Source organism: Urocitellus parryii, chromosome 4 (genome assembly GCF_045843805.1).
Source record: "Urocitellus parryii isolate mUroPar1 chromosome 4, mUroPar1.hap1, whole genome shotgun sequence".
Lineage (NCBI taxonomy): Eukaryota > Metazoa > Chordata > Mammalia > Rodentia > Sciuridae > Urocitellus > Urocitellus parryii.
The window spans coordinates 78,353,104-78,472,404 of NC_135534.1; the positions used below are offsets into that span (position 1 = coordinate 78,353,104).

A 119,301-nucleotide genomic window follows, 5' to 3' on the forward strand; every position below is an offset into this window, starting at 1 on the left:
CTAAATTCACTGTACAGAGAAGTAACTCCAAGAAAAATTTAGATGATCAAAACAATGTGGAATAAATATATTATTCCTTATTCATTCACTCACTGAATTAAGAATTTCGTTGCAAGAATCACACTACAATAAAAATTTCAAATAAATTCCTGACTTTCAGAATTTATGGTTAAGACAAAGTGGCTAGAGTGTTACACACACACACACAGAGGTGGGGAGCAATTTATAAAAGTTTTATTAGAAATGTTCACACAATGAAGCAGAGCACCTAGCTATCAGACTGAACTATCCTTAATAATTGTTAGAAAATGCATCAATAATCAGGGAAAAGTATTAGACAGGCTTTTTCTTTCTGATACTTGGTACAAAATAAATAAGCTAAAATACATCATATGTAAGAAATAATCTGTGGTCCCTGAAGAAAGTCTCTCTCTGGTAGTCCGTTTATGGTCTCTAAGGAGATCAGGCTTGTGCCTGACATCCAGAACACTGACTGACTTTTCTTAATAGGAAAAACTCTATTCTTGACAGAGCTCCTCACTTGCCAATACAAATCACCATTAATTTCATAACCAATGAACTGTGTTTGCTTAGATAAGGCATTATTACTAGTAACCATTATTATCATAATAACCACCAGCATTAAACTATTAATGAAAAATAGTATTTCTTGCTTTAACATAGGCCAATCCCACTGTGGGATATGTGCCAACTCAAAAAAAAAAAAAAAAGTCAATCATGTGCTTTTCAGAAGATGAAAGCTTAAGATAAAAGCTGACAGTACGCAATTTGGAGGTGGGAGGGGAGTTATATAGGTCTTAGCCAAAACATGTGATAGTCACTATAAGGGTAGTTGGAAAAAGAAGTCTGTGGCTCCAGTTAACCTGCTTAAGCAGATCTGTAAGCACTAGAACAATGCTACTGGCTATTTTGTGCTGCCTGCTGTGGGGTTTCCAGATCTCTGCAGGCCATTTCCCTCGAGCCTGTGCCTCCTCTGAGAGCCTGATGCAGAAGGAATGTTGCCCACCATGGAGTGGTGATGGAAGTCCCTGTGGCCAACTTTCAGGCAGAGGCTCCTGTCAGGACGTTCTTCTGTCTAATGCACCACGGGGGCCTCAATTCCCCTTCACAGGTGTGGATGACCGGGAATCTTGGCCTTCTGTCTTTTACAATAGGACTTGCCAATGCTCTGGCAATTTCATGGGATTCAACTGTGGAAATTGCAGGTTTGGATTCGGGGGACCAAATTGCACAGAAAAGCGACTCTTGGTGAGAAGAAACATCTTTGATTTGAGTATCCCGGAGAAAGATAGATTTCTTGCCTACCTCATATTAGCGAAGAATACTATTAGCAAAGACTATGTCATCCCCACAGGCACCTATGGTCAAATGAATAATGGATCAACACCCATGTTTAATGATGTCAACATTTATGACCTCTTTGTCTGGATGCATTACTATGTGTCAAGGGACACACTGCTTGGAGGATCTGAAATCTGGAGAGATATTGATTTTGCCCATGAAGCACCAGGTTTTCTGCCTTGGCATAGACTTTTCTTGTTATTGTGGGAACAAGATATCCGGGAGCTGACAGGGGATGAGAACTTCACTGTTCCATACTGGGATTGGCGAGATGCAGAAAACTGTGATATTTGCACTGATGAGTACATGGGCGGGCGTCACCCTGAAAACCCTAACCTACTCAGCCCAGGATCCTTCTTCTCCTCTTGGCAGGTAAAATGTGCTAGACGTACAATATAAGAGAAGAAATGAACTTTAGCCATAAATTCTTCAGGGGATCTTCATCCTATCTTCCCAAACTAATGTAGAAAAGGTTCCCTGTTAGGAGCTATCAGTGTGCCTTGTATTTTCCCATTAGAGAATAATCACAGTCATAATTAAGTAGATATTTATGTGATTTTTTATTCAATATTTATATCCTCTACTACATTTCTAAACTACAATGAACAAAAAGTACTTAATTCATCATTTTATTTCCCAGAACCTAGGATGTACCTGACATACCACAATGACTAAAAAAATACTTAGGGAGGAAGGAAGGAGACAAAATTACTTAGGCTAGTGCTTCTGAATAACAGCATTACTAATCATAATAAATTTATATAGTGAGCAAATTAAAAATACCTTGCCTTGATCCAGACTCATTGATCAGAATCTTCATGGAAGGGTCCTGGGATGGCATGTTAGGTGATTATTATTGTAAGAAAGTTTGACAAATACTGATTGAATTTTTTATTTATAAGGAAGCTCAACTCGGTAAATTAGGGAAACTATTAATATTCATTGAGCATTTAGCATGTATAAAGTTCTGTTGACGCTGTTTTTATGTATTGGCTCATTTGATACTTAATATCACAATGTCCCCCTTTCAAAGGTATAAAGTTATAATGTAATTTGTTTTAAAACACATAGCTGATAAATAGCAAGGATAATATTTGTTCTTGGATAGTGTGGATATGTGATCTCTCTATATATGATTTACAAGGGATGACTACTATTTTGTCTTGAGGCAAAGGATTGTTCCACTCTCACATTTTCATTAAAGGCTAAATAAATTAATTTTCTTCCTAAGAACTTGCAGACTTCAGTTTCAGCATAAGATTGCAATTTTAAAATTAAATTCCATTTCTCTGTTTGATTTTCTTTTCTTTTTTTTCATTCTGGATAAGAGACAAAGGTGAGCAAAGAAATAAGTGCTTAATTATCATTTAAAATATGTACAGGTGGAAGTAATGATTTTCTGCCTGACTTTCAAAAATTCCTAATGCAGCACTTCTGGCCAGCAATATTTTATGGAATTAATGTTTGAGTTAGATAAGAAGAATCTTGCATTCACTGTTCTGACATGTGGATGGGTTTTTCCCATGATGTACTTGAAATGGAATCTATTGGAGGCCCCTGGAAAATGGCCACTAATTTCTAGCTATTTACTAAAATTAATGAGTATATTTGCATAAGAAGTACTGGAGAAATATGCATAAGAACAATTTCAGTAAATCTTCAGACCTTCTAACTTAACCCACTAAGTCCCAAGTTTTCAATTCTGAGACTATTTCAAGAAATTCATACAAATGCAACAAAGTAGATTGGAAATCATAATATAGAGCTAATGTGTTATTAGTATTATATTCTTATTACTAATTATGTTATTTTTATTAAAATATATGTAAGTTTTTATACCTCACCTTTTATTTTGATCTTTTATTTGCAATAGAAGAAAACATAAGGTGCAGTCTCACATCTGGGACCATGGGATAAAATGGGTTTATCTATAGAATACAACACTTTTATCTCACCTTCTATTTTACTGCTTAAATTTCTGTCAAGCTTGAATGTGGCATTTTCTGTCATTTTTGCTTTCCTTAACTATGTAGCTTCATTTGACTTAGAAAGGCTGAAGGATTGTCTAAATATCAGAAAAGAAAGAAAGAAAGAAAGAAAGAAAGAAAGAAAGAAAGAAAGAAAGAAAGAAAGAGAGAGAGAGAGAGAAAGAGAGAGAGAAAGAGAGAGAAAGAAAGAAAAAACCTACAACTTACACCCTGAAGCTTGGTGGAGAGATATAAAGTGATATTTAGATGCATGAGGTGAACACCACTGGAAAGTACCCAGAATTATATTTGAGTTTGCTTTCCTAAATCATTTACTGATTATTAATTGAATTATTCCTCTTTTCTCTTTATGATTATGGTCAATTTTATTACTTTCTAGAGAAAACTGGTCAGAGTGAAATAGGCTTTTCAGGGGCTAGGGAAGTGGCTCAAGCGGTAGCGTGCTCGCCTAGCGTGCTTGTGGCCCGGGTTCGACCCTCAGCACCACATACAAAAACGAAGATGTTGTGTCCGCCGAGAACTAAGAAAAAATAAATAAATGTTAGAATTCTCTCTCTCTCTCTCTCTGTCCCCCTCTCTCTAAAAAAAAAAAAAAAAAATAGGCTTTTCAGATAAAATGAGGAAGCAGAGTGAACCATGTCCATTGAAGAAAAACAAGCACATAGCAGTTTAAATAAGAGAGGCTAAACCAATGGACATTTGCTGTTCAGTCACTGTGTGTGGTGTCAGGGATAATGTTGCAGAAGTGACAAACACAACTTGTGATGTCTGTGTCCATTTAATCACAAAGCCTCTCTGGTTAAAGAGTCCTTCAACAATTAGGATCAGGTTTTTTTTTTTTATGTTGATTTATTTCTGTAGTTCTCAGTATCAAAATCACCTAGGAAACTTAAATTTTTAAGAATAGTTGCATGAACTTCACTCATCTAACTTCTTGCCAGAAATTCAGATTGCTGTGAAATTGGAATCTTTGCTTTTAAAACCTCTTCATGTGATTCTAATGTGCAGCCAACACTGAGAACTGGTGATTTAATTAATATGGAGATTGTCTGGGTATCTCTTTGTTTTCACTTTATAAAAACACAGTTCTATAATAAACACACCATTAATTTGAATGCTTCTTCTTAAATTAAACACTCAAATTAAGAACTAAACTATTTTGTGTAAGATGAGATCAAGCTAAATGAGTTCCTGAATACCTTCTGAATTAGCTAGGCTGACAGATACTCTGTTACAAAGCCTCTGGTTTTGAGTTGGGTTTTAGATATCTTCTTACTTGACACACAAATAGAGCATTCAGAGATGTGATTGCATTTATTAACCCTGAGCTGAGGACTTCTCAGTGGTCTCTAATATAGTGCCCATATTTTATAAAAGATAGAAAGGCCTAAAATGGTGGGATGATTTGTCCAAGGTCACACATCTAGGAACAACAACAACAACAAAGAGACTGACTCCTTTGCAATTTGAGACAGCTATTTTGTTCTTTAGGCTCAGAGAGGATTGAATCAACCACGATTATGTTAATGTATAATTTGACATATTGTCCCCTTGGGCTCCTTTAAAATTCTTGTGCATCCCACAACATGGGAAAGCAGTTCTTTTTGTTTATATTGTAATGAAAATCTGCTATTATACCTTTACTGATGGGCCTCCCTTACTCAGATAGCATTGTACCCTACCCTTTATGCCATTATTACACTTTGTAGAGATTTATACCATTGCACTTATATCTCTTCAGTACATGTAACGTTTTTCAAGCCTGTCTGTGCCTACCAGACTGTCAGACCTTCTGGAGTAGAGACCATTTACAAACGAATAGTTTTGTATCCAGAGAGCTTGGGATAGTAAATTATACACGTAATGGACTCTATAAATGCATACTGAATTGAATATAATTTAAAGACAAAGAAATGTTAGTGCCAATTCCAACAAATTAAAAAAAAATAAATTCTACATGGATAGATTTTGTAGGACTTTAAACTGTTCTTTTTAATGCAGTATCCTCAATGCTGAGAAACTATCAATGCCAATAAGCAGCCACACAAAGTCAGGAGTAAGACATTTTGTGTAGTTCTCTCTAGTCTTTTATGTAAGTATATATGTGTACTTGCAACAAAAGGGAAAACACAATAAGGAAGATCACATCTGAGTGTCATTTAAATAAAATTGGTAGTATTTATCTGGCAGAGCTACTATGAAATAATACTATAAATTGAAACATCAGGTAACAAATGTTACTTTTCTTAGATAGTTTATATTCATAATTCTTGTAAATGTTTGTTTAATATCAGAAGCTTTTTGTGTAGAAGCATGTTTGTCATCAGTTAGAATAATACATTATTTTTGGAAAAAGAGGGCTTCTCGGTAACATTTAACTGCTAAATATCTATATTCACACAATTGGATCCAATATTATGGAACCAATAAATAAACTAGCAATAAAAAGAAAATGTATATCAGCAATAATCAGTATGAGAATTAAAATAAAGAGAAACAACATTTCCTGGATGATAGACATGAGTGAATAGTGGTCAGGGAATTCACTCATCAGGTGAAAGGCACATCACATGGAAGCAAACAGTGGGGAGAAAAAAAAGTCACATTTCAGCAGAGAGTCATGGGTTTTAGGTAACCATGACAACAGCACAGTGAAATAACAGCTTCTCTTTTTTCTTTATGAAAAAGATTCTGTGGAATGTCATATGGTTTACATTTTTTTTCAGATAAACCTTTAATGCCATAACAGAATCTTTGCTCCTCAAATCTTTTAATAGCTGAGAGTTTATTGCTATTTCTTGAAATTTAAAACATTATCTAGATCTACCTTCCTCATTAGTATGTTTTTTCTGCCCCTCTTTTTTTATTTTGAATTGGCAGACTTGATCCCCCGCCCCCAGCATATGCTATAAATCACTTGTATTAAAGTGAACAGAGAAAATAACAAAATCCTTGTCAGAAGATCTGGGATTCAATTCAAACTCTGCCATTTGCCAGATAATATTAGACAAGTTATTTACAAAATTTGACCTTTTATTTGCAATAGAAGAAAACATAAGGTGCAGTTATCACATATGTTTTCTGTATTGTTAAGAGGACTAAATGGAAGGGAAAGCAATAGTACAGGGAGTAGACTTTTGACCTAGATAAACATGAGCTCAAATGTATATTTGTAACTTACTTAGCTGCTTATAAAACAATTTGCTTATTATTCTGAAATATTTTTTCTCTAAAATTAGAATAATATAGCTTAATATAACATTACTATAGGGTAAGTCATGAAATCTATGTAAAATAGTTTTAGTAAATGATATATTATGTTCCATGTGTGCAAAACATTGTGATATATTTTTAAATGGTATATCCAAGTTAGTTACTTAATAATGGGTATTCAAACAATGTTAAAAACCCAGAGGTAAAAATGATTTGGTGACCTTATCAATGGTCTTATATTAAATAAAAATTTTAATAGTTATCATTATTAAAAGTATACAATTGGCACTACACTATGTGCTTTACATATGTTATAGATTATTTGATCTTTAATAAAAGGTTGTCATGATCCCTATTTAAAGATTAAAAAACTTGATAAAAGATCTAAATAATTTGTTTGAGCTTATGCAGTTAATAGAGTCAATACTGGAAACCATTTCTTTCTGACTATAGTTGCACGATCCTAATTATGATGCTGACAATTTCACCTCGTCTGTCTCTTCTTATGTATCAAATATAAAGACAATGATTTGAAATTAAATTTGCAAATTATTTCTGGAACCAGGATAGATTTCCTCCTTGCTACTAATACCTCCACTCCTCAGAAAGCTTAGTCACTTAACAATTGGCATTTTAGCAAAAATAGTTCCATTCAACCTCTCCAATTTAACTGAGTTTGCTGTATGAATCTTTTAGGCAGAATAATCTTTTGGAAAATATCCTGAGGTTTATTTTTCAAAGAGAAATAATAATGATGTGCTTGATGTGGTATCTAGTTAATCAACATCATGAAGACACCGAACACCTTACATTCAGTGCAAAATTATATTAGTTGTATTCAACTATTCCTAAATTATTAGCAGCAGAAATAAATGCAGTAGATATGGTGCTCTGGCTCTGACCCTAAATCTATGACAGTTGACAAGTCAGTCAACCATTCTAGTTTCTATTTATATATGGTAAAAAGAATTCTGAATGATAAAAAGCATGAGGAAAACTGGAAACTGACATTTAATGAAGCAGGAACTATTGGCTGAATATTTCCTTTTCATATATCTTATCAAAGTATGATTGAGGAAATTAAGACAGCTAAAAACCATGTTCATTGCCACAATACTGTAAATAACTGAGCCATACTGAATCCTGCATCTACCTAAATCTGGAGCCCAATTATTTTTCTAAACACAGTGCTTCAATTCGTAAATTACATCTTTGTGGCCAAAATTAAAAGTAGATTCTCTAAAATCTCTCATCTGACAGACTAGCAGTCATCCCTGGACTATTCATTTAATTCCTCATGTTGATGTTTTAATTTGCTTTTACAGTCTCATTGCAAATTCACTGGGGCAGGAGGCCTTCAGGATTGTCTTCATTATTTTCAAATACGATGCAGTTGACCAGGAAGACTTTAAATTTTAATTTAAAAATATTATTCCATGCATGTTGCCTGTTGTGCATAAAATTATTAATCATGACACAGAGCTGTAAATCCTATTAACCTATTGTAGTCTTTCATACTCAGGCTGTTTCCTTAACAATAAATAGGAACAAAATCATAGAAATACATAGTGGTGTATTTATGTGAAAGTAAGCTATAAAGTGTATTGAGAGATGGTCCTCATGGCCTGGGATGGGTTGGTTTGGAAGTATTTTCTAAGGCAAAGGTAAGTGCCAAAATGGGACCAGGAAAAATAGGTGCTCCATACATGCTAGTTGTTGGGGATTCACTGGCTCATTCATTGATTTTGTTCATTCATCCAACAAATATTTATTTATCCTCTATAGAATGCTGTACACAATTCTACATTCTATAAAGAAAGGAGTGGACGGCAACACAAAAATTTTAAAACCTATCCTTAGAATGATTACCTTTATGCAAAGAAGGTGATAATTATTATTTATCAAAGGAAACTAAAATGAATAAAGCTTCAGTATTATCTACCTAGGGACCACGTGCTTCCTATGGAAGTATGCCTCTGTTGTGAGCCACCAAGGATGGCAGGGTAGATTTTATTGCACTTCATCTTTCACTTAAAATTTTTATTTCATTTTTGGTTAATCATTCCATTTCACTGAATCCAAGACACTGATGATTTTAAGGTGAAGCATTACTTGATGTGATATAAGAAAAATATAAATCTGAAAAATTTTGCTATGATGTTTTAAATACTTAGAATTTTTATTTTGTGCTTGTTGAATGAGCTCTTTTGGTTTATTTAGTGGTGCATTTTTATTATAGTATATCCTTTGCCTATATATAAAGGAAACTATAGATTGAGTATCCCTTATCTAAAATGCTTGAGACCAGTGCTTCAAACTTAAGGTTTTTTATTTTGAATTATTTGCAGGTACATAATGAAATGTCTTGAAAATGAGGCCTGAATCTAAACACTAAATCAATTTGTTTCACATACCTTCTACAATAGGCTGAATGTAATTTTATACAATAGCTCATCACATTTCTGTTTTGACTCATTCTATAATGTAAATAATTTGGTAAATTCCAAAAACTCCTTTACATTCTGAGCCAGATCTTTTTGGATTACTTTTTTAGTCAAAGTTTGTTTTTACAAATTCTTTCCCTTGATCCTAAAGAACAGGTAAGATATGAGACACATGGCAAGGAACAGGCATCCTTATCCACAAGCAGAGTCTGGAACAGAGAAATACAAGCAATATCCAGGGAAGAGTGGGCAGTCTGGCTTTAGTAGCAGAAGCACACAGGATGTAAACAAACGGAAAGTGATTTCCAGATTCAAGATGTGTTTTGGAGGAAAAATTGATAATATTGGCTGATGGATTAATGTGAAAGACAAAGGAGAAAAACATACAAAATACAATTCGCTGGTTTCCAGCTCGCCTGTGATGATTCAGAGGTTTCTGGCTCAAACTACAGGATGGCTGGTGTGAAAGGAAGCACAGAAAGAACAGGTTGTTTTATTTTAAGAGTTATATTTGATATGCATGTAATATAACATTAAAATATTAATGTTTCAGAAAAGAATATATACATTTAGAACTCAAAGGAGTTGTCAATCACTGGAGATGGGAATAGAAGAATCCTTATCAACGTAGTTATCATTGTAAACAAGGAAACTGGTTGATTCAGCTGAAAGAGCAGAAGCACAAAAACAGAAAAGAACATGGTACTGGCCTAAGCTCTGGACCAGGGATAGCTTTTTAGGATAAAACTGGTGCACTTGCACTATGACCTAGGCTCAGAAGTGAAGTCCACATTTGAAGCTTAATCTGTGACTGGAATCCTGAAATTCTTAATAATTTCATCCTTGAGTTTGTGTTTTAAATGAAATCAAAGGGACAAGGAGCCACCATGATCTGGGATGTCAGCCACCTGTAATTCTACTCTGTATCTTCTCAATCTTCTTGTCACAGCTTCTTTGCCTTCTTAGAATGAGCCTTGGCCACTACTGCATCCCCTGGAAACAACCCCAGCTGGACTCCCCATCCCCAACATCTGCTTAGGGCCATGGGTGGGTAGAGAAAGGGTCCTATTCCACTGTCACTCTCCTTTCCTGGCAAGCTCTTGTGCAATCAAAAGGAGGGCTGGGGTTGGGTGTGAGGCCCATAGTGTGTTGGTACAGGGTAAATTGGAGATTTATCCTGCCCACAGTGGCAGTATCATAGTGTGTCATACAGGCAATTTTGTTAACAAAGGGGCCTCCCACTCAGTGCTATCCACCAGATTGTGTACCCTTCCTATTCTCATGTTAACTCCCTAGCCCCCATGTACTTGTATTATGAGATAAGGCTTTAGTGGGAACAATTTGTCAAATGTAGGAAAGACTTGACATGATTTTAGGACTTTGACTGTAATTCTGGTTGGAATTTATTATTTTAATTCATGCCCAGAAAGCACCTAATTTTACTTTTAGTTGTCACAGTCATAATTCAAAGATTAGACCAACATTTTCATGTTAGAACCTCAGGAATTATTGTCAATGTGGAGTCTGCTTCCCATGGGTACTCTTGTCATTATTTGGTTTAGTTTTCCTTTCTGATTTTCTTTCTTTTCTCCCAACAAATGTGAAAGTTAATCTTGCAAAACGCTTCCTATAATCAATTCCACAAATTTCATTTTATACTTTTAAACCTTGACTACTAAGTTCACATGCAGATTTCTGGGACCCATCTGTTCCAAATTCTTGCACTCTTTACCATGTAGTGTCTAAGACACAGACAAAATCATATGTGACCAACATGGCTTTCTTCATACAGTCATATTTATGTACATTAGGTTAGAAAATCCATCCATACAAAGGAAGGACCCAATTCATATAGAAAGCAGACAACCCTGTTCTGCCACAAATTAAAATCATTCATTCCAGGGTTTTCTATTTAATACGTGCTGATTTAATATCAGTTACTATTATTTTGAACAAATACTTCCTACACAAGAACAGCTGCAGAATATGGTTTATATTTGAAAAGGCAATGTATAAAACTAATTCTCCCTTCCTTTGCTAGTTTGACCAGAGTATAAAATATTTGTGTTACATAATAGGTATCTCAAATCTTAGTCAACCACAAACTAGGTAGAAGAGGAAAAGTACACTAAAGATGGAGTTGAAAAACTTGGGTTACAGTGGTAATTCTGCCATTTAACTTAGAAAATGTCACTTAGCTGACCCTCAGATTCCTTATTTGTTATGGTGAAAAGTATTTCCATGTGATTTAAATAAAATAATTCTTGTTCTGTAGTTTCTTTACATTTTTCATATAAAATGTGAAGAATTATCAATTTTAAGATGATAATTTTCCAAAAAATGTTACATTAGTTCTGGCTAAATTAAAGAATCAGGGAAATTGCTATACACAAAAAAGCTACCCAAAATTGTTATTCTGTACATCAAAAACTAGACATTAACAATTCAAAAAATTATGACAAAAAAGCATAAAGTAGAATTATGCCCAGTCCTTGACATTCTGAATGTAATATACATTGATACTAACAAAGCACTTTTTAGTTGTTTACTGGTGTCCATACCATGCACTGTGGCCTTCTAGACAGAAAGGTAACTGCCTTTATTGTTATCAGCCCATCTCAGGACCTCGTACACTGCTTAGCTCATGATAAATATTTAACAAATATTCATTGAATTAGCTTTCTTTTCAAATACTTATATGATGTGGTTATTTCACCAAAATTTTATAGATGAACCCTAGTAAATGTAAAATATTAAATTTGAGATATTTTTACAGTGGTAGATGCAAGACTAGAGACCTACTCTGGATTTTAAAGTCCATGGTCCTTTCTGAAAACTTCAGTAAACTGCTTCCTTTAACAACTTATTTTAAAATATTGATCTGATGGTTAGAAATCCGAAAATGGTAATCAGGATTTTGAAGCTTCTTCCCTTTTCCCCTTGACTCAGAGTTGATGGTAATTCCTTCAATATAAAATGTTTTGTACAGATTATCTGTAGCCGCCTAGAGGAGTACAACAGCCAACAGACTTTATGCAATGGAACCCCTGAGGGACCTTTACTTCGTAATCCTGGCAACCATGACAAAACCAGGACCCCGAGGCTCCCCTCCTCAGATGATGTGGAATTTTGCCTGAGACTGACCCAGTATGAATCTGACTCCATGGATAAAGCTGCTAATTTCAGCTTTAGAAATACACTGGAAGGTAAGAACTTTATTTTCTCTAACTTTTATCGTTTTTCCTCACTCTTATCCAAAACCCTGCACTCAGAGGTGCTTGAGAATTCCGAATTTTCCACACCTGTATTGACAATGAAGCTAGCAGACTCTGGGCAGCTCACCATAATCCAGCACACTAATGATGCCTCAGCAAAGTGTATGAATATACATATCCTGGGAATAGACAGATACAATAGGCAGCCTAATGGTGAAGAAAATCAGGGTACTTCAACAACAGTACTGGTGCAAAACAAAATAGTTCCACTTTAGAACTTTTTATATTATAGAAATACAGATATAAGAATGTCGATATATTTTCTTAAGTTTTAATGCTTTCTTCCTCTGGTTTGAAATATTCTAGACAATGGGTTATTTGAGGTAAGTTCATTCTCATAACTATAATAAAGACATGATCTTTATTTCATGGAAATCCCAAATCCACTGTCCCGTAAACTTTCTGTGCCTCCTCAGAGATTCCTTCTTATTGCATTTTAAAATTCCTACTTACTTCTGCATATTTCTCAAAGTTGATTACACCTTCCCTCCAATATCAGTTTATTCTTTTATAAGCAGAGGCTGGATCAGTCACAAACCTGACCCATTCACCTCAATTTGCATTAGGGAAATGAACCCAACAACTATAAGAACAAACAAACAACAAAACACTCCAGTTATGGATTTAAAAGAAGGAAACATATGGGGCTAACATGGCAGAGCACACAAGTCAAAATTTGACATTAGAGGGGCTGGGGATGTGGCTCAAGCGGTAGCGCACTCGCCTGGCATGCGTGCGGCCCGGGTTCGATCCTCAGCACCACATACCAACAAAGATGTTGTGTCCGCCGAGAACTAAAAAAATAAATATTAAAAATTCTCTCTCTCTCTCTCTCTCTCTCTCTTCTCTCTCACTCTCTCTTTAAAAAAAAAAAATTGACATTAGAGGCTACCTCTTAAAAGTTCTTTGTCATCTTCCCTGGTAGACAAACCTTTACCTTTCTCTCTTACATGTTTCTTTTTTATTTTGTTGTTATCATTCCATGCCTTAGCCTCTGTTAGGCAAGTTCTGCAGAGTAGTTACTATCTCCTTCTTTTTCCTGTTTCTGAAATAATTCAAACAAGGAGACCCCCCATTCTAAAGAGAAATTCTGGTTCTGGCAGTTAAAAGGTACTCCTACAGTACTTTAAGTGATTGCTATGTGCAAGGAACTGTGCCACACACTTTGTATAACATTTTCTCACCTAATTCTTAACAATTTTCCTCCAACAAAGATCACTATTATTTTTATTCTCAGTTGATAGAGCAAACAGGATCAGAGATATTAACTCGTTTAGCTAACACTGGTCACTGATTGAATAGCAGATTTAAATATTAAACTAAATTGGTCAAATGCCAAAATTCAAGTTCTTTCGATTGCATTCTGATGACCCAGACTAAATTGAAAGAGCAATTTTTTTCAGTATAGCTTAAGAAGACACTTCTTAGTGCCAGGGAATCTCAGAATCTATAAGCTGAGACAAAGGAACACAATTTGACAGTCACTATCTGGTAGGATTGCCTGTCCCATTGTACTTTGCAGAGATCAACGGTAGTTCTCCAAATGCTACCATTAATGTTTTTACAAAACAAAAATCTACCTTTAAGAAAGTTGAAGTAACTTTGTTAAGTTTTTCACACAGATTTTCCAATCATAAGTGACAAAGCCTGCACTTTATTATTAAGGAACATGGATTCATCACAGAATAAGGCAGAGAATCTCACTTCTTGAAGACCCTAAGTCAAAAATAGTTTATGGTGTACCAGCTCAGCCAGTGTTTTCCAAATGAGATTCTAACATATTCTGGTGAGCAGGGAACAAAGATTTATAGCAAATAATTTAAAATTATTAATAAAGTATTTTGTAAATTATTTTTAATTTTTTCCAATAGTTTATTCTTGTTCACATACACTCTATAGTGCTTACTTGAAAAGTAGAGAAAAGGCACACAACACATCATCTGCACATAGCAGATATTCAATAAATATATGATGACTGAATACATAAATTGCAAAAATAATAGCTAGAGTCCTTCAAATCACATCTATCCAACCATCTATCTTATTGATAACTGTTGTATGAAGTGTACGTAATGGTGGGAAAACATTGAAAACCATTGATCTGAGCTATGCACCAGCACTTTTCCAGGCCAGGAACTAATATTTTTTCTTTAAAAATGCATTCACAAATACCATTAAGCTTACAGAAAATTTGCAAATATAAAAGAGGTGCAAAAAAATGCACATACACCCTTTACCCAGATTTATTTACTGTTTACATTTGATCCTATTTGCTACTCTCTTTCTCCCAGTCTGAACTATTTGAGGATACAACTATAGATCATATATTTTCAACTGATAAAAATTTCAGCTTGTTTTTCCTGAAAATAAAAATATTCTATTATACACCACAAGACAATTTTCATCTTCTGTACATTTTACATTGATTTAACATTTTAATTTAGTCTACTTTTTATATTCAAGTTTTTAATACACCTAGTAATACCCTCTATAGCATTTTTTCCTTTATATAATTGGGCTCAGTGTTGTGTCAGGTAGTATTTAGGTAGTCTTCTTTAATCTGAAATAATTATATAGGCTTTGTGGTGTGCATCTTTATGAAATTCATATTTTTCATTTTAGTATTTCTGGTAGTTTCTAATGACTCGATTCAGGGAATGCATTATTAGCCAGAATTCTATATGGGCAATTTTCTGTCTTACTCAGAGGGCATCACATCTGGAAGCAAAAGGTAGCCATCTTTATCACATTAGTGATACTAATTTTGATCACCTGTCCTGGTTTGTGACATGGTCCAATTTTCCCATTATGTAATTGCTTTTTCTTTCAAACTAATCAACTATCCAATGGATAAAATTTTTAAGACTTTGTAAATATCCTACCTCTCATCACACTTTTCTCTTACAGCTGGTATTTATCAATGATTTAAATTCATAACTTTCCAACTTCAGCACTCCTTTGACAGTTATTAACCAAAATTCAAGATTCTGCTGTTATTAAGAGGTATTCATTCATTCATTCACTCATTCATTTACTGTGTTATGGAGTGAAAGCTTTTGTTTAACAAAGAGTTGAGGGTTTTTCTGAAGCACCAGCCGTTGGTTTCTGATCATTAGTCCTCGTTTTGTTCTTTTAAGTTATATGCCACTCAAAATTGAATTTATCTTCATATAACACCCCCTATAATAAACTGCCATTTTGATTGTCCAGGAGTCTCCTTCCAGCTGTCCTTCATGCTTTCCATGTCAGTGTGGCTGCTAAACACTTCACTGAGAAGTACTTTACCAACTCATGCACTGAGATTTCCCAAAAGGCAATCTCAAGAGTAATATGGAAGTTTTGATATTTTGAATAAATTTTAAGATGAACAGGATGTATATTTTCCAAGAAAGTCCAGCTGGATAGTCACAAAGAAATCTCAAAAAACGGCATAATTTTCAGTCTCCCTGCCTGAGAAATTAAGTTTTTTAATTGATACAAAAATGGTCACACAGATTTAAAAATAAGTTCATTTGAAACTAACTATGCCAAGGAAGCTGTTTAAGTGGAGTAACACATTTTAGTAACTGGAAGGCTCCCTTCTTCTTCACTAATCCTGAGGGAATCAGAAAGCTGAGTATTTGGAGGCAGACTGGCACTGAAGAGAAGCAGGCGGTTTTGAGAAGGATTTCATCCACACCAGGAAAATCTTTTTGAGCACTATTACCTTGGCAGGTGAATCAGTATTCTGATTAGGCAATAATCCTGATCATAACAATAACAATAACAATGTTCCAGTACTTTCTCAATTCTCACTATTATCTTATTTAATCCTTAATGGTTAATTAATTCTATGATATTTTAGTGTTAAGTGATTAAGTAAAGAACCACTCTCGGGAAAGTGATTATTCCAGTGAGCTTAGGAGACAGTCTGTGTCCTTCCTTTAAGAGCTGACTCTATTTACTTTACTTGAAAGGTAACTTTTCCTTCTTTCTCAAGTTCTCAGAGTAAATAGGATCCTTCCTATCACATATAGAGAATTCAAACAAGAATCAAGTGTATCACTTAACAACTATGTTTTCTTTGAATGTAGTTCTTTCTTCAAAAGGGAACATTAGCTTTTTAAAAATCCTGAAACAAAACATATCTGCTATAGTATGTATAAAGATTGGATAATTATGTGTATTTTAAGCTATCCGGGGCAAAAACTGCTCTTGGGGAAGACTTAATATTTATGTAAGAGGATCACCTGAACCAAAAGGTAGTAATGATCTGCTAGAAATGGATGGTTTTAATAGTAGGGAAATCTTCTAATTTTTGCAGACAAATTTCTGTAGAAGCAGTGACATTGTTGAGACATTTGAGTCATGGAAACTCAGTGGTGTATTTCCTTCAAAAAGAACTTGAAGTACTTTGTTATGGTTTAAATGTGGTGTCCCTCAAAAGAACATATGCATGATAATGCAAAAAGATTCAGAGGAGAAATGATTGGATTGTGAGAATCTTAACCCAATCATTGAAATAATCCCCTGATATGGATTAACTGAGTGGTAACTGAAGTGGTAGGGTGTGGCTTGGGGGTGTATATTTGTATCTGGCCAGTGGAGTCTCTTTCTGGGCTGTCCGATTGTGATGTGAGCTGCTTCCCTCTATCACACTCTCCTGCCATGATGTCCTGACTCACCTGGAGCCCCCAAGGAATAGAGACAGCCTTTTTTTGGACTAAGACCTTGGAAACCAACTGTGAGCCCTCAAATAAACTTTTCCTCCTTTAAAATTGTTCTGGTCAGATCCTTTAGTCACAGGAGCAAAAACACTTACTAAAACATAGTTTGTGAATATTACTGTTTGACACTCAGCTCCTGCCTGCTAGGGATGTGGGAATAGGGTTCCCCTGGGTAGAGTGGGGTGGCTGAGAAATAAAAGCTAAGAAAAATAGAATGGTGAAAAAAAAAAAACAAAACAGAACACAGAAAGTAGTTGCAAAAGCAGGAGCAGGATGGGCAAACTGACCAGACAGATGGCTTCTGACAAAATGGAAACCGTGCCTGCTTCCTGGAAGACATAAGGGAGATTCTATAGAATGTTCTTTTCCCAAAAAGGTTAAAGATAAGCTACTCAGGTCCTAATGGTTATGTCCATCTCTGGTGCTACTATGAGGAACTTTCCCAGCAGAGCAGAGGGGAAGGTCGTGTGCACTGGGTGGTGTGTCTCCGCTGGAGAGCCACAGGAAGTTCCCAGCTCCAAGCCTATCCCTTCCTGGTTTCCATGGGAAGAGAAGGTCCTCATGGACCATCTCTTATCCTATTTCAAGGATGGCATCCTGCACTCAGTAAAGTTTTAGTAGTAAACTCTAAACAATAATGGAAAAACCTGGGCTCCCTCTGTAAAAATATGGAGTATTAGTCCATATATATTTGGACACTTTTAAATGACCCTTCATTCTTATATAAATTATAATTTTAAAATATTTTCAAAAAGTAGTAAGTAGAATGGCAGCACCTTATAACTTTGCAAATTTTAGACATCTTAATTTTTACCTCTGCTTCTACACTCAATATATTATGATGTATTGTTAGGCTGGAAAACTTAGAGAAAAAGAAGACTAAACTATATAATTGTCACAGAGAGAAATTTTTAAAAATATATTTTCATATAATTGTGCATCTTCTTTTTCAACACTAAAACTTCACAAGTGGGGACTTCTTAAAAGTTTAACTGCACTGTCAAATATGAAATCATATCTGAACTTTTGATACTTGATACATTGAATTCCATGGATCTGTTTTGCATCTTGAGTGGATATTTTATTCATGAGTGATCTTATAACATTATGCATGGATAATTTGCAAAACATTGAATTATGCAGGTACATCAAATGTTGAAATATTTCATTATACAATGTTGAAAAATTACATACATCAATATCAGAAACATCGTTAGTACTAAGACTGTCACGCAGTGATGGAATCAAATTTTAATAAATTATAATGTTTGCTTGAAAGGTAAAAAATTATCATTGGCAAAAATAGCATCATTTTAAATGAAAAATTTATTTTAATTTCAAGAAACTCTCTATTAAATGTCCAAGTCTGAGTAACTCACATATGTGTCAACTGAACATATTTTTTAAAGTTAAAATTAGAGAAGATTATGGGGCTGAGGATGTGGCTCAAGTGGTAGCGTGCTCGCCTGGCATGCGTGCGACCCGGGTTAGATCCTCAGCACCACATACAAACAAAGATGTTGTGTCCGCCGAAAACTAAAAAATAAATATTAAAATTCTCTCTCTCTCTTTAAAAAAAAATTAGAGAAAATTAAATAAAGGGCACATGGGATCACTTTCTATAATTTCTTATAAGCACATATGAGTCTGAAATTATCTCAAAATAAAAAGTTTAATTAAAAAACAAGTTACCATCAAACCTTTTTATGGTGGTGTTTGAAATTTACATTTAAATATACAGATATAATGAATCACAATATGAAGAATCTTATTTTTGCTAAGTTAAATAGAATGAAAAATTACCATGCCAAATAATAAACTAATTGCTCAACAACTAGCATATTATTTACTTGAACATATAGATTGTTTATAGAGAAATGGTTTAAAATATACACCATAGTTCTAGTGACAAGACTTTCCAAATCCCTAATTTAAAAAATACCTCCAATTCACGTTTATTTGTCTTTATAACCATTCTTCTTCAATCTTCTAGTTCTGTGTTTATTTATACACCAGTCTTAGCAATTGCTTCTTATTTTTGTGTGTTGTTTTAATGAAGGAATGAGATTCATATCAATTCTTAAAGCTTATTTATATTATGGTAAGTAAAAACTACAATTTTATATTATGATAATGGCCTAGTAGATGGCTAGTTTTGCTTTGTAGTTAAAAATGATCCTTGCTCCCGTTTTTAGGTTCTCAAGTTGAGCTTAAACCTTTGGTATGAAGAAAAAATAATGCAAATAGCTACATGTCATGGGCTTTGGAAATCCCTTGTAAATAGTCTCAATGGTCAATTGAAATACAAACTGTACTATCCTTCAAAGAAATCAGTATAATTGTAATGAAAACTTGATCCTTGGACTGATCTATTTGACAAATGGATGTACCTGTTTAGATCTTAAAAACTTACCAAAACATAAGGTTTGAGATGTCATCCAATATAGAAATCTATTTCAGTTTAATTAACTCAAAATACTTACAGTTAATTTTTTGAAATATTTATTTTTTGTAGTTGTAGTTGGACACAATAATTTTATATTATTTATTTATATGTGGTGCTGGGGATCAAACCCAGGACCTTGCATGTGCGAGGCAAGTGCTCTACTGCTGAACCATAAACCCAGCCTTCCAGTTAATTTGACCAGAGACCCTATTCCTATCATCACTTTGTGTCTTTAATTTCCTCAACTACTCTTTAAAAATCTCATAAATTTCAAGAAACTTACTTGGAAAAATCTGGACAAAATAAAATTGTCAAATCTAACAAATGTAAAGGTTAATTCTAGTTTCCACACTTTGGGATCAATTTCATGCCAATTACTATTATTTTTTCTTTTCTTCTTTACACTAAAGTTTAAAAGAATCAAGATGAATATTTATTTTAGGCAGAATTTTCAGTAGATGTTTGTATTAAAATTTTAGCTGGATCCAAAGGAAAATACATGAAATGGACACAACACTTCAGCGCCAATATGTGTTAAGATACCATCTTCTGATGACAAAAGTCACCCAGCTCTTAAAATTATCACCATCATCAAGGTCACTGCATTGTAGAACTCCAGGAACACCATTCAAGGTTTATTTAATTAATACTCCAGAGAATTAAATTGTTGCCAGGTTCAGCTTTATGGTCAGGAATACCCCGGAAGAGTAGTAGGTAAGCAGAATAAGAAGACTTGCTTGTGTATATGCCAAAATCAACTGTGGCTCATATGTTTTTCTAAGATTCACGGGTCACTTTCCAGTTTCATGGGATTTTAGTGAATTAGCCTATTATCTACTAATCAGGGCTCACTTGAAAATGTTATAAGAAAGAAAATTCAAACTGTGTGTATTTTTAAAGAATAGAAGTTGACTTTACACTTATGAAACAATGAGAAGGCAGATCATCAAGGGCTAGTGGTACAATTCTTGCATCCTCAACTCACAGCTTCCACCTCCCTGTCTTCACCCTAATATTTTCAACAGAATCAGCAGAAAGACTGCCAAGTAGAAAAAGGAGTGCATTCCCATTCTTTCATAAAGGCATGATTTAGAAGTATGTCTCATCATTTCTGTTCTACCAAGTGGTCAAGCAGATATGGTACGTTTAGCCTTAAGGAAACCAAAAAATGCAATCTCTATAGAGTGGCCATGCACTCAGAAACATTTAGGATACATATTAGGAAAAAGAGGAGAAATCATATTGATGAAAATCATATTGATGAAAAAAGTAGCAGTCTCTGCTGAAATTCCTTTCCCAGTTTTTATAAAATATATAAAATAAAATCACACTTTTACTGCATCTGTCTACTAAATTTATTTTTAAAAAAATGAACTCTGTATTAGTAAATGAAGTGTCAAAATCCTTTATCCCAAATCTTTCAAATTATTACACTTATAAGCATTTGTTGTCTCATTTAGGAAAGTAGAAAGCATTAAACTAAGTAGTGCTACAAGCTGTAACAAACTCTAAAACCTTAGTAGCCTAACCCAATAAAAATTGATTTCTTGTTCAGTCAAAATCCAAAGGCCAATTTAGATGTTCTGTTGGTGAGTGACCTTCCACATGGCCCCATGTTATAATTTTTCAATTCCCTGATGGATCTTCTGCAGTTTCCTGTGAGACAAGAGATTGGAATGTATGGAGAATTGCACAGGAGAAATACATGGACCAAACCTGGAAGTACCTTCTTAACCTTCTGCCCATACTCTCTTGACCACAATTCATTCACAGCCCACCTCTAAATGCAAGGTTGTTCTTCATAGAGATAGGGGGAACAAGTTTTGTTGAAGTATTTGATTGATGTTTGCTGGGTCTTTCTGTTTGAGCCTCTTCATTATTTTTGATTGTTTGCTTTGTTTCCATTATACAGGAATTGCTGGGGCCATTTAGTTTTGGCCTGGGCTGGACTACCTCATTTACATTGAAATGTCAATTCTTGACTCTGAAAAACAAAATAATTTATTTCCCTCTCTCATAATTTCTTTCTTTTTGCAGTATTCTTTCATGTTACCCTGTTTTCCATCAAATGGGAAAAGGCCATGCAGTTCTAATTTCCCTAGCCATTTTATAATACTCTTTTTTGAAGATAGCTCCCTACAAATGTATTCCATGTTTTAACAGTAAATAATTTTGTTGTTGAAAAAATCATGTATCTCTTCCCGCCCCCTGACATATGCTCTCATCTCCTCCATGCTGAATAATACCATACTTGGGTTTATTAATTATCCCATCAGGAGACTGTTGAGAGAATAACCTATAGCATAGAAATGTAAGGGCCAGACTCAGAGCTATGGTTCATACTACTTGCTTAAAGGCATAACACTTAGAACATTATGGGGATGTTTTAAAAACTGTTAGCTTAACTGATTTGAAAGTTTTGTTAGCAACATGGATTGCATGTTTTAGAAAAAGAAATATATATTTCATATTTATGAATTCAAAAATATTTATAGAGCATGCACTGTGTATAGGCACTTTGGAACACAGTAAGAACACATTCAATATGACACAGATCCTGTCCTCTTGGAATTTTCAGTCTAGTTAAGAACCAGATCATGAATAAGAAATTATAATCCAAAGGGAATTCATACTAAAAAGAGGCACATATAAATATTATTAGGTAAAGGGACCTAACCAAGTATTTATTGTCAGAGGACATCTCACTAAGGATATGACATCCTTGGGATGAGTTTGAGTAGCTCAGATAAAATTCAAAGAAGAGAAATAAGATAATTTATAAATTATTTCCATCATCTTCTCTATATTAAAATAGATTAATGTATAAAACAGCATTACAAATTTCAAAAGAGCTCCTGTATTTAATAACAAAAGCTAGCATCAATATAACCTTGCTTTTTCAGTTTCTAAAAACCTTTCACATCCATTATTTTAATTACTCCTCTCAAAAGCCCTATACCATATTTGTTATTATGCATATTAAATAGATGAGGGAACTGAGATTTAAGAATTTAAATAATTGTACAAGGTCACACAGCCAGCAAGTAACAAAACTGGATCATTAACAAGATTATGTCCTCAAGATTCCAAATAAAAAGGCCAAGTTTTAGAGGTATCAGAGAATAGTTTTTAAGAGTCTGACTACCTGGGTTTAAATCCTTCTAGTATAATTCACTACTCAGATGACTTTTGGTAAATGTAACATTTGTCTACTGAAGGTCCTTTATGTACAAAGAGAAGGAAATCATAGTGTCTACCTCATGTGTTATAAAGATTACATGAGTTAATAATTTGTTGTTGTTGTTATTTTTTGGTTCTAGACATCAAATCCAGAGCCTCACACATGCTAGGCAAGTATTCTACCACTGAGCCATGTTCCAAGCCCATGTGATAATATTTGTAAATTACTTAGGACAGTCCTTTTTATATAATGTCAAACTTCACGAAATAAGATTATTGTCTTACATGTTAATACACACACTATAATTTTCTTGCTCTATTAAGAAATCAAATTTTAAACAATGTAGTAGACTAGTACTTGAGGTATCAAATGAATAAGAATTATTTAATAGTGTATTATTCCTAAATCAAATTTATAACCAATGACAAAGTATAACAAAATGATAGTACTTTCTACTTAGAATGACTTTTAAAAGCTGTATGAATTGAAATTATATCTTTCTACAAACTCTTGAAATCAGGTAAAAGAATTACACATGACAAGAAAAACTGGCCATAGGAGGTGGGCATCTAGCACATGTCTTGGTAACACCACCCCAAATTCCAGCCTTCTCTGTGTCTTATGACAGAAATCCTACTGATCAGTCTGATTGTATGCTGCTTGCAGTCCTGCGATAGGAAGTTTGAGAAGTTCTTTTCCAAAATGGGAAATACCAGGACTTGGCCCCTTTACCCTCAGATAATATATTTTGAAAAAGCAAAGTCTCAGCTTCTTCTCCCAATGAACATGACAAGAATTAAAGGAAACATAACTGGAACACAACATTTACTGTTAATTTTAGTTCTTAGTCACAACTAATAGCTTGTACCAGTTAAGATAAAGCAATGGAATAAGTAAGACCCAATCTCTGAGGTCTGGCAGAAAACTTGCACAAACTCTGCTGACTGCCACCTAGTAGTTGTATGACCTTGGACAAGCCTTCTAGATCACAATGAGCTCCATCCCACTTTCTGACTTAGTCCTTTTCTGTGACAGAGTAGTTGAATTTCTAAGAGGTTTATAAGTGGTTCTCCTGCCTCTGGGACTGCACTTTTGAAAACCACACCAATTGTGGAGCATTGTAGTGGTGTAGTGGTAGACACCTCTACCACTACATTTGCAATGTAAGTCAAACTATTTAAGAATCTTTTCAATCTTCAGATGTTTTAATATGTAGCTTTCAAATTTCTTTATGGTTCCTATTCTCCAATTCTCTTTCTGAATCACTATAGAATATTTAAAAATAGGTTTAAAAGGTTGATTTCAAATCAAATAAATTAAATGTGCTTCATTCTCCTAAAGATTTAACCATGGGCCTTTTCATACTTTATAACAAGCATGATAAAGTGTGATATCTATCATTCAGCTTCCTAGAAAGAAGTATAACTAATAATATTGCCTGCCATCTAGTAGTTGATCAGTTTTTTAACATCATTCTCAGGATAACACATCGTACCACTTATTCATAAGAGAATATTTCTCAGCATAAGTTCTTGATGTGAACGTCTTTGAAGGCAGAAATGTTTTTGGATTGTCAAATTATAGAAAATAAAAATTTCAAAACATTAAGTGCTTGAATTCCATTCTAGACAAATTATATCCAAATTCCAGGTATCAGATAAGCATCAATATTAAAAAAAAAAAACTCCACAGAAATATCAGGGGAATAATGAAAGAGAGAGATGGGTTGACAAATTAAAGTTTCCTGTTATCATTCATATGAAACTATGTTTATAAATTTCCCACAGGAATGTAGTATGCAAACTTAAAGGCATAACATTAGAAAATTTGGGGTACTGTCATTGCCTTTTGTAAAGATCTTTGAGCCATTTTGGCATCTGTGCTTATTAACAAGTTTTCCAACAGACTTCATAGACGTTTTGTGGATACGAGTAAGACACTAATATAGTTTGCACCTTTATTGCTGGGTGGCCAGCATCCCACCAGCTCAGGGACCTGCTTAGGAGGTGTGAACTGCCTGGGAAAATAGAAAGTCTGAAATACTTAGTAAGAAATAGAGACAGAGCCGGATATTAGATAAAAAAGGGGTGTGCCTGATAGGTCTTCTAGTCCTGATAGGAGCTGGAATTGAACAACTGAAGAGTGGCCCTGATTCTTTATTTAAGGGGCAGTACATAAAAAGCAGGGATAAAGTTTTAGCAGGAGGAGTCTTGCTTCTAGCTGTGACAGAAGTCTTGCAGTAAACAGGTTGATTGGCATTTTGGCAAGCCACACCCACCTCCCAGAGGCTGTGTGGCTCCAGCAGGTCACCCTGTCTTCGATGCTGTGCTGAACTTTTGATGGAGCTAGGTAGGAAGCCACATGAACCAGGCAAGGTTGCTGCTGGCAATGCTGATACCAGGTTTTCCTGCTTAATGGCTTCAACATCGTTTTACTTCACGCATAGTTCACATATGGGTCATGGATGGCTCCTGGCACACCTTTCTATATTTCAATGCATTTTGAAAATGGCAAGTCCACAAATTCATTTCAGGAGCATAGTAAGATGAGTTTTCCAAGATGTATCAGTAACGTAGTGCAGACACTGCTCAACTCTGCTAAATAGAAAAGAGCAAAGATTTTGGAATCTATCAAAGCTATGTTCAATTCATTGATTCCAAATACTAGCTTGAATTTCAATATGCTACTTAAATTTTATAAACTGCAGTTTTCTCATCTGTAAATTTGGAATAGTGATAAAATTTTTATCATACATAACACTAAGATGCAAATGAGATTATGTACATGAAAGATTTTGAAAAGCTGGATGTATGTAATCATTAATATTCAGTGCTTGAAATTTCCTTTTGGATTCATTCTTCTAGCAAATAATAAAATCTCAGCAAGAGAAGCTACTGATGTGGCATAAGCATTTCTATTTTTTAAAGGTAATTTCACCAGTCAAAAAAAAAAAGAGAGAGAGAGAGAATTTTAAGTAAAATAGAAAATATTTATTCATATTTTAATATTATTTGCTTCTATCATATTTTATCTATTTTATCACTTGACAAGTACCAGATAGAGCTCTCTGATGATCCCTTATAGGTTTTATGGTGAAAAATGTATCTTTCCTATTCCAAACCTCTGTTGGATGTATAAAGGAAGAATTGATAAATATTTTATGGTTGTTTTTCTTTTAAATACAGAGACATGCAAGACTCTGATTTTGACTATGGAAAAATCAAAGCAAATTATTTGATCCCTACTTCTGAGGCATATCCAGTCTATTTGAAGATACAAGTACATGTTTCAAATTTGTTAATATAATCAGATTGGCTCTATTAGCAATCAGATGCCTGTTGCAAAGAGATTGGCTTCAACCTCATACTCTTGAATGATGGTAACAACCCACTCCCAGCCCCTGCCCCCAAATGACAATCTACTCTATTTCCTGATTGCCTCCGGAGTGTGTGATGTTGGATGTGGGCAAGAATCAGGCAGGTTTATGTAAATCAGTGGAGCCCAGGAAGGAGGGGATGTCTGGTGTGAGAATGGGACCTGATGGCGTGGAGTGACAACAAAAGTCTTTTCTGTAGTGGGAGTGCCCGTGTTCTTGGCTTGCAGCTCCCATCACCAACACACACTTAAAAACACAGCCATGTTATAGAAAAAAATAATTCCTACTCAGGAAGTACCCCTTTGTGCCAGATCTGTACTAGATATTCTCATATATGCTGTAAAATTTAATATTCACTACAACCAAAAAGATGAGTATTAGTTGCTCTTTCTTTTGTCATTGAAGAACCTAAAGCTCAAAAAAGAGAAGCAAGTTGACAAGAGTCTGATAAGGGTCCTACTTTTCAATAAGGAACAGGTCTTCAGAGCTCTAAAAATACTTTCTCTACAACAGTACCTTCAAACAGGAATAGATACAATACTGTAGGTTCACAAAGACTCTAAAGGATCCACAGCACAGAGAATTTTAAGGAAATTTATTTTCACGTCCTCTTCAAAGTTTAGGACCAAGAGAGTTCCTGAGGCTTCTCCTTTACCATTTCCCCTCACCTTGTCCTTTTCCAGAACATTAGGAGAAAAGCTTATTTCTTATATGTATACATGCATTACAAGATAGTGTTTGCCCAGAAAGGGAAAAAATTTCCAGGGTACCAAAAATTGGAGAATACAAAATATTGACAACAATATTGTCAAATGAATGACTTTAATGGTCAGAGAATACCGATTATGAGAGTGGTTTATAATAAATTCATAGTTTATAATATTGCTTTTATCAAAATATTACTGATTGAATTGTTAGATGATGGGTTAGATTATGAAAACTTATCTTTATCCTGAGTTATGTAATTTTGGCACAGAAAATTCAAAATGAGTACAAATGCTCAAGTCAAATTCTTATACATTTTTTACATTTCCAGCTTATTATTCATTAAAACATTTTCACAGATTTTTTTTTAATTCAGAACAGAATTCTGATACTGAACTCTGTCCTTACTAAGATATTATTCATCCCTGAATATTTAAATTAACTTTTATACAATCTTTTATAAATCTCATAGGTAATACATATTCAATAAAATTCTACTTTAATATTTAAAAACTGTTTTGTAAAATATTTATGTATGTGATTTTGATCAATTTAATGCAAGCTCTATCCAGAAAATTAAACTATTATTAACATAAAATTTTCAAAATTATTTTAATTAATATATATCTTTATTACAAAAAAGCATAATGGGCTAGTTATTATTTTTATTTTTAGTGGACATAAAATTGTTTAATTTATGGTATGTAAAGTATGTTTTGATACATGTATACATAAGAACCAAATGGAGGCAATTAACATAGGTATTACATATTTATCATTTCTTGGTTTAGAGAACTTTTAAAATCTACTTTATTACCACTTTTCTTTTTAATTAATATTTTTATTGGCGCATCATATTTGTATATTATGGCGGGACTTGTTAGATTTATATACATGCACATATGCACATAATATGACAATATAATTTGGCCAATATCATTCCCTAGTATGTCCCTTTTCCTTCCCCTTCTTATTTCCTTGGTCCCTTTTCTCTACTGATCTCCCTTCAATTTTCATGAGTTCTGCCACTTCCACAGCTTTTCTTCCCCCTCCCTCTTTTCCTTCTACATATAAGAAAAACATAAGATCTTCAACTATCTGCATTTGACTTATTTTGCTTAACATATGTTTTCAAGTTCCATCCATTTATCTGACAATAATATGATTTCATTCTCCTTTATGGATGAATAAAAGTCCACTGTGTATTTATAGCACATTTTCTTCATCCATTTATCTATTGATGAACACCTAGGTTGGCTCCACAGCTTGGTTATTGTGAATTTGCTGCTGTAAATAGGGGTATGAATGTATTGCTAGAACATTCTTGACTTTAATTCTTTAGAGTAAATACTTAAGGGTGGTATTTCTGGGTCATAACATAGTTCCATACCTAGTCTTTTGAGGAACCTCCATACAGATTTCTATAGTGGTTGTACTAATTTACAGTACCACCATCAATGTAAAAGTGTTTCTTTTTGCCACATCATATAGCATTTATTAATATTGTTTGTATTCTTGATGGCTGCCATTCTAACTGGATTCAGATGAAATCTCGGTGTAATTTTGATTTGTGTTTTCCTAAGAACTACTAATCTTGAAATATTTTTCATATATTGTTGAACATTTGTATTTCTTACTTTTATACTGTGAATTAAACCCAGCAGTGTTTAACACCTACATCACTCACCACCCTTTTTTATTTTATTTTTTATTGAGAGACAGGGTATTGTTAAATCACATAGGGACTTGCTAAGTTTCAGAGGTTGGCTTTGAATTTGAGATCCTTCTGCCTCAGCCTCCTAAGCTCCTGGGATTACAGATGTCTGCCACCACACCCAGCTATAGACATCTATTTCTATAGCAAAAGCAGATAATTTTTTTAAAAAGGTTATGAATATCACCTATGAGGATGTTTCAAACTAGATCACTCTAGAATACATTGAAAAAGAAGGCTGTTCCCTAAAAAGTCCCACACATAAAAGTGAAAGAGGAGTCTATCCCAATAGATGCATAAAACCCAAGACAGGATTACAAGAAATATTAAGAAAAAAAGGTAACTGAAACTTCCTAAAGTGCATAATTCACCAGCAACCAACTCCAAAGTTGTTGAAGTAGATGAAATATCAAACAAAATATTTAAAAGAATGTTCATCAAGATGATTAATGAAATCCAAGATAACACAGAAAACAACTGAATAAAGACACAGCAAATCAAACAAAATACTTGGTTGAAAATCTCTCTGTTAGAGTAGACCATGTTGGAGACCGAATGCCAGAGCAGGAAGACAATGTGGCCAACCTTGAACATTTTGACAGTATTAAAAGAAAATTATGACCATAATATATAATAATTCTAGGATAACATTAAGATTTAAGAATGAGGGCCTGGGATTGTGGCTCAGTGGTAGAGTGCTCTCCTAGCATGCACAAGGCACTGGGTTCAATCCTCAGCACCACATAAATGTAAAATAAAGATGTTATATCCACCTAAAACTTAATAAAAATATTTAAAAAATATTTAAGAATGAAGGGAATTAAAGAGGAGTGTGAGATGCAGGCTAATGGCATCAATAACCTCTATAGAGAAATAATAACAGAAAAATTTCCAAACCTTGAGAAGGATATACAGGATGCATTCAGAACTCCAAATAGACAAGATCAAAAAAGGAATCTCTTCATGACACATTATAATTAAAATGTCTAACATAGAGCACAAACACAGAATTTTAAAAGCTTCAGGAGAAAAAAATCAGGTCACATTTAGAAGCAAGCCAATCAAAATTACTTCAGATTTCTGAGCACAAACTCTAAAATCTAGGCGGGCTTGGATTAATGTTTTCTAAGTCCTGAAGGAAAATAACTGTCAACTTAGAGTGCTATATTCAGCAAGTTATCCTTCAGAATTGAAGAAATAAAAACCTTCCAAGATAAGCAGAAACTAAAAGAATTTATAACTAAGCTGGCACAACACAAAATACTTAAATACATTACACAGAAGAAATTAAAAAAAAAATAAAACTCAAGCTTGCAAATGGACAAAACTCATTTGAAGACTAGCTAAGCAAACAAGTACAAGACCAAATTAAATATTAGAAATAAATCCAAATCGCAAGAATTAATAAACACCTTTTATAATAATATTGAATGTAAATGATATCAACTCTACAATGAATAGACATAGGTTGGGGGAATGAACTGAAAACCAAGAAACAAACATATATTAAAAATTTTTATGAATTTTTTGTGCTTTTTACTCATACTAACAGTAGAATATATTTTGACATATGATTCATATAAAGAGTATAACTTCCCATTCTTGTGGTTATACATGATATGAATTTATACTGGTTGTGTATTTATATATGAACATAGGAAACTTATGTCTAATTTATTCTACTGTCTTTCATATTCTCACCCTTCTACCCGCTTTCTTTCATTCTCTTTTCTCTAATCCAATGAACTTCTATTCTTCCCTACCCACCTCATTGTGTGTTAGCATCTGAATATCAGGGAGAATATCTAGCCTTTGTTTGGGGGGGATTGGTTTATTTCACTTAGCATGATAGTCTCTAGTTTCATCCATTTACTAGCAAATGCCATAATTTCATTATTCTTTACGGCTGAGTAATATTCCATTGTGTGTATGTGTGTGTGCGTGTGTGTGTGTGTGTGACATTTTCTTTATCCACTCATATGTTCAAGGGCACCTACTTTGTTTCCATAGCTCTACTATTGTGAATTAAACTTTTACAAGCATTGATGTGGCTGTATCACTATAGAATGCTGTTTTTAAGTCCTTTGAAGACCCAGCTACATTTTATTTGTCTACTATAACATCTGCAATACTAATTAATAAAAAATAGAAATGGTGAAGTAAAAAATTGCCAATAGCAAAAACAATAATAGTTAGGAACTGGATCTGACATTAAAGTAAACAGCAAGTGTCAACTATGTCATCTATAGTACTAATAACTGCAGCAACATGAATGGCGAGGACCAGAGTTAAAAGATGGTAAAAATACAGTTGATTAATAGAAAATAAAATGTAATAGGTAGTTTCTTAACAACGTATAATATAATGGAAAATTGGTATCAACTATTACCACCATGTGACACACTAGATCTCCTAAACGTACTCCTCTTATCTAATTGAAATTTTGTATACTTTGACCAGCATTTTCCCAATCCAATTTTTAAAAAATGTTTTCATCATAAAATATGTCACATTTAGGAATAATTCTATGAGAAATTAGATTATAAAGGCTAAGCTGAAATAAAAAGGAAACTCTATAAAGTTCCAACTATGAGCTCATTTAGGTGTTTTTGATAGGAATGATGTTATCAAATCATTAAGGTAAAAGCACTTTTAGAATATTTTATAAAAATACATACTATTGGTCATGGCCCTGAATTATATTCTCTGAAACTATTTATAATTATGCATAAAACAATTTGAAGCCTACTTAAGTATATGAAAGAAAGTGTGTAAAATTCCATGAATAAAACTTGCATTTAGAGTTATTCAAAGACAGAAATGTTGTCCTCAATGACAAGATTTATTGCTACATAAGAAATGCAGTAAACCGGTGCATTTAAGAACTCAAGCACCACAGTGAGATAGGGTTCTGTTCCAAACCCTACGCCTTCTATTCTTTAATCTTACACAAATTTCTTTACCTCTGTAAGCCTTTTTCTTCCATATCCATAATCATGTAAGTGCCTAATTTGTATGATCATTCTCAACCTAATATGAAATCATTATATGAAAATCATGATAAACTCTTGGAAAAATGTTTACACATAGTAAATGCCATGCATATTGTTTTAGTCAGCTTTTGTTTTGTTTTGTTTTTAACTGCTGTGACTAAAAGGACCCAACCAGAACAATTGCAGGGGAGGAAAAGTTTATTAGAGGGCTCAGGGTTTCAGAGTTCTTAGTTCATAGAACCCAGCTCCATTCCTCAGGGCTCAAGGTGAGGCAGAACATTATGACTGAAGAGTGTGACAGACAGAAACAGCTCACATGATGATCCCAAAGCAGAGAGACAGATTTTCACTTGCTAGTTACAAATATATACCCCAAAGAGACACCTCAATTCCCACCTCCTCCAGCCACACCCTACCACTTCAGTTACCACTCAGTTAATCCCTATCAGGGGATTAATTCACTGATTGGGTTAAGACTCTGCCAACTCAATCATTTTTCCTCTGAACCAGCTTACATTGTCTCACAAGTGAGCATCTGGGGGACACCTTACATCTAAATCATTATATATGTGCATATATATATTATATATATATATACATATATATATATAATATTTTTTTCCATAATAGTTATTTTAGACAAGGAAATCCCATGAAGAGAGAACTGTATGTTATGAGGGTGATTTTACAGAGATCAGTGATTGGTATGGTCTTTGAGAAGGAGTTCTAATTAACTTTGAAATAAATGTTTTTACAAAAATCACATTATGACCTGGTATCCATAAGACTGTCACGGATGAATTATAATATGGGAGGTCACAAATTTTGTGCTTTCTCTTCTTCCAGATACCCACATTAAAGTGTTCTCTAATTCTGGAAAGCAAGGGGACATATAATGGACTAAAAAGAACTCTAAGTGCTATTGCAAATTGAAGTAAAAAATGACTATGCTGATTATTATAAAATGCTCTTATCACTTTGAAGTATTGAAAGGAGGAATAATAGAAGTAACCAGGGGAGCACAAATTGGCTCAGCCTATTCCATCTGCTTAATCCATCAATTATACTCAATTTAACACCATTCAATTGCACAAGATTTATTGAATACTCACCAGGTATCCTGAATGTAAGGAATCCCAATACAGAATGAATTTTCTTATTGATTTGATTTTGAATTAGGCTTTCCACTGAAGTTGTAAAGCAAATGAGATAATTGCTTATATTTTTAATCATTTAGATAAACTAATTTTTTTGTGCAATTTTCTTTTGACCAACAGGATTTGCTAGTCCACTTACTGGGATAGCAGATGCCACTCAAAGCAGCATGCACAATGCTTTGCACATCTATATGAATGGAACGATGTCACAGGTGCAGGGATCAGCCAATGATCCCATTTTTCTTCTTCATCATGCCTTTGTTGACAGGTTGGTTGAGACTTTTTCATAAATTTTGTGTTTGTTAGATTTAAATATAGTAAATATCTATCAAATGTGACTTTAGTTATCACATAAAAGCAAATAAATTTTTGTCGTTTTTTTTTTCAGAAGGATATCCTAAGCCAATGTTTTATAAAAGAAGTGTTTAGTAAAGAGAGAGCTTTAAGGGAGGGAAGAGTAAGGCTGGATATGAATGAGAAGAAGCCATTTAAGGGTACAGTTTTATTTGAAGTCCTACACTCAGCCAGGTCTTGATAGTTTATAGAGTATATTTCAGTTTGTAAACCCTTCCTAAATAGCCATTGACTGCAGATTGCCCTGATGTAGGAGATATAAAACTCCCAAGGACAGGCTAGCTGTCTGCTAGGCTATATGGTTCTAGTTCCCAGACCTTCTTAAGGCATGTAGTTAAGAGTAAAATCATTAACACACAAGATTAATGAGGTAATCATTGTAGCATTCATGAAGAGGATAAAGTGATTATTTCAGGATTTTGAGTGTTCAGACTATGATTTCCAAAAAAATTATTTACTGCGTTTGAAGCAAATATAACTACTGGTGCTAGAGGATTTGTTTGAAGGTGGTCATTTGGACTTTAGAGAACCAACTAGAGTTTCTAACTTCTAGCTCTTCAGGACTTTCTCAGACAGAGCAATATGTTGGAGTGGTTAGTGACAGTGTGGACCAGTGTTGGGGGAGCACTCTCTCAGTGCTTTCTGGCTGCCATGAGCTGAGCAGCTTTCCCCCTCCATGCCCTTCTGCCATAATGTTCCTGCAATAAATTCAGCCATCCATCAACTCAGACCTATGAAACTGTAAGCCAAAATAAGTCTTTCATTCTCTAAGTTGTTCTTGTTAGTTACATTAGTCACAATGATGAAAAGCTGACTAACCAGGTTTCCACTATATTTATAAGTGAAGAGGTAGTTAAAACATAACTTTTTCATAGCTTCTTCCACTACCCAAGGCACTTGCACCATTCTTTTGGGTCTTTAAAATTTTTTGTGTGAGCCAGATGCTGTGGTGCATGCCCATAATCCCAACAGCTCAGGAGGCTGAGGCAGGAGGATCATGAGTTCAAAGTCAGACTCAGCAGTTTAGCGAAGCCTTAAGTAACTCAGTGAGATCCTGTCTCTAAATGAAATATAAAAGAGGGCTGGGGATGTGGCTGGATTCAATTCCCAGCGCCAAAACAAACAACACAACAACAAACTTTTGTGCTTCCCTTTCCATAGATTAAAACATATTATAAAATTGTCCAATTACTAGTTTACCTAACAAAATCTTGAATTGTTACTTCACTTTTCATTTTATCTGACACATATTTTTTAGTTTATATTCTTTGTACTCAGCATAATGCCAAACACATCATCATTTAAATGAATAAATGAAGGATTACAATGTCTAATTATGGTGTTCTAACTAGAAACCTAGCTAGGAGAAGTGATTTAAGTATATTATCTACTGCCCTTTCACAAAGTACACTGCAAATACATTTAGTGAACTCTTGTATATAATGAAAAATTCAATATCCATTAAAATTATGATGTATATTTAAATTGTTGTGTTTTAAATGTTTAGTATATATTTAAGTAAGGAATGAATTTTTTAGAACAGAATACTTAATAATATCCTATTTCACAAGCATATGCATTTGTATTCATATGTGCATATGTTTATGAATAGAGCCAAGAAAGGATATTAATTCATATTGATAATTTATTTCTGGTTGGTAGACTTAGGCATGAACTTTATGTCCTCTGCACTTATTATTTTTTGAAGTGGGCATAGACACTTTTGCAATAATACTAATAGTGCCAATTCCCCAAATGAGACAAACAAGCAAACACAGAAATAGGGTGAAATGTGCAATCATTTACCTAGAGCTCTGAAAGCTGCTTCACATTCTGTCCACATCTTTTTAATCTATTTTTATTAAAGCAATTGCTGGTAATTCTTTTTCTGAATCCTATCCTCCATAGATTGATTGAATGAAGAATTGTACTAGGCAGTTGAGCTCAGGATGCTATGTCACTGTCTGTCTGGCAGCAGCTTCTAAAGTGCTTGCAGTTTAGCACAACCTGCTCATGGTGAGGATGCTACATTCAATGACTCCAGACACCTTATTTCTGCAGGCTTTCAAATTCCCTATATGGAAATAGTCTGAATTGAACTAACTCTTGCTTATCTATGTCTCGATTTCAGATGATCTGTTTGGTCTTATGTTACACAATGGGCAGCAATGTTTCCATTTTCAAGTTTTACCAATAGTACTAGTTTTTATGTTAATAGCAAACTCAGGAAGGAATAAAAAGTATTAGTACTGGACGGTGTGTAAGATAAATGCCAGAGCAGCAGAAAGCAGCTTTCTAAACATGTTCCTTTGCTTTGCATTTCACTGTCTAAGAAAGCCTTCCATGGAGAAAAGCAAGCACTCCTCCATACACCTGCATCCATTCATCTGTTCCTTCAACAAGCATTAAATACCTCTAAGTGTCATATGCTATATTAAAACATGAAGATCAAACCATTGTTAAATATTTTCTTCTCCACCTAATATTCCCTAGACTAGATATGTAAAGAAATAAGCAACAAAAAGCAAAATGCAACTTCCTTAGTAATAGTTACCGATAGGCCAGGATATTTGGGAGTGAAGAAAAGGACACCAAGGAAGTAGAGAAACCAGAGCTGTTCTTTTCAGCCCCTGTATCTATAGCACCTAACCCCTTGCCTCACACACAGTGAATATTCAATGAGCAATTCGATTCTATTGTTTAGAATACAGTTTTGATCTGAAACCTTTTGAAGAATGAATAGGACTTTGATTCGTGACTTTTGAAAGTAAAACAATCAATGGGGAAACAACATAAGAAAGATAGAGACAATAGCCAAAATTTACAATATTTTTAAAATCCTAAAACCACAAATAATATATATTTGAAAACCTATTAGGTACCAAATTCTATGTGTGAATTGATTCATTTAATACCTATGGGAATCCCGCCATCCTATCTGGTAAGTGCCATTTTCATTACATTATGGATGAATACTATGAACTACAGAGGTTAAGTAACATGTACTGTGTGCTGCTTCATAAAGAATTGAAAAACTTGATTGAAGGAATGTAGAGCTATGTATATGACAGAAAGAGGATCTTCTTCCTCCAAAGGGGAAGCAGGAGCAGTCAACAAAAGTGGTTATTTTGAACACTTGTAAAGCAGCATGGGTACTGCAGTAGGAAGTGGTCCAAGCAGAACAAGTTGATTAAAAAAAAAACTCAAAAAGAATTCACATTAGAGAATCTGGATTCTAAGTGTGAAGATAAATTCTGTAGTGAAAGAACCATGAGCTCTAGAGTCAGAGGGCCGCTGAGCATGACCTGGTACTGTGTCATGGTTCTGTAATATCTTGGGGAAATTGCTGAACCATTCTGAGTCTCACTTTCTTTATTTACTAAATTGTGGCTGTGATACTACCTTCCTCAGGGGTATGTGAGTTTGTACTTTACAAACTACAAAGCATTGTGCAAAAACTAGCTCTCATAAAGAGAGTTTTAGAAAAGCATATACAATATATATATTTTTTTCTTTAGTCATTATTTTCTAAGCACTGTCTACAATTGGTAAGATCTCAGCAATTCTGCGTAGCTTATCTTTTGAGTGCATGGGAATTCTGGCTGGGTGCAAACCTAAAGTAACACATTCCAGGAATGGCTAACCTGCCTTGCTCCTCAGCTACAGATTAATTACATCTCCTGGAGTGAATTCTTGGCTGTATTTGTCAGTGAGGCTTCCCTTCCATTCTGCTCCCCTGTCCAAGCCTCCCATGAGCTATCCTACTAAGAAGGCTACCCTGACCCACATGCCCTCAAAACAGATTCCTTGCCAATTTGGCAGCATAGAAATAGTCCAAGCAGAAGGGTGGTTCTCTGGGGCTTCAGGAATGAACAGCAGATTGCTTCCCTCCTGGTGACTGCAAGACTAAAGCTTGCTCAGAAAGGCAGCAATTCTAGGGTTATGGAAGGAGGTAAGCTCAGACACCATAGAAATATCTTAAAGTCTGCTCTTGCAATCAAATGGTATAGCAGAGGGAGATCTGTCTGTCTGTGGGTTTCTTTTCACACTGTTGGACTGTCACCAGATTTTAAAAGGCTCCCTGATTTTTTTTCTGAAACAGCATTAACTCCCTAGAATAAATGGCAGTTATAGCTTTATGTTCATATTTGACCACGTTTCTACAGTTGTTTTTGTGTTGTTGTTAGATTTAGCTCTTGGACCAGTCTACATTTGTTAGATTGATTCATTGGTTTATCTATGTCTCCCAGTAAATTATGAGCTCCTTTTGGACCGGGTTTATATATCAGTCATCTCTGGCACCTAACACAGAACCCTGGCACATAGAAGTGATTCATTAAATACTAAACTGTTGTGGAATTGATAACTCTGAATTAGGCAGACATCTGGTGGGTTATCAATAACATTTTGTTGTGGAGTCAAATATTGATCAAAGGAAATTGAATTATATTCTATCAACGGATAAAAAAATTGTGCTATAACTAATAACCTAAAGAATGTTCCAACTGCATCCAATTCTTAGTAGGATTAATGTGTTTTGGTACTAATGAAATTAAATTGCTTAAATTAAAATATTGGTAACCTGAAAATCTCATAGGCAGAAGGGGAAAGAAGCATGAATTTTCAATATTTTTTGCTGAACTTAAAAATCTGAAAGAACATTTCAAGAGCATGATGAAAACTCCTATTTTACAAATAAAAAAAACTGGGGTACAGAAGGCATGATCTTCCCAAAGACACAGTTTGTTGCAAAGTGGAAGGAAGTCCCAGAATATGAGGTCCCAGGAGGTAGAATGGGATATTTAACACGATAGTGTGATGTTCAGCCAAGGCAGGCAGAAGCAGTATGATCATAGGAAAGGTCCTCATCATAATTGTTTACAGAACCAAAGGTCAGAACTGCTAAAATAGCACTAAGCATCAGATCCAAGAGGCCTAGAAAATACATCAAAAGACCAGAAATTAGGAGGCTAGGAGGCAATAAATCATGTGATTAAGATCACAGATTTCAGAATCAGATATGCCTCATTTTGAATTCCAAAGCTGCCACATCTTATTTTATTATCTCAAACAAGTTATTTATTCTCCTCTAAGCATTCCTTTTCTCAGCCAGAAAAATGCTGCTTATGTTAATAGCTACCTGAAGTTTTATCTTTGATTATTATATGATATTTTTATAAATGTATACCAATGTTCTTAGCACACTATTATAAGACAGACAAGATTTTCAACATTTAGATGCTTGCATTCAATGGTGGGGTTAGGAAATTCAAGGAAACCAGGAAAGAAAGAAAGAAGCACAGAATTCAATTTAGCACTATGGTGTGGTAGAAAATATATACTTATAAATAATTACTTGAGAAGGTTTCAATTGAGATAGACTTGCAATAGCTCCTCTCTCTGAGGAAATGAACTATAATTTAACACCGAGATCACAAAAGGAGACAGCCTATGGGGCAAGTGTTTCAGGAAGTGGGAAGAACAATTTCAAGAGGTCTATGGCAGAAATGAACTTGTCTTATCACAAGGTTAGAAAGGAGACCGAAAAGCAAAAGATGATAAACAAAGGAAATCTATTACAAAATGAGGGTGAGGAGACCAGCAGAACTCTAAGTGCAGTGGAAAGATTTTAAATGATCTTAATCAAGTGTGTTGGCTAGCTTTCCACTTCCAAGGATAATTTTGGATCACAGTTTCAGAGGTTCCAATCCATGATCAGTTGCCTGTTGCCTTTAGGTCTATGGTAAGGTAGTACATCATGGTGGGAGCACATGGTAGAGAAAAAGCATTCACCTGCTGGCTGAGAAGCAAAAGAGAGAGAGAGAAAGGGACCAGGGTCTCATTGTTCTCTTCAAGGGCATGTGCTCAATGACCTAAATAAGTGCCTTAGCTGGGGATCAAGCCTTTTTTTTTTTTTATTGGTCGTTCATAACATTACATAGTTCTTAATACATCATATTACACGGTTTGATTCAAGTGGATTATGAACTCCCGCTTTTACCCCGTATACAAATTGCTGTATCACATCAGTTACCCTTCCATTGATTGACATATTGCCTTTCTAGTGTCTGATGTATTCTGCTGTCTGTCCTATTGTCTACTATCCCCCCTCCCCTCCCCTCCCCTCCCCTTTTCTCTCTCTACCCCTTCTACTGTAAATCATTTCTTCCATTTGTATTCTCTTGTCTTACCCCTCCTTTCCTCTTATATGACATTTTGTATAACCCTGAGGATCGCCTTCCATTTCCATGCAATTTCCCTTCTCACTCCCTTTCCCTCCCACCTCTCATCCCTGTTTAATGTAAATATTCTTCTCAAGCTCTTCGTCCCTACCCTGTCCTTGTTTACACCCCTTATATCAAAGGAGTCATTTGGTATTTGTTTTTTAAAGATTGACTAGCTTCACTTAGCATAATCTGCTCTAATGCCATCCATTTCCCTCCAAATTCTATGATTTTGTCATTTTTTAATGCAGAGTAATACTCCATTGTGTATAAATGCCACATTTTTTTTATCCATTCATCTATTGAAGGGCATCTAGGCTGGTTCCACAGTCTTGCTATTGTGAATTGAGCTGCTATGAACATCGATGTAGCAGTGTCCCTGTAGCATGCTCTTGTTAGGGCTTTAGGGAATAGACCGAGAAGAGGAATAGCTGGGTCAAATGGTGGTTCCATTCCCAGCTTTCCGAGAAATCTCCATACTGCTTTCCAAATTGGCTGCACCAATTTGCAGTCCCACCAGCAATGAACAAGAGTGCCCTTTTCCCCGAATCCTCTCCAGCACTTATTGTTGTTTGACTTCCTAATAGCTGCCAGTCTTACTGGAGTGAGATGGTATCTTAGGGTAGTTTTGATTTGCATTTCTCTGACTGCTAGCGATGGTGAGCATTTTTTCATGTACTTATTGATTGATTGTATGTCCTCCTCTGAGAAGTGTCTGTTCAGGTCCTTGGCCCATTTATTGATTGGGTTATTTGTTATCTTATTGTCTAATTTTTTGAGTTCTTTGTATATTCTGGTTATTAGGGCTCTATCTGAAGTGTGTGGAGTAAAGATTTGTTCCCAGGATGTAGGCTCCCTGTTTATCTCTCTTATTGTTTCTTTTGCTGAGAAAAAACTTTTTAGTTTGAGTAAGTCCCATTTGTTGATTCTATTTGTTAACTCTAGCGCTATGGGTGTCCTATTGAGGAATTTGGAGCCCGATCCCACAGCGTGTAGATCATAACCAACTTTTTCTTCTATCAGATGCCATGTCTCTGATTTAATATCAAGCTCCTTGATCCATTTTGAGTTAACTTTTGTGCACGGCGAGAGATAGGGATTCAGATTCATTTTGGTGCAAATGGATTTCCAGTTTTCCCAGCACCATTTGTTGAAGATGCTATCCTTCCTCCATTGCATGCTTTTAGCCCCTTTATCAAATATAAGATAGTTGTAGTTTTTTGGATTGGTTACTGTGTCCTCTATTCTGTAGCATTGGTCCACCCGCCTGTTTTGGTACCAGTACCATGCTGTTTTTGTTACTATTGCTCTGTAGGATAGTTTGAAGTCTGGTATCGCTATACCGCCTGATTCACACTTCCTGCTTAGTATTGTTTTTGCTATTCTGGGTCTTTTATTATTCCATATGAATTTCATGATTCTTTTATCTATTTCTACAAGATATGCTGTTGGGATTTTGATTGGCATTGCATTGAACTTATAGAGAACTTTTGGTAATATCGCCATTTTGATGATGTTAGTTCTGCCTATCCATGAGCAGGGTATGTTTTTCCATCTTCTAAGGTCTTCTTCTATGTCTTTCTTTAGGGTTCTGTAATTTTCATTGTATAAATCTTTCACCTCTTTTGTTAGGTTGATTCCCAAGTATTTTATTTTTGGGGGGGATATTGTGAATGGAGTAGTTGTCCTCATTTCCGTTTCAGAGGATTTGTCGCTGATATACAGGAATGCCTTTGATTTATGCGTGTTGATCTTATATCCTGCCACTTTGCTGAATTCATTTATTAGCTCTAATAGCTTCTTTGTAGACCCTTTTGGGTCTGCTAGGTATAGAATCATATCATCTGCAAATAGTGATAATTTAAGTTCTTCTTTTCCAATTTTTATGCCTTTAATTTCTTTTGTCTGTCTAATTGCTCTAGCCAGTGTTTTGAGGACTATGTTGAACAGAAGTGGTGAGAGAGGGCATCCCTGTCTTGTACCAGATCTTAGAGGGAATGCCTTCAATTTTTCTCCATTCAGAATGATGCTGGCCTGTGGCTTATCATAGATTGCTTTTACAATGTTGAGGTATGATCCTGTTATCCCTAATTTTTCTAGCGTTTTGAACATAAAGGGATGCTGTACTTTGTCGAATGCTTTTTCTGCATCTATTGAGATGATCATATGGTTCTTATTTTTAAGTCTATTGATGTGGTGAATAACATTTATTGATTTCCATATATTAAACCAGCCTTGCATCCCAGGGATGAATCCTACTTGATCATGATGTATAATTTTTTTGATATGTATTTGAATCCGATTCGCCAGAATTTTATTGAGGATTTTTGCGTCAAGGTTCATTAGAGATATTGGTCTGTAGTTTTCCTTCTTTGAAGTGTCTTTGTCTGGTTTCGAAATCAGGGTGATGTTGGCCTCGTAGAATGAATTTGGAAGTTCTCCCTCTTTTTCTATTTCCTGAAATAGCTTGAAAAGTATTGGTGTTAGTTCCTCTTTAAAGGTTTTGTAAAACTCTGCTGTAAACCCATCCGGTCCTGGGCTTTTCTTAGTTGGTAGTCTTTTGATGGTTTCTTCTATTTCCTCTATTGTTATTGGTCTGTTTAGGTTGTCTATATCCTCCTGGCTCAATCTGGGCAGATCATAGGACTCAAGGAATTTATCTATGCCTTCACTATCTTCTATTTTATTGGAGTATAAGGATTCAAAGTAATTTCTGATTATCTTCTGTATTTCTGAAGTGTCTGTTGTGATATTGCCTTTTTCATCCCGTATGCTAGTAATTTGGGTTCTCTCTCTTCTTCTCTTCGTTAGCATGGCTAAGGGTCTGTCAATTTTATTTATTTTTTCAAAGAACCAGCTTTTAGTTTTGTCAATTTTTTCAATTGTTTCTTTTGTTTCAATTTCATTAATTTCAGCTCTGATTTTAATTATTTCTTGCCTTCTACTTCTTTTGCTGTTGTTTTGCTCTTCTTTTTCTAGGATTTTGAGATGAAGTATGAGATCATTTATTTGTTGTTTTTTTCTTTTTTTGAGGAATGAACTCCAAGCAATGAATTTTCCTCTTAGAACTGCTTTCAATGTGTCCCATAGATTCCGATATGTTGTGTCTGTGTTTTCATTTAACTCTAGGAATTTTTTAATTTCCTCCTTGATGTCTTCTAAAACCCATTGATCACTCAGCAACCTATTGTTCATTCTCCAGGTGATGCTTGATTTTTCCTTTCTTCTTTTATCATTGATTTTCAGTTTCATTCCATTATGATCAGATAAGATGCATGGTATTATCTCTACCCCTTTGTATTGTCTAAGAGTTGCCCTGTGACATAGTATATGGTCTATTTTTGAGAAGGTTCCATGTGCTGCTGAGAAAAAAGTGTAGCTACTTGATGTTGGGTGGTATAGTCTATATATGTCAATTAAGTCTAGGTTGTTAATTGTGTTATTGAGTTCTATAGTTTCCTTATTTAACTTTTGTTTGGAAGATCTGTCCAGTGGTGAGAGAGGTGTGTTGAAGTCTCCCATGATTATTGTATGTTGGTCTATTAGACTCTTGAACTTGAGAAGAGTTTGCTTGATGAACACAGCTGCACCATTATTTGGGGCATATATATTTATGATTGTTATGTCTTGTTGGTGTATGGTTCCCTTGAGCAGTATGAAGTGTCCTTCTATATCCCTTTTGATTAGCTTTGGCTTGAAATCTATTTTATTAGATATGAGTATGGACACTCCTGCTTGTTTCCGCGGTCCATATGAGTGATATGATTTTTCCCAACCTTTCACCTTCAGTCTATGTATATCTTTTCCTATCAAATGCGTCTCCTGTAGACAGCATATTGTTGGGTCTTGTTTTTTGATCCATTCTACTAGCCTGTGTCTCTTAATTGGTGAGTTTAAGCCATTAACATTTAGGGTTATTATTGAGATATGGTTTGTTCTTCTATCCATATTTGTTTATTGATGTTACTAAACCTGATTTGTTATCCTCTTTGACTACTTTCCCCCCTTTACTGTCCTACCTCCCATTGTTGGTTTTCAATGTTATTTTCCATTTCCTCTTCCTGTAATGTTTTGCCAAGGATTTTTTGAAGAGATGGTTTTCTAGCTGCGAATTCTTTTAACTTTTGTTTATTGTGGAAGGTTTTAATTTCATCTTCTAACCTGAAGCTTAATTTCGCCGGATACACGATTCTTGGTTGGAGCCCATTGTCTTTCAGTGTTTGAAATATGTTATTCCAGGATCTTCTAGCTTTCAGAGTCTGTGTTGAGAGAACAGCTGTTATCCTGATTGGTTTACCCCTAAATGTAATCTGCTTTCTTTCTCTTGCAGCTTTTAAAATTCTCTCCTTATTCTGTATGTTGGACATCTTCATTATAATGTGTCTAGGTGTGGATCTCTTATGATTTTGCACATTCGGCGTCCTGTAGGCTTCTAGGATTTGGGATTCTGTCTCAATCTTCAATTCTGGGAAGTTTTCTCGTATTATTTCACTGAATAGACTGTTTATTCCTTTGGAATGGAGCTCTGTGCCTTTCTGTATCCCAATGACTCTTAAATTTGGTCTTTTGATATTGTCCCATAATTCTTGGATGTTCTGCTCATGGTTTCTTAGCAGACTTGCTGAGCTGTCTATGTTCTTTTCCAGTTGAAATACTTTGTCTTCATTGTCTGATGTTCTCTCTTCTAAGTGATCTACTCTGCTGGTAGTATTCTCAATTGAGTTTTTAAGTTGGTTTATTGTTTCCTGCATTTCTAGAATTTCAATTTGTTTGTTTTTTATTACCTCTATCTCCCTGTGAAATTGATCTTTTACTTCCTGGATTTGTTTGTCAATGTGATCTTTCATTGTCTGATTTTGCTGTCTCATGTCTTCCTTGAGACTCCAGATCATCTGAAGCATATATATCCTGAACTCTTTATCTGATATTCCATCTGTTGCAGCTATTACCTCTTCTAAAGTTGAGTTGACCTGCATTGCTTGTGGTCCTTTCTTTCCTTGTCTTTTCATACTGCTTGCGTTTCTTTCTGCTTGGTGCAACTGTTGTGTTTTGAAATTTACCCCCTATTTATTTATGTTGCTCTTGTATACTTGAAAAGTCTCCCTTGCAGGTGAGGGCGGCGGCTGTGCCCCTACTCCAATTGGGGTAACGTGTCTACCACGCTGGCGGCTCTCAGGGCCTGTTCCGGGAGTGGAAGGCGGCTCTGCTCTGTCCCTATTACAATTGGGGTGTCGTGACTACCATGCTGGCAGGTCGCTGGGCCTGTTCCGGGCGTGGGCGGTGGGCTTGGCTGGCGGGATTCCACCTAATGGCAGTCCCTAACCTCCCTGCTTGCTAATTAATGGCTTCTCTGAGGCGCCACGCCTTCTGTAGCTGCAGGGCAGGCCGCGCGAATCAGTTGGCCTGGATCTCCGGGGTCCTGCTGCTGGCTGTTTTGATGTTACAAGCTGTTGGAGAGTGGTGGTGTATCCTTCAGCTTTCCCTGATGGTGGCCGCTGACTGCCTGGATGGAGTGTCCGCTGTTTTGATGTTGCACTCTGAAGGAGAATGGCGGTGTATCCTTTAGCTTTCCCGGATGGTGGCCGCTGACTGCCTCGGTGGAGTGTCCGCTGTTTTGATGTTGCACTCTGAAGGAGAGTGGCAGTGTATCCTTCAGCTTTCCCGGATGGTGGCCGCTGACTGCCTCGGTGGAGTGTCCGCTGTGGGGGATGGGACTGTACCGCTTCCTTCCCCTTCTGAGATCCCGTGCTCGGCCCAAGGGTCCGTGTGGGCTTGGCTGGCGGGATTCCACCTAATGGCAGTCCCTAACCTCCCTGCTTGCTAATTAATGGCTTCACTGAGGCGCCACGTCTTCTGTAGCCGCAGGGCAGGCCACCTGAATCAGTTGGCCTGGATCTCCGGGGCCCTGCTCGGGATCAAGCCTTTAGCAAACCTTTAGGCCTTTGGGAGACACCGATCCAAACCATAGAATCTGGACACTGAAATAATTTTAAGATTGACATTTTTAAAATTACCCCAATTGCTGTGGCAAATTAATTGTTGGAACAAGAACTTCAATGGGGGAAGTGACTTACTCTATTGCATTAATTTAGGTGAGATATAATAGTGATATCAACCAGACAAGTGACAAGGGAGTTGTTGGAAGACAAAGAAACTGAGCCCATGATCTTTGAGTGGTAAAAGAAAAGGGATTTATCAACAGACTTGGTGATGATATACATATAGCTAATATTAATACTTCTTATAAATGGTGAAAACAATGATGATTTCTAGAGTCTGACACATTCGGGAGAATGGAAGGTCTATTTATAGAAGCAGAAAAGATAAGACAACTAATAATAAATTTTGTGAAGAAAGTGAATTAAATTTTCTTCTGGAATATTGAAGTTCTTTAGGATATTACAATTAGATACTAAGAATTCTGTTGGATCTTGGAGTGTTGAAGTCAAAGAAAGAATAGGTTTGGAGTCATGTATTTGGTCATCTTTACTGCAAAGGCACAATGAATTATTAAAAAGATGAGCAGATATTGATGAGTTAGCTAAGAAGAGTAAGAATCTCTGACTAATGAGTATGAACAGAAACAAGGATATAATTCACAAAAGCCATGTAGGAGAAAAGCTCAAGAAGCAGGAAGTGGACAAAGAAATTTTTCTTAAGAAGCCAATAAAATGGAGATAGAAAATTACTTGTGGTCTCTGAAAACCTGAGGTTGGTTGTGACCTCAATGACAGCAGATTCAGCAGAGTGGAAGCTACCAGAAGGAGTCAGACTGGAGCAGGTTCTGAACAACCCTTTCAAAAGATTTTGACAAGAAGGGAAGCAAGAAAGGGATATGAAATAAAAAGAGGTATGTGGTCTCAGTTTTTTTTTTTTAAGATGGAGGTATTAGAAAATGTTTGTATGTTATTGGAAATAAAACATACACTCAGAGGGACACAGTGAAGAATCAAAAGACAACCTCATGGAGTTCTTGAGATTTGAATTCCAAAGCCCAGTAGAGTGGTAGTACCTTTTCTATCTTAAGGGATGAGTCTTCCTTTTTTTCCTGATTTAAAGAGGGAAAGGATAGACTATATATATATATATATATATATATATATATATATATATATATATATATATTATAATTCCACATAACTTCCAAACTCAGTGTTAAAAAATTCATATTCTGATGTAAATATTTTTATTTTCTCATCCTAATAGAGTGGAGATCATCACTTCTAAACAGGTGAATGTTGATTGGAAGGATATGAATAGGGCAAGAGTTTATGAAAGGTTTGAGGAAAGATTTTATTTCATTCAATATAGCAGTGGTCTGCTGAATTTGAGAAACATTATGGCCTGGATAACAGGAAAATAATATAACTTCATGTATTTCAATGCAATCTGCTTGATACTATGCAAGGCCATTTCCATATGCACAACTTTCTTCATCCTTAAAATAAATTTTAATCATTGCCTTTTTAAAAGTCTAAAGACTGAGGATGAGAAAGATTAAAGAATATATCAAATGTTTCAGAACTATTAATTGACGGAGATAGGATCTAATTTATTTCTGTCTTACCCAAAGGTCATTGTTTTTTGCATCTGTCACTATATCAATTCAGGAGCTCATGGACAACCACAGAATAAACATCTGCATGATGGTATATTCATTTCCTACAGTTAGTATAATATAGTACAAGAGACTGATTATTTAAACAGCAGAAAAATATTTTTGCACGATTGTGAGAGCAGACATTCAATATCATATTTCATTCCATAACAAGTGGTGACGATGAAACTCACACTGAGAATGAAGACAGAATAAGAATTTGAAATGTTAAATTACACCCATTATTTTAGAACGATGACGATGATAAAAAACAAAACAATTAGATCATTTGAGAGGAATAAAAAAATCTTTAAAGATAGCATTTTCATGAATGGCTTTTTTTCCCTTTACTAATAAATAATAAACTACATCACCTATCACTTAAGAAAAATTTTCTCCCCTCAAAAATGATAGAAAAAAAACATTAAAAAGAAGCATTTGAAATGCTTTAAAAAGTAAACTATGAAAAAAATGTGGCTTCAATTCTAACAGATATCATTTTCTAGGGGGGGAATTAATCCATTATTTCTTTAAAGAAAAAAATTAAAGAATGCTAATGAGTATAGAAAATATCCATAGGAAATGCTACATTGTGAATCTCATTTGTTGAATTATTCATAATTTGTATGACTTTATTAATCTAATTTAGATGACATGAGCATTTCTGGAAGCATCAAAATAAAGTTTCTTTATATATTGTTGGCAAATCAGGAAACAGAAGATGCATAACCAAGGATGCATCACACAAATGTTATTTCTATCCTACAAAAAAGCAGCCCCAAGATGAGATAAATCTTGTCAAGTACAAACTGTCACAATAATGTAGAATAACAATGAGGATAAGAATCTGTTGGATACTCAGAAAGACATATAAATAAATTCAGGAAGCCAAGGGGTAAGAGGCAGTAAGAAAAGAAGCTTTCTACAGTTGTGTCCTTATACAGAGTAATCCATCAGGAGAAAAATACATGTATTTATCAAAACTAACAATGTTCTTCTATTAAAAAGTGCTTTTCCCACAAAAGAAAGAAGCAGGAAAGTTCCTTTAATCTCAGGAAGAAAACAGCATCAGAACAAACTTCAAGGTTCCTGTTACCAAGTTTCCTTTTACAAAACCAGGAAGACAATGCTTTGGAGAATGGGAATAATGCCTACAAAATCCCTTAACCACAATGATCCCTGTTCTGTGAGGTCTTTGATACAAGAATACCAGACATTTGCCCATACAAGTGAAACCACAGAAATGTAAATGTAAGCACAAATAACAGTTGGGAACAGACCTCAACAGATTTAATGATGCTATTTATTAAGCCAGGGAGTCAATGAATCAGGCACTGGAAGGGTGCATTTTCTGGGTAGAAAATGGCGACAGGGGTCTGCATTTTTTAGGTTACAAAGAGGGTGAATTAATCATTGAAGACTTAAGCAGAACTGTTGGTTTGGAAAGTCAGGGAAAAAGTCGTAAAATTCTGAAATTCATTGTGACTGGGAAGGGATGAAAATACAGAGACCTGCTGGAGCCTCTTGTACCCATTGTTACCCAGAACTGTTTATTTTTTTCCTCCTTCCAGGACTCACTGGAAGGGTGAAAGTCCAGAGCCTAGCGTGCAGTATTTGTTTTTTTCCCTTTGGGGCCCATTGTCACTGGGAAGGGATGAATGTCGTCGTCGTCGTCGTCCTCCTCCTCCTCCTCCTCCTCCTCCTCCTCCTCCTCCTCCTCCTCCTCCTTTCTTCCTAGGGGTTGTACTTTTCCTTTTCCTTCAGTAGAATAACTCAGCACTGGTTTTAAAGCTCAGGATGAGGGAGGCAGGCACAGAGGAAAGCTGTCACTGGGTTGCAGTCACTTTGTGCCCTCAGTTAGGCCATCCTCAGCATCCTCTCTTTCTGTCATGAGCTCTGAGGAAGACATTTGATTTATTTGTAAGAACATCTTCCCCATTATTTTAAAATGGATTTTTATTTTGTTTGGGCAGTGATAATGTTGATGCATGGTTTTCTGTTCTAGCAAGATACTAGACTAGGAGAATCTGAAATTTCCCTTGAGACAAACAGACGAAAATGCAGATAAATAGTCAATTTTATTTTATATGCATAGTTATCTCTCAAAACATCAAGACCAATCAGATTCCAGAAAGAAAAAGAAATGGAAAACAGAAGCATCAAACTCAGAAACTGGTTTGTCCCTAACCTTGGCTGTTAGGATTTTAGACTTAGTAACCTAACATATAGAATTTCTGCCCTTGACATAGCAGAAATGAATTACTTGGGCCCACACAAGGCTAGGATCAACTTGCTTACATAAATTCAAGGCTCTGAAAGTCTGCACTATTGATGAATGAATGTAGAAGAAAAACAAAATCCAGGATAAATTAATTACAAAACTTTCAGTTTCCAAGATGTGGATAGAAAAATAATTTCCTGAAGAATTTTAAACCTAGGATTTGTACTTCACAAAATTTTGTGGTTTGAAATTAAACCAAATACTGATGCAGAAAAAGCAAGTACAAAACCTCTGAAATTGAAACAATGAAGTTCAAGGAGGGATGGATAGGTTTGTGTAAATGGATCATGGTAGGCTAGGGGGATTGTGAAGGAAGATATAGTGGTAAGGACTCTCAAACTTCAAATTGAGAAGAAAAGCTGCATTTAAGAAATACCTTGCTTTCCTAGTTAATATTAGATAATTTTATACAATTATTTGTTTTTACAATGCAGAAATTAAGCCAAGGGAAGATGTGAACATATATGATAACAAAGCTGAGACAGGATTGCCAATTCAAGGGTAACCTGAAAATCTTACACTCTGTTTCAAAATAAAATATAAAGGCATTGGGAACATAGCTCCATGGTAGATCACTTGCCTTACATAAACAAGGCCCTGGAATTGATCCTCAGTAATGAAAAAAAAACAACAAAAAACTTAGAGGAAAAGTGACTGTGAGTTTCAAAGCCAGTACAACGTTAAGTGGGGAATTTAACTGGACTTTCTTGACCTCAATCGGAGGTAAGATATTTCTGTAAGATATTTTATTTCTCCTCATGAGACAAGCAGATTGTTCATTCTTTTGCCTATAAACTTCACAATTTTACCTCAAGTCATCAGGACTAGAATTTCCCTGAATTCTTATAGTTTATTTATCTACATACCAATGAAAGATCCTTTCTCTTTCTTTGTTGTAACATCAGTACATGTCACCCATTGTCAAATGAACCTAGCCTATAATGATCATATATGTGGGTAGCAAGAATTTTCTGCTTTCAAATGTAATTTCTTAAGGAGATCATTTATTAAATTTCCATTTTTATTAAGGTATTTATTTGATTTACTTAAGTTCTACCCTTGCATGTTTATTTTCCTTTTCACACAAAAACCTACCAAGTATTGGTTTCAAGGTAATTCTGAGCACATTAAATGACAATTCCTTCCTCTTTTATTTGGAGGGAGAGTTTCTGTTGAATTGACAATATTTCTTTTGTAAATGTTTTATAGAATTCATTAATCAAGTAATATTTTACTTGATCAAGGAGTTTTCCTTACAGAAAGATTTTGAAAGTAAAACTTAATTATTTTAATATATTTAGGTTATTGAAGTATCTATTTCTTCTTGAATTAACTTTAGTGGTTTGTGATTTTCATGGAATTATTCTGACTTTGTATAAATTGTCAAGTTATTAGCAGAAGATATTATATGTTATTGACATGTTATCCCTAATCTCAATAGGTTCTGAGGCAATGTTTTCTTTTCTTTCATGATATTGGTAACATCTGTGTTCTCTGACTTTCTATAACCAATCTAACCAGAACTTTATCAATATTATTGGTCTTTTTCTAATGGAAAGCTTTAGATCTAATTGATTTTATTTTTTGTTGTTTGCTCGTTTGGCTTATTGTTTCTTCTTTTTCTTTTGTTATAGCGACTTTATTATTCTGCATCTTCTACTTACCATACAATTATCTCTTTTACTAGTTCCTTAAGTAGAAGATTATATATAGATTTTATATCTTTTTTCCTAATAAGATTGTTCAATATTATAAATGTATTTCATACACTTTTCTGTTTATATACCAAAAACTTGACTGTTTACAAAAATATTATTCAGTTCACAATATTTATAAAATCTCTATTTCTTTTCCATTCAAGGCTCCTTTAGAAGTGTGTTAATTTCTAAATGTCTAGGAATATTATAGTGATATTTCTGCTATTAATTTTCAGTTGATTCTGTTGTAGACAAATAACATTTCTATTATTTTAATACCTTTAAATTTATTTTGTAATTCTTAAAAATGACCTATCTTATTGAATATTCTCTGTGTACATAAAAATATACACATTCTACCAACCTATGTGGAGTTTTCTACCAATGTCAATCATATCAAATTGCCTGATAGTGTTAATCTAATCTTACATGTAATTATAAATTTTTGGTCTACTAATTTTATTAGTAAAGAGAGAATATTGGCATGAAACTTCAAGTGATAATTATAAATATATCTATTTTGTCATATCAGTTGGACCAGTTTTTCCTTATATATTTTAGGTTTCTATTATTATATCTATATACCTTTAGAAAGTTTCATTTTCTTCAGATGGTGTCCACAGAGAATTGAAGAATTCTTTGGTGTGGAAGAAAACTCACACATCTAGTATCAGAAGTAAAGTCTCTATTAATAAATACAAATAAAACAGTTGGGTTTTTCTACAAAAAAAAGTTTCACCTTCTTAATGAATAGACCTGTTTCTTATCAAGTTGTTCTTTTTTATTTTTTATTCCTGGTTCTAAAGTCTATATAAATATTAATTTAGCAACACCAGTTATCTTTAGGCATGGTACATCTTTCTAGTTTTCTTTTCATGTGGATCCATGCAGTTGGATCTTTGTTGTTGTTGTTTTTTAATTCAATCAAACCATCTCTGCTTTTTAGTTGGAGTGTTAAGAACATTTTGTAATTAGCAACACTATTGGGATTACATAGAACACATTGTTATTTATTTACTAATTGTTTTATTTCCTCTTGGTTAATCCTCCTCAGCTTTTGCCTACTTCTTTTTTATTAGATATTATGTTGTGACTCGAGCTCATCTCCACAATAGGCCTATTTGCTATTCTGCTATTTCTTAAGCTTTTCTTTCTTCTACTTCTCATTCTTCTCTTCTTCCTTGTCTCTGAAATTTTGATATCTATAATTTGTTCTCTTTTATTAATTTTTGAGGGACAAAAAATCTTTATTAAGTGTTACTGGGGTTAAAATCAGGGGTGCTTTACCAACACCACCAGCTCTTTTTATAACTTTTTATTTTGAGACAGGGTTTTGCCAAATTGCCATAGCTGTCCTCAAACTTGAGATCCTTCTACCTCAGCTTCCAGAGTAGCTGGGACTATAGTCATGCACCACCACAACCAACTGAGTTGGCAATTTTACCAGCCACTATTTTTTCATAGAATTCCCGTCTCTATCCTTCCCTTCCTTTAGTCCCTTTCTTTTCTCCTTCTTTTTGTTCTCCTTCTACTATTTCTTTTTCTCTTTCTGCCTCTCTTACTCCTCTTCTGTTATTTTCCTCCTTCCCTTGTATTTCAGATTCCACTTATAGTTCTGTTAGAATGTCTGACTTTTCCCCGAGCCCCTCAGATGCTTTGTTCTTATGTCTTCCTTCTGCCTCCCAGGAAAGCATCCAGGAGAGGCCAGAGGAAAAGAGCTGGTAAATAAGTGTGTGCTTCCCCTCTGTGTTGGATTTTCCATAAGCCCCTACAGCTTATTTAATTTATTCTTTCATATTCCAGTTTTATGGTTTTTACTTTTTCCTTCCATGCTCTACCAAAGTTAGAATCAGTTAAAATGTCCTATGTCACCTCATCTTGCCTTGTCTCCTATTGGAATAGAGTTTGCCTGGTTGTGACTTTAGTTCTCTGATGAAGCAAAATTTTTTTAAATTATCATATTTCTTATTGAATTAGGAATGATATTCTCTTACATTTTTATCTCCCAAGCAGAAGCAAATTTGATCCCTGAAAAATATTAATTTTCCCTTTCTTAGATACAATGAATGATGCTAGAATTGCCTTGATTTTGTGGCAAGATGGAAGTAGTCAAGCAAATCATATATATATATTTTTTTTTTCTTCAAGGGATTATATATATAAATATATATATATAATATTTTATATATGTATAAAATATATATAGTATACTCTAAGGAGAAATGTGGTTTGCAGAGTCCTAGATCAGCATCAGGATGAGGAATGCACTTGGATGTTGGAGGGCTGGGATATATATATATATATATATATATCTTCAAGGTACTATGTATGTAAGAAAGACAATGACTTGTGCCTGCACAAGTGGCTATGGAATTCTTGAAATGCTGATACACGGAAATGCTTTTTTATTTTAATTTAAAATGTGATATGTGATTCTATTATTGGAAAACTTACAAATAAGTTTAAGCAACTTGGATATGTGACTATATAATTTCATCTGGAAAATATATGAAATTAAATGTGCATCAGTTATTACTGATACTGAAATATGTCTTGAAAGTATACTCTAATTACTCAGTAATTTTTTTTAATTCTAAAGAAAAGTTACATTGTCTCATATTTTATAAGTCAAGAAATTCTTTATTTTCATTGGTTTTACCAAAAATGAAACATGTGTGTGCTCATGTATATTCTGTAATGGGATTCAATGAGAAAAACTATACCATTTATTTCAATGGAAACAATATAATATAAACAATAGGTTAAATCGATGTTATAAAATTAAGGGGAATGTGAAAGAAGACAGGGATAGGAAATAGAGGAAGAAGCACTTCCCCTAGAGCTAGAGATTGAAAGAAAATAATAAGAGATATTAGAATCCAGTAGCTTAGGGAATGGCTTCACACACCTGGACTCAAGTTTTTGAGAAAAGGACATTATTCAGTTAGTAGTGATACCTCATGCTACCAGTTGGTATTAGAGAAGGACAGGGACCTTTACAAGGCAGGGACCTTTGAGTCAATGGCTCTAGTCAACCAGTACTGATGCTCTCAAACATTTAGCAATGCTTCACACACCTAGATCACAGATTTCTAAGGGGGTCATAGATCCTAATGCATGTTGAAACTGAGAGGGACCAATAATGCTGATTCTGGGAGTTCTGATAAAAAGCTAGAGGCTGGATTCTACCGCTCTTAGGGTAAAGAGTATCTTATTCTCTTTTAGATTATGGGCAGTGTCTGTCAGGGATCAAGTAATGAAGGAGAAATGTGGTTTACAGAGTCCCAGATCAGCATCAGGATGAGGAATGCACTGGGATGTTGGAGGGCTGGGAGATAACCGGCTCAGTTCCCACCTTGCTGTACAGCATTGATACACATGGCTCCTTCTATATATGGTTAAGTTTGACATAGCAGCTATAAATAGCCTTGTTTTTTTATTTTACAAAGATCTCTCATTTTCTTCCCAATATAGAAATAAGAAAATTACCTAAACCAATGGTGTTCACTTCTGATAAATAGCTATACTCTCCCTGTCCAGGAAATGTTAAATAAACTCTCAGGTTCTATCATAATCCATACTGAATATTCTTCATGCTAAAAAGCAAATTGTAAGAATAAATATCACTAATCATTCCTACATAAAAATGTATGAAAAATATTTGATTTAATGTATAAAATTCATGTATACTAAATATAATATATACACTAATTATATATATAATTATATATACACAATAGTTATGTAATAGTACAAATATACAAATAAAGGATAGGGGAATAAATATGTATGGCTGCTGCAGACCTTCTTTCTTATCAAATTATAAGCCGTAATCATGGTTTACAATTCTTCCCATAGAATTCTAGCAATTCTACCCATAGGATATTCTGTTTGCCCTCACTGAGCATGTCTGCTGGCTAAAACTCTTTACCTAGTCAATGACCCAGACTTTCTTAGAAACTTTAAATTTAAAGATATTTTGTCTCTCTTTGGTTACTGTGGTCTTCCATTAAATTGAAAATACAAATGTTAAGAAATCCCCAAAGGGTACTTTAAATTTCATGCATAGTCCTTCTTGCACTACTATGAATTAGTATATATTCCCAGATATATATTCAGAATCTATCAATTACATCAGTGCAGCACCCTGCTTCCATGTGTATGTGTGCACATACATTTTATACACACACACACACACACACACACACTCAGTGGCATAAAATACCTAAAATGTTCTTCAATTTAACTTCCAATTCATTACAATATTTCAAGCATCATGATGGAAACAATTATTCTACTTTGGAAAAATACTACTCAGAAACTAGATTTCAAAACTATGTGAAATTATGAAATTATGTTATAAGAAATAATTGTGATACAATCTATTCCCACATTCACCTTGCTTCTAGCATATGGGGGAATTTTGGCTAGTAATTCAAAGCTTATATTACCACTGTAAGAACAGATTTCCAACTCTCCACAGGGTTTTCTCCCCCTCAGTGTAACAATGAGAGTGCAGTAGTCACCCCACTATTTTATTAGACTAATTGCTCTTAAAAGATGTAGTGTATAATAAGACCAGTGAATTTCATACTAAATAGAATATTTGTACATTGCTTTTTGCTAGGAAATCAGTCTTGCTATCAGAAGCAACATTGAAAGAAATGATATAACAATAAATGAAGCATTCCATTGGCCCATGGGTGATAGGTGATGATGTCAGAGAGCATTACTGTCAAACAAATAAATAAATATAAAAACAATGCATCTATTTTGGTGAAAGTAATTGTTGTAATTTTTTAAAGTGATTGTAATCCAGCATAATTAATGTACCAGATGGATGACTGGTCCCTGCTCTCCTCCCAGAGAATAATGTATTGTAAGAAACTGATGGTTATTTATAGTATTAAATTTAGCACTCCATAGTGGTGATAGCTAGGTCAGCCTTTGTTAAGAGAAAAACTAGATCATTAAAATCTATTTAGACACTAAAAAAAAAAATATCAGTGCTAATTTACTGTTTACATTTAAGTGTATGATATAAATATTTTTAAATTCACAATATCCATGCATTTTTAATAATTTTCTTTTATTTATTTCTTAATTTGTTTGCTATTTTAATAACAATTTCATGAAATTCTCCTCCCATATATTCTATGATACACATCATTAAAGGTGACACTTAAATTCCTCATTTTTTCATTTATTCACACTTAATAAATATTTACAATTTATGTCACTGTTTTTGTTATGCACATTTATCTTTGACAAGATATTAACATATAGCTGATGGGAAATTTTCCTTATTTTCTTCTCAAAGAAAAGTAATATATGAATCAAACTTTTAGCAAAGAAATGAATTTTCATTTTTGCTTGCTTGAATATGAAAGCATTATTTTCTCTCTTCAGTGCTTTTAAGTTTCAGGGGTCACAACTCCTCAAATTGTAAGTAGTTTAGGGAAAGATTTTTTCATCTTTGTTCAGATGGATCTCATGTGAGAAGGTTCTTCACTTTTTACAATAGTGATCAGTATTCACCTGATTGCCACAATGATACACCTTCAAAATAATTAAAAGGCATATAAATACATGTTGTGGTATCAATTAGAGTAATTTCTATGGAATTTATTTGCACAATACTACAATTTTACATTATTGAATTTTATGAGAAACATTAATGTTTTACATCAATTTCCTAGTGCTTTGCCAGCCTTACTTAGTTTGAGATAGTTAATTCATTGTGCTCAATATCTATCTCATTTTTAAATCATACCTAACAGAATAGGTTCTATATTGCTAAAGCATATGTCAGTACTTGTAGCATAAACCAATAGATTTTTTAAAATACCTATATGTAAGCCCCAGACACAGAGATGTTAAATTAACATATATGAAAGTCTGGGCATTGGTATATTTTGGGGGGCATTGACTTTTGAACCCAGGACTTCACACATTCTAAACCAGCTCTCTACCACTCAGCTACATAGACATCCATATTTTAATGTATTTGAGAACCATTATATTTGTGCTTACAAGAATTTATAACTATAGATGTGCTCAAAGTAGATTGTAAGAATAGATACTCATTGACTTAGACCCTACTTCTAACCTGTTCTTTATGCAGCGAGATTTCTTACAAGCCTATCTGTCACTCTTATTCTCAAATTCTGCCATTTTGTGAGAAATATTTTAATATTATATATATATATATATATAAATATTTTAATATGTTGCTAGTATTTTGCCCATATCAATATATCCCAAGAGGATTAACACTAAACTTGTTATGGAGAAGAGAATATCAAGTAAGTAGATTAAGTCAAATTATAATGATAGCCACCTGGTTGTCCCTGAATAATAGATCTCACGGTAAATTAGTACCTCCTTGGTACCATTTGGAAATAACAGCAAATGTGACTACACTGAAATGTGTAATAGAGTTAGATACTTAAATGAAAATTTAGAAGAACCAAGGAATGAATATCCAAAGCCTGTGAGTTGAGCAAACCAAAGTTAAACATCTGACCCAATTGTTCCACTCCTAAGTTTATATCCAATGGAGTTAAAATCAGCATATTACAGCTACATCAAACTTTATAGCACCTCCACTCACAAAAACTAAACTATGGAACCAATTTAGGTGCCCTTCAACAGGTTGATGGATGAAAAACAACAAGTTATATATATGCACAATGGAATATTACTCAGCCTTAAAGAAGACATTCATTGCCAGTAAATGGATGGAGCTGGAGACTATCATATTATTTCGCTATAAGTGAAATAAGCCAAAGACCAAATGTTTTCTCTGTTATGCAGATGCTAATTCACAATAAGTCAGAGAGGTTCTAGGGAAGAATAGAGGTACTTTGGATTAGACAATAGGGAATAAAGGTAGGGAAGAGAGCTTGAAGTTAGGAAAGATATCAGAATTAATTGGACATTATTATCCTATATGAATATACAACTACATTACCAGTGTGATTCTATATCATGTACAACCAGAAGAATGAGATCTTATACTCTATTTATATATGATGTGTCAAGATGCATTTTACTGTCATGCATAATGAATTAGAACAAATTTTAAAAATTAAAATTAAACCAGAGTTTATCACCACCTTGAATGTCCATGTTTAGATCCCTGACGCCCTTGTCCAGGGCCTTACTTTACCTGAAACCAGGACAATGTTCTAGACTTACTCTGGGACACCATTCTTTCTTCTAAAACTGATATTCTACCAATTTCTTAGCACACCTGCTGCACAAGCCTCAACAAAAATTTTAGAAACACTTGAAACTTCTTTAAAAATATTTCCCTATATTGGACAAATTATATTATGTACTTTATTATTATATTATGTACTTGTACTAATATGTAACAATAAATCCCACCATATGTACAACTATAAAGCACCAATAAAAAATGTGGAAAAATGTTTCCTTACTAGTGCACTGAAACTCTCCTAATATTAATTCAAAATATTTCTCTATTATTTATTTATTTATGGAAATTGTGAGACAATGATCACAATAGACTTTTGTTTAACTCCTGGCCTTGCCATTGACTGTTGATGTTAATTTTCACACATTACTTTCCACAACCTATGTTTTCTCTATATCACAGAAAACTAATTATATCTATTTGTAGAGGCTTTAAGGATTATGAAAGGTCTTGCACAACATATGGCACATCATATGTTGCTAGTAGTCATTTTGATAGTGATTTTTGAGTGGTTTTTGATTACTTTTACCTGTACATTCATAATCCTTGTAAATAAAAGGTTGAGGAAAAACAACAAATATAAACACTCACGGAGCTCAGCTGTTGGACTTTCTAGAGCGATGTTAGCAGCTATGTTAAATATATGTAGTGAACTCAAATAAACACTGTCTAAAGAACAAAAGAAAAGTATGAGAATGAGTCTCACTAAATAGAAATTTTCAATAGATAGAGATTATTATGAGGAAACAAAAATTTCAGAGTTAACGAAACAACAAAAATCTTGGCATGGTGGTACAAACCTTTAATCCCAGTGACTCAGGAGGCTGAGTCAGTAGGATTGCAGTTTGAGGCCAGACTCAGTAACTTAGTGAGATCATGTCTCAAAATAAAAATAAAAATGGGCTGGGGTTGGAGCTCAGTGGCAAAGGACCCTGGGTTCAATCTCCAGTACCAAAACAAAGCAAAAAAAAAAAAAAACAAGAACAACAAAGAACAAAGAACCTAAACTCAAATATTAATTAAAAGAATTCAACAGCCGATCTGAATCAGCCAAAGAAAGAATCATTAACTTGAAAGTCATTCTATTGTAATCAACCAGTTCAAGGAACCAAAAAACTAATGAAAAAAATATCAAAACCTAAGAGGTTGGGGGACACCCTCAAGTACATCAATAGATACATAATAGTAATCCTAGAAAGACAGGATAAAGAGAAAGAAACAACATAATATTTGAGAAAAATGTAACCAAATCTCTCCAAATTTGTAGAAAAACACTAATGTGCACATATAAGAAGTTTAACAATTTCAAATTAGAATGTCAGTAGGTCTACTGATGCTAAACAAGAATGTCTTGAAAGAAACTACAGAAAAGTAGACCATGCTGAACAGGGGAATTCTCAAAAGAGTTGAGAACTGTCTTGTCATCAGAAACTATGAAAGTCAGGGAAAAAAGAAAGTCAGAAAACAAAGGACTGGCATATTTAAAGTGCTGTAAGAAATTACTGTGAAACAAGAATTATATTTTTTGGCAAAATTATCCATCAGAAATGAGAGAAAAATAAACATTTCAGAATAATTGGAAAGCTGAGAGATTGTAGTGCGAGTACACTTGTCTTCAACAATGTTAAGTGAGTGGTTCAGTCGGGAAAAGAAAGGACACCAGTGACTCACATCCATGTGAAAACATAAAGAGCACTTGGAAAGACAACAACCAGTTCAATAAAACACAGTTCAGATGCACTTTCAACTTCAAACTTCTTTTTCTATCTGTTTCGAAAGAAAAATGCAAAATTAATAATTATAAATCTAGGTTGAGAAAATTTCTCAGTGAGAAAATTGAAGCAAAAGACATTACAATACCATATACTAAATTATATTACAGACAGAGCTATGGTAAGAAAAAACAGCATGGTATTAGCACCAAAACAGACATGAAGACCAATGGCACACAAAAGTATACAAGTGCAACCTGTGACAATAATGGCAAAATGATGGGAGAGTGTTCTACAGGGGCAAATATTTTGAATAACATTAAAAGTAAGTTGGTATTGTTTTGAACTAGATTGCTATAAAATGAGATATTATTTGTGTTTTCCAGGGCAGCTACTGAGAAAACAACTCAAAATAATTTAGAAAAAATAAATGACAAGCTGTGCATGGAGGTGCACATCTGTAATCTCAGCAAGTGGGTAGGCTGAGGCAGGAAGATTGCCTAGTCTGTGGCCAGCCATGGCAATTTAGCAAGACCATGTCTCAAAATAAAAATTCTGAAGATAGCTGTGGATCAAGGAAAGAAAATTTCAGAACAATATCCCTGATGAACAGAGATGCAAAAATTCTTAATAAAATATTGGCAAATCACATATGAAAACATATTTAAAAGATGATGCATCATGATCAAGGAGGGTTCATCCCAGGGATGCAAGGTTGGTTCAACATATATAAATCAATAAACATAATACATCATATCAATACACTTAAAGAAAAGAATCACATGATTATCTCAATAGAAGCAGAAAAAGTATTTCACAAAATACAGCATCCATTCGTGTCTGAAAAATTAGGGATAGTAGGAAAATACCTCAATATTGTAAGAGTTCTGTATGTTAAACCAAAGGCCAACATCATTCAAAATGGAGAAAAACTGAAAGAATTCCTTCTAAAAACTGGAATAAGATAAGGATGCCTTCTTTAACCACTTCTATTGAACATTTTCCTTGAAACTCTAGCCAGAACAATTAAACAGAAGGAAGAAATTAAATGGATAAGAATAAGAAAAGAAGAACTCAAACTATCTGTATTTTTGATGACAGGATTCTGTAGTTAGAAGACCCAGAAAATTCCACCAGAAAACTTTCAGAACTCATACATGAATTCAGCAAAATAGAAGGATATAAAATTCGCACCCATAAATCAATTGTGTTCCTACACATCAGTGATGTATCCTGAAAGAGAAATTAGAGAAGCTACCTCATTCACAATGGCCTTGAAAAAAACATGTAGGAATAAAGCTAACAAAAGAGGTGAAAATGTCTACAATGAAAACTACAGAACACTAAAGAAATAAATTGAAGAAGACCTTAGAAGATGTAAAGATCCCCCATGTTCTTGGATAGGCAAAATTAAATTGTTAAAATGGCCACACTACCAAAAGCACTATACAGATTTACTGAAATTCCTATTAAAACTCCATTGATTATCTTCACAGTAATAGAAAAAGCAATCATGAAATTCATTTGGAAAAATAAGAGTTCTAGAATTGCCAAAGCAATCCTCAGTGAGAAAACTGAAGCAAAAGACATCACAATACCAGATCTTAAATTATACTACAGACAGAGCTATAGTAAGAAAAACAGAATGGTATTAGCACCAAAACAGACAGGAAGACCAATGGTACAGAATAAAGACACAGAGACAAACACACATAAATACAGTTATCTAATGCTAGACAAAGGTTCCATAAAAATACATTGGAGAAAAAATAGCCTCTTCAACAAATGGTGCCAGGACAACTAGAAATTCATACATAGCTGAATTAAATTGAAATCCTATATATCACCCTGCACAAAACTCAACTCAAAGTGAATCATGGACCTGGACATTAGACCAGAGAACCTGCAACTACTAGCAGAAAATGTAGGTCAAACTTTCCATCATGTTGGTTTAGGAACTGACTTCCATAACAAGATTGGTAAAGTGCAAGAAGTAAAATCAAGAATCAATAAATGAGATGGACTCAAACTAAAAAGCTTCTTCTCAGCAAAGGAAACAATCAATAATGTGAAGAGAGAGCCTACAGAATGGGAGCAAAATTTTTCCACATGCTCATCAGATAAAGCACTAATCTCTAGGATATATAAAGAACTCAAAAAACTTAACACTCAAAAAACAAATAACCCAATCAATAAACAGTCAAGAAATTGAACAGACATTTCACGGAAGAAATATAATTGATTAGCAATTATATGTAAAAATCTTTAACACCTCTAGTAATTAGAGAAATGCAAACCAAAATGCAGGGAGTGAGATTCCATCTCACTCCAGTCAGAATGGCAATTATCAAGAATACAAGCAACAATAAATGTTGGCAAGGATGGGGAGCGGTACAATCATACACTGATGGTGAGACTTCAGATTGGTGAAATCATTATGAAAAGCAGTATGGCTATTCCTCAGAAAACTTAAAATGGAACCACCATTTGACCCAGTTATCCCACTCCTTGGTTTAAACCCAAAGGACTTAAAATCAGCAAACTACATTTACAAAGCCACATCAATCTTTTTAGCAGCTCCACTCACAGTAGCTAAACTATAGAACCAACCTAGGTGCCCTTCAACAAGTGAATAAATAAAGAAAATGTCATATGTATATGCATATATATATATATGTGTGTATATATATATATATATTACATATATATAATAATTGTATATTATAATATTACTCAGCCTTAAAGAATAATGAAATTTTGGCAGTGGCCAGTAAATGGATAGACCTGGAGACTGTCATGTAAGTGAAATAAGCCAATCCCAAAAAACCAAAGGCCAAATGTTTTCTCTAATAAGTGGATGCTAATATACAATAAAGGGTTTGGGAAGAATAGAAGTACTTTTAATTAGACAAATAGAATGAAAGGAAAGAAGAAGGGAAGGGAATAGAAAAGACAGTAGAATGAATTTGACATAACTTTACTATGTTCATATATATGAATACACAAACAGTGTAACTCCACATCATATACAACCACAAGAAAGGGAAGTTATACTCTATATGTTTGATATGTCAAAATACATTCTACTTTCATATACAATAAAAAGCCCAATTAAAAAATGACACAAAGAGAATTAACTTGTGTATTCAGTAATGGCAAAAAGACTAATTTACAAACTACTTATTTGAAATACATTTTTTAATATCCTATTGAGATAACTATAGAGAATTATTTATAACCTAAATTATTACATAAAAGTGTGATGGTAATTCTTATACTCAAAAGTAGAATTTATATTGTAAATATCGATGTTGATATGAAATCTTAATACAAAATAAAGGTAGCAATCTACTCAGTTTAAAAAATGAAGGCCTGTGGGCCTGTGACTCAGTGGCAGAGGGACTCTGGATTCAATTCTAGTACCACAAAAAAAGAATGAAAGAAGGAAGGAAATAACTAGAAAATATGTACTTAGTACAAAAGGAAGCAGTAATGGAAAAATTGAGGAAACAAACAAACAAAAAATAAATAAATAAATAGAAAACAAAAAGCACACTGGCAGGAATAGTAATAGTGCTCCATTATTAGCAATTATAGTTCATGTAAGTAGATTAATTTCTACAATACAAGGACATAAATCAGCTAAATGGAATATATAATGTGTACCACATAAGTTAGACCCAGAGATGCAATAGGTTGAAAATATAAGAAACGAAAAAATATTTAATGTAAATAGTATTCAAGCAGCTGAAAAGCTATGCTAAAATCAGAAAAAAAACAGACTTCATGGCAAAAATTCTTAATAAAGACAAAGAAAGACAACATATGGGAAATTATAATATACTTTGAGGTGAAATTAAAATATACATTTAGCCATAAGAAAGAAAACTTATGGTTGTAAATGGTTGCATTTGAAAAGAAGAAATATCTCAAATTTGTAACCTAACCACAACCTTAGAAATATGAAGAGAATATCAAACTCAAACAAGAAGGAAGAAATCATAAAAGTTAGAAGGAACATGAACCCAATAAAGAATATTAAAAACAACAGAGAAAATTAATGACATCAAAAGTTGACTATTTGTAAAGATCAATAAAAGTGACAACACTTTAAATGGGCAAGAAAAAAAATAAAGACTCAAATTACTAAAACTCAAAAATGAAAAGGGACATTACTACTTCCTATAGAGGAAAAATTATCCCTCAGTAATACTATGAACAATTTGGGGTCAATAAACTAAATAACCAGATAAAATGGATACATTCCCCCAAACTCACAAGTCATCAAAACAAACTCAAGAAGGAATAGGCAATCCGAACAGCATTATTACTCATTAAGATGTGGAGCTAGTTGTTTAAAAAAAAAGCATAGAAATGAATGCCCAAGAGCAGATGACTTTAATAACATTTTAAAAATAATAAAACCAAATCCTTTCAAGAAACAAAATAGGAGGGAATATTTACTAACTCACTCTGTGAGGCCAGTACTATCCTGGTAAGTAGTGCTAACAATCACCCAAAGAGAAAACCACAGAATGATATCTCTTACAAACACAGATGAAAAACATTACCAATAAAATAAAGTCATCATCTATTATCTGTGGGGAATTGGTTGTAGAAATTCCTACAGATGCCAAAATTTGTGGCTGCCAAGTACCTTGTATAAAATGGCATAGTAATTGTATGTATTTTATGTACATCCTCCCATACCTTTTAAATCATCTCTAGATTACTTAGGATATCTCATACAATGTAAATGTTATAATAGTTATTAATGTATTGTTTAGGGAATAAGAATGTACATGTTCAGAAAATTTTATTTTAATCCATATTTAGTTGAATTTATGAATGAAGAACCTCACATAAGGGGGCCAATGTAGTGGATAATAGAGCACAGCAGCATAAAAGGAAAAAAAAAACAGTTTATGCCATGGTCAAGAGATGAAAGACAGATTCAACATAGTAAGACAAATCAATGCAGTATGCCATATTAATACAATAAATGGGGAAACACAACTGTTTATCTCCATAGAAGTAATAAAAACAGTACTTTTTCATGATTTAGAAAAAAAGCTCTCAAACTAGGAACATAAGAATTCTTTCTCAAATGGATAAAGACTACATAATAGCCACAACCACCATATACTTAATGGTTAAAATGCAAATTATTTCCTTTAATATTAGGAAGAACACAAATATGCTTGTTCTTTCACAGATTTTTTTATGGGGGTGGGTATTAGGTATTGAACCTGGAACACTTTACCACTGTGCCACATCCCCAGCCATTTATGTGTGTATAAGTGTGTGTGTGTGTGTGTATGTGTGTGTGTGTGTGTGTGTGTGTGTGTGTGTGTGTGTATTTTGACACAGGGTCTTGCTAAGTTGCTTATGGCCCCACAAAGTTGCTGAAACTGGCTTTGAATTTGTGATCCTCCTGTCTCAGCTTCTGGAGTTGCTGGGATTACAGGCATGAGCCACTGCACCTGACTTTTACCTCTATTTAGCAATGTATTTAAAGTTCTATCCAGGGCCATTAGGCAATAAAGTAAAATAAAAACAAAAAAAAATTGTTCACACTGAAAAGAAAGAACTAAAACTATGTTTCTAAATGGCATTATTTTATATATTTAAGAATTTTTAAAGAAACTACAGAAGAAAGTCAAACTAATGAATGAGCTTGACAAACTAGCAGAACAAAAAAAATCAGTGCATAATGATCAGTTGTATTTCAATACACTGGCAATAGATAATCAGAAAACAATACTAAGAAAATAATTTTCACTAGCATCAGAAAAAAATAATATACTTAGGAATGATTGAACCCAATAAATTTGCAAGCCTCAAACACTAAAATCCACAAAATAGTACTAGAATATTTTTAGCTAAGCTTTAAAGAAATGGAAAGAAATCCCTTTGTTTTAGTCAGCTTTTTCACTGCTCTGATTAAAGAACATGACCAGAACAACTGTAGAGGAGAAAAAGTTAGAGGACTTATGGTCTCAGAGGTCTTAGTCCATAGAAGGCCAGCTCTACTCATCAGGGCTTGAGGTGAGGAAGAACATCATGGCAGAGAGTGTGGCAGAGGGAAGCAGCTCACATAATGATCAGAAGACAGAGAGATTCCACTAGCCAGATTTAAATGCTTACCTCATAGCCACACCCCCCAATGAACCCTTCCTCCAGCCATATACCACCTGCCTCCAGTTATCACTCAGTTAATCCCTATCAGAGGATTAATTCACTGATTAGGTAAAGGCTATAACCCAATGATTTCTCCTCGAAACCTCTTGCATTGTCTCACACTTAAAAGTTTGGGGGACACCTCACATCTGAACCATAGCATTTCACATCTACCCCCAAAGCTCACACCCATCTGACAATGCAACATACATTTAGTCCATTCTCAAGAGTCCCCATATTCTCAACAGTTCCAAGATTGCTCAAAGTTCAAGTCCGAAGTCTTCTCTGAGGCTCAAGACTATCTCTCATTGTGAGCTCCTGAAAAATTAAAAGCAATTTATGAGTATTAAATATATAATGGTACAGAGTAAATATTTTCATATACAAAAAAGGGACACCGAGAGAAAGGATCAGAACAAAGCAAGAATGAAATTCAGCTGCACAAAAAAGTCCTGCAGTTTCCTGTCAGCATCTTGAGCAAATGGTGTTGGGATGTTCTCTCCAAAGAGCTTGTGCAGATCTGACCCTGTGAACTTGTTTGTTGCAGCCAAAGTGGCCTTTCTTTTAGTTTGTCTCTGCTCCATTCCTGCAGCTTTTCTAGGACAAGTCCCATGTTACTGCTATTTCTTAATCTCTGGGTTCTCCACTGCACCTTTGGCTTCCTCTTCACATCTCCACACCTAGCCCTCTCAGGGGCTGCCCACAGGGACTCTGACCCTAAGGTACTTTGCCTGGCCTCTTGTGCCTTTGTTTGAAATCTCAAAGCCTTCATGACTCCCTAACTCCAGCATCCTGCATTCCTGTACAACCAGAACACATGGTTGGTGCCAATGTCTGCTGACATCTTCATCAGCAACCATGGCTGCATGAGCCTCTGAGTGCCTGTGTGGTTGAGTATGTTGAAAAAACTTCCTAGGCCCCCTTGTGCAAGAAGGGTACCCCACGTATCTCTTTTCAAGAGAAATTTCACTTTTACTCTCTTGAATCTGAGATGGGTGTGGTTTTCCCAGCTTCTGAGATGTCCTCAAGCCATCTTTCTCATTGTCTCTGGCCAGAGTCTTTGTCTTTTCTTTAGTAACCTTAAAGTCTTTAACAATTGCAACTTCCATAGCCCCAGTTTTCCCAATTTTTCAGTCCAAGTTTTTCAAATCTTTCTGCTCTGCTTTCTACTCCTGATTACAATAATAAATTTGGCTAAAAGCTGCCAGCAAAATCCATGCCACCACCTGAATGCTAAGCCTGAATGCTATGCTGCCTAGATATTTCTTATGCCAGATTAAAAAAAATATCACTTTTAAAATCAGCTTCACAGAAAGTCTCAGGACAGGGCACAATGCGGAAAAATTATCATCCAAAACATAACAGGAATGGCCCCTAGTCCGAATTCCAAGAGTCCTCCTCCGAAGCCTCATGACCCCTTTTTCACTGTCCATGGTCCTATTGGCATTCTGGTCTTCTAGGTAAAGCATCTCCAGCTTGTGCTTCTAAACGTTTCAAAAGTCTTCCATTATTAATCAGCAATAGCCCCACCCCTGGTACCAATTTCTGTTTTGGTCAGATTTTTCACTACTATGACTAAAGGATCAGACCAGAACTACTATAGAGGAGAAATGTTGATTTGAGGACTCACGGTTTTAGAGGTGTCATAGAAGCTGGCTCCATTCCTCCTCCGGGCTTGAGGTGAAGCAGAAAATCATGGTGGAACAGTGTGGCAGAGGGAAGCGGCTCACATGATGATCAGAAAATAGAAATACTCCACTCTCCAGCTTCATATATATATATATATATATATATATATATATATATATATATATATATATATGTATGTATATATACACATACACACACACACACTATGGAAAAATATATATATATTTTTTTCCATAGGTAATAGTTGATAAAAATTTGGGACAAAACTCCTGATTCTTCTTGAAATGATGTAGATCAACACTCTTTGTATTCTACCCTCTCTTATTCTTTATTTTCAGGAGTGGATTCAGTAATCTTTCACCATTCTACAGATATTTTCTTAACACAAGAAATATTTCTTTCATCTGTGTTATCTTCTCTCCCATAGTGAAGTTCAATCCAAAGAGAATGGTAGAGTTTTTTTTTCTTTGCCCCAAAGTGGGAATTCACACTTTCACTCCAAATTGAGTGACACCCAGATTACAAATTTTGAAAGGAATAATTTGTCAACTTTTTCCAATTAAAATGGAAGATTACAAGGGTTAGGAAAAAAAGAACTTAGATATATAAATGGAGAGGTTAGCTACTAGAAAATAAAATGATGAGTAGTTGGATGGGTATCTAACTGCTATTTTGGGCAAAACATGTAGAAACTAATCTTTTTTCAGGGCTCCATCTTTTCCTGTTCTCTTTCCTTATGGTAATCAGAATCATTTGTTGTGATTAAAATGTGTGGTTGTCAAGTCCAGTGGGATCTGCTTTCTGAAAGATATTTTACTTCATCTTCTTTATTCATTGGACTGCACTTGAACACTTCATGTTTTTCTCATCTAAATTTTTAGTGATTTTAGTCTTATTACTGCATGAATTATTTGTATATTTGTGCTCCTATGCATCCATATTGTATGTCATAAATATTCTTAGGCATGCATGAACAGTTGTTGTTCAATGGAAAGAAACCTTTTAGCTCAGGGTAAATTTTTCCTCCTCCAGATCATACTCCTAGTGTTGAAATATTTGTGACCTATTTGCTTTCTTATCATATCTACAGAGATTAACTCTAACTTATTTTTACATTTAGAGTAAGCTCTAGGTAGTTAGCCATACCATTTGCATTGGGACACTACTTCTAATCTCTCCAAAAACGATTTTATGCGGCACAACACTTCCATATAAATCTTTATGTGCTCTGTTTTTGCACATCATCCCCCTTACCAAATGGCAACAGTGTCTCCCAATGTATACAGAACAAATTCAAACTCATTTGGCTGACATTCATAGATTTTGCTGTTTTGTTCTTATCTGCCCACTTTTCACTTTTCCCTCTATTTCAAAAAAATCCATATGCACCAAAATAAACATTTTTTCTTATTATATGTTCTGGAGTAGATGCAGAAACAGAGGATGTTCAGATCAGATATGGGTATGAATGAGTTGGCAAATGTCATATTAGTGATCTAGGATGATGAATGAATATTATGACTTTTATCAATAGGAACTTTTAGAGCTACAAAGGAAGTAAAGAATATTCTAACTCTGGAAGTGGTGTACATTGAATAATGGAATTGTAACCTTTATGCAATTGTGAATGCAGGGAATGCAGGAATGTAGGTTATTGTGTGAAGAAATAATTCCATAATTCCTCTAAATACCCATAAATATCCAAACTTCTTGCAAGACTGGGAGTATTAGAGTGTGTGTCTAAAGACCCATATACACAAAGGAAAACAATATTCTTTTTTCAGGAGTAGAGATTTTATTACAAATAAAAGAATCTACCATCTGCATAGATATTAGATGAGCCTGTCACCATAATTCTCAGAAGCGGGTGAAATCTACCACAATGGGTGAGAGAACCAAAGAGGATATCAATGTCGTATTAAACACAGAAACTCAAAATTCTAGGGATAGTTCAGTGAATATGTTGGAAACCAGAGAGCAGTGTTTGTTGTTTTTGAAAGGAAGGTTGGGTACATGAGTGTATCTACACTTCATGTGTCCACCTGGAACTTAATTTAACTCTTATTACCACTAATGGTGACCTTGATGCTTTAGCACTTGAAGATAAATTTCCATATCAGATTCAGGCTCTAGACATTTTAATAAAAATATGAAATAATACAAATAATGAAAGATATGAAACTACATAAATTATCCAAGTGGTTTTTCTTTTTAAAAGTTTCTAAAGGGCAGAACTTGCCTTTTGAAGCTTTTTACCTCGTATTTTGCCATACACGCTGCCTGTGCTTGCCTTGTGGGTAGATGCTCAATAACAATTTGCTGAACATATGTTTCCAAAAATATACCTATTAAAGTCTCCTCTTCCGTTCAGAAAGATTCAGGAATGCCTTTGGGATAGCTAATTATCAAATATTTATTGAATGTCAACTGTGTACATGCTTTATTCTAGGTTCTAGGATCATGGCAGCAAACAGACAAAGTTTTCATTTCTAATGCAAAAGATCACAGGATTTTTTGTTTGTTTACTCAGAATCTCTTTTACAACATTTTTTTCTTCTCTTGATTAAATTCAAAAATGTCCAAAGCACACAAGCAGTGCTTGTGTACATGTATGTATTTATAAATTACATAATTGGAAGCACTTGGTGTCTGTTTACTAATTTAAAAATTGAGAAAGTCAACTAAACTAGTACTTTTTTGTTTGCTTGATTATTTTTCTATGTATATTTTAATAGGAATATTTTTGTGAGCCAGTAATACTTGCAACTTCCTAGCCATTTAAATATGGGTAAGCTTCTTAATCTACTAACCATTCAGGTTTCTAATCTATAAAATATAGATAAATAAAACACACCTTATACAGATAAATAAAATACACCTCATTTTGAGTATTAAATGAGTACCTGGCATACAGTGTTATATAAACCAGCTCTATTTCTGCTACTATTACCACCATCTTACTTGTGGTTTTGTAGGAGAAATAAAAAAAGTTGGTGATATATATAAAAATCCTTAGTTTAGTACTAGACACATGACATTTACAAATAAATGGAAATTATTAATGAATCAGCTAGTCATTTATCATTATTCTAGGGGTATCAAAATGATCACTCTCATGAAGAATTGTAGGAAGAACATTGTGGAAAGTACATTTTTTTTTCAGTACATGGTGCTAGAAAAATGGGACATCACCATGCAGAAGAATACTTGCTCTTTGAATGGGCAAGTACTTTTTGGATAAGACCAAAAAAGCACATGAAACAAAAACAGTCAAATGGGATTACATCAAATTTAAAAACTTCTACACAGAAAAGGAAGCAACAGCATAAAGAAAACACTGATAATGAGAGAAAATGTTTACAAACTGTACATCTGACAAGGGATTAATATCCTGAATATGTTAAAATCATAACTCAATAACCGAAAAGTTCAAATTTAAGATAGGCTAATGAGCAGAATAGATAAGTTTCAAAAGAAAATATGCATGTGAATATCCCACAGATATATGAAAAAAATGTTCAACATCATTAAACATCAGAGATATGTAAATCAAGACCATGGTATACCACCTCATATGTAGTATGCAATATGAATGGCTATAAAAATTACTAAAGATAACAAGTGCTAGCCGGGACACAGAGGAACAAAAACCTTGCACACTGTTGGTGGGAATGTAAGTTAATATGGTCATTATGGGAGACTGTAGAGATTCTTCAAAAATTATGGAACTACCACATGATCCAGCAATCCCACAACTGATATACATCCAAAGGAAATAAAAATCAGTATGTGAAGGAACATGTTCATTACAGTACTATTTTTTACTTTATTTATTCTAATTAGTTATATATGATAGCAGAATACAATTCAGTTCATATTACACAAATAGAGTACAATTTTTCATGTCACTGGTTGAACACAATGTAGAGTCACACCTTTGTGTTTTCATACATGTAGTTAGGGTAATGATGTCTGTCTCATCCCACCATCTTTTCTACCCCCATTCCCCTCTTCACTTCCCTCCCCTTTGCCCTATCTAAAGTTTGTCTATTCTTCCCATGCTCCCTCTGCCAGCCCATTCCCATTATCAATCAGCATCCAATATCAGAGAAGACATTCGCCATTTGGTTTTCTGGGATTGGCTTACTTCACTTAGCATTATATTCTCCAATTCCATTAATTTACTTGCAAATGCCATGATTTTATTATCTTGTAACGCTGAGAAATATTCCATTGTGTATATGTACAACATTTTTTTATCCATTCATCTTCTGAAGGGTATCTAGGTTGGATCCACAATTTACCTATTGTGAATTGTGCTGCTATAAACACTGATGTGGCTGTGTACCTATAGTATGCTGTTTTCACTGCTTTCCAGATTGTTTGCTGGAAACAACTTAAGTGTCCCATCAGTTGATGAATGGATAAAGGAACTGTGGCACATATAAACAATGGAATACTATTTAGCCATAAAAACAATGAAATCATGTCATTTGTGATAACATGTATGAAACTAGAAATCCACATTTTTAATCCATAATGTTAAATGAAATGTCAGGTACAGAAATATACGTACCACAGGATCTCACTCATGAGTGGAATATAAAAGTTGATCTTATAGATAGAACAGGATTGCAATTGCCAGGGGCTGATAAAAACAGGATGGGAAGGGCTAGGATATAGTGTACTGGTAGAGTGCTTCCCTAGCACTCCTGAGGACCTACATACATGTAGTTATGGTAATGATGTCTGTCTCCCCAATACTGAAAAAATATAATATGAGAAAAGTACATGGAGAAGGTGATCAATGGTTATTAAGTTAAAGTTATATAGGATCAAGAGGTGTTGGAATACAACTGCACAATATGGTGACCAGATAACAATTATAAACTGGACATTTTAAAAACTAGAAAAAAAGGATTGTGAAACTGTCAACACAAGGAATTGACAAATGTTTGAGGAGATGAATATGAATATGTTTAATTACATAATGTATACATGCATGGGACATTTCATGATACCTCATTAATATGTAAAACTCTTATGCTTTTTAAAATTTAAAAATTAAAATAGATTTTAAAAAGACTAAACATAACAAGTACTGACAAAGATGCAGAGAAATGGAAACACTTGCATACTGTTGGTAGAAATGTAAATTGGTATAGTCATGATGGAAAATAACATGGAGGTTCCTCAAAAAAATAAAAATAGATGGACAGTATGATTCAGAGATCTCACTACTGGGTATGTGCCCAAATAAAATGAAATCAGTTTATTATAGAAACATCCATACTGCCTTATCCATTGCAACATTGTTCACATTAGCCAAGAAACAGAGCAGCCAAAGGATCCATCAACTGATGAATGGATAGAGAAAACATGGTACAAATATACCATGAAACATTGTTCAGCCATAAAAAGAATGAAATCCTGCCATTTGCAAGGACATGAATGAAACTGAAATTATCTAGTGAAATAAAACAAGCAGAGAAAAACAAGTAATGCATGATCTCACTAATATGTGGAATATAAAAAAGCTAATCTCGTATGAGCAGAGGTTGGTAGAAATTGGAAGTGGGAGAGGGAGGGGGAAATGTTGATTAATGAATAGGAATTTATAGTTAGACATAAATAAGAAGTTATGTTGTGCTGTTGCATAGAAGAATAATTATAGATGACAATAATAAGTATTTCAAAAAGCTTAAAGAAAGGAGTTTGAATATTTCACCAAGAAGAAATTTTAAATGTTTGAAATGATAGATATGTTTACCCTGATTAAATATTATACAATGTATACATGTATTGACACATCACATGGCCTCCAATCAATATGCCAGTTTTTATGTATCACTTTAAAATATGTTTAAATAAAATACATTTAAAACTTAAAAATATAGTAGGAAGTACTAGAAATTTTTTATGTTAAATGAGAATTTTTGGAAGGAAGAGGGATAGCATAGCTATCTGTAGAAAGGAAATAATTGCTCCTTGTTATCCATTCAACCTTGGTTCAGAACCCCTGTGGACACCAAAAGCCATAGAATCTGAAGTCCCTAATATAAAATGGCATTCTATTTTCACATAACCTAAACATATCCTCCTGTACACTTTAAATAATCTGCAATTACTTATACTATTAATACAATGCAAATGCTATTTAAATACATTGGCTAAACTGCATTGTTTAGAAAATAACAAGGAAAAAATTTGGTACACATGTAATTTCTTCTTATTATTATTTCAATCTACATGTGATTGAATCCACAGATTCAAGAGAACTGGCAGAGATGCAGGGCCCAGTCTAGTTATTTTTCATATGTAGAAGTTGCTTTATTCATTACTGGCTCCATAATCTTCAATAATTGGAAATAATACATCTTGATTTGTTATAAAATAAAATATATACATCCTCTTTAATTGTAGTTTTAAAAATCAAATCCAAATATTGTTACTCCTTATCTAAGTACTTAGCTAGCAATTTGACCCTCAGTCCAAACTCTTCTTCTTGAAACATAAAGGTTCTTCACAGTGTGACTCATCATACTTTTCTGGTCTCACTTCCCATTGATCCTTACTACTCTATTCCACACCAAACCTTTTTTATTTTTCCATTATAGAAGTGCCCAGGATAACACACCTTCTCCACCATTTACTCATCCCTCCCCATTTCTGCTGTGCAGCCTTCCTTGTCTTCCTCCTCAGTTAGTTGTTCCTACTATAGGCTTTATATACAGATCTTATATGCATCTCATAAACTTCCTGTACATGCCTCCAAAAACATCATTTACATAGCCTTAATATTTTATGCACATCTTTATCACAACATGGAATGAGATCCATGAGGACAGGATCAGTTCTTATCCATTCTTGGAACTTGACATATACTGGGTACATGACAGAATAATAATTAACTAAATAAATAAAGTAAGCTTTCTCTCATGACTTCACTGGTAAGAACACTAATGTTTTGAATGCCAAATAAAAATTTCCATTTATAGAGAAATAAATAGCCAGCTTTCCACTTATACCCATCCTTGTCCTGATGGGCTGACTTTTTAAGAAACCCATAGATTCACTCTGACTAGCTATGCCTCCTAAGTGTGGCCTGACCCACTTGATTTGAGCACAATGTCTGCTTAGTGTGATGCATCTTATTCCTGGGTACACATTATAACCAGAACCTCTTCAAAATACTTGCTAGCAGGGTGTCTGCCACTTTATGATATGCTTAAATGTTTATGTGAAAGGACAAATAGAATTCAAACCACTTTTATTCAGTTAACTGTTAATTTAATTAATTATTTTTTTCATTCTTATGCTAAGTTCCTTCCAGTTTAATCATTAGTTTAAGAGATTTTAATCTGATTTTAACTCCTAACCATGCCTCTAGGATTTGGTTTTCTGATCCTCAGCCACTTTAAGAAGTTGTAGAGTATATACTTGAAATTATAGTCAGTTAAGGTTGGCTTCAGATGAATTTCTTAGTTGCTTAACAGGCTTTTCATTTGAGGCTACTCATCCTTGACAATAAGGCTCTTCAAGTCTGCATTTCTTTTAAAAGTGTTGTTATTCAGTAAAAATTTTCAAATAATCCCCAAATGTGTTCCATGATTAGCCAAGAGCATTGGGAAATAGAGATACTGGGATGCTATTATTTCAAACTCAGATAAAGACTCCGCATTTTCCCCAGTGGTCTTGGTACAAGTTGACCCTTCATTTATTATGTGATTGCTACTTTAAGCCCCCAAACACAGCTGTTGGTTCATTCAATTATGCATTAATTAGACATGTTTATGTAGACATAACTCTCTCACTCCATTGCTTAAAATCCTTCAGTGGCTTCTCATCGTTTTCAGAATAATATTTGAACTTAGTTTTTCCATACAAAGCCCTACATTTTCTGAATTAAAACGCATTCTCTGACAGATACTCACAGATGCCCTTCCTCTCAGTTCTTCTGAACTTCTTTCAAGGCCCCCCAAATATGCCTGAATTCTTTTATTCTATTTTTATTTTTTAATTTGTTTTAATTAGTTATACATGACAGTAGAATGCATTAATGCACTTTGATATATCATACATAGATGAGATATAATTTCTCATTTTACTGAGTGTACATATTGCAGAATCATATTGGTCATATAGTCACATATATACATACAGTGATAATATCTGTTTGTTCTACTATCTTTCCTATCCCCAAATCCCCTCCCCTCCCCTGCCTTCATTTCCCTCTACCTAATCTATGGTAACACTATTTTTCCCTAATGCCCACCACCCTATAGTGAGTTAGCATACTCATATTAGAGAAAACATTCAGCCTTTAGTTTTGTTGGATTGGCTTATTTTGCTTACCATGATATGCTCCAACTCCAACCATTTACTGACAAATGCCATAATTTCACTCTTCTTTAAAGCTAAGTAAAATTTCATTGAGTATGTATACCACATATTCTTTATCCATTCATCTATTAAGGGACACCTAGGTTGGTTCCATAGTCTAGCTATTGTAAATTGACCTGCAATAAACATTGATGTGGCTGTGTCACTATAGTATTCTGAGTTTAAGTTCTTTGGGAATAAACCAAGGAGTGGGATAGCTGGGTTAAATGGTGGTTTCATTCCCAATTTTCTGAGGAATCTCCATACTGCTTTCCATAGTGGTTGCACCAATTTGCAGTCCCATCAGCAATGTATGAGTGTACTTTTTGCAATACATTCTTGCCAATATTTATTGTTGCCTGTATTCTTGATTATTGCTATTATAACAGGAGTGAGATAAAATCTTAGAGTAGTTTTGATTTACATTTCTCTAATTGCTAGAGATGGACTTATTTTTTCCATACACTTTTTCGTATATTTGTTGATCAACTATACTTCTTTCTTTCTTTCCCTCTTTTCTTTCTTTCTTTCTTTCTTTCTTTCTTTCTTTCTTTCTTTCTTTCTTTCTTTCTTTCTTTCTTCCTTTCTTTCTTTCTTTCTACCTTTCTTTCTACCTTTCTTTCTTTTCTTTCTTTCTTCTTGTACCAGGAATTGAACGCAGGGGCCCTTGACCACTGAGCCACATTCCCAGCCCTATTTTGTATTTTTAAATTTTTTTCTTTATTGATTTTTTAAAAAATGACAGCATTACAATTCTTATTACATGTATACAGCACAATTTTTCATATCTCTGGTTGTATATAAAGTATGTTGACATCAATTCATGTCTTCATATTGTACTTTGGATGATACTATCTATCACATTCCACCATCCTTGCTAATCCCCTGCCCCCTTCTTTTCCCTCCCACCCCTCTGCCCTATCTAGAATTTTTCTAATCCTCTCATGCTCTGCCTCCCTACCCCCATATCAATCAGCCTCCTTATATCAGAGAAAACATTCGGTATTTGTTTTTGGGGGATTGGCTAACTTCACTTAGCATTATCTTCTTCAACACCATCCATTTACCTGCAAATGCCATGATTTCATTCTCTTTTATTGCTGAGTAAAATTCCAATGCCACATTTTTTAATCCATTCATCCACTGAAGGGCATCTAGGTTGGCTCCACAGTTTAGCTATTGTGAATTGTGTATTTCTTCTTCTGTAAAGTGTCTGTTCATTTCCTTAGCCCATTTATTGGTTGGGTTATTTGTTTTGTTTTTTGTTTTTTGTTTTGTTTTGTTTTGTTTTTTGGTCTTAAGTTTTTTGGGTTCTTTATATGTCCTAGCATTAAAGAAAGAAATAGAAGAAAACATCAGAAGATGTAAATATTTCCCAAGCTCCTGGATAGGCAGAATTAATATTGTCAAAATGGCCATACTAACAAAAGCATTATACATATTTAATGCAATTCTGATTAAAATCCCAATGACATTCTTCATAGAATTAGAAAAAGCAATTATGAAATTTATTTGGAAGTTGAGACCCAGAATAGCTAAAGTAATCCTTAGCAAGAAAAGTAAAGCAGGAGGCATCACAACACCAGACTTTACAACAATACTACAGAGCTATAGTAATAAAAACGGCATGATATTGGCACCAAAACAGACTTGTAGACCAATGGTACAGAATAGAGGACTCAGAGACAAACCCACATAAATATGGTTATGTCAGACGAGACAAAGGTGGCAAAAAACATTTACTAGAGAAAAGATGGTCTATTCAATAAATGGTGCTGGCAAAACTGGAAATCCATATGTAGCAAAATGAAATTAAACTTCTATCTCTCACCCTGTACAAAAATCAACTCACAGTGGATCAAAGACTTGGGCACTAGAAAAGAGACCCTGTTCCTAAGAGAAGAAAATATAGGACCAAATTTTCACTATGTTGGCCTAGGATCTGACTTCCTTAACAAGACTCCTAAAGCACAAGGAGTAAAATAAAGAATTAATAAATGGGATGGATTCAAATTAAAAAGCTTCTTCTCAGCAAAGGAAGCAATTAATAAAATTAATTAATTAAGAGGAGAGAGCCTTTTTCCCACATGCACCTCCTTTTATTCTTGAGCTTTACTCTCCCTAGAGAGTCCTCTCCTTTTTTAAAACTTTGCCCAGATTTCTGCTATTCATTTTTCAAAACATAATTTTAAACATCACTGCAAGGGATGCCTTACCTAACATCCCCATCTACATCCAAGCAGATGCTGTCACTCTTGTCTTTTCTCTGAAGGTGTCAACGTCCCCAGCATTCCTAATTCTCTCATGGCATTTATGCTCTTTTGTTCTGACTTACTGACCAAACTTCAACTTCTTGGAAATCAGGGACAATACTTCATTTCACTTTGTATTTCCAGCACCTGACACAGTGCTATTACATGGCATGTACTGTACAAAATGCTGTGGATCTGTAAATGGCACAATCCACAGAAGACAAATCAAAATCACCAGCATCTCTTAGATTCTTCCATTGCCCAATTCTGATGTCTACTAAGTAAATAACACATAAAATGTTTGATTCATATTCTCTTGAAGAATTGATGAAAATTTGAACTTTCTGCAGATGATCTGAATGCAGACTCTGTGGTGAATGTAAGGTGCATAAGGATCATTAAGGCAATAGCACTGCTCTCTATAAAGTTGGAAAGTAACATATAATGAAATAATTGCAATGCAATATCACAAATATAATATTCTGAGGAGGAAAAGATTAATTCTTATTGTAGTTTTCATGGAGGTAGCATTTGACATAAGCCTTGAAGGAACAGAAGATATAGTAGATAACATTTTTTAATTATGAAAAAGAAAAACTCACAAATGGTAATTATAAGTCTAATGTCAACATTAATAGTAGGAATATTTATGCTATGCTACACATTACTCTAAGTGATTTTACATGTATTAATTCAGTTAATAGTTACAACAGTCCTTTGAGGTAAATGCTATTACCTATCAGTTTGTTGAGGCCATAAGCTAGTCCCACAGATTAGATGGCTTTAAAGAATGGAAATTTATTTTCTTATAACTCTGAAGTCTAGAAGTCTGCAATACAGTTGTCAGCAGGGTTAGTTTCTTGTAAGGCCATTTTTCTTGACTTTATAGGTGGCAATCTTCTCCCTGTACCTTCACAGCCTTACCTCTGTCTGTGTTCAAATTCTCTTCTAAGAACACCAGTCAGGTTGGATTAGGTCAACCCAAATGACCTCACTTTAACTTGATTTCTTCCTTAGAGATCCTATCTCCAAACTCTGACTTTGTCAGGTACCAGGAGTTAGGACTTCAATTGGTGGGGGCATAAAATTCTTCTCATAACATTACAATCCCTGTTTTACTGAAAATGAAATGAGCATGAAGAGGTTAAGTAGAGCTCCAAAATCTGTTGGGCTAGATGCAAGACTTTATTCAATCTGTTTAGTTTTTAAAAATAACAAATAAAATTCACTGACATACTTCATTGTTAGGACATTCTCTATCCTGCTCAAGGTACACTCAAATTTCCAAAGAACAGAGTCATAAAACCTCCAATGTAAGAAAATTAACATTGGCTATTGTATTAACCTGTAGAACTGATGATTTCTGTTGTATGCAAAAAAAAAAAATATTCACAGCTAGTTATTGTTGGGTGATTACTGCATGTAAGGCACTGTCCTAAGTGTACTGCACACCTAATCTCAATTATATCTCACAGTTCTTTGAAGTTTATTATAATCCACATGTTATACATAAATAAACTGAGATTTTCAGATTATCCCTCATTTCTAACAAAATCAATGCCAGAAATTTCTAACAGGATTTCTTAAAAAGAGGTCTTCTTTCTTAAAAAGAGGCTTCTTGGCTTGCTCACCAATCCCAGAGCCAAAGTGACAACTCCTGCTTTAACTTCACCTTTGCACATGATAAAGCTGTACTTCACCCTGTTTTGACCTTTAGTTTCTTCATCCCATAGGAACTTCCTCTGTTCACAACAGTATATATCATATCTCTTCCTTCAGCACCTTTACTCCCCATCACTTCCTGTGAGTGCAATACTACATAACACTCAGCATGTTCAGAGTCACTTCATAGACACAAAGAAAAAAAAACCCCTCAGAGAATGTCCCAAGCTAGTCAACAGCGCTAGCTCAAGGTTCATGTCTACATCAATACCATTCTTTTTGCCCCACATCTCTGTTGCCACCTTGCAAGTACTGGTTGTCTATGGGTCCTTGTGGCCTGTGAAGAAAAATAGAAATTTTAATCCCACCCAGAAAAACCGCACATCCTTAGATGTTGCCAAACACATCATTGTCAGTGTTTGGCAACTGTGCAGTCACTTCTTCTTTGCACTTTTATAATCAAGTGTCTATTTTTTAGGTAAGGAGAAATGACAAAAGATGCTCAGTTTGCACTTGTGTACAATGCTGAAAGCTTGCTACCATTTGGAGCAAAACATGAAAGCTTTGTTTCCACTTTTCTGCTTTAATTTCTAATTACTGACTAATTTCTGGCTTGTTAATGCAAAGGTATTAAACTTGGAATAGAACACCTGAGCTCTGAACCTACTCTGCCAGCTGGGTATAGTTGTAAAAGCCATAGAAATCTGAAATGGAATCCCAGACCTTCTATTGCTTTCCAGTTGAGTGAATATTAGGAAAGACTAAACACTTGAACTCAATTTTCTCCTTTGTGAAATTAAATCAATAAAATATTTACACCTTGATTTACTATGGCTTAAATAAACAAGACACATTAGGAGTTTGTTTTACAGAAATTTCTTGATTGTTAATTTAGTCCTCTAGGTTAGATTATAAACTAAAGAGAGAGAGAGAGAGAGAGAGAGAGAGAGAGAGAGAGAGAGAGAGAGAGAGAGACTGGTTATCTGGTAAATATTGAACACCTACTATGTACTAGGCACTGAGGAAACAAGATAAATGAACAGCTGTGGCTCTTACTTGGTCACACTGATGTTCCTGGATGTCCTTGTGTCTGCTCTGAAAACAATAAATATCTCTGCTTCAGGTTGAATTCATAAAAGAAACAGTGGTTGTGGACCTGAATTTCTGAAGTAAGCAGTGATTCATTGATATTCTCATCTAATTCAGCTTCTTAGCAATGTTGTTCACTATTTCCTCTTTTTCTGTGTTTTCTAGATCTAGTATAATGCTATGTGATGTCCTTTGTTGTGGCTATCATTTGTTGTGCCGATACTTGTCCTTTCCTGATCTTGTGTGGTCTTCCTTGCTCTTCCTTAAGTATAAATGTTGTGAGTCCTGTGAATCATTTGAGCAAAGGGACACTTGGGTATTTAATGTGAATTAATGTAGGAAGTTGCTGAATGAACAGTTTACATTTCTAAGTGAAGGTCAAGCACCACCTCTTCCATATGGCCCCCGAGAGACTGTACCTACCATCAGACCTTGACCGAAGCACACACATATTCCCATCAGCAGAGATGCTCCTGTGCTACATAGACACACAGAACTGGATCTTTACTAGGGTCTGCTGCAAAGTAGCAGTCAAGACTTGTTGGTGCCAATCCTATTATGATATTAACTAGTGGTGACTCTTGGATTAGCATTCTTTTTTTTCTCTGTAAAATAAGAGGTTTGGGAGGGAAGAAAGTAAACTATTATTTTTCCACGACTCTATCAGTTATTTTATGAATATTATCTCATTTTGCCCTTGAATATTATTGCTCAAGTTTTCAGATCCTTATTTCATTCTTGTTCTCATAAGCATGTTAAATTTGTTGACACCACCCCTACCTATTCTATAAATGAGGATATAAAGGCATAGAGGGATTTTATAAATTCAGAAGTTTGTTATCATATAAAAATTAGGATTTTTTTCAATAAATAACCATTTCAAAATAAGGTTTACATGAACAAACAATAAAACACAGGAATAAAAAAATAGGAAAGCAAAGGCCTGGTTATTATCCTTCTTCTAGTCAGGAAATTTTAAGTGACTGGAATTTGATTGGCATCTGAAGCTGTGGTCCTCAAGGACAATATGATAATCATTTCATCTGTGCTTCTGGTCTTTCAGAAAGATGACATCTAAGAAAAGTCATCTCAGTTTTCTGGTATTTTCATTTTCTCTCTACTCTCACAGCTTAAATTATTATACAGAGGTTGATGGCTTCTCGATCTATATTTCCAGAGTAAAGTTCTAAAATTTAAACTAAAAAACCCAGGCTGCCTACTTGACATCCGCACTGGAATGTCTCAGAGCATCTCTAAACACCACACATATAGAATCATATTCACATCCCCACATCATGCTCCACTCCTCCCCCAGTGATCTGCATCTGTGGGAGTAAAAGCCTCTTGCCCAGTACCATAAGCAGAAAACAGATTCTACAATGACATCTCTGCTTGTTTCCACACATCATTATTTGGCTGGACAGTTTTCTCCCTGCTTTCTTTATCTTTTTCCCTTGCTCCTTGCACATCCATCAACTTTGACTTTCTGCCTCAGATACCTGAAACTGGATAATTGATGAGAAAGAGATTTATTTTTTACAGTTCTGGAGGCTAGAAGTCCACGGATGAAGAGCTGCCATCTGCCAAGGGCCTTTTTGCTGTGGCATCCTTGGTGAAAGTCAGAAGCATAACAGAGCACAATAAATAACCATTTCAAAAGAGGGGGCCAAACTTGCTTTACGACAAGCTTATTCTTGGAATAATTAACTGACTCCAGGGATAACCAAATTTATCTATCGTGAGAGCAGAGCCTTTGAGATTTCATTCTCTCTTTAGGGCCCATCTCCTAACACTAGTGCACTGGGGATTGATTTTACCACATGATCTTTGGGGGATTCATTGAGGCCATAGATTAACCTTCAACACTTTCTCAACAGTGTAGTCTTTGTAACCTTTTAGAATGTTAATTCTTCATGTGATCACCCACTTACCCAGATACAAACAGTGACTTCTTACTGCTCTAAGGAAAATATACAAAAATTTCTCACATGTCCTCTACTGCCCTTTAAGACTGAGCCTGAGGCAGGAGTTTCTTTTACCACTAGTCTAGACCCAGACTCCAGCTATTCTTCAAGAGTGAAAGTGTCCCTATCATTTTGTGGATCTGGCTGCTTTTGCTCCTGATAAGCAGATCTCGGTCTTGTTCCTTTCCTCTATAATTTTAGAGTTGACAGTTTGCCATGTAACCTCAGTTTCTCATGAGTCCAACAGAAGTTCCTGATTTTCAGTTTGTCTAACTTTTCCTTACTGTAGAGATGGAAGTCACTATAGTCTTCACATGTCAGATCAGCATCCAGAGGTCCCATGTTGTTTCATCCACAAGACACATCCCTCCATGTTTCCATCTGTGATTTCTTAGTTTTTCCTGATTCCTCTGTTATGAATTTCAAGCTTGTTCAGATTTCCAGAAAACTGTCTAGATACAGTTTAAATGAGTCTTTGATAAGAAGACCTTTTCTTTCCAAAATGTCAGTGTGCTTTTCTAAGTAACATAGTGGTGCTCCAGTGGGAGCCATTCTAGACAGTGTGACAAAATTAACTGAAAATGAGAACCACTGATGAAGAGTTTAATCAAGATTAAACCTTCATTATAAAAGGTTGATGGGGTGGGTGAGCACTTTAATGGTCTCATCCATTAACTCTCTTAGTGCTAAGAATTGATGTTCCTGTCCTACTTAGGTAAAGAATTCTCATTTCTTGGCAGAAACAAGAGTATAAATTAAACTATAGTAGTCATTTCTCTCAATTGACAAAAGGTTTTTTTTTTTTTTTTCTTCAAGCACTTATCTAGTGACTCAGTGTATATTGGGATGTTCTTAAATCAGTTCAATTTTAACACTCTTTATCATTAAAAAGTAAATTTACCAGTTGAAAACACATGGATTTATATAAATAAAGTGTCTTATGAATTACTATCTGTCATATAATTTTCACTTTTTTGGCAAAAGACATACGTCATTATACATGCATATTTTTAAAACCATAACAAAATAGAAAAATGTCTGCAAATTTTTCTCCTCTGCTTATTTTGTAGTCTCAAAATTACTTAATAATGAGAAGAAAAGGCTTTCATAAATAAAATTAAAATAAGAATGAAAATACTAATTCATAAAATTATAGGATTTGCATAAATTTAGGAGTTTGTTAATCCAGTTTCTAATTTCAATTGAGACAACTGAGACACAGAAAAAAACAAACGTTTAAAATCCGCTTTCCCATTTATGCTTATTAGAATCATCACCATCACCAAAGACCTTGCTCAAATATACACGGCTTTGGCATTTATTACAGCACATCTCATGTCCTTCACAAGTCATAAATTTCATAGAGCATAACAATGAGGAGAAAGTAGAGGAAGAAAAAGGCCTGCAGGAAGAGGGGCAACTTCTGCTCATCACCTGTCAAACTCCTAACTATGCATCTTGTGTCCTTGTAATTAAGCCTCCCAATATCCTCATGACAATGGTATTACTTTCATTACTCAGATAAAGAAAATGAATTTCTAACAGGTTAAGATATTTTACAAATCTCCCATGTCACAACCAACATGTGTCAGATTTTTATGTGAGTGTGAGAGTCTACACTAGGTACTCAGTAAACACAAATTTAATACTGGAGCTAACTAGAGAATATTTTGTATTCATAAGCTGGATTTGCAGGGCTGATTCATTAATTAATCCACAATTAAATAACAACTCAGATCAGAAAAGTCCAGATTCTCTAAATAAATAAAATTATTTTCCATTGTGGAAAAAAAAATGATCACTATTTCCTTGTTCTCTTCAAAATGTTTGAAAATGTTTTTTCAAATTTTATTTTTGTGTTTAAAGCATTATCCTTTTCTTTTTAGAGAATAATCTCCCTACCATGTACTAGTCTTCTAGCCAAAATTTTAAGCTAAGTAAAAATAACTTGCTTATTTAGCACCTTCTTAAAAAAGAATATATTAGTTATTGCTTTGAACACAGGTAGGAAGAGTATTCTCTAGTAGGGAAGATATTACTACTCTCATTTTAAGTATGTGGAGTCTAATTTCCCAAGAAGTTCACTAATTTTAAGCATATAGCTATTAAAATATGGAGGTAGGCCTCAGGAGAGTTCTTTAACCCCAGATCTAGTATTATTTCATTCAACCAATAATTAAATTTTTTTTTTCCACATTCTGAAAGTTCTAAACTATCGCTTCTCGGCCTTTTGGCTAAGATCAAGTGTGAAAGTTCTAAACTAGTTGTGTCAGTTTCATTCTTCTAGGACTTTTTAAAAAGCTACCCTCAAATTTCTTTCAAACTAATGAACTTCCTCAGGGCCTGCTAACATAAACTTGTACTATATGAACTATTTTCATGTTAGAAGCTATTAATAATATTAGCATGGGATTTTCATATAGACCTTGTTATTTTATTTTGAGAATGTAGTTTTCATGAATTCCTTGGTACAATCCACAGAACTGCAAATATGTATATATACATATGTACATACATAGAGAAACTATATATATATATATATATATATATATTCATGTATATACATTTGTATATATATTGCATATATAATATATGTATGTATATTTTTATAAACATTATTTTTTCTCTTTTTTGGTGCATTATAATTATACATAATAGCAGGATTCATTGTGGCATACTTGTACATGCATGTAGCATAATTTGGTCATAAACAATACATTTATAAATCTAAATAATCCTTCCCTCTGCAGTATTTTTGAACAGTGGCTCCGAAGGCATCGCCCTCTTCAAGAAGTTTATCCAGAAGCCAATGCACCCATTGGACATAACCGTGGATCCTACATGGTTCCTTTCATTCCTCTCTACAGAAATGGTGACTTTTTTATTTCATCCAAAGAGCTGGGCTATGAATACAGCTACCTCCAAGATTCAGGTAAAGGGCAATTTCTTTTTTGATAAATTACTGAATGTAGTGTGATCTATTTCTTTTATGGTAGTACAGAAGCTTCTTTTTCTGCAATGTTATCTTCAAACACTTTGAATTGGGCATGTATATTATGCTTCTTAGCTTATCACCAATTTATCATCACATGACATTTGAATTTATATCCATTTTGCTTAATATAGGACACTTTGCACCTGGCAACCATGAAAGAACATTAAAGTTAGAATGGGGACATTTTCCAGCCATGACTCTGCCATTTAACTGTGGTGTTAGTTTGGGAAGTTTGCTTAAATTTCCTGAATCTCAGTTCATTAATAATCTGAAATATCATGATCAAAATACACCAAAGAATTATTGTGAGATTAAAGAGACTAGTGCTGGATGGCATAAGATAAGCACTGGCAGTTTTGTAATTTTCTTTGGGTGCTTCATACTAGTAGAAAAGTTGTGAAAATCTTGATTTTAATTCTAATCAATAATAATGACTATAATGATGATTACAATGTTTATTGCTATGTCTCCGATTAAGATAGTTGTATAAAACCCTAAGTTTGGTGTCAGATCTGTGTTTTAAATAATCTTCCTAAGTAGGACTATACCAGTGTCTCTTGGGCAAATCAGGGGTAGATGGCAATGTTTCTCCCTACAGGAAACCTGCTACATTCATATTCTTCACCTGCATTTCTAATAAACCTTTTATTATTTTTGAATTTTTCATTTGTTCTACTTAGTTGTACATGACAGCAGAATGCATTTCAACTCATCATACATAAATGGAGTACAACATTTCAATTCTCTTATTGTACACAGTGTAGATATGCACCATTTGTGCAATGATACATGTACCTAGAGTAATGATGTCCATCTCATTCCACCATTTTTCATATCCTCATAACCCCTCCTCACTCTCCCCTTTGCCCAATCCAAAGTTTCTCCATTCTTCCCATGCCCCACCATCATCATCATCCATTAATCAGAGAAAACATTCAGCCTTTAGTTTTTTTTTGGATTGGCTTACTTCCCTTAGTATAATATTCTTCAACTGCATCCATGTATCAGCAAATGCTATCATTTTATTCTTTTTTATTGCTGAATAATACTATGTATATATATATATATATATATATATATGTGTGTGTGTGTGTGTGTGTGTGTGTGTGTGTGTGTGTGTGTATATATATATATATACACATATATTTTACAGTTTCTTTGTCCATTCATCTATTTATTGGCACCTAGGAAATCTTCATCATGTCGAAGTAGACCCTGACTTCCTTAACAAGAGTCCTAAAGCCCAAGAAATAAAATCAAGAATCAATAAATGTGATGGATTCAAACTAAAAAGCTTCTCAAAAAAGCAAAAAAGACAATCATTGAGGTACAGAGAGAACCTATAGTATGGGAGCAAATTTTTACCACATATACATCAGATAGAGCACTAGTCTCCAGGATATATAAAGAACTCAAAAAACTTAATACCAAAAAAAAAAACCCAATCAATAAATGGGTAAGGTACACTTAGCCCATTAACAGACACTTCTCGGAAGAAGATATACTAATAATCAACAAATATATGAGAAAGTGTTCAACATCTTTAGTAATTAGAGAAATGCAAATCAAAACTACTCTAAGTTTTCATGGAACCCCAGCCAGAATGGCAGTTATCAAGAATACAAGCAACAATAAGTGTTGGAGAGGATGTGGGGGAAAAGGTACACTCATACATTGCTGGTGAAACTGCAAATTGGTGTGACCTCTTTGGAAAGCAGTGTGGACATTCCTCAGAAAACTTGACATGAAACCACCATTTGAACCAGCTATCCTACTCCTTGGTCTATACCCAAAGGACTTAAAAACAGCATAGTACAGAGACATAGCCACACCAATGTTTACAGCAGCTGAATTCACAATAGCTAAACTGTGGAGCCAACCTACATGTCCACCGTAAGTGAATGGATAAAGGAACTGTGGTATATATACACAATGGAATATTGCTAATCAACCTGCTATTAGGGAAGTATTTATTTATCTAGAAAGACGTGAGGACACTTAAATTCTAAGAGAATTTAAGTGCCCAATATAAACACCAATACAAGGGGGTAAAAGAAGTCCTCCTCTCACTACACTGTGCTTTCACTCCAACACATGAGTGCCAGCAATGAGAAGCAGCAAAACCAGTGGGAAAGGGACATTCAAGAGACATTAATGTTTAATTATATTCATGGATAATTTATGAAACAATGTGACATAAGGAAAATAAAATGAGCAAATGAGTGAAATTTACCAACTTCATAGCTCTTATGATCATCTCTAGTGACACAAAAATGACTGACTTCCTTTCAGATCTCAAGAAACCCCAAATCTAAAATGGAAGTAAGGTAACTGTGCAAAAAAGTATAAAGCATTGGGTAATAAGATTAGTAGGTAAAATCCTAGAATAGCAGGGAGAAGAAAAGCAATGATTTGTGAATAGTATAATCAAAACCACAAGGCAATACTTGAAGGATGAGTAGGCAGATAGCAGATAGAAATGGGCAGGGAATATTCTAAGCTGAGAGAATAACAAGAAAATATACCACAGTTTCTTTATCCATTCATCTATTGATGGGCATCTAGGAAATCTTCATCATGTCGGATTAGACCCTGTGTACAGTGTATAGTGTACTTTTAGAATTTTGAGTTCTCCTGAGTGGTATAAACCACAGAAAATGATGTTGAGAAGGTAAATTGAGTCATTTGATAGTATCAAACAGATATTGACTACTTTTCTGTATGCCGGGAACTTTTCCAGTTACTCTGTGTGGCGCATTTCCTTTAGTCATTACATCTACTCTAAAGAGTAGATACGATTCTTTTTCCATTTCATCCGTGAGTAAACAGGGGATTAAAGAATAAATTTCCCCTGTGTTATTTATATACCATGTGACTGTCTGAGTCAGCTTTTTTTGTCTCTGTGAGCAAAAGACCTGACAAGAACAATTAGAGGAGGAAAAGCATTTGGGGAGCTCACAATTTCAGAGGTCATTTGCCATAGACTGCTGGCTTGAGAGCTGTGGGTCCAAGATAAAGCAAGTATCATGGCAGAAGGGTGTGACAGAGGAAAGCAGCTTAGGACTTGGCAATCAAGAATGACAAAATACAAAGGTATGCCCTCAGTGACCCACCTCCTCCAGTCACTACCTACCTATCTCCAGTTACTACTCAGTTAATACCACAGTGGATTAATGCACTGCTTGGGCTAAGGCTCTCATAACCCAATCATTTCATCTCTCAACTTTCTTTTGTTCTCTTACACATCAAATTTTGGGGGTCATTTTATATTTAAACTATAACAGTGACATAGCGGAAACTGTTAGAAGAATTAGCAAAAAGCATATTTTCCCCACAGTTTTTTATTGGCGCATTATAGTTGTACATACTAATGGGATTTGTTATTACACATTTTATCAGTCTTATCCTACCCTTTTGGACCATTATTTGAATAGGTATGGATTTGATTGAACATTTTTTACTTGATTGCAAAGATCATAGATAGCCAAAAGAAAGGATATTAAAATAGCTGACAGTGAGTTTTTTGAAAACTTTGAGATTATTGAGAACAAAGAATTTTCCAAATAGTGATAGTGAGCTAAAAGGAGGGGCCTCCTATGAGTCAAAAAAAAAAAATGGCAGCCTTAAGCCACGTGTTTTCCTTTCATTCTAAAACAATCAAAACAGTACATTAAAAAAGAACTATATTGTAACTATTCTTCAAAGTTTCACCACCATTTAATATTTTACAATTTCATCCCCATTTCTATTTCCAGAACATGGCAGACCTTTTCGTGGATTCATCCTTTTGAACATTCTGTTGTCTCTATCTAAATTCTGATTCTATTTCTCCTCTTGTCAAACTCACAGATATGAAATCATTTTATACACAGTCCTGTGTAGCTTCTCTGTGAATCTGTTCCCATTCCACCTCAGGTATAAGCCCTGCAAGATTAAAATTACCTTGCAATACTCTCTCTTCTAAGTAAAAAAAAAGAAAATGTGATGTGGAGTAAAATCAATGAATCAATTTGAGTGGAAGTGATGGTTACCATGAATGATTTCACTCCTTAATTATAAGTGAAGCATGCTATAAAAATGTCACTCTTCTAAATGTCCAGGTCTAGAAATGTATTCAAAAACATCTTTCAAGTATTCTATCATGCCAGTTTTTTTTAAGGTAACCTTAAAAGTTTCTTTATTTTTTTTATATACATTTATTGAATTGCTACTTTGAACAAGACTTTGTCTTATGTTTTATGTATACAGTGGTAAATAATATAGTATCAGTCTTCACATAGCTTATAATGGAAGAAAAAGATCTTAAACAATTATTGCCTAAATGACTCATTTATCTAGAGGTGTTCCTATCCTCAGGTGTCAATGAAGTGATATTTCAGAAAACATCAATATTATATGTAGAATTAACTCATTCAAAAAGAGACCTTAATTATTGATTTTTGCTTTGATGTTAGGATAATAGAAGCCATTGAAGAATTCGGGCACATCATAATCAAAATTGAGTTTTAAAAAAGAGTTTTATTGTTGCAGTATATACAAAGTTTTGTAACCATTGGAAAAGCATTGACAGAGTGGCTGATGAAAATGTTATCATAAAAGTCCATAGGGGAGAAAACAGTAGTTTGGATTGTAGCAGTGGAATAAAGAAAGGATAAATATATCTCAGAGTATAGGGGATATATTGTCCTGACACTCAAAAGAGATGACTGGTCCTCAGATCCTAATGAGAGACATGTCAGGACATAATTTGTAATCTCAGCTAATCTTAATCCCCTCCCACCACTGGATAATGGAAACCAGGGGTGTTCTACCACTGAACAACATTCCCCCACATCGTTTTACTTTTGTTCTAATTTTTATTTTTAGGGAGAGTCTCACTAAATTGCTGAGCTGGTGATCCTATTCTTCTGTCTCTCCAGTTGCTGGAATTATAGCCCTGGGGTACTACTGTGTGCATTCCAGCTAATTTTTAAGAAGCTGTGTAGTACTTATTTTAAATCTATTTTATGTAAAAGCAATTTGGGAATCAGAAATATGAAATTACTGTTTCTGAATTATAAAAATAGTAAGTGGCAAATGTAAAATCTAAACCTTATGTTCTATTGTCCTGTGGAGGAGTCTGTTCCCTTTAACCCCTATAATTGTCCTCTATGTCTGTCTATAATGGACCTCAGTCATTCTTCACTACTGTCCAAATGGTTACCTTATATTGCAAAGGCAATAAATCGTTGGATTTTGTCAGTGAGGAGGGAGGAAGCTCTAAGACTCACGTTAGAGGCTGGAAGGTATTTATTCTAATTAAATTAAAAGAAAAAAAATTAATTTCAGATTATTTATTTGCTTTCCATATAGCTGTGAATTTACAGTTATTCCTTTCAAAAAATTTGACTTTAAAATAAGCCAAAGAAATTGTTTATTTCTATTTTATGAATCATTCTATATTATTGTTTCTGTTGTACTTTCAAAGACTTTAAAATGTATCTCTATTCTTTCCTAAAGTTTAAGCTTATTTAAAAACTCCTTTAAAAGTCTTGATATAATTGAGTTTGGGTCATTATTCATCATTTAGGTCTTCATGTTTATAATTATGTAAGTGTTTTCTCTAAAAAGGCAGGTAATATCTGGCATTTGTCAAACATTTTCTTTTATAATTAGATTTGGTGATGCTTTTAAAAATTGTTAGCAGGTCATTTTCTTGCATATATAATTGATTAAAAAATGAGACCAAAAAGCTTCAGCAATGAAAGGTTATGTCCTCAATTTAGTACCATTTGTTAAGAGCTTCCTTCTTCCACTGTATCGAAAAAGACATGGAAATTTGATTTCAAAAACAAGAGGAGTAGACTTTGTTCACAATCACGGCAATGTCTCACTCTACAAAAGGAATTTGAATCTCTATTATTCATGGATTAGTCCAACATGGCTATGTTCCCACCTACTGTCTGCTCTTCTATTTTGCCATCAGCACCACACACTCAATTCCAACTTCTGCTTCTATTCAGAGGGACAGTCTTCTCAGATGAGTTGACTTGGTAGTTGTAGGAGATCTCTGCCCCATGATCCCACTCTATCTTGTACATATTTTGCTTAGAACTTCATTATTCCTGAAATAATTTGCTTTTCCACTGATCATTCTCTTCAGGCTACGTGCTCTGTCTTATTTCTTTGGCTCTCTAAGTGCCTGGATCACCACCTGGCATCTAGTGTGTCTCACTGAATATTTGCATTTTGAATAAATGAAGGAATGGATAGGAGAATGAAAGATGAAGCAAGACATAATTCTTGTTCTCTAAAGCCTGTGACAAGCCTGAAAAGTAAGACATACATATAAATAATTATAATGCATGGGTAAATGTGCCAAGTGACACAGGAAGAAAAGTCTGAGAATCTAGAAGAGAGATCTGAGCTAAGTTAGCAATTGAAGCAGGTTGGAGAGAGAAAAACATGTTGGAAGCTGGTGCAGCTAAACTATGGTTGAAATAGTTTGGGAATAACAAGAAAAAAAATAACAGCTACATATTGCTTTTTATGTGGTAGGCCTTGTACCAAAGGCTGCATATACGTTGCTTATTTTAATCATTGAAGCTGCAGACTCCTGATTTGTTAGAGTAATGGGTCTTCAACTCCCTTGGGTCTTTGTTGAGTGAACAAATGGGCATTAAAATGCACTTTTGAAATAGAGAAAGAAACTAGACAGAACTATACAATTATTCCAAAGAGTATGTGTGACAGGAATAATGGAACTTTAAGTAGGTAAAAATCAAAGAAAAATATGACATTAAGAAAGAATAAAATTGGCCAAATCATATTGTTATATTGTGTGCATGTACAAATAATGTGACAACAAATGCCTTATTATATATAACTATAATGTACCAACTAAAAATGTGGAAATAAAAAGAAAAGAAAGAATAAAAATGTTCTCTGTTGATGTTCAAAAGCAGGTAGCCAAGAGCCAAAAGTCAGAATTTAGTTTGAAGACATTGAGAAATAAAGAGATTGTTTTGAAGTCACTCCTTCTGTGAGTAAAAACTGAGACCACTTAGAATGAATTGGCATAGAGAAAAAATAAGAGAAACTAAAGAACAGAAGGACAGACATAAAAATATTATTTATAAATACCAAAAGTACTGGAACTGCACTGTCCAAATTTGCACAATTATTTCCTGATTAGAGAACAATCCTGCCTTAATAGTTCTGAATATTACCACCTTTATGACAAACAGTGAGACTCTCACTTTAAATCTTATTGTTGCTACCCATTCTTTCCATGATAATTTATAAATATTTCTTTTTCCTAATTTAGTGGATACAATTTTATTATATATTAAGTTTACATGTATGTGTAATTCCATAATACTCTAAGTTACTTATGTCTTATTTTAGTGGGCATATAATTAACTTTTCAAAATAGTTAGAACTTTTGAAGTGCAAATGATAGACTCTCTGTAGGAACAAAATTAAATAAAATAGAATTTATTGTTTTATAAAATCCAAAGAAGGGAGGGCTCTTAAAGTTATGGAACAGGTAGAAATACAATAAATACTGAAAAACAACAGAAACATAGAAGCTGAGAGCCCTGAAACCTGGGTATTTTTTTTTTTCCAGTTTGTGTTGGCTCTTGTGTGTTGGCTTCATCTTGTCCTCCACTCAGGGAAGTGTGGTAGTCCTCAGTTCTTCATTTGACTCTCAGTTCCAGCAGAGTACATTCTGAGTAATTATCCAGAGTGGCTGCCCTTGAATCCCTAGTCTACCAAGGACTAATTAACTAAAGCCAAGGCAAGGTGTTATGAAAGAATGTTAAAAAGTTCCTTCTTCAGCAGAGGAAGGATGGAGAGCAGATATACTAAGATGAAGACTCAAATTCCCTGGGTTAAATATTTCAGTTTATTGATTAGCTTCAATGGTAGTGTTGGTATGTTGAACATCAACTTTATCATATTAGAGACCAGAGATACTTCTGATAATTCTACAAGGCCTGGAGTTTACCCTGGACCAGTTTACCCATGGTCTGTAATGGCTCATCAACATTCTGTCTACATTCCAGCTAAGAAAAAAGGAAAAGGAAAAAGAGTAAAGACATATCTTCCCTTTTTAAAGAAACAGGCCAAAAGTTACATGTATTACTTTTACTTGAGACTTGAATTATAAAGCTATAACTCTCTGCAAGAAGAATTCAGGATGCAATCTCTTCTTACATTATCACTAAATGGATATTGACTATCTTCACTGTACATACTATATATCTTCTACAGACATTATAGAACATGTTCTATAAAGAACTGCTGTTTCATAGACTATCTACTCTTATTGAGCAGATATTGAGTAAAGACTTTTTCATTTACTTAAATTGTACAGCTTCCTAAATAAATTCTTTAACTATATTTACATAAATTTTAAATATCTCTCTAAATTACTATATGTTTATATTTATAATTGAGAGCAAAAATAAGATCTATTTTCCATTATACTTATTTAGTCTAAGTTTTATGTTCAAGGACTTTTAATTTATGTAGTCTTTATCCAACAGTACCATATTTATTTTAATATACCTTACATGATCATAAATGTTCTGAACATATAATAATATCATCTATTAGTTACTTTAGGTACTACTATTTTTGAAAATGTACATTCTAGTAATATGTTTCCAAATCGTCTAAGCAGAATACATCATTTAGATTTTGGGAAATTTAAAAGGAAAACAAACACAAAATAAAAATCACCCATAAGCCTACTACTGATCAGGTTAATAAAGTGTTGTACTTATTTTAGTCTCATTTGCTCTCTTTTGTGCTTTTCCCACATGTTTATGTACATAAAGTAAGCATATTCTTTACTTAATTTCATTTTGCAAATAATATATCCACGTTATTTCAGAAGCCAAAGAGTTCTTCAAATCTTACAACAAAATGGCCTACTTCCTATGCACAGTCCCCTCCTCAATCAACTACTGTAGTATTTTAACTATTTATTCTATAATTTACATCGATATTGCAAAATAATGGGCAAATATTACTAACTCAATTCATGAAGTGTGTCTGAATTGTTTTAGCTCTCTTTTTGTTTTTTGGTTTTGTTTGTTTGTTTTAATTAGTTATACATAACAGTAGAATGCATTTATGCACTTTGATATATCATACATAGATGGAATGTAATTTCTCATTTTTCTGAGTGTACATGTTACAAAATCATATTGGTTATGCAGTCACATATATGCATATGGTAATAATGTCTGTTTCATTCTACTATCTTTCCTATCCCCATATCCCCCCTCTTTCCCTCCCATCATTTCCCTCTACCTAATCTAAGGTAACACTATTCTTTCCTAGTGCCCCCCACCTTATTGTGAGTTAGCATATGCATATTAGAGAAAACATTAGGCCTTTGGTTTTGTTGGATTGGCTTATTTCGCTTGGCATGATATTCTCCAACTCTAACCATTTACTAGCAAATGTCATAATTTCATTCTTCTTTAAAACTGAGTAATATTTCATTGAATATATATAAAATATTTTCTTTGTTTATTCATCTATTGAGGGACACCTAGGTTAGTTCCATAGTCTAGGTATTGTGAATTGACCTGCTATAGACATTGATGTGGCTGCATTACTATAGTATGCTGATTTTAAGTCCTTTGGGTATAAACCAAGGAGTAGAATAGCTGGGTTAAATGGTGGTTTCATTCCCAATTTTCTGAGGAATCTCCATACTGCTTTCCAAAGTGATTGCACCAATTTACAGTCCCATCAGCAATGTATGAGTATACCCTTTTCACCACATCCTCATCAACATTTATTGTTGCCTGTATTCTTGATGATTGCCATTCTGACAGGAGTGAGATAAAATCTTACAGTATTTTTGATTTGCATTTCTCTAATTGCTACAGATGTTGAACACTTTTTCATATATTTGTTGATCAAATGTATTTCTTCTTCTGTGAAGTATCTGTTCAGTTCCTTGGCCTATTTATTGATTGGGTTATTATTTTTTTGGTGTTAAGTTTTTTGAGTTCTTTATATATCCTAGAGATTAATGTTTTATTGGAGGTGGATTTGGTAAAGATTTTCTCCCAATCTGTAGGCACTCTCCTCATTTTATTAATTGTTTACTTTGCTGAGAAAGAGCTTTTCAATTTGAATCCATCCCATTTATTAATTCTTGATTTTACTTCTTGCACTTTAGAAGTCTTGTTAAGGAAGTCAGATCCTAGGCCAACATCGTGAAGATTTTGGCCTATTTTTTCTTCTATTAGGTGCAGGGTCTCTGTTCTAGTGCCTCAAGTCTTTGATCTACTTTGGGTTGATTTTTGTGCAGAGTGAGAGATAGAAGTTTAATATCATTTTACTACAAATGGATTTCCAGTTTTGCCAGCACCATTTATTGAATAGACTATCTTTTCTCCAGTGAATGTTTTTGGACATTTGTCTCATGTAACATAACCATATTTATGTCTCTGAATCCTCTATTCTGTACCATTGGTCTACAAGTCTATTTTGTTGCCAATACCATGTTGTTTTTATTAGAATAGCTCTGTAGTATAGTTTAAGGTCTACTATGGTGATGCCTCCTGCTTCACTTTTCTTGCTAAGGATTGCTTTAAGCTATTCTGGGTATCTTATTTCACAAATATATTTCATTATTGCTCTTTCTAATTCTATAAAGAATGTCATTGAGATTTTAATAGGAATTGCATTAAATCTGTAGAATGCTTTTAGTAGTATGGCCATTTTGACAATATTAATTCTACCTATCCAGGAGCATGGGAGATCTTTCCATCTTCTGAGTTTTTTTTTTCAATTTCTTTCTTTAGTGTTCTATAGTTTTCATCGTAGAGGTCTTTCACCTCTTTTGTTAGATTGATTTCCAGGGTTTTGTTTGTTTGTTTGTTTGTTTTTTGAGGCCATTGTGAATGGAGTAGTTTTTCTAATTTCTCTTTCAGTAGATTCTTTGCTGATGTATAAGAATGCATTTGATTCGTATGGGTGTTGATTTTATATACTGCTACTTTGCTGTATTGATTTATTAGTTTGAGAAGTTTTCTGGTGGAATTTTTTGGATCTTTTAGATATATAATCATGTTATCAGTAAATAGTGATAGTTTGAGTTCTTCTTTACCTATTTGTATCCTTTAATTTCTTTCTTTTGTCTAATTGCTCTGGCTGGAGTTTCAAGGATGATGTTGAATAGAAGTGGTAATAGAGGACATTTTGTCTGTTCCAGTTTTTAGTGGGAATGCTTTCATTTTTTCTCCATTTAGAATTATACTGACCTTGGGTTTAGCATATATAGTGTTTGTTGAAGTATGTTCCTACTATCCCTAGTTTTTCTCGTATTTTGAACATGATGGTGTGCTGTATTTTGTCAAATGCTTTTTCTGCATCTACTGAGATGATCATAGGATTATTGTTTTTAAGTCTATTAATAATATGTATTATATTTATTGATTTCCGTATGTTGAACCAACCCTGCATCTCTGGGATGAATCCCACTTGATCACAGTGCACTATCTTTTTAATGTTTTTGTATGTGATTTGCCAGAATTTTATTGAGAAGTTTTGCATCTATGTTCATCAGAGATATTGGTCTGAAGTTTTCTTTCCTTTATGGGTCTTTGTCTGGTTTAGATATCAGGATGATATTAGCCTCATAGAATGCATTTGGAAGAGTTCCCTCCTTTTCTATTTCATAGAATACTTTGAGTAGTATTGGTGTTAATTCTTCTTTGAAAGTCTTTTAGAACTTGGCTGAGAATCCATCTGGTCCTGGGCTTTTCTTGATTGGTAGGCTTTTGATGGCATTTTCTATTTTATTACTTGGAATTGATCTATTTATATCATATATGACCTCCTCATTTAGTTTGGGTAGGTTATATGTCTCCAGAAATTTGTTAATGTTTTGATATTTTCTATTTTATTAGAGTATTCATTTACAAAATAGTTTCTAATTATCTTCTGTATTTCAGATGTGTCTCTTGTGATATTTCCTTCTTCATCTTATATTTTAGTAATTTGAATTTTCTCTCTTTTTATCTTTGTTAGCATGGCCAGAGGTTTATCAATTTTATTTATTTTTTCAAATAACCAATTTTTTGTTTTGTCAATTTTTCAATTGTCTCTTTTGTTTCAATTTCATTAATTTCAGGTTTGATTTTTAATTATTTCCTGTCTTCTACTGCTTTTGGTGTTGATTTGTTCCTCTTTTCCTAGGGCTTTGAGATATAATTGTAAGTCATTTATTTTTTGATTTTTTAGTCTTTTAATGAATACACTCAATGCCATAAACTTTCCTGTTAGTACTGCCTTCATAGTGTCCCAGAGATTTTGATATGTGTTATCAGTGTTCTCATTTACTGCTAACAATTTTTTATTTCATCCTTGATTTCTTCTACTCTCCATTTATCATTCAACTGTGTATTATTTAATCTCCATTTGTTACAGTAGCTTCTATTTTTTATTTTATCATTGATTTCTGATTTCATTTCATTGTGGTCTGGTAGAAGGCAGAGTATTATCTCTGCTTTTTTGCATTTACTAAGAGTTGCTATGTGATGTAAGATATGGTCTATTTTAGAGAAGAAGCCATGTGCTGCTGAGAAGACAGTATATTTGCTCATTGATAGATGAATAGCTCTCTTTTTAAAAAAAATTAGTTGTAGATGGACGCAATAACTTTATTTAATTTATTTATTTTTATGTGGTGCTGAGGATTAAACCAGTGCTTCACACATGTGAAGAAAGTGCTGTACCACTGAACCACAACCCCAGGCCTATTTTAGCTCTCTTATAAACTACTTTTTAATTTTTTTGTGGTTTCATTAGTGAATTATGGTTATAGTTAATAAGGCTATACAAAATTCACACATAAGCCTATGCCATTTTAAGTGGAGTGAGATGAAATTTCAATGAGATTTTGATTTGCCTTTCCCTGTTTGGTGGGGATGTTGAACATTTTTTCATATAACTGTTAGCTATTTGCTTTTCTTGTTTTGAGAAATATCTGTTTAGTTCTTTTACCTGTTTATTAGATGAATTATTGGGGTGTTTTGGCCAGCTTTTTTGCTGCTCTGACTAAAAGATCTAACCAGAACAATGGTAGAGGAGGAAAAGTTTATTTGGAGGCTTTTGGTTTCAGAGGTCTCAATCCATAGACAGCCAGGTCCATGCCTAAGGTCTCAAGGTGAGTCTGAACAATATAGTGGAAAAGTGTGGCAGAGGGAAGTGGCTCACATGGTGATCAGGAAGCAGAGAGAGAGAATCCACTCTCTAAATATATACCCCAAAGCCACACCCTCAATAAATTACTTCCTCTAGCCACATCCCACCTGCCTCCAGTTACCACTCAGTTAATCCCATCAGGGATTAATTCATTGTTTGGGTGAAGGCTATCATAACTCAATAATTTCTCCTCCAAAACTTCTTGCATTGTCTCACACATAAGCTTTTAGGGAACATCTCACCTCCAAACCATAACATTGGGGTTTTGTTTTGTTTTGTTTTTTGAGTTCTTTATATTTTGTGGATGGTAATCACTTATCAGAGGAGTAACTGTCAAAGATCTTCTTTCATTCTGTAGGCTCTCTCTTCACACTCTTAATTGTGTTCTTTGCTGTACAGAAGCTATTAATTTGATGTCATCACACTTATTGATTTTTGGGTTAATTTCTTCAGCTTTTATTGGCACAGGCACTAACTCCACTATGTTGAAGTATTGCACCTATATTATCTTCTAGCAGTTGCAGAATTTCTAGACTAATCCCTATGTCTTTGGTCACCTTTGAACTGTCTTTTGCACAGGGTGGGAGATAGGGAATCTAGATTCATTCTACTACATATAAATATCCAATTTTCCAGTACCATTCATTCAAAATGCTATCTTTTCTCCAACATATGCTTTGGCACTTTTTTCTTTTAATATCATATGGACATATCTCTGTGGATTTGTCTCTGTCTTCTATCCTGTTCCTTTGATCTTTATATTTGCTTTGATGCAAATACCATGCTGTTTTTGTTTTTATAACTGTAGTGTAATTTGAGATAAGATATTGTGATGCTTCCAGCATCACTCTTCTAACTCAGAACAGCTTTGAATATTCTTGGTCTTTTATATCCTTCCAAATGATTTGGCGGACTGTGTTTTTTTTTTTTCCTAGTGTTGTGTAAAATGTCATTGATATTTTGATAGGGATTGCACTGAATCTGTATGGTGCTTTTGGTAATATGACCACTTTAACAATATTAATATTTCCTATCAAAGACCATGAATGGTACTTCCATCTTCAAAGTTCTTCTTTAATTTATTTTTTTCAGTTTTCTGTAGTTTTTGTTTGTATAGGCCTTTCATTTTTGTTGTTGTTGTTGTTGGATTCATTCCCATTAATGTATTGTAAATGACACAGTTTTTCTGATTTCTTTCTTAGCAGAACCATTATTGCAATATAGGAAAGAGATTGATTTATTTATGTGGTTCTTGTACCTGCTATTTTGTTGAATTTGTTTATCAGCTGTAGAAGTCTTCTGATAGAGATTTAGGGGTCTTCTCATAAACAATACTAGTTTAACTTCTTTTTTCTATTTGTAACCCTCTAATTTCTTTTCCTTGCCTAAGTACCCTGGCTACAGTTTTGAGAACTGTATTAAATAGGAGTGCTAAGAGTAGACATCCTTGTCTTGTTCCTGATTTTAAAGGAAATGCTTTCAGTTTTTCTCTATTTTGTATGATGTTGGCTTTGGGGTTTTTATATGCAGCCTGTATAATACTAAGTAAGTTCCTTCTATCCCTAGTTGCTTCAGTTCTTTTAAAAAATGAATGGTTGCTAGATTTTATTGAAAGCTTTTCTGTATCTGTTGAGATGATTTTATGATCCTTGTACTTAATTCCATTTAAGTAGTGAATTACATTTACTGATTTGTATAAGTTGAACCATCCTTACATCCCTGGGATGAAACCCACTTGATCTTCTTGATGTGTTTTTGACAATTTTCCAATATTTTATCAAGGAGTTTTGCATCTATGTTTATCAGGTATTTTGGCATGAAGTTTTCTTTCCTTGATGTATCTTTGTCTTTTTATGGTATTGGGAGGTACTGGCTTCATTGAATAAATTTGGCAGTGTTCCCTCTACTTCTATTTTATGAAATAATTTGAGGAAAGTTCACATTAGTTCTTCTTTTTAGGCCTGATAGAACTTAACTGAGAATACATCTAGTTCTGAGCTTTTCTTTGTTGGAAGTCTTTAAATTGCTTTTTCAATCTCATTGCTTGATATTTGTCTGTTTTATTTTTCTGTGTCCTCATGGTTCAATTTGGGTAGGTCATATGTGCCTAGAAATTTGCCAATATCATATAGATTTTCTAGTTTATTAGAGTATACATTTTCAAAATAGTTTCTACTGATCCCAGGTTTCAAAAGTGTTTGTCATGACACTTCTAATTTATCATCTCTCATTTTGTTGTTTTGGGTTTCTCTCTCTTTCTCTCTCTCTCTCTCTCTCTCTCTCTCTCTCTCTCTCTCTCTTAGTTTGGGTAAGGGTTTATTAATCTTCTTTCTTTTTTCCAAGAACAAACTCTTTGTTGCATTGATACTTTGTATTGTTTTTTAACTTTCAATTTCATTAACTTTGAATTTGATCATAATTATTTCCTGTCTCCTACTGATTTGTTCTTCTTTTTCTAGGGCTTTGAGGAGTAACATTATATTACTTATTTGTGATCTTTCTGGTTTGGGGGTGTTGTTGTTCTTTATAAACATTCCTTTTTCAGCTGCCTTCAGATTTTCCCAGAGATTTTGATATGTTGTATTTATGCTCTCACTTGTTTCTAGTTTTTTAAATTTATCCACTGATTTTTTTTCTGGTCCATTGCCCATGCAAATATATTATTTAATCTTCAGATATTAAAATTATTTTTGTTTTTTAACTCATTGATTTTATTCCATTATGACATGATAGAATGCAAGAAATTATCTCTACTTTTTGTATTTGGCAATACTTGCTTTGTATCCTAAAATATGATCTATTTTAGAGAAAGTTCATGTCTCACTGAGAAGAAAGTGAACTTGATTGTTGATGGATAAAATATTAGCTAGATATCTTTTAGGTCTATTTGATTAATAATTTTAGTTCTGTAGAGTCCTTACTTTACCTGAATGACCTATTGAATAGTGAGAAAAGAATGTTAAAATCACCCAGTATTATTGTTTTGGGATCTATTTCATCCTTTATGAGGAATTGGATTTGTTTTACATGGGCAGGTACATTAGTGTTAGGGGATTAGAGACATAAATATTGCATATCATTTTGTTGTTGGGTGATTTGCTTAACCAGTAAGAAGTGACTTTCTTCATGTCTTCTGATTAACTTTGGCTTGACTTCTACTTTGTCTTATGTGAGGGTAGGTACCCTTGCTTGCTTTAATTCTCAATTTGCATGGTCTATCATTCTCCCTACTTTCACCTCCAGTCTTCGAATATTGTTACATACAAAACAAATCTCTCTTTCTTGTATACAACAAATAATTGGATCTTGTTTTTAACCCTCTCTGCCAAGCAGTGTCTTTTTACTGTTAATGGAGAGAGATAATTTTTATTTCCTGCTATTTTAGTTTAATTCTTATGCTTAATTCAAACTTGGTTCTCCTTTAATTAACTGTTCTTCTGGTGAGATCCATTCATATGCTGACTCTGATATTTACCTTATTTATTTGTTTATTACTAGTGATTAAACTCAGGGGTACTTTACCACTGAGCTACATCCCAGTCTTTTTTAATATATATATATCTATATATATATATATATATAGATATAGATAGATATAGATATATATATATATAGATATATAGAGAGATATAAGAGAGATATAGATAGATAGATAGATAGATAGATAGATAGATAGATAGATATTTGATTCAGGATCTTGGTAAGTTGCTAAGGGTCTCATATGATGCTAATGCTGGCCTTGAACTTGCAATCCTTCTGCCTCAGCCTCCTGAGCTCCTTGAATTACAGGTGTCTGCTGACATGCTTAGTTTCTGATATTTAGTTTTCATTTCTTCTGCATATTTACTTAACTGAGTATTTTATCATGTTAGATTGGTGTCATGAATTCTTCAATTTCTCATGGAAGGTTTTTTTCTTACATTCAGTTTTAAGGAATAGTTTGCTGGACCCAGTAGCCTTGATTGACACCTGAGTTTTTTTGTTTGTTTGTTTGTTTGTTTGTTTTTTTAAGGGCTTGGTATATGTTATCTCAAGCCTTTCTGTCTTTTTAAGGTCTGGGCTGAGAAATTAGTTGAAATTCTACTTACATCTAAATATGACCTACCATTTTTCTCTATTGGTTAATAAATCTTAGTGGGGGAAAATTGTTGAAAATGTTCTCTATAGTTCCTCTAATCTGGGCATAAAATTGTAATGTTCTCAAATAGGTTGATAAAATAATCATTAAAGATAGCAAAATTACATTATACAGGGAATAAATGAAACAGGAAGAAGAGAAAAATAAGGGAAAAAATAAAGAGTAAAGAAAAGATAGAACCAAGGTTAAATAGAAGAAAGCCATGGGTAGAAAGGATCTGAGGCAGAAGCAGGTAATGCTGTTGCCCTCTCTGGGGTGCCCAGGTAACAGGTCAGTAGGCATGTATCTGAGCAGACTTGGTGACTGGTGTTTGTGGGGTGCTCCTCTAAATCTCTTTTGTGGTGTGTACTGCCATTGTGTGTTCATGAGTTTCCATGCTGGTGGCTTGGGGTTAGAATCAAAAATTGCCTTCTCTGGGTCCATGCATTTGAATGAGAATTGGGTTACCTGCCAACTCACAGCTGTGGATCCTCCTAAAGACTCTAAAGCAGAGTAGCTCCTTTTCTGGTTGCTAAGGATTTCTTGCCAGTTGGTTCTTATTCTTCAACCCAGGGGCCTGAGCCTGTGTGTTTGGAGGATGCTGTGCTACATCTGCTGTTTCTGTTGAGTATGAGCACACAGGATGCAGGACTCAGAGCTCCAAACCCGCTTTTATTTCCTCCATATTCTTAGTACAGTACTGTCATGATTTTGGTTCAAATCCGTATGTAGGATTATCATTATATTTACTACTTAAATATTGTTTAGAGTTTGACCAAATAATATGCTGTAATTAATTCCTTTCTTAGGTTACTTTTCACTTAGAGTTAAAACTTCATCTTTTTTAAAACAACTATAAATATAACATCCTAACATAATAAACCATGGGTAATTTATAATTTTTTCCTTGGACAATACTCTTTGCGCTCATCTCTTTTCATTCCCCAGCTTCCACCCTGGGACATCCCTTCAAGTTCTCATCTGGGTCCAACACAGTCAATCATTCAGTAAATTTTTTAGTCTTTCATGCATCATACCAGATATCAGGATTACATCAGTAGTTAAAGCCTACTACTGGTCCCCAAGGAGTTGGTTTAATAGAGAAAATAGAGATGTACATAGTAATTGGAATAGATTGTAGTAGGTACAATAATAGAGGAAATGCTAATCCCATAACATTTTAGATACTTAAGGCTTGTTAAAGTAAATATAAAAATGCTTTTAAGAAACTCATTGCAGTTGAGGAGCTAGATTTTGACTTTATGAAACAATTCAAGAAAACTGGAAGGGATCCCAGGGAGTACATTATTTCTGAAGTTTGTGTTTTAGATTATTAAACTACATAATTTTAGATATTGGAAGCTTTTTTGAGCAATAGTTACTAGGGCTTTTGTCCCTCCCCTGTGACCTTTCCTTGTGTGGTTTGAAGCAATACAAATGATCAGACTAGTAGAGGATTTGTTTTGCTCAGAATCGTTGACAAATGCCTTTGATTACAATTGGTTGTTTTAAGATTTAAAACTGTGATCTCTATGTATACTGAGATTATACAAATGTCCTAGAATTCTTGGGAGAGTTCTGAGATTAATGAGCATTTGCCAGCATTACAATCAATGTTTGTAAAATAATTTTAATTTACTACCTTAATGGATTATTAAATGGTTAATGATATAACAGTGTTTCATTGATTATCAGAATTCTTGTAAGATCAGCAGAAAGCTGAAAAAATAATAACTAACACTGAATACACAGTCTGTAGAAGGCACTGAATATTTTACAGATTACCCATAAACTTTAAATAAGAGAGTTTCCTTTTCCTTTTTTGCTGTTGAAGAAATTGAGGTTTAGGAGTATTAGGTGAACCTTTTCTAAGTTCTTCCAGCTAATTAGTAACAGAGCTGGCACTCAAACCCAAGTGTCTGACTCCAAAGTATTATCTAAGGATAATGATGATGATAATGATAGCAATAACAAATACATTATACATTAAGATGTGTTTCTATTTCAGATCCAGGCTTTTTTCAAAACTACATTGCGCCCTATTTGGAACAAGCCAGGCAGATCTGGCCGTGGCTCCTTGGAGCAGCTCTGGTAGGATCTGTCCTTACTGCCATGCTAGCAGGGCTCACCTGTCTTCTGTGCCATCCCAAGAGAAAGCAGCTTCCGGAGGAAAGGCAGCCGCTTCTCATGGAAAAGGAGGATTACCACAGCTTGTTGTATCAGAGCCACTTATAAAAGGCTTGGGCAGCACAATGAGATCTACAGGTCTGACCTCACTCTGAGTGTGGCACAGGTTCCCTGGGATACAGAAAACCCTGACATTTGTCTGTGAAGACCATTCTTGGAGCTGTAATCTAACACAAAGCGTGTCCCCCACACCCAGGTAGAACACAACTGTGCTTGTCTTGCTGTTTTCAGTCAGCCCTTTTTATAGCTTTCCCCAAGTCTGTATCTTCAAGGAAAGAAAATTTGGTAATAAGTAATTGTTCTTTGTATCTGAATAAAACTACTCTTATAAAAAAAATTGCAACAATTTTGACTTTTGCCTCCTGATTATTTAAAGATGTGCTTCTTTTTTGTCTTCTTTCTTTGAATTTAATAAAATTGTAACAAATTTACACCAATTGACTCATTTGAATTTGAGAAATACGTTTTTATTCCCACAGGTAGCATGGTATTTCCCTATATTTTACATTCCTGCTCCAAAAATATGTGTAGACTTCAAACAGTAAACAACCTTCAGCTAGCTCTTTCCTGTCACAGCCTGACTGTATGTACTTTTGAAGGTCACTGAGAACAAAGGCTCAGCCATTAGAACAAATGTGGCTAAGTGCCTGTCTCTATTAAAAGTCTTGAATTGATAATAATAAGCATACTAACAGCTATTTTATCTTCTAAAAATAGTTTTATTTTATTAGAAAAAATTGAAAATGCTATAAAACATTTGAAAACTCAGAATAGTTATCTCTCTATTGTCTGGCTTCACTTCTAGCAAAAAGAAAAAAAATCCATTTTCCTTTGGTTATTAACATTTTAAATTAGGAGGTCCAAAAAAATCCCAAGATTTAAGTTTTGATCCCTGCTGAATTACTAAAAATATCTCAATTAATATTACATTTGTTTTATAGTTATATGAACCTTAAAGGAATAGGTCAATAGGTGGCAGTTATGGGGATCTCATTTTGGATACTTGGAGGAAAAAAAAAAGTAGCTGAGCTGCTCCTGGAAATCTTCACATGTAGGGTTGGGAGGCTAATTCAACCTGAAATCTATGGAAAAAAATTAAGTATGTCTAGAGTAATAGTTATTAAAATTGGCTCAGGGCTCTACTCAAAAACAAGGTCAAACTGTTGTATCAAAAGTCCCTGATACTCTGCCACAGCATTTCAGGTGTCACCAGAATGCTCCCCACTCTTCCTAACAAACTCATGTCATTTTTCCCCTCCTGGTACCTTTGGTCTCTTCAGTGCTTTGGGGCCACTTTTGTGCTTGTCTGTCTAGAATTTTCAAATGTGTATGACTACTTACATTACATGTCCAGCCTCATCTCTGATCACCTCTTGCTCTATCTATCCCTTGATGTCATATTTTAAAAAGAATTAACCTCATCCAGGCTCCCAGAAACATTACTGGGTCTGACACCTGACCTCTCCATATCTGAAAGGGTCTCATCTTTATGGCCTTTGTGCTAATTCTCAACCACAGTATCAGTATTCACACAAGGTTGGATTCATACAAGTATAAATCTATACAAGGTCTGAAGCACAGCTTTTTGATAGTTTATGAATGCATTTGAAAATGAAATGGCCAGACCTTCAGAACTCTTGGAAATATCATTATCTATATAAAATTGACCTAAAGTTAAGACCATATAATTTTTTAATTATTACATTTTATTACTCCTAGTTTAAGTTACAATATCTATCATACTAGTGCACATATTGGTGAGGTGATTTTGGCTACTTTAAATCTGAAATAAATAGAAATTACAATTATTTTGGAACTTACCTCATAAAATACTATTTGTTATAGAACTCACTGATAGAACAGTAGTCATTCTCTAACTCTCATTCGTTGTCATATTCTGATATTTAGTGGAGAAAAATCAAGCCAGGAATAGGCAGCAGCACACTCATTGACACAGTTGAGGTCTGTAGGAGAAGTCTAATGCTAGGGACTATCTTATAGGTTTGGTGCTGAAAAAAGATTTAAAACATAGCTTTAGAAATGGCATCTTAAGACTGGAGTCAATTTGGTTGAGAATTGGGACTATTAAATCAAAGAGAAAATAAGATTGCGGAAAGAAAGTTATATGATGGTCTGTAGAAGTTTCTGAAAAAGGATAAGTTTGGCTCAAGGGAGGCCAAAGTCATTTGGACACTGCAAAACAGTTTTGGGTGGGTTTATTATCTATGTTTAATTTAAAGGCAACATTTTAGTCCAGGATTAAATTTTAAAAATCATTTCTGCAAAGCATTTTAAATAAAATTTTACCCAATAAATTTTCATTCTACTGACAGAAATCTGTATAAGCTGATTTTTTTTCTTTATCACAAGGCAATTCCCTCCATTGCCACAGCACCTCAATGTAGGATATTGTTTTGTATCTCTAGAGATTCAAGGTATCTATTTGTGCAACACTAACATCTATGATAAACCACCACCATTTTGATTCCATAGTTTATTCAATGAGATACCAAAATTACCTGGCTGATATTTCAAAGTATCTGACAGTTTCATTAAATTCTAGTGAACATTATAATCTATGATTTTGCTTTTTTAGTGTAGTTTTTATAAATTGCTTCATTTTCTGCACTGATTTTTTTTATTGCTACATTATAAGTCACATTTTTTACAGAGAGAGAAATAAGCAGCTGCCACTCTTTTTTTTTTCTCTTCCTGGGGTTTTGTTTTAAAAGCATATTTTTAGTATCCAACCTTTCCAACAAGTCAAATATATAATTCTCCATTGGAAAAAATAAATGTGATGGGTACAAATCATTTCAACCAGTGTCTCCAGCAGCCTGACAACTGGCATTGATGGTGGAAGTTCTTAAATAGCTTTCCCCATGTTTGTATGAGCTTTCATTTATGCTAATAGTTTTGTCACCATAAAAAGGACCTCATTGGGACCACCTATTGTGAGCCTGTGCTATTTTGGAGGGCATGTCAGTAGAACAAAGTTCCACTCCCACTCTGATTAGACTCCTTCTGAAAGCGGCTAAAATGCAAATATAAAAAGGGATATTTTTTATAAGCTTTGTATTGCTTATTTTCTAAAGCATTTGCTATTTTCCACAATGTAATGAAAATAAAAATTGGCTATGGAAACCACTGAGACCCTAAGGGCTTTCAAATTGTTAAGCTATTTAAAACTGTGTAGGAACAATTTAAGTATTACTCTTTTTAAAAATCCTTACTAATAGTCCAAATCATTCATTTTTATCTTATAATTTATGAGTTCTTGGTAGAAATGTAAGAAGTTATTCTTATGGCTTCATGTTCATCTACCAGTTCTTATATCTATCGTAATCATGACTATAATTCATATGCTTAAAAATAAATAACAAAGATGTTACAATTTATTAAGTAGTTGTATTCTAAATGTGCCAAACCTTTATATAGAAAGAACCTTGCTCACATTTACAAATTTGTTCATTATTTCATGTCCCTAACTGGGATTTGATTTCAGTTCTCCTGAGATGATTTTTAATTATAAATTTAATTATTGAATTTTATTCAATTATGAAAAAATATTATGACACATAAATTTCTTTCTACTGAATACTCAGGGTTTATCTGGTTGTTGTGTTATGTTTAGTGCTATAATTAAGATCTCAGTGAATATAGCATCTGAGGGCTCTTAGTTTTCAGGAGTAAGTTCTATGGTCAAAGAGAACAAAATATAAGGAAATGCTATAGTTATTTTGAAAGGGTCAACACAAGTTTAAAAATAAAAGAGAAGGAATATAAAAATAAGAACTCAAAAAATGAAGAAATAAATGAAAAGGGGAAGAACATATGAGAAGAAATGAGACCTATAATTCTTTGAGAAGAACTATACTGTAAGTGCCACCTGAATTACTGCTTCCCTCACGAACTCATCTTCGAAATCATAATGTCTATTTAGTGACCTTTTTCTTTTGCTGAAATTTGAAGAAAATTTAGACCAAAATCATGTTAGATAGATAAGAAATAATATGCATGTGATTTAGTACCTGTTATGGTTTGTAAATGAGGAGTTCCCCAAAAACTTATATGTGAGATAATGAAAGCAGGTTTCAAGGGGAAATGAGTGAGAGAGTTGTAACCATATCAGTGAATTAATCCACTCAAATGGGTTAACTGGGTGATAACTTTAGGCAGTTAGATTGTGGCTGGAGGAAGTAGTTCAAAAGGGATGTATCTTTGTGGGTTTATGTTTTGTCCTGGTGAGTGAAGCCTCCACACTGTTTCCTGATTGTTGTGAACCAAGCATTTTCCCTCTGCCATACCTTGATGGCCTTCATTTTCTGCCTCACCTCAGGCCCAGAGCTATGTGGTTAGCCAACAATAGAATGACCTCTGAAACCATGAGCCATGATAGACTATCCTCCTGTAACTTTTTTTTTGTTAGGTCTTTTGGTCACAACAATGAAAAGCTCACTGACATAGTACCCAAAATTTATTTTCAGTAATTTATACATCTTGGGTAGGGAGAATGGTATGAGTGCTTCAAACCACCAGAATCACATAGGAATAAAAGCAACAAAGCTAGTCATTCCCAGGTGGAAGTATAAGAACCAAGAATCAAAATATCTATGAATCAAAGCAGAGTCAGGATCAGCAATTTGGAGAAAGCAGAAACCATGTAACAGAAGTAGAGAGGCAGGACAGCCCAGAATACTAAGCCCCAAGGCAATTTGAATATTGTTCTGCTTTTTGCACAAGTGCTACAAACTATATGGGATTTAAGCCATCTTCTTCAAATCTTGTCATTATAAAACACTCTTGCTAAAGCTCACTGACACAGTACCAAAAGCATGTTAGATAGATAAGACCAAAGAATAATCATAAAGAATCGATGTGTTTGTGCACAGGTGTGTATGTGTCTGGAGAGAGAAATAGAAATGACAGAAAATATAAGACTGAAATATTTCTTTCTCTGATGTCAAATGGCACTATATTAGTGACTGTACTTGTTTGCCATTTTTGCTGCATCACATTACCATGAAGACAGAGACTTGAAAAAAATACTAATTTATTATCTTATAGTTTGGGAGACCAGAAATCATATATAGCACTCATTGCCTACTATCAAGGGAACAATAGAGCTGTTCCTTATGGAAGCCCTGAGGAAGTATTCATTGCCTCTCTTGGTCATACTATTCTGGTCTTTCTTCTGTAGTAAATTCTCCCTCTTACTGACTGCAAATTAAGAAGAATATCTCTCTGCTTTTAAGGTTTCATGTGATGAGTTTGGGACTAATTGATCATACAGAAGATTCCACCTCAAAGTCCTTAACTTAAGTCATATATGAAAAGAACCTTCTGTCATGTAAGTTAACATACTCACAGGTATCATGGATTAGGGCTATAGTGGAGGGCATATTATTCTGCCTAACTTACTGACCCCCAAAATCAAAAAGGTAATAGGCCAGGTCATAAGTACTCATCATGTGAAGGTAACATGAACCAGCTGTGATATCAAGTGCATTAAATATTTAAGAACTTCAACAGATATAGCAAATACTAAAAATTTGATATATTCCTAGAATGTAACTTAAATTCTACAAATTTGATTTCTGACTCCATTTACCATTGGCTGTGTGATGTTATATATTTTATCTCTCTGTGCCTCTTTTTATCATCATTGGTTTTTTTCCCCCCTGTACTGGGAATTGAACCCAGTAGGGACTCAGGGACACTTAACCACTGAGTAATATGCATGTGATTTAGTACCTGTTATGGTTTAAAAATGAGGCGTCCCCTAAAAGCTTATATGTAAGACAGTGAAAGCAGGTTTAGAGGAGAAATGATCAGTAGATTAATCCACTCAAATGGGTTAGTTGGGTGGTAACTGTAGGCAGTTAGATTGTGGCTGGAGGAAGTAGTTCACAAAGGATGTGTCTTTGTGGGTTTATGTTTTGCCCTGGTGAGTGAAGCCTCTACTCTGTTTTCTGTTTGTTGTGAACCAAGCATTTTCCCTCTGCTGTATCCTGATGGCCTTGATGTTCTGCCTCACCTCAGCCTTTAAAAAAATATTTTATTTAGAATCCCCAGCCTTTTAAAAAAAAATTATTTAGAACAGGGTCTCACTGAGTTGCTTAGGGCCTTGCTAATTTGGTGAAACTGGCTTTGAATTTGTAATCCTCCTGGCTCAGCCTCCTTGAGCCACTGGGATTACAAGTGTGTACCACATGCCTGGCCTTTTATCTTTTTTAAGATATAAATAATAGCCATTTATTCAACATGTTCTAAAGAATAAAATCAAAGCCTTCAGAATAATGCATAAGTTCTCATTGTTATTTTACAAGCTATAATACAGCACATTAACTAAACATGTTTACTGTCTTAAAAAGGTGAGAGTTAAAGCTACCAATATCATTTTTTTCAAAATCATTTTGCATAACCATTAATAGTTTCATATCTATTTAATAAAATGATATAATAATAAATATAGCATATTCCTTTAAGATACAGAAATATTTGGAACATAAAACTATTAATCATGCTAGTAAAAACTCTCAGTATATAAACACACAAATGGCTATTTAGCCACCTGTGCATGTGACACTACCCTTGACTAATGCATGTTTTAGGCAAACTTTCCTAAGTGAGAAAAATTCTCTTTAAGTAGGAAAATGATGGTTCTCATTTAATTGTTCAGTTATTCAAGAAACTGGTATTTTTAGGGCATATACTCTGTATTGGCACTGTTCAAAAATTGATAAAATTGTCCTTCTCAGTGAAGGCAGATTATTCTGTCAGAGACTAATCCTTAAGGAAACTATTGCTATACTAAAAGTACTATCATGGAGGAGATCCAAGATAGCAGAATAGAGGAGGTTCCGGTTCTGGCTGCTCTGTGGCATGAAACTAAGAAAGCAGACAGGCAGCTTCTCCACAAGGTCTCACCTAGATGAAATACAACATCTCAGAGAGTGTGAGAGGACCACTATATAGCAGATTTTCACAGAAATCACTAGCACTGCGACACCCCCACAGAAATCAGTGCCTCTGGGCTTGAGTAAGTCTCCGGACTCCAGACCCAAAGCTTGAAGGTCTAACTCACCCATGGCTCACAAGTGGCTTAGCAGGACTACCTATTAGCACCTCTGCAGAATTCCAGACTGTGCTCTGCTCCCTCGCAGGTTACTCAGCAGCTATATGTCCACAGCACAATGCCATCGCCCAGGTCCTTCCAACTCACAAGATTGTGCTGGAAGCAGATCAACTGCATCTTGGAAAACCTTCCTTGCTATTTTTGGTGGGCGTGGCTATCAGATCAGATCACCATTTGAGCAGGTACCTGATTTCCAATCCCCGCACCCCCAGCGGTGGTAACTTGGCACCGTGACCATCCAACACAAAAACAGCTCTCAGTTGGACAGAAGTGCAGAGTGAACAGAGCGCTGCCCACCTAGAGTGAGCCTGGGGGTGAGAGGTCCTGCAGTTGGGACCTGATAAGTAAGAGAGGGGAGAGGACTAAAGTCTGGAGCATAAAAGAGAGACAAGGATCTGGTAAATCTCCAGGCAAGAGAGGGAGACAATACTGGGGACTCAAGTCAGATGAGTGGTCCTAAAAAAAGACCTGTGAGGTACAATTTTCTGGCTGGGACTGGTGGGCGGCAATTCTAACTTCCAGAAACTCTACACCAGGTCCAGTCTTCATACCCTGGTTACCTACACCATCCTGAGGCCAGAGACACCAGTTTAAAACAGACAACCCCACTTACTGGATGAGAAGAGAAAGAAACAGATCTCTAAGAATATTTTTTTCTTCTTCTTCTTCCTCTTCTACTCCTCCATCTTCTGACCTTCAACTATGTAAAACCAAGAACTTTGGATGAAATAGGACTTTGAGGACTGAGTCACCTGAGTAATATAATATAGAAGAATTGCATAAGCCCCCCCCCCCTTTTTTCTCTTTTTTCTTTCTTTCTTTCCATTTTTTCTCTTTCTTTTTCCTTCACCCTCCAAATTTTACTATTTTTACATCCTGTATTTTTTCTAAATACATATCTGTGTTTGTTTTATGTGCTCTACTGTCTTTCCACATCATTGTCTACCCTAAATTACTTCCTGTCTATTCCCCTGCTACTAACCCACTTCATTAGATTTCTCCTTCACATTTCCTAAGATATATTAACTCTATACACTCACATCTGTTCCCACCATTATATTTTAAATAATAATTGAATCCAACATTTCTGGACATTGAGACTAAACTGTAAATGTCTTCATAACAACAATTTGTTCATAGGTGATATATTGTTGATATTGGGATCTGTTAACATTATCTTTCCCCAAAAAGGGGAGATATTGGAACCATACAAGAGCACTACCAGTCTATAGGATAAAAACAATAACACACCAGATCCACAGAGCTGTAAAGAAAGACACATGAGCAACATGAAAAGACAAGGGAAGAAAATACCACAAACAAATCAAGACAACACATCATTAGAAGCATTGGCAGCTACAGTAGAAAAAATTACAGAGAAAGATTTCAGGATATACATGGTTAAAATATTTGGGGATCTCAAAGAAGACATAATATTACAGAGGCAGAGAAAGATCACTTTGACAATGAGCTACATAAACAAATCCAAGAAGCAAAAGATCACTTCAACAGGGAGATAGAGGTTCAAAAAAAAAAAAAAAAACCAAAACCAGAAATCCTTGAAATAATAAACGAAATTAAAAACACAAATGAAAGCATCACCAACAGAGTAGACCACTTAGAAGATAGGATGTCATAAAATGAAGATAAAATAAATCATCTTGAAAATTATATAGACCACACAGTGAAAATGATAATAAATCACGAGCAGAACACTCAAGAAATATGGGATAGCATAAAAAGACAAAATTTAAGAGTTATTGGAACAGAGGAAGGCATAGAGGTCCAAACCAAAGAAATGAGCAATTTATACAATGAAATAATATCAGAAAACTTTCAAACATGAAGAATGAATTGGAAATCCAAATTCAAGAAGCCTATAGGACACTGAATGTGCAAAATCACAACAGATCCACAACAAGGCACATTATAATGAAAATGCTCAACATATAGAATAAGGAGAGAACTTTAAAAGCCACAAGAGAAAGGAATCAGGTTACATGTAGGGGAAATCAAATTAGGATAATGGCAGATTTTTCAACACAGACCTGAAAACTAGAAGATCCTGGAACAACATATATCAAGCTCTGAAAGATAATAGGTGCCAACCAAGAATCCTGTATCCAGCAAAACTAATCTTTAGATTTGAAGATGAAATAAAAACCTTCCACAATAAACAAAAGTAAAAAGAATTTATAGATAGAAAAACGGCATTACAAAACATCATTGCCAAAATATTTCATAAAGAGGAAATGAAAAACAACAATGAAAATCAGCAGAGGGTGGTAGTACACTAAAGGAAAAACTAATCAAAGAGGAAAACCAATTCAAGTTAAATAACAAAAATCAACAAATGTGGCTAGAAATATAAACCAGGTCTCAATAGTAACCCTAAATATTAATGGCTTAAACTCACCAATCAAAAGACATAGGCTAGCAGATTGGATTAAAAAAGACTCAACAATATGCTGCCTCCAGGAGACTCATCTTATAGGAAAAGACATACACAGACTGAAGGTGAAATGTTGAGAAAAATCATACGACTCACATGGACTGCGGAAGCAAGCAGGGGTTTCTATACTCACATCAAATAAAATAGGCTTCAAGCCAAAGTTAATCAAAAGGGATAAAGATAGACATTACGTACTGCTCAAGGGAACCATACACCAACAAGACATAACAATCATAAATATATATGCCCCAAATGATGGTATAGCTATGTTCATCAAACAAACTCTTCTCAAATTCAAGAGTAAAATTCATCACAACACAATAATCTTGGGTGACTTTAACACACCTCTTTCACCACTGGATAGCACTTCCAAACAAAAGTAGAACAAAGAAACTATAGAACTCAATAACACAATCAAAAACTTAGACTTAACTGACGTATATAGAATATGTCAACCTGCATCAAGTGACTACACTTTATTCTCAGCAGCACATGGATCCTTCTCTAAAATAGACCACATATTATGCCACAAAGCAACTCTTAGCAAATACAAAAAAGTAGAGATACTACCATGCATTTTATCAGATCATAATGGATTGAAATTGGAAATGAATGACAAAATAAAAAAATAAAAATTTCTCCATCACCTGGAGACTAAACAATATGCTACTGAATGAACAATGGGTCCCAGAAGACACCAAGGAGGAGATTAAAAAATTCTGGGAGGTAAATGAGGACATAGACACAACTAATCAAAATCTCTGAGACAAGATGAAAGCAGGACTAAGAGGAAAATTCATTGCATGGAGTTCATTCCTTAAAAGAAGAAAAAGTCAACAAATAAATGACCTCACAGTATATCTCAAAGCCCTAGAAAAAGAAGAACATGTCAGCAGCAAAATCAGTAGAAGGCAAAAAATAATAAAAATTAGAGCTGAAATCAATGAAATCGAAACAAAAGAAACAATTGAAAATAATTGACAAAACAGAAAGTTGTTTCTTTGAAAAAATAATAAAATAGACCCTTAGCCATGCTAAAGAAGAGAAGGAGAGAGATAACTCAAATTATAAGCATACATGATGAAAAAGGTAATATCACAACAGACACTACGGAAATACAGAGGATAATTAGAAATTATTTTGAAATCTTATATCCCAATAAAATCGAAGACATTGAAGGCATCCACAAATTTCTTAAGTTATATGATTTGCCCAGATTGAGTCGGGAAGATATACACAATTTAAACAAACCAATATCAAGTGGGCAAATAGAAGAAGCCATCCAAAGTTTACTAACCAAGAAAAGCCCAGGACTGGATGGAGACACAGCTGAGTTCTACAAGACCTTTAAATAAGAACTAATACCAATACTTTTCAATTTATTTCAGGAAATAGAAAAAGAGGCAGTAATTCCAAATTCATTCTAAGAGGCCAATATCACCCTGATTCCAAAACCAGGCAAAGACACATCAAAGAAAGAAAACTTCAGACCAATATCTCTAATGAACATAGATGCAAAAATTCTCAATAAAATTCTGACAAATCAAATACAAAAACTTATCCAAAAGATTGTGCACCATGATCAAGTGGGATTAATCCCAGGGATGCAAGGTTGGTTCAACATACAGAAATCAATAAATGTAATTCATCACATCAATAGACTTAAAGATAAGAATCATATAATCATCTCAATAGACGCAGAAAAAGCATTTGACAAAATACAGCACCCCTTTATGTTCAAAACACTAGGAAAACTAGGAATAACAGGAACGAATCTCAACATTGTAAAGGCTATCTACACTAACCTTCAGGCCAACATCATTCTAAATGGAGAAAAATTGAAGGCTTTCCCTCTAAAAACTGGAACAAGACAGGGATGCCCACATAGTTCTTGAAATACTGGCTAGAGCAATTAGACAGATGAAAGAAACTAAAGAAATATGTATAGGAAAAGAAGAACTTAAGTTAGCACTATTTGCTGATGATTGATTATATACCTAAAAGACCCAAAAGACCCAAAAAATTCCACCAGAAAACTTCCAGAACTAGTAAATGAATTGAGAAAAGTAGCAGGATATAAAATCAACAGCCATAAATCAAAGGCATTTCTGTATATCAGTGTCAAAGCCTCTGAGAAGGAAATGAGGAATACTACCCCATTCACAATAACCTTAAAAAAAATAAGATACTTGGGAATCAACTTAATGAAAGAGATGAAAGATCTAAACAATGAAAACTACAGAACCCTAAAGAGAGAAATCAAAGAAGACCTTAGAAGATGGAAAGATCTACCTTGCTATTTGATAGGAAGAATTAATATTAAAATGACCATACTACCAAAAGCACTATACAGATTTAATGCAATTCCAATCAAAATCCCAGTGGTATTCCTCATAGAAATAGAAAAAGCAATCAAGAAATTCATCTGGAAAAATAAGAGAACCAGAATAGCTAAAGCAATCCTTAGCAGGAAGAGTGAAGCAGGTGGCATTGCTATACCAGACCTTAAACTATATTATAGAGCAATAGTAACAAAAACAGCATGGTATGGGCACCAAAACAGACTGGTAGACCAATGGTACAGAGTAGAGGACACAGAGACTAACCCACAAAATTACAATTATCTTATATTAAACAAAGGTGCCCAAAACCAAAAAGGTGCACTGGAGAAAAGATAGCATCTTCAACAAATGGTGCTGGGAAAACTGAAAATTCCATAAGCAATAAAATGAAATTAAATCCCTCTCACCATTCACAAAACTTAACTCAAAATGGATCAAGGACCTAGGAGTTAAACCAGAGACTCTGTGTCTAATAGAAGAAACAGAAACTTCTAATCTTCATCATGTGGAATTACACCTCAATTTCCTTAATAAAAATCCTATAGTGCAAAAATTAAAACCAAGAATTAATAAATGGGATGGAATCAAACTAAAAAAAATTCTCAGCAAAAGAAACAATCTGTTGTTAGGTGAACAGAGAGGCTACATCCTGGGAACAAATTTTTAACCCTCACACATCAGATAGAGCACTAATCTCTAGAATATATAAAGAACTCAAATAGCTAAGCACAAAAACAAAACAAAACAAAACAACAACAACAACAAACAAACAAAAAAACTAAATGACCCAATCAACAAATGGGCCAAGGACCTGATCAGACGCTTCTCAGAAGAGGATATGCTCATCATCTGTAGCAACCAGAGGAATGCAAATGAAAACTACTCTAAGATTTCATCTCACTCCAGTCAGAATGGTAGCTATGATGAAAACATACAACAATAAGTGTTGGTGAGGATGTGGGGAAAAAAGTACACTCATATATTGCTGGTGGGACTTAAAATTGGTACAACAAATATTTAAAGCAGTATGGAGATTCCTTAGAAATCTGGGGATGAAACCACCATTTGACCCAGCTATCCCTCTCCTCAGACTATACCCGAAGAACTTAAAAACAGCATACTACAGGGACACAGCCACATCAATGTTTATAGCAGCACAATTCACAGTAGCTAAACTGTGGAGCCAATCTAGATGCCCTTCAGTGGATGAATGGATTAAAAAAATGTGGATTATATACACAATGGAATTTTACTCAGCATTAAAAAAGAATAAAATCATGGCATTTTCAGGTAAATGGATGGTGTTGGAGAAGATAATGCTAAATGAAGTTAGACAATCCCCAAAAAAGGAATGCCAAATGTTTTCTCTGATATAAGGAGGCTGACTCATAGTGGGTAGAGAGGGGGAGCATGGGAGGATTAGATGAATTCTAGATAGACAAGAGGGGTGGGAGGGAATAGAAGGGGGCAGGAGATTAGCAAGGGCAGTGGCATGTGATGGACATCATTAACCAAAGTACACGTAAGAAGACTTGAATTGGGTGTCAACATACTTTATATATAAACAGATATAAAAAATTGTGGTATTATATGTGTAACAAAAATTGTAATGCAAAAAAACAAAAACAAAGTACATGTATAAAGGCATGAATTGGCATGAACCTACTCTATATACAAAGATATGAAAAATTGTACTCTATATGTATAATAAGAACTGTAATGCATTCTGCTGTCATGTATTTAAAAAATAAAATCAATAAACTAAAAAACAAAAAATAAAAATAAAAGTACTATTATGAAGGAAGGAATAATATTCCAAATCTTAAAGTAGTACACAACTTTTACTATCAGGATAGATATAAAAATTTTTTTAAAAAGGTGATGACTGAACAAAACTCATACAAGTTTATAAGGTAGATGAGGAGATAAATGGTCTAGACAGAATGATGGCATAAGCAAAAATAAATGTCAATGGCCTATGACCAATGGGCTGTCTGTCAGTTCAGCCTGTGACCTGTTTTTGTAA

At 34.3% G+C, this 119,301-nt stretch overlaps 1 protein-coding gene across 1 annotated transcript; it reads left to right on the plus strand.

Moving 5' to 3' along the window:
* Positions 1 to 915: 915 nt before the first annotated feature.
* Positions 916 to 105,391, plus strand: Tyr (tyrosinase). The gene is made up of 5 exons (XM_026401520.2): positions 916 to 1,734; positions 11,997 to 12,213; positions 32,681 to 32,828; positions 85,577 to 85,758; positions 105,165 to 105,391. The coding sequence occupies exons 1-5, from the start codon at positions 916 to 918 to the stop codon at positions 105,389 to 105,391; spliced, it is 1,593 nt and encodes a 530-aa protein (XP_026257305.1).
* The last annotated feature ends 13,910 nt before the right edge of the window (positions 105,392 to 119,301 follow it).

Coding starts and splice junctions, on each gene's coding strand:
- Tyr (XM_026401520.2), top strand. CDS start 916: ATGCTACTGGCTATTTTGTGCTGCCTGCTGTGGGGTTTCCAGATCTCT. Junction 1,735..11,996: donor CCTTCTTCTCCTCTTGGCAG/GTAAAATGTGCT, acceptor TGTTTTGTACAG/ATTATCTGTAGCCGCCTAGA. Junction 12,214..32,680: donor CTTTAGAAATACACTGGAAG/GTAAGAACTTTA, acceptor TTTGACCAACAG/GATTTGCTAGTCCACTTACT.